The 119,980-nt window shown below is 47.5% G+C and overlaps 6 protein-coding genes across 8 annotated transcripts in view; 5 read left to right on the forward strand and 1 right to left on the reverse strand.

The window, feature by feature from the left end:
- Positions 1-1,295: 1,295 nt before the first annotated feature.
- On the reverse strand, positions 1,296-4,199 carry ROMO1 (reactive oxygen species modulator 1). 2 transcript variants are annotated; one of them, XM_082491263.1, is made up of 3 exons: positions 4,146-4,199; positions 3,430-3,560; positions 1,296-1,634 (listed from the first exon to the last, which is right to left on the reverse strand). In XM_082491263.1, exons 2-3 carry the CDS (start codon positions 3,558-3,560, stop codon positions 1,526-1,528), a joined length of 240 nt encoding a protein of 79 aa, XP_082347389.1. In that variant the 5' UTR covers positions 4,146-4,199; the 3' UTR covers positions 1,296-1,525. The 2 variants fall into 2 exon arrangements, with proteins under 2 accessions (XP_082347389.1, XP_082347390.1); XM_082491264.1 differs by lacking the exon at positions 4,146-4,199 and adding an exon at positions 4,029-4,134.
- Positions 4,200-4,262: 63 nt separating this feature from the next.
- On the forward strand, positions 4,263-17,923 carry NFS1 (NFS1 cysteine desulfurase; the record flags this gene model as incomplete). 2 transcript variants are annotated; one of them, XM_082491206.1, is made up of 13 exons in its annotated part: positions 4,263-4,365; positions 4,508-4,575; positions 5,377-5,493; positions 6,113-6,196; positions 6,881-7,033; positions 8,072-8,165; positions 10,148-10,282; positions 11,716-11,873; positions 13,299-13,404; positions 13,590-13,671; positions 15,082-15,165; positions 15,286-15,375; positions 16,015-17,923. In XM_082491206.1, 13 exons carry the CDS (start codon positions 4,263-4,265, stop codon positions 16,076-16,078), a joined length of 1,338 nt encoding a protein of 445 aa, XP_082347332.1. In that variant the 3' UTR covers positions 16,079-17,923. The 2 variants fall into 2 exon arrangements, with proteins under 2 accessions (XP_082347332.1, XP_082347333.1); XM_082491207.1 differs by having other exon boundaries at positions 10,148-10,204.
- A 3,984-nt stretch (positions 17,924-21,907) lies between these two features.
- On the forward strand, positions 21,908-67,591 carry CPNE1 (copine 1). The gene is made up of 16 exons (XM_082491262.1): positions 21,908-22,008; positions 52,075-52,203; positions 52,752-52,931; positions 53,697-53,771; positions 53,998-54,069; positions 54,748-54,831; positions 55,310-55,399; positions 59,126-59,224; positions 60,427-60,513; positions 60,610-60,669; positions 61,099-61,232; positions 61,852-61,906; positions 61,986-62,037; positions 63,400-63,533; positions 65,342-65,578; positions 66,346-67,591. The coding sequence occupies exons 2-16, from the start codon at positions 52,075-52,077 to the stop codon at positions 66,460-66,462; spliced, it is 1,605 nt and encodes a 534-aa protein (XP_082347388.1). The 5' UTR covers positions 21,908-22,008; the 3' UTR covers positions 66,463-67,591.
- On the forward strand, positions 22,328-34,203 carry RBM12 (RNA binding motif protein 12). Its single transcript, XM_082491045.1, has 3 exons — positions 22,328-22,340; positions 24,728-24,810; positions 30,405-34,203. The coding sequence occupies exon 3, from the start codon at positions 30,427-30,429 to the stop codon at positions 33,067-33,069; it is 2,643 nt and encodes an 880-aa protein (XP_082347171.1). The 5' UTR covers positions 22,328-22,340; positions 24,728-24,810; positions 30,405-30,426; the 3' UTR covers positions 33,070-34,203.
- Positions 67,592-70,941: 3,350 nt separating the features above from the next.
- LOC309678079 (fer-1-like protein 4) lies at positions 70,942-111,735 on the forward strand. The gene is made up of 45 exons (XM_082491010.1): positions 70,942-71,090; positions 71,182-71,237; positions 71,884-71,972; positions 74,063-74,162; positions 78,434-78,525; positions 79,132-79,173; positions 79,283-79,453; positions 79,743-79,803; positions 80,804-80,935; positions 81,098-81,160; positions 82,172-82,256; positions 82,519-82,678; positions 82,896-83,079; positions 83,863-84,049; positions 84,258-84,622; positions 85,240-85,348; positions 86,112-86,310; positions 87,075-87,195; positions 87,846-87,946; positions 88,516-88,603; positions 89,494-89,610; positions 90,917-91,069; positions 92,055-92,238; positions 92,790-92,914; positions 93,311-93,445; positions 94,661-94,834; positions 95,078-95,194; positions 95,544-95,705; positions 95,996-96,155; positions 96,550-96,653; positions 97,041-97,172; positions 97,787-97,835; positions 98,967-99,073; positions 99,368-99,499; positions 100,223-100,333; positions 100,788-100,915; positions 101,424-101,594; positions 102,387-102,541; positions 104,302-104,480; positions 105,486-105,571; positions 106,544-106,642; positions 106,941-107,182; positions 109,087-109,367; positions 110,847-110,947; positions 111,474-111,735. The coding sequence occupies exons 1-45, from the start codon at positions 71,012-71,014 to the stop codon at positions 111,652-111,654; spliced, it is 6,069 nt and encodes a 2,022-aa protein (XP_082347136.1). The 5' UTR covers positions 70,942-71,011; the 3' UTR covers positions 111,655-111,735.
- A 3,018-nt stretch (positions 111,736-114,753) lies between these two features.
- Positions 114,754-119,980, forward strand: part of LOC309678350 (arf-GAP with SH3 domain, ANK repeat and PH domain-containing protein 1-like) — a gene marked incomplete at its 5' end in the record, with an annotated part of 25,836 nt that continues 20,609 nt past the window's right edge. Inside the window, one exon of the mRNA XM_082491358.1 lies at positions 114,754-114,879. Coding sequence (XP_082347484.1) covers positions 114,754-114,879 — 126 coding nt within the window. The remainder of the gene's footprint in view (positions 114,880-119,980) is intronic.

Below are 119,980 nucleotides of genomic sequence, written 5' to 3' on the forward strand. Positions count from 1 at the left end.
AGCAACTGAAAGTAGTGCAAAGGTAACATGGGGAGGAGCCAGGAACAGACTACAGGAGGGGGTCTTAGTATATGGCACAGCTGAAGAAAGCCAAGCAAAGCTGCTCTCTAGTTTTGTTTGACCTTATTTTTTTAGTTGCCGTATTAATCCGCTAGTGCCAGCTGGAGGAAAACCTGCATGCTTCCTGAGTAGCCATGTTGCTCGACTTGGGTGTTGTTAGCCATTTCTCTCTCCAAGGTCACTGAGCCATGTGACAGCAGAGAGCAGACTTTTAGTGGCAGATTTGTTTTTCCCTTAAAAACAGGAGAAACAGCACTTGTAGTAAGTAAAGGTTGTACAGGTGCTGGTTCAGGTTCTGCTGCTGCTTACCTGTCCTATCCCTAAGCAGAAATAAAGAAGGAGCAAAGACAAGCCTTGTTCTAAAAGGCAAGTAACAGAAGATTGCAGCACTAAACATTTCCTAGTTTAGCTGCAGGCAGCACTGCAGTGGCTGGTGAAGGGCAGGGAGTAATCCCCTGTTCTCCCAGGGAGGCGTTGAGCACCTTGTAGTCCTGTTAAGGCAGACTGTAAGAAAAGACTCCGTTTCTGGTAGCGCAGCTTCTACAGGTGAAGCCCCGTCCCTTGCTGAGGTAATGAAAAAAGCTATGACAAGTTCCTATGGCTGGAGGCAGCTGCAACTACCACTCTGCCCTGCAACGGCCGTACAGCGGGGTGTAAGACTGCTTCCTTCAGAGCTGGGAAGAGGCAGCGTAGATAACGCAGTAGCTTGCAGCACAGCTTTAGGAAAGGCATTGTGCGAGGCCTGACAGGGAAGTTACATCTCCCCCCTCTGGTGTTGAAGTCATCCTTGTGATTCACCACTAAATACCTTCAGCTGTCATGTGACCAGAGCAGTTTTCCATTTGCCAGCAATTTAATGTTTTCCAGCTCTAGCAGCGTGGCTGTAACTGTTCTGTGCTGTTCCCTGACGGCTTCCTGCACCCATGTGCTGCCAGGCTGGCTGGCAGAAGCTGCCGTAGCTTGCCCTCAGTTGCAGAAGGAGTGCCCCAAGTCTTTCTGCGGTCCTTTGTTCTCTGTGAGGGCACCAAACTACTGGAAACTCAGAAACGGGGCCAGTTTCAACCTGCCTAGTTTTGCAAGAAGAGAGAAATGCGATAGTTTGATAGTTAGATCTGAATTAGCCACAGAGACTCTCCTGGACTCGGGAATACACAAATGCAATGGGGCAGCTCCACATCAATGTGTTGGGAATGTGAGCTGCCCACGTTCCAAAGGGAGAAATGTGTGCACTGTACTTACGTCTGTGAAATAAGAACTTTAATGTAGTACAAAGGATTATTAATTCTTATTGTCATGGGAGGAAAGTAGAAATTTGGTAAAAAGCATGTTTACAATCAGCAGAGCAAGGAGGATGGTACTTCACCATTTCATGAAGAGCTCTCACTTCCAGGTATCTAAAGATTTTATTATGGTACAGAGAGGAAGGGCTGGACGGGGCACACCGGGATAAAGCCCAGGCTCCAGGTTAGCAGCGGATTCCCATGCCAATAGCCATGAACGTCCCAAATGTCCCACCACTTTGCATCATTGTTTTGCCAACTCCACCCATCAGCTCTCGTCCTCTCATGCCAATCCTGAGACAAAGAAAAACAGAGGAATTATATAAAAGCTGAAGCCTGACAGGTGACAGACATGCAGCAGAAAACGTCTGATACAACGAGCTAATGGTTGTCTGAGAACCTAAATCAAACGCCACCTCTTCTGACTTAATTTAAAATGATACCTTCTGCCTCCACAAGGAGACAGACTGCAGTGCCCCATGCCTGAGCTACCGTGAACAAAAATGGAGCTGTTCTCTTTGGGGCACTTGAGGGACCCTCGTCAACGGCCATGTGTATTTTTTCCTGCAGTGGTACGAGCTGATGCTGTACCCTCCTGCCACACCTCTAGCAGGAACAGCTTTACCTGCTCGTGCCCCCAAATAACTTTAATTTAGGGGGAAAAAAAAAACAACTTGTGCTGTCCAAGTATTTGACTTACCAGATAATACAAAGGGTCTGAGCTGTTGCATTACCGTTCTGTCTGGCTGCAGTGGCAGTATTAATGCCACCAACTCAAAACCATGTTGTAAACTAACTTCCTATTTACCACTGACACCATATTTTTAATGAGAGAAACCTGAAAGGCCTGGAAGCATCCAGAGGCATTTCTGTTCTCCAGTTCTCATTTACTTGAGAGGTCAGACCAAAGCAAAAAGAAATGTTCTTTCTCAGGAAGCTCTCATAATATTTGGCTTTTAAGCACTTAAGTGACTGTAGGGTCTAAGGAATTTCAGGCACTTGATTTTTAAAACATGGAGATTTTGGCTCAAAAATGGTACAGCAGAAGTAATGTAGCTGTGTCATTCGAGTATGACCGAACCACTGTCACTGCTGCTTCTAACTACCCTAAATCTGTATTTTCTGCTAGCACTGTACCACTTACACATCCTCTCCAGGATCTGTCCCATCGCTGGAGGTGTTCAAGGCCAGGTTGGACAGGGCTTTGAGCAACCTGGTCTGGTGGGAGGTGTCCCTGCCCAGGGTCTTTAAGGTCCCTTCCAACCTAAACCATTCTGTGATTCCATGATCTGAGAGAGATCAGAAAACTTTAAAAAGTCTATCAGATTAGACTTTGTGCCTTTTTCTCCATTTAGGCTCGCTACCAAATAATTGCCTGTTTAATCACAGATTAAAAACTCAAGCAGGAGGAGTTCTGCAAAATATGGAAGAGCTTATTTCAGTAATTCCTTTCCATGGATGATGTGTGCCAAAACCAGTTGGTGAGCAGCGCAAGAGCTAACCTGGAGCAGCGAGTGTTGTTTGTTTCCATGACAACATGCTTGGGGAAGGTAGAATATTGTCCCTCTCTGATTCACAGTGGGATTGTGCCAGTGCCAGCCACAGCTCTGCCTGCACTCTTGCAGTTAAGACTCGGGGTCATTCGGTAATTGCCTCCGTGCAGGAGGATGGGACACCCAAAGCAACCACAATGTAGATACCCAAGAGCGTGCAGAGTACCTCAGGAAGTTTTAGAGCGAGGAGGGGGCTGAGTGTATCTGCACAGACAATTCATCCAGCTCCTCCTGGAGCTGATCTTCCACAGCCTCAGCTGCCCAACACAACCTCCCTTATGAGTGGCAGGAAAAGGAAAAGGTCTCTGAAGCTGAGACCCAGAGGTGATGCCTGCCATTGCCAGCCTTCCCCATTTCAGGTCGCGGCTGAGCAGGCTCTGGAACTGTGGCTAATTCAGAGGCACTGGCAAAGTTTCACCTATGTGACGACATAGGACCAGACCCACAACTCCCTTCCCAATCCTGGAGCAGGAGCATTTCTCTCTGGCTATTGCTCTGTAATGACCTGTCCCATGGAAGCCATTTCCTAGGCATACCTGAGGCAGGAAAAGGTGCCGAACAGCGCTCCTGCAGCCATGCCCACTGCAAAGCCCATCATGAAACCCATCTTTACTCTGTCAAAGCAGCTGGGCTGTGATTGACCGTACGGGCCCACGGTCACAGGCATCTAGAAAAGAAAAGACAAAACCCCATATGGATTTACTGCTTTGTCTAACATGCTTCTACAACCACACTGGGCTAGAGAGCAGGTCCGCACATTTCAGAGCCTCTCGTAAGTGTCGCACCAGAGGCTTTGCAGGCTTTCAGACTTGTTTCCTCGCTTGCCAAGGAGGAAAAGACCGGGATGGCACGCCAGTGCCCTGGCCCTGCTCAACAAGCCCCTGTAAGCGCCGCTACGTCTCCGAGAGCGGTTTCAGCACCTTACACTGTGCTCTCCAGCTCCCGCCGTCACCTGGCAAAGCCTCCGCCGCCGGGCCCGTCCTCCCGAGCTGCCACCGGCCCCGGAGGCAGAAGAGCGGGGCAGCGAACCCGCCCTCCGTCAGCCCCAGGCCAAGGCGGGGGCTGGCGCCACAGAGCGCCCCAGCGGCTCCCCCGGGACGGGCGACCTCCCGCCCGGCCTCAGCGCCCTCCTCACCTCACGGGTGCTTCGGCCGCGCCCCGCTCCTCGGCGGGCGGACGCGGGCCCCGCCGCGGAGCCCCAAGCCTCCCGGAAGGGCTGAGGCGGCCACCGCCGCACCCCCCCGCCCCGTACCTCGCTCCTCCCGGCCGCGCCGCGTTCTCCGCTGCTGCCCGCTTCGGCCTCCGCTTCCGGCGCGCGCCGTGACGTCGACGGAAGTGGCGTACTGCCGCCACGCCCCGCGTCGTGGCCATGCTGCTGTGGCGGCGCCTGGCGGCCCTGCGGGCGGCTCCCGCCCCCCGGCGGCTCTCGGTGGCCGCGCCGCCACCGCCACCGGCACCGGCACCGGCACCGGGTAAGGCAACAGTGGGGCAGAGCCGCTGCCCGGGCGGGGGGCGGCGGAGCCCGAGGCGCGGGCGGGTCCGGCCGGCGGAGCCCTGTCCCGCCGCTCCCGCGGGCGCCTGACGGCGGCTCGTGTTCCCCCTCCCTCCCCTCAGGGCGAAGCGGCGATGGAGGCGGCGCCCTGCGGCCACTCTACATGGACGTCCAGGCCACCACACCGCTGGTAAGGGCCGTGCCGGGCCGCGCGGAGGCTTGCGGTCTGTCCCCGGCCTCTCCCCGCTTTCTCGGGTCGCGGCGGCGGGGCCGCCCGGCTGCCCCGGCCCCTGCGGCCTTCGCCCCGGGCCCGCGCATCTCCCCCAGAAGAAGAGGGGGAGGAGGGGGAGAAATAAACTTTCTTTCCGTTCGTTTTTTTCTGGAGCGCTCGCGTGTTTCCCGAGTTTCGGGCTCTCCCGGCGCCCCCGGGGGTGGCCCTGGGTGAAGCAGCGTCACTCACTGCGGGCTGAGCGACCGCCGCTCCTCCCCGCGGCGGCCTGGGTCACCCTCCGAAAGGCCTCTTCGCTTCCACAGACTCCGCCGTCGCCGCTCGGTGCCTCCCGTCGTGTTCCGCGGGCGCGCTGCGAGGGGCAGCGGTGGCAGAGCCGCCTGAGAACTTACGTCCGCCTCTGCGGGGATGGGTGTTGCTCGGAGGGGCAGCAAGAAATTAATTTAACCAAAATACTTACCTGTGTAGTTTTCCCTGACTTTTCAAGACTTGTGTTTCTTCTGCTCAGAAAATCCCGTTCTTCTGTGGTCGTCTCGATGCAGATCAAGGTTACGTGTGAGGGCACAGAACCGCTGGATACGTGCGTGTGCCGGAGGCGGTGTTGTATATAACATGCAATAACCTCAAGTTTTTGAGATCTGGCCCGAGCTAAACATAGACACTGCAGCAGAAGTGCTGCTAATCCTGGGGCAGAGGAACAGTGGGGTCAGAGATGCTTTTCCTTCCCCGTTTCTCTAAGGCTGGGTGGTTTGTGTCCCACAGGATCCCAGAGTCCTGGACAGCATGCTCCCATACCTGACGGCCTACTATGGCAACCCCCACTCCAGGACCCATGCCTACGGCTGGGAGAGCGAGGCCGCCATGGAGAAGGCGAGGCGGGTGAGTCCTCGGATTGCTGCAGTCATAGTGATTTTCCTGCTGGTGAGGAAATTCAGTGCCGAAGGAAAATCAAAAGCAATGATAAAACTATTATAGTTAGTTCTCTGTGGGCTGAATTTAGCAGCTTCTTCTTTGCTTAGCTATACTTCAGCAGATTTATTGCAAGAAAAAATAGTGAGATTAGAGCAACCGAAATCGCAGAAACCAATACTTTAGGCAAAGGCGTCTCAGGATTTTTGGTTTCCTGAGGTCACAAGCGTGCTGCTGCAGTAGTTGGGGTAACTTCATATTTTCTCATTCTCCTATTCTTAGGTATGGGTCTGTGTCATTTTTGGTTTGAAGTAACATGTACTGTTTTTTTGTCTACCTAAGTTTTATTTTCTTTTATGACAGGCTAATGCTCAATACCACTACTGTTAATGACTATGGATTCCTTATGTATTTTGCATTAATGCAGATATTTAGACTATTATACCTGTAGCATAACTGTGTTAGATACTGGCTGTAACCCTTTCAAAGCTCCTTTGAGCATTCTTGAAAACATTTTGCACGTGTTTTGCTATGGTGAATTCATTGTATTTTATCTTAACAAATCAAATTTATATGTCTTTTTAAACAGCAAGTTGCGGAATTAATAGGGGCTGATTCAAGAGAAATTATATTTACCAGTGGTGCAACAGAATCAAATAACATGGCGATTAAGGTAAAAGGCTTATACTGATAGTTATTTATTGCAGTAAAATTATGCTCTTAAGAACTGTATGCATCTTTCAACAGTTTTAATGTTAATGTGTTGGCTTAGTTAGCAAATATTTGCATTCCTGGATTTACCCCTTGTGGTGTTCTGCTACATACATGGAGAAAATACTGGAATGTTTTGGTGCCCAGGACATGGTTTTGAGGTCAGAGTATAATACTCAATGTTTACCTTACGTGCACCAAATACAATCCTTCTGCTTGTGTCATTACAATTTTTATCATGAAATATAGTGGAGATGCCCACTTCTAACTTTTTTCTGACTGAGACTAGGCAGTGTTTTAACCTTTAGTATGTGGTTAGTCAGGCTTCTCATTGTATATGACTCCATTGCAAATGTTTTTTAAATTAAAAAAGTATTTCTGTTAATAGTGTGTAGAACTTATATCAGTTAATGTTTTCACAGGCTTTTTGAAAAGTGAGATGCTTTGAAAAATGGGTGCTGATGGAAATATGTAGTGTGAATTACATGTCAGTACCTTTTAGATTCATGACTTTGGGGCAAACAGGGAAGATGCAATTGAGTTATATGTAAATAGTAATTTCTTGTTTCTGATCATTTTGTGTAAAGCTTGCTTTCTTCAGTGGTCTAATGGCAAGTTTTGTTTGTTCATGGATTGTACCTGACAGGGTGTTGCAAGGTTCTATAAATCCAGAAAAAAGCATATCATTACTACACAAACAGAGCACAAGTGCGTGTTGGATTCGTGCCGTTCCTTGGAGACAGAAGGTTTTCGGGTCACGTATCTACCTGTTAAAAAAAATGGGCTCATAGATTTGAAGGTAGGTTGTTTACTGACAGAAAGAAAGTGAAAATAGAAGAGGTTCTTGCTTCAACTTGTTGCTCGAAAGGACCTTACGGGCTCTTGATGATAAAGAGGAAAGGATGATAAATAACACAAGGTAGAATGAGAGTCACAGTCGGATCTCTATCACAGTTGGAGAAGGTTTTTCTGTTCTGTGTGGTGCTCTAGACTTTTTCTCAACCAAAATGTCAGTCTCTTATCCTACCGTTCACCTGCTGTCATTCCTTCCCATGGCGGTGGAGCTCTTACATACCCTATAGAGAGCCCAGTACATGACTAGGGTGGAGCTGGCTTTGATACAGGAGTCAGTGGTGAAATTTCATGACCTGAGCTACTCAAGGCATCAGACACAGCGGTTACAATACTTCCTTCCAATTGCTGTCCATGAACTGACCCTTCTGGGTGTGCTGGCCGCAGTCCTGGGATTTAGAAGTTGTATATGCTTATTTCATCATTTGTGTCCTGTAATACAGGACAGTATCAGTTTTATTTCTAGCCCCATTGTCTGGCTTGGAGAGATGTATGTCTGTGGTGGGGTAGAGGGATTGGGCATGCAGGTGCAGAAGTGTTAGCCATGGTCTCCAAGAACTGTGCTGGCAGACCCCTCCTTTGCTTGATGTTTTCTTATATATAATGCAGTTCCTGATAGCCAACCTCGCTTTGTCTAGATGTGGTTTAAGCCGTTCTGTGGGTGGTGAATTCATTAAAGAAAATAGTTCAGAGGAATGTATGAGACATAACAAAAGCCTGTACTGACTTGATTTAATCAAGTCAGGTGGCAGGGTGCATACCAGGGTTAGGGTATACAGAAATGCAATTGATTATGCTCCTCTTCCTGCAGGAATTTCGTGTTCATATGGATTAGTGCTCTCACCAGGACTGTTTGTCAGCACCCAAGGGGTTTGCTGGTAATGTGTTAGTTAGGGGGCTGCTGGTTAAGGTTTGCTAGCAAATTAAGGTACGCACAGGAATCTGCTGTTAGTCACAACTTCTGTCTGTTTGAATATTTCACTAGGAGTTGGAGGCTGCATTCCAGCCAGATACAAGTTTGGTTTCTGTAATGACTGTGAATAATGAAATAGGAGTAAAGCAGCCAATTCATGACATTGGTAAGTACACCATGGCTTCCAGAGGCAAGCTAATGTCACTTCTGCTTCGTTTTGCTTAATATTTTTATAGCCAAGTGCTACTGATGCAAAAGATCAGGTGTAGTATAGTTAAGGAATAAATAATGCTGTCCGAAATAAAAACTTATTTCAAAAGGGAAATAAGGACAAAAATCAGTACTTTTGCAGTATTTCAGCAATTATAGCCTTATTGTACAGATTAGCTGCTCTAGATTCATTCTGAATTATGCGATGGATGAAAAAATTGCACAGAATAACTGGCCAAATTTAGTTTATATACTATAATGGTTTGTTGAACACTTGTGGTGTTTAAGAGGAGTAATGTGCAGAATTTGGGGTGGGAGGGGAAGGTGAGCACCACACTTAGATACCCCTTACCCCCAGTGTTGCCACATGCAGTCATGAACAATTGGTTTGGGGGCGAGAAGGCCGCTGAAGAGCCAGGTTTCTGTAACAGGAGGCAGGAAGAGCCAGGCTCTGAGCAGGCAGGTGGAGGGACAGGGCCCTCAAAGCAGTCTGAGAAAGCAGGTGTAGGCAGAGCTGGAGAACCAGGGTTGTTGGAGCAGGCAGGGTGAGCGGGTGGCCCACATACGCAGCTCCCTGGATCCCACCCATGGTGGTTCCTTGGTAATGTTTCCCCTGACAGTGACAAAACACTCCCATGTCCCCCTCATATCCAAGATGTCCTTTCATAAGATGTTTGTGGTTTTAGACAGTTTTTAGGCTTTGGCCCCTGCCCTGGTGTTTATACTGCATGGTTCTGGAGGGTATTGTTTTCCCAGGCTGTGGCAGGTGTCTCTTCCTGTTGTGCAGCTGATTTTCCTCTTGTTTAGCTGCTACATTTGTCTTTCTTTATTATGCTTAAAGCAATGTTTCCCCCAAGGCTCTTCAAGGTTATATTTCTTCATTGATGAATAATTGACCATCAGTGAGTTGCTTATAGGCCTGAGTACTCTATTTTCCTCCTGTGCTTATATTGCCAAGGCTGTTACTGTTGTCCCACGCTTAAATGGCAGCGATACCTGGTACCAAGCTCTGGTTCCCCCAGTAAGGTCTCATAACACCTTGGTCTGATAGGTCAGGACTGGGGCCTTGCAGAGTTAATCTAAGGCTGTGTTAGTGTGAGGCTTATGGCCTGATATTAGCAGTAGCAATGCTGTTCTCGCTGGACCACGGGTGGACAGCTTCTCCTGTGAAAGTTAATGCTGACTAGTTGTGCAAAGGAGAGGTCTGGGATGCAACTGTGCTCGGTACAGATTCTGTGGAAGATGAGTAGTGAGTTTTTTGATGACGAAGATAAATAATATTGAAGTTCACTGCCCATGAGCTATACATTATTTTCTTCCGTAGTGTGTTTTAGCTCTGGGTGCAAAAACATTGATTACAGGTTTCAGGTGGGAGTAACCAGCCTGTGTGAGGACTAGTGACAATTCTGAGAACATTTTTGAAGCCGAGTATTGCAAAACTTGGAAAATAGAAGAAATGGCATAAAAATACTTGGCAAGTATAAACTTGAAAGTAAGGCTGGCTTATGCTGGTGTTGAGAAGAAAAAGAATCAATAAAAAAAAATGTAATTTTGTCCAGCTGTGGAGTGATCCCTGTAGGTAAACTTGGATGTCCCGTGCAGCCTTTGTACTTAAACTTGGTAGGTGTGAGACTGGAAACAATCTCACTTGTTAACAGCAAAAGGCTTTTTAACTTCTCAACTGAAAAAATTCACTGTAGTCTTACCTGCTGACCTGCCTAAACCTGCACCCATCTAGGCATTGGCTAGAATAGCTCCTACACAGCTTTAGACACTTTACCATAAAAGAAACATGACAGCACCCATTTCTTCCTTGTTCACTTCAGAACTGGTCCCGGTTATGAACTGATGCTTTAAATTAATTGTTGGAATCATTTAGGAATTGTAACCATTAGATGAGATAATGTGGGGGCTTTTGCTTTTGTGTTTGTATTACAGGTGAGATCTGCCGCGCACGTAAGGTTTTCTTCCACACAGATGCTGCACAAGCAATTGGTAAAATTCCTATGGATGTCAATGACATGAAAATTGATCTAATGAGCATCAGTGGCCATAAAATTTATGGGCCTAAAGGTACTTACTGAAGTGCTTTTCTAGAGAATTGTTATTTCCATGCCTACCTTACTTTAAGACTACAGAAGGTATGAAGTCAAACCTGTCTGTCATAGTGACTTACTTAAACTGTGGGAAACTATTCTAAGATCATTACTGGAATGACTTTGGAGTAGTTCAGGCACTACTGCCAGACCTAGAGCTGCGGTAAGTGGATCTTCAGTGCTGATGGGTTGCGAGGTGGCTTCACTGAAGGAAGAAACAGTGTCTTATGATGGTGGCAGCATTAGGAGGAGTGACTTTTCAGGAGTCATATGCTTGGTGTGAAGCAGCATTGATGCTGAAACAGTTGAAATGAAATCACTGGGTTATAGGGCAAAGTTTAGACCCAACTGTAACTTGCAATAAGGAGATCAAAAAGTAACCGAAATGTTTAAATTCTTAGTGATTTTGGTTGTCTTCTACTTCCAATGGCTTCTTCCCTCCAACCCCATTTGTGCATCATCTTTGCAGAATGGAATTTAAAATCTGGCTATGGATTTTCTAGTTGACTAGTATGCATGCATACTATTTGGGAGTTCAGCTGTTATCACTGTCACGGTCCATTTCGTTTGTAATACTGGGTGTAGAAAGGCAGAAATCAGGTTTGCTGTATTCTACGTGCTATTCAGAAACAAAAGGCAAAATTACTATTTTTTCAATGTGTCCTCTTTTTCTGTATGAGCTCTCCTGAGAGCTGAAGACATATCTCTAGTCGAGGACTAAGTTTTCAACCAAGAAGTTTGGGCAAGTGACAGACATAAATTTTCCTGACTTACTACAACCAGAAGTTGCAACCGTTCTTCCTCTGGTGACTAGTCACTCATTAGGTACGCCAAGCACATGAAAACATGGAAATCAAGTTTCTAGGTGAGGAGAGCAGAGAGTGAAATTGACTGGCTGTCAGAACTGGCTCATCTAATCTGTCTGTTGGAAATTGGTGCCACTGATGAGTCTCCATAATGAGAAGAAAGAGAGAGGACAACTCCTGGGACTGGTGCTGGATTGGTAATCCGGGGAAAGGAGTTCTTCTAGAGGTTTCAGTTGGAAGTCAGTAAGGGAACATCAATGAATAAAAACTTAAATGCAAAGGGATGAACTTCAGCTGTGCACAGGAATCATGAGAAGTAAGGGAAGTGTGGAGTCCTTAGGAAGCTGAAGCACACTGCGCGAAACTGAGCTTCTCCCATGGCTGAAGCTCTGGGAGCCTGAATGAAGAGGAACACGAAGGGTGGGAACAAACACCATTTCCTAGAAAAAACTGTGCATCTGTATGTGTTCGCTACATTTTTCTCCAGTGAGGTGTCCAAATATGTGTTTGCTGTGGCAACAAGGAATGTTTCCAAACCTTGGTGTCCCTTTTCATAGTTTCAGAACTATGAGTGTATACTGACACAGCTTTCCTTGTTTTCAAGGGGTTGGTGCTATCTATGTTCGCCGTCGACCGCGCGTCAGGCTAGAACCCCTGCAAAGTGGGGGAGGCCAGGAGAGAGGACTGCGGTCTGGGACTGTGCCTACTCCTTTAGCGGTGGGCCTGGGGGCAGCGTGTGAAGTGGCACAGCAAGAGATGGAGGTATGTGGGGGAAGATATTTGTCCTGGATTCCAGAAAATAATATAACAGGGCCAATTGGGTCTTAGATTCCTGAAGTCTTATTGTGTCCATGTGCTTGAATTAAATTTGATTCTCCTGTTGTAATATTAAGCAAATGTTTTGCGCTATTCACGGCTGGTTTTGGGTAATTGGAAGCTGATTTTTAGCTTTCTTAAGTTTCCTTTTTCTTGAAGTGGTTTGAATAATGGTTTTCTATGACAGGTTCACAGTTGACAATTTTAGTGAAATACGGCTTTAAGTGCTTGTACTCATCTCTCCATTCTGCACACATGTATTTGCAGCATCTCTGAAATGGAATAAATCATGTTTATGTAATGTATATTGGAAAAAATAAGACTTCCTAGTCCATTATCATACCTATTAAATGTATATAAGTTCAAGTTTACTGCATCTATGCAACTAAGAATTTTTTTTTTTCTTAGCTTGAATGGTAGTTTATTTGCTGTTTCTGGTGTCTGAACCTCTGTGTGCTGCTATATCTGTTTGTGGGCACCAATGCATTCCTTCAAGCTGGAATGTAAAAATCCTTTAATATAGTGCCAGTGGGATGTATGAGCCAGTTGCCTGTATGCATAGGATCAAGCTGCTTCCTGGGAGACAGGGAGAGATGTGCCATCTGAGCTGAGTGGTTATGGAAGCCTTGTTGGAGGCTGGAGAGCCTGCAGAGCCTGAGTTCTGCATTAGCCTCAGATCTGGATTCTCTTCCTTGCCTGGCAGAGTTTTGGCGTTTCTAAACCAAGTAATATTTGAGATAGCCTTTTTTCTCCTAAAGCTTTTTCAAGCATATAAACAAGCATGAATTGCATGTGTGTGTCTGGCTGATTCTGTGCACAGGAGCTGATACCATACCTTACTGCTTTTTGTAGTGTAAGTGACCTCAATTTTAGTCTAGAATGGGCAGTTCTCATCGCGTAGGTTACATGTTGTAAAAGCTGAGTTCACAGTAATTTGTGAGTCTTTGTCTTTATGTAGTACCGTTTGAGAGCTCCTAGGGAAATAAGGGGCACTTAACCATAATAGATGCCCTTTCCTGTATTGCAAAATGTGTCATCTTATGACCTAACTTGTCTTTAAACGCAAAGAACTCAGTGCTTTTTATAAAAAATGATTTAACAGCTTGTATGTATAGATCTTTCTGTATGGTTTGGAATATTTTTGAAGGCTGAGCTAACTAGGACCAAACTGGTAATTCTCTTTTAAAACAGTCTCTAGTGTACGCAAAGTTTGACAGTTTCTTTTCAAGTTTCAGTCTAACCAAAGTCTCTTCCCGAATCTAACCAAACCCAGCTCCGTCAGTCTGCTCATGGCTGGTGACACAGCAGTTTGAGTGAGGTCAAACCATACACTGTTTATTATTTTGGTCTCTTTTCTGGTTTCTTTGCTAGTATGACCATAAGCGAATCTCTCAACTGGCAGAACGACTGGTTACAAAAATAATGAGTGAAGTTCCTGACGTGGTTATGAATGGAGATAGAGAGCATCGCTATCCAGGTAACATTAGCAAAATCCTGAGCCCGTTAGAACCGGCTTGCTCCTCAGGGTTAATGGCCATGACTGAATAATGCACTTTAGCTACACATTGTGCAAGTACTGCCATGTGGGGTAGGATTTGCCCTAGATTTCGGTTGATGGAAGGTTTGGGTTTTTTTTTCCCTGTTTCATTTATTTGTATGTAGGATGCATCAATTTATCTTTTGCGTATGTGGAAGGGGAGAGTCTTCTGATGGCGCTGAAAGATGTGGCTCTGTCTTCAGGCAGGTAGGTGGAATGTGTGGGAAGGATAGCAGTATATTTTGGAGAGAAAATAACATTTGCTAATGGAGGTACAAACCAAGGGGTGGTCTCTGTGCTCTGTATTTGAATAATTGCTTAATGAGTCAGCCTGGCATTGATTGCATTCTAAGATGGTGTTTCTCCAAAGTGGCACATTTCAAATTTATTCATCCTGAAAGCAAAAAAACCCACAACCAAAACAACAAAAAAACAACCCACCCTAAACAAACCCACAAAAACCAACCTAGAAATTCCTACTTCCCAGCCTTGCAGACTGGTTAGCTGCAATCTGAGTAGCCTTGGTTTGTAACTGCTGGTGACACTTTCATTCTAGAGGCTACCGGCATTTGAGCAGCTTCTGTCTTCCTGCAGGATTTCACACAAGTGGCAGATTGTAACTGGAATCTAGCAAGGCTGGACTTCACAGTTTTTTTTTTTCTGAATTAAATTAGCTCATAGTGCCCATGTTTAATGCAAAAGCAGAAAGAAAACTGAATACACCTCTTTGGAGCTCTGCTGACTCTACAGGAGTGACCAGTAACATTTCTATTACTAAGACAAACTTGCTGCTCACGATGAAGTTAATGGAGTGTAAAGACACCCTCCCTTCCTCACCTTTGAGAACAAAGTGGTCAGCATATCTTATTAGAAATATGTTAGCGCTATGAACATGAAGAACAAGTCTCCACATGACTGTCTCTGAAGCTGAACACTTCTGTAATTTGAAAATCTCTTCTGAGGCTCTGTTTTGTGCACCAGAGAGCTGTAAATGGCTGTAAACAGCTCTCTAGTTTGTGCTGCATGTTGCTACCCGTAAAAATTGAGTAACAACATGTAACCAGCTTTGCCTACTGCTTCAAGATGGAAGTTCTCTGTGCTGACGACTATAACTAGATCACCTGGCTCTGAATTCCTCTATGCACTGTTTTTCATTGCTTTGTTCTGCTGTTAAATAGTGTATATTTGTTGTCTTTTTTAATGTTCCTGTTGGTACCTTCTCTGGATAGTTCTGTCTTGGTTTCTTTGTCTTTTTTTCATGGCTTTCGCTTCAACTACCTCTTAGTCTGCATTCCCACTGCTTCTGTTTGGCATTGTGTTTATGCTTGCTGTGTTATCTCTTCTTACCTCATTCTCCTAATTTATTACCTGCAGTCCCCTCTAATGCCTGCCCCTTCCAGCCTTTTTCTTCAGCAGCAGAAATACTACTGCTCTTGCTTGTATCCAGTGGTTTGTAAGAGGCTGGAGAAGCTGATACGGGTTGTTTTAAGGAGTCATAGTAATATAAAATGTCCGTAAGTGACTTGTGCTTTGTTGAAGGAGATTACTGAAGTGTTACTTCAGTGTAGCATCTGCACATGAAAAAATTTGAAATTTGCCTGCCTTCCATTTCCCCAGTGCTTGCACATCAGCTTCTCTGGAGCCTTCCTATGTTTTGCGGGCAATTGGAACAGACGAAGACTTGGCTCACTCATCTATAAGGTGCGTGAAGTGGTCTTCCCTAATGCTTCCAATTTTTATTCTTTTCTGCTGAAAGTAGATGGTGGTGGATTTGTTCCATCCCTCCATATTCTAGTCTTTAATGGTTTTCCTTTGGTCTAGATTTGGCATTGGTCGTTTCACTACAGAAGAAGAAGTGGATTATACAGTGCAGAAGTGCATACAGCATGTTAAGAGGCTGAGGGAAATGAGGTGAGCCATCCTCTTTTTGAACGTAAAGACTTCTTAGGTACGATAATCATTTGAAGAATTGGATTTAGTTGAAAGTAATTGTTTGTTTCAAAAATCTGGTGGTGTCTCTGTATATAAGCAAGCAGTACTGCCAGAGTGGGTAGTGGACCTGACCTTAACAGTAGTGAAAACTTTTAAGGAAATAAACCTGATAACAAACCTTCTCCCAGATCCTGCCTTTGTCAGGGAAAGAATTTGAGCAGAGCAAGTACATAAGTCAGTACCTAGAAGTTTCTAAGCCAGAAATGGTATTACTGTGTTTATGTATCAGTAAGTTGTTTTATTTTGATGAAACTGAAAGACTCCTGACTCCTCTGTCAAACACAAGGGTGCAGTCCCTAAGAGGCATGAGTACTTGATGCCCAAAGTGGGTGCAGTAAGTGAGGTGAGGTGGAGCACCTGCCCTCTCACCTCTTGTATTTTGGGCTGAGGACACAGTTAAAGGAGTGATCGTCTGAAGCTTACTAACCTCCAGAAGGGGAAGATAAGTACATAGGTGTCCCCTAGTTTCTTGTGTAGTTGATGAAATCGTCTGTTTGGTTATTGTTGATGTCATCCTATGCACTTTAGATAGCCCTCATTTGTCTCCTTTCTTTACAGCCCTCTCTGGGAAATGGTGCAGGATGGAATTGACCTCAAAAGCATTAAATGGACTCAGCACTGAGAAAACATTGCTATTCATGGACTAGATGTGGATGTGGATTTAAATGCATTTTCTGTACATTCCTGAACAAATTATACAGCATTTCTGTTTTTGACACTTGCAATTTGACTGGAAAACTACCCTTTCTGATCACAAAGTCTAAGAAGCCAAAAATGAAACTAGTCTTTATCCTGGAGAAAGGCAGGATGATATAACACCCATTGCATTTATATTGACTCACAGAAATTTATGCTAAAACATAATTTATTTGGAAATGTATTTTCTAATAAGGAAATGAAGTCAGTGTGTTACTCCTGGGCCAGTGGAATCCTGGCAAGAGGTTGTTGCCTCTCTGTGTAGAACATCCCGTGTAGCTGTTCTGTTTGCAGCACAGACCTATTCCCAGGGCCCCAGTTCTTTCTGTTTGAGGTGGGTGTCCTGCATCAGCGGCTGGTTTTGTGCTGCTCAAATGCTTTGTATTGTGAGAAATTCTCAGCTAGGAGGAAGCTTGGCATTTCTAGAGGAGAAGGATGCCTCAGTGTTGCTATGTGCCTTCACAGTTAAGTTGTATGTGCAGTTAAAGAACAATTTTTTTTTTTTTTTGAAACTGAGTATTTTTGGCTCTTTTTCCTTGGTTTTATCTTTTTTTGGGGAGGGGGAGGGTGATGCTTGTACAGACTAATGTGCATTAATCCAAAACATCCTTCTGTGTTAGAGTTTATGATGCCATGATGATGCACTTTGCTGTCCCCTCCACTGTGTTTTTTCCATGCAATTTTTTTCTAAGTAAGGAAAGAAAACTTGAATGACTGGGGAAGGGGATAGGCAGAATATGTCAGCTTCAGTTGCAGTACTGGTTTAGTTGGAATGTGGTCGGGGGGAGCAGATCAAGTGCAATGTCTTAATGCAGTCTGGATTTTTTGTTGGTTTTTCTTTTTCTCCCCTTGTGGAGTCCTTTGCTGTTACTCAGAGTTTGCCTATGGGCTGTTGGCTTCTGTCACTTCAGGGAGTCTTGCCCAGTTGAGCCTGTATGTTTTGTCTGGAGATGAGAACATGGGTGTCTGGAGTTTTCTTTGGGTGATAGACTGTTCTTCTGTCTGACTAGAGACTTACATGGGAATCCCTCGTTCCCTGCAGATGCTGGGAGAAAGTGTCTGTTCAAAAGGGTTTGATGAGACTAATTCATATCAGTGTTTCTCCTTCCTTACCTTTGGTGATCTTTCCAGTAGGAAACTTAACCCCTTATTACGAAGTGCCTCTGTATCTGTTGTAAAAGCAGACAGCTCTCAAATTAGTTTGTTGATTGATGGATGCCATATTAGCTGCTGAATTTAATATACCCTATAGACAGTATGTCTTCAGTTCTGGGCGGTGTCTACTTCGAGGATGAACCATGTAAAAGCTGAAACTAAGTCTCACAAGGTGGATTGTGTTACAGAAGCTTGTTTTGTGGTTTTTTTTTTTTGATACCAAGGACAGGTTTGGTTGTTGGTAATGCAAAGCTAATCCTCAATTGTTCTATTTGAAATTATCAGCTTTAGCAGTTTTAATATTGTAGGGCTGGCACCTTATATTTCATCACAATGTTTTTAAAAACTACCATATGCATAAATAGGTTTTAGAGGTGTTCTGTGTACTATGTTTTATCCTTGGGCCATACGTGTTTTCTGGATTAAGCATGTAATAACACTTTCCCAGCATGTTTTAGAACTGTATGTTTATGAAATTGTTCTTTGTGGTTCATGGATGATATAAAAATACAGATAAGACTTAAACTTGGCTACTTTCAGTCTTTTCGGAGCCACCTTCTTGACCGAACTATGCAGCACAATCAGTAAGTTGCTAAATTGCAGCCTTTCACTAGAGAGTAGAGAAGGATAGACTAAGTTTTCTGTGAACGCTGTTAGCAGCTCTTTCTGTCATCAAGTAGGCATTTGACTTTTGGTGAGTCATTATTCTCAGTGCCTGATCTGAGCTACTTTTTTTTAAACTTTAATAGTTTAAATTGTGATGATTTTGAGAAGAAAGTGACTTAAATCTTGAAGATTCTGGGCACCTCTTATCTAGTAAGATTTCAAATATAAATTCTACATGTAAAAACTCATTCACACTGTTAACAAATGTTTGTTTGAAAATGCTTGTGGGACAAGACGAGGAAAAATTTATAGTGGAGATACTTTTCCCTGTGACAGAAAGAAGTAATGCCAAGGATGAATGTCTGGTTGTACGCTACTGAATGCAGTTAATACTTTTTGTATGGGGAAGTAAGTTTCTTTGGGAGAATATTTACAAGTGGAACTGCCTGTAACTCAGAAGTGAGGGGGCTGTGGGGTTTTGTGGGTTATTTTTTTTTTTTGGTGATTAATTGGAGCCATCTGCAGGGCATTAAATTAATAATACAAGGGAAAGATACCGGAAAGGTGAGGATTTAGTGTCACCATTTTGCAAGTGTCATAAAAATTGAACCAGTGCGACAACTAGGAATAAAATAAACTTCCAGTAGTGCAAGATGGTTAGGTAATACATAAGGGGAGCAAAAAATTCTACTTGATGAATTTTAGTGTTTATAAATGCTGATAGAGCATATCACCTAACTAAAAAAAATTATCAAATATTTCTTCAGGAGGCATAATACAGAATTAGACAGTTACCTGTTCTGGACTTGAGGAGACTGAGAGGAGGAGAGTCAGTTAACAGATTTGTTGACAATGTTATACAGCCAGCCATAAACTTACTGACTATTTTTTTTAAATTATAAATTAACATAAACACTATTGCTCCCAACAAAATACCACCTCTTGTCTTTGATCTGCCTGATTGATTGGCTTGCTGTTCTGTCTGGTTTGACTTCAGTCATGGTCCAGCTGTTTTCAGTCAAATTGTTTCTACTAATATGTATGCCCTGTGCTTCGAACCAATACAGTTTGCCAAAGTTGAGTCCCCAAAAGTTCGCCTAGGAGATATATTCTCCAGTAAAGGTGGTTTTCATTAAATTTCAGGGTGGCGAATAAGGTCCTGCACTGGAAGAAAGTGAATGTCAGTTTTTAAAATAGACAAGCTGAGTGCTTGGGAGAACTGAGCACTCTGACAGCTGATGTTCCTCCTATCTATCTGAAACAGAGTAATAAAAAAAGGCTGGTACAAGGTGCTCTTATAAGACGAAAAACTCATACTAATGAGCCATCAAAGTGGTTTTGTGCTGAGTAGGCGTAGTAAAACAAACAAGGTGTTTAATTTAGTTTTAAAAAGTAACTGTGCAGGATCAATAAGGCACATCATAGCTGACTGACACATTTTAAGTATAGACAGGAATGAGGGGAGTATTTCTGCGAGGATTATTTCTGTTGAATATTTTTCTAAATGATCTGGAAACAATTCAGATTTGCAGTTGACACATAGTAATCAGAAAGGAGAATACGAAGTCTGAATCATTTACTAAACTGGGCTCATTCAGCCACACTACATCCTTGTACAGATGAAGGAATAGGATCAGAGGTGGTGTGTACAGAACGGTCTCTCTAGGGTGCTGGAGAAGTAAGGAGCCTGAGATTTGGGGTAATGTTTCCAAATTAATGGTGTAGCAAAAGTCTAATGCAAGGAGGAAGATATTTTTATTTCAGATGTGGAATGCTGGTTCCCTCAAGCTTTACTTTAAAATGTCCTGTGTACATTTTTTCCCCTGGTTGTGTACCTAATACCCTACTTCAGTTTTGGTTTAGTTGGAAGAGACAGATAAATTAGCGCTCTCTCAATAGTTTCCTAGTACCTAATAAAGGCAAATCCCATTCTTTTCTAACACCGTTTTTCTTTTGCCTGCCTTCTGCCGCATGCATGTTATGGGGGAGCATACTGGACGTTGCTGCTGCTGATCCCTGTCTTTTAACCTTCTGCCTACCAGAGACACTTTTCCCCCTGCTGTTGGTACCTAACTGCATCATGCTGCCTACTCCTCTGGTACCCTTGGTCACTTGGCATGCTCCTAATACTAGTCCGGGATTTTGTTCCTTCTCCTCCACTCTATAAACAAATCTGCTTCTGTTAATCTTGAGTGAACTAAATATTCTCTCTCCGTGAAAATTTGAATATGGCTGAGAAGACAGTTGGAGACCTGTGGAGGTAATCTGTGTGACAGGCATCTGTTCCAGACTTTGCTCCAGCTGAGCTGCAGCACAGACCAGAACGCTTGGAGTGCAAGGACACGTGCTGGTCTGCAGCAGCTGTCCAGGGCATCAGGGCTTGCTCTCCAGTGTACCTTCGTGTCAGCACAGGCACAGTATAGACGCCTACTGAGGATTATGTAGTTTGGTCCTGTTTTTTTGCTGGTCCACACAGTAAACATCACAAGTCTCTCCACCAGACATTACTTCAGCAACAAAAGGCAACGTGGTGACTCATCACGTTGCACAAAAGCTGAAAAGTCTCAGTTTTCTTCTGACATGGGATACTCTAGCATTGCCCTTTCGTTATCCCACACCTTCTCCCCGCGGCAGGGTGGCCGGTGCAGCCTGGCTCTGCTGCAGCGCCGCAGAGCGAGGCCCTGAGCTGCAGGGGCTCCTGCTGCCCTGGTGTCCCTTGGGAGAGCAGCTCTCCGGGGGGCTGGCGAGCTGGGCTGTGGACACCTCCGGTGACTCCAAGGACCTGCGTCTCTCAGCTGTGTTGAGGGGCGCATGCTGACAGCTAACCCTGCCTAGTGTCACTAACGCTATAAAAAGACAAATGACTGGATACTACTACCTACAGTAATCAAGGCATGATGTGTAAGCAGATGGAACACCTAGCCAGACAAAAAGGAGGTGTTAGCTTGACGGAACTGATAAATTTTCAGGTCAGCCATTATCATAAATACTAAATAGAGTACAAAACCTGTAAACCCAGAGCTAATAGGGAGAAGATAAACAAGTGCAGGGTGTTTATTGGGAGGGATGAGGGTGGTAAAGGACGAGTACTTGGGAGTAGAAAGAGGGGATAAATAAATCATGGAGTGGGGGTTATTGCAGCGCTGAGCAGCCCCAGGTCTGACCCCATCACCACAGGACAACACACCCATCACACCGTTTGGCCCTGGTTTCTGTTGAGTGGTGAAAAATAACCAGGTTAACTGAATTGTTCAACTCTGCAATTTGCTGGAAAAGTGTTTGCAACGTGAGGGGATGGTTTATTTTCATTTGCATCAGACTGTGCAGGTTTTTTTTTTTTTTTCATTGAAAATGGATGCTGCTGCAGTACCCGTGTTCACTGAAGTGCAGTGACAGTGTCTCTGGAGAGGCCTCCAGCTGTTCCTCAGCTCAGGACACAGTCCCGTTATTTGTACTACACGTGTATTTGGTCAAGCAAAGGACAAATATAGATTAGGGCCGTTACACTCAAAAGGGCATCGGCCCAGGGTGATCTGACTTTCATTTTAATTCTGCAACCTGATCCTAAGCGAAGAAGTCAGAAACAAATGCTCTCTTCAGGGTTCTTTTGCTCGCTGGAAGTTCTATGCCTCCTTTCGAGTCCCCATTCCCTCAGCAACAACCCTCAGCTATACCATCATCAATTTCCTGAAAACGCGTCACACCGTCACCGCACCGCCGTTGTACCAGAAGCAGCCGTGCAAGTCCCGCACTGAGAGCCCGCCCCGCCCCTCCGGCTCCCGCAGCTCCCCCCGGCTCTGCCGTTCCCTCCGCCGCGGCCGACGGACGCCCCTTCCCGCCCCGCCTCCCTCAGGGGAGCACGCGCCCTCTGCCCGGGGCGGGGCGGACGGCAGGAGGCGCTGCGCGCGCCGGTGGACCCCGCCCTCTTCGTCCCGCCTGGCCCGGACCCCGCCCCCTCCCTGGCGGCGCCGCATCGGGGCGGCCATTTTGTGGCGCGGGGCGATCGGTGGCGCTGGGCTCGGCTCGGCGCGGCGCGGAGCGGGGCCTGGGGCGGTTAGGCTCCGGTCTAACCCTTTTTCCCGTACAGATCCCTCGGTAAGAGCGCGGCGGCGCCTGGGCGGGCTGGGCCGCCTGCCCTGCCCCGCGCTGCGGGCCCGCGGTCGGGCGAGGCGAGGCGAGGGGAGGGAGGCCGGGCGCGGCGCGGCTGGCACGCGTCCCCGCGCACAAAGGGCCGGGCCGGGCGGCGCCTCCCGCGCTGCGGGCCCGGGGCGCCGAGCGGGGCCGCTCCCGCCTCGTCGCGGCCTGGTGCGCTGCGGCCGGGGGGCCCGGGCCGCGGGCTGGCCCCCGCCCGCTCCTTCCCTCCCTCCCCCCCTCCCTCCCGCCGCGCCTCCGCCCGCGGCCGGCGGCCCGCGGAGCTGCGCGGGCAGGTGAGTATGTGCGGGCCGAGCGCAGGCGCCGCGGGCCCGGCCGGCGGGGGCGGCCGAGTGACCTTGCGGCGGCGGTGGCGGGGCCGGAGCCCGAGCCGTGGCCGGAGCGCGGGGGCTGCGGCGGCGGCCGGGGCTGGGCGGGCGCGGGCGGCGCCGCGGCGTTGTGGGGGTGGCGCGGGGCCGTGTCGGCGGGCGGACCCTGCGGCGCGGGGCCGGTGTCGGCGGGGCTGGTCCCGGGGGCCCTCGTCGGGGCGCCGGCGGCTGTTCTTCGCCCGGACCCCGGGGACGAAGCGAGGCAAACGCTTTTCACTTTGCGGGGAAGAAGGTCCCTGGTGCCCGCGGCGCTGCCACCCCTTGTCGGGGTTGCCCTGTAAATAGCAGTGAAACTGCTGTGCAGTAACGTAATGCTCTTCTCCAGTAATAAAAATCAGATCTGTAAAAAATTCTAAATCCAACCTACTGCTGAAGTGGGGCCCAGGAGTCTGTGAGCTTTCTTTCGAAAAAAAAAAACCTCTTGGCGGTGGTTGTAGTCACTCTCAAACTTGTCCATTCTTCTTAGTGATTTTCTTACCCATCTCGTTCTGCTCGGGTTAGGCAGAAAAATCAGCAGGTTGTTTCCTTGGTGGACTCCTCTTAAGGTTGTTTCGTCGGCTTTTTTGTATCCAGAGGATGGTGGTTCTTTCTGCAGAGTTGATAGGTGTTGCGGAGTCTCTCCCATGGAGTCCCAGAGCTGTGGTGTCAGTGTTGTGTGGGAGCACCTGTGCCCCAGTCAGTGTTGGCCTAGTTAATACACTCTTAATGCATTGGGTTGATTGGAAAGGATGTCTTTACCGATGCGAGTGATGGAGATGATTTTCTTTTAAGTTGAGAGAATCGAGACTTGCACACTAAAGTAGATGGTGTTTGGTGGAACGGTTGAACATAGTAGAATGGAGTTTGGCACCTTTTCTGAAGAATGCTGCTTGGTTTTGTTTATGTTGTTTCACGTTATAGCATGTTGTCTTGGTCCACTGTAAATCTTCAGGTTGTTTTCAGTGTTGTGAAGAGGAACATACGCAACGCTGTGGTTGCTATACTGGAAATACATCAAATAATTTGGGTTTTTCTTCCAAATGTAAAGTTCTTTGTGAATGAGAGGTTTATCTGCTTCTTAAAGCAGTTGTGTTTTTGCATGAAACTGTTTTTTGAGGTGATTACATTCTTTGCTGCATTGTAAACAACTGTTTTCCACTGCTGGATATGAAAGTACATAGTTGAATTGTTTTAATAGAGGGTTGCCTGCTTCTCTTAAAGGTCTAATGAAAAGAAAAAAGGTCGTTTTTTCCTAAATGTGTTTGCCATTTTAATGTAAGTCTGAAGAGTGTAGTTGTATCTTTCTCACTTGTAAGTCTGCTGTTAACGTCCTGGAAGATCTGTGAATATCTGTGTTTTAAATCCCTCTGTTAGGGAGTTTGTGGATGGTTTGGTAGTGCTTCTTTCTTGAAGCTTGCTTTGGTAATGATGCTTATAACTGAAGGAGGCTTGTTTGGGTTGCCTGAGGAGGAGGCAGTTAGCTGTTCTTGGTGTGGTTTGTTCCTGGATAGTTTTCCAAAGAATCACAATTTTAGTATGAGGTGATCTACTAAGCAATGAAAGGGCAAGGGTTTTCCGTCCCTTCTTTAAATAGAAAATACATGTGTTGCCACTTAAAATGTTTGGCTCTTTTGTTGAGTTGTAATCCTGGGAAGATCATTTTTATACAGGGATGAAAAAAATGGGCATTTGATCAGACTTTGGATAATGAAATGACAGATTGCAACTGAAAATACAGTATCTTGGTGGGGAGTTCTTCCTGTGTGCTCTGGAGAGCTGACTGCCTAGAGGTGGCTGTGAAATCACTTAGTTTCACCAGTTCGTGTGACTCCTGAAGAATTTTTCCATTGCAGCTATAGGGAGGTTTTCTGAGGTGCGGCTTATGTTGCTTTGTTCAAGTAAGAAGATGCACAGTTGATGGAAGGAATGTCATTATTGATGGAGCAAGGGTTTGTTAAAATTCACGGGGTTTAAGTATTTAATTCTTGCTCTTTGCCTTTGAAAGAGTGATTTGTTCACCTTCTGGTGATGGGAAAACTTGAAAGATCCTTTGAATGTTTTGTGGTTCTTTTTATATTCTTTGTGGAAGGCATATTCATTCTTGAAACTGTACAAAAACTGTGCAATGCAATTACCAACAAGTCGTACAGGGATAAGGTATAAGAAAATGCACTCTTACTCTTGTGGCGGTTGTATGTCTTGGTGCCTTGTGGTGGTTGCAGGTTTGAACTTTCTATATATACAGTTCTTTGTGGACTGTTACTGCTGTTGTGTTGCCTGCATTGATTTTTGCCTCCATTTATTCTTTATTGCAGTCTAAAAGTTGGTTTTAATTGGTTGCCCACAGGATTGGCTTGGCTTCTGCTACTTGTTAAGAAAAAAACATCTGTCTTTGCAGGTAAGAGCCTTTGAATTGAAGACTTCTTTATATGCATATTGAGTATATCGTAAGAAATATTTGAAGCTTTTGGAATCTGTGAATTGGTATCAAAATACTTGGGTCAAATAATCTAGAGCTAGTCTCTTTACTTTGACTCTCACCGGTGATGGTGGTTCTTGCAATGTTGTTCATATAAACAGAATTTTCTGCCAAACTAATGTTTTGTTGTTTCATCAGCATGTGGTAGGCTGGAACACTCTCCCAGTTATTTTGCACTGTTGGAAAATGTAGCTACTTTGCTGCAGGCCACAGGTCTGCATGTTTCTAACTATTGGAGGTTAGAAGTGTACAGTAATTGGTTCTAATTAGGTTTTGCAGCATTTAAAGGGATCAGATAGGTTCAAATTAGCTCAGAGATTACTATCTTAATCTAACAGGTTGACTTTAGCCTTTTTAAAAAAAAAGCAAAACTGTGGTCTGCAGTTTTAGCTCTTAGTAGCCTGTCTCAACCTGGATACTTAAAATTCCTCCTACAATACCAATTTTATTCCAGTTCTTAGTTTTTGTCCAAGAACTGCTAAATATTTTGTGTGTGTACTGTGTGGGTATTGTACTACCATACTACTCGGGGACTAGGTTGAATCTTCCAAACTTATCTTAATTTGAAAAACGCACATATCTTAAAAGGCTAGTCTGGTGTTTCTATCAATTTATGCATATGACCCAAATTCTGCTTATTTTACTGACTAGCACATAGCTGGAAGATGGAAGAAGTAATATTGTCATCTTGTACACATTTTTCCAGTGTAACATCGACATTTTCAAAGATGTTACTGTCAAGACACAAACGTTCTCTTAAGGCTCATCAAATGAGTTGAATCTGGTTGTCAGCAGCCCTTTACTCCATTGTTTATCTCTGCTTGCTAATGGAGGTGGCTTGTCCGTAGTACAAATCTAGGATTTTGTGCTTCTGGTCTCTAGAAAAATGTACCAAACACACAAAATGACGACAAAAACAACTTTTGCCTTAAAGTACCTCTTTGTACAGGGGGAAAAGCAGGCAGCCTGAGAACATCTCTAACAGCCCGACAAAAAGCCTTCAATGCAAAATTAACTGGCATGTAGCCTGTTCTAATGTTGCCTCTGCACATATGTTGATCTTTACAAGTGAACAGTGAAATACTTGAGCAGGCTTTGCTTTTTCATTAGTTGGAAAGTTTGAGTGAGTGGGTTATTGTCACCTAAGTGCATTTTGGAAAAAACTGGACTTGTAAGTGCTTTAAAATAAGGTTTGTCCCTTTTGGTCGGTGTGACTTTTCTTTAAATCATAGAATTGAAACTAATACTTCATTAAAGCACTGAAATCCTGAAAAATTTGAAGCAGTTATGTTTTGAGTTGACAAAATATTTTTTTTTTCCAAAAATATTTGATGGGAATAAAGAAGTCCTTAAAGTTCTTTTTATTCATACCATGCTACTGTTAACTCTTGCTTAGTAGCAAGCATTTGCTTAATATCATGCATAGAATTAACTATACTGAAGTCATCACAGCTAGTTTTTCTAGCAGCTGTATGACTAAGCAGCTATTTGGGTTGGTTGTTTGGTTTTTTTTTTTTTGGTCAATACTGATTTAGTGAACCTAAATAGAATACTTAGTAACAAAACTTCAAGATATCTCTTAGCATTTATAATGATTTTTTGCGTTTAGTGCAAGATTGAAACACTTGCTTTATCCCAGAAGTTATGTAAGTGTTCAAATGCTTGAACTCCTAAGAATTCTTTTGTGACCTTATCTGTTAATTTGTCTTCTGGGCTAGATTCATGGAATCATTAGTAAATGCAGTTATCTAGCAGGTGTCGGTTCTGATAAAGAATATATGTTGTTCTAAACCAGCAGATCGGAACAGAAAAATCTTCCTAAGTTGCCTTTGTTTAACTAATGGCTGTATTGGATTGTCATTCCTTTTGTAATAGTAAGGAAATCATAGAATCACGGAATGGTTAGACTTGGAAGGGACCTTGAAGACCAGCTATTTCTAACTCTCCTGCCCTGGGCAGGGACACCTCCCACCAGCCTAGGTTGTTCCAAGTCCCGTCCAACCTGGCCTTGAACACCTCCAGGGATGGGGCAGCCACAGCTTCTCTGGGCAACCTGCGCCAGGGGGTCACCACCCTCACAGTGAAAAATTTCTTCCTAATATCTAATCTATATCTCCCCTCTTTCAGTTTAAAACCATTCCCCCTCGTCCTTTTGCTCCCCTCCCTGATTCAGAGTCCCTCCCCAGCTCTCCTGTAGCCCCTTTAGGCACTGGAAGGGGCTCTGAGGTTTCCCCAGAGCCTTCTCTTCTCCAGGCTGAACACCTGCAACTCTCAGCCTGTCCTCGTAGCAGAGGTGTTCCAGACCTCTGATCATCCTCATGGCCCTCCTCTGGACCCGCATCAGCAGGTCCATGTCCTTCTTATGTTGGGGTCCCCAGAGTTGGATCCAGTTCTCCAGGTGAGAGTGGAGTAGAGGAGTAGGATCCCCTCCCTAGCCCTGCTGGCCACACTTCTGATGCAGCCCAGGATGCAGTTGGCTTTCTGAGCTGCAAGCACACATTGCCAGCTCATGTCGAGCTTCTTGTCAACCAACACCCCCAAGTCCTTCTCAGGGTTGTCCTCAGTCCATTTTCTGCCCAGCCTGTATTTGTGCTTGGGATTGCCCTGACCCACGTGCAGGACCTTGCCTTTGGCATTGTTGAACTTCATGAGGTTTGCATGCGCCCACCTCTCACGCCTGTCCAGGTCCCTTTGGATAGCATCCCCTCAGGCATGTCGACTGCTCCACACAGCTTGGTGTCGTTGGCAAACTTGCTGAGGGTGCACTCCATCCCGCTGTCCACATCTCCAACAAAGATGTTAAATAGCACTGGCCCCAGGACTGACTCCCGAGGAACACCACTTGTCACTGCTTACCACTTGGACATCAAGCCACTGACCACAACTCATTGATAACTGACTATGTCTTGGATAACTAAAAGTAATCTCCCATTTAACACAAGAAACTTCAAATGTCTAACTCCTGATGCATAAAAATTTCTGAAACTCATTTCTTAGTATAATAGGTAATAGAGAAAAGGTAAGCCTCCTAGCAAGAGTTGCTAAGAGTTATTACTTTAGTTTTCAAAGCATAGGTGCAGAACCAAGGATGCTTGTATAGTGCTTGCCTGTCTCAGGATTTTCTAATCTAATTCAAAAGCAATCCTGTAACATAATGTAGTAAACTTCGGTTTTACAATCCCCTTTAGTATGACTTCCTTAAAGTAGGCAGAATTTTTGTTTTAACTTTAGTCTCAGGGATTGCTACCAATGTTAGGCAAATTCAAAATAAAACTACAGAATCATTGAAAAATGCTGCGGTTTGAAAACAGTGCAGGAAGTCTTACATGCTTTCATAGTTGTGTACATAGCATAGATATTTCTTACTTGGACCTGCTTTTTGTCCACATGGGCCAGTTATTTTGCTGTTGGAAACTGACTGGGTGATGAACTTTATTCTTGAGTTAAATGTGTTACTGTAAGAGAAAAATGCAAGATGTTGCTTTTGTTACCTTGCCATGGAGATGTGGTAGTTGTTTAAAAAAAAAAAATCCCTGAGCCTTAGTATATATTCCCCTTTCTGTTGCTGCCATCCCTTGGTGGAGTAGGGGTATTCTTAGCGGTATGTACAGCTAGGTGTGTTTTGGTTGGTTTTTTTTTGTTTGTTTGTTTGTTTGTTTTTCCTTCTCATGTTCATCTTGCAAGTTCCAGTCTCTCTTTCAAGATGGCGTAGTAAGGAATCAGGCGTTTATTCATGGTGGCTAGAGCAGTAGAGCTGACTTTGTGCCAGTGCGCTTGCCTGCCATTTTCTTGAGGAAGGAAGGTCTTTCGCACTTTTCTGGTGTTAAATGGATGTTGGCCAATGCCCTGTAATAGCCCAGTATGTTGCTTGAGTTCATTAGTGTATGGAAGGGGTTAGTTCTGGTTTGTTGGGCGAGAAAACACTTTGAGTACCCGTTTTGAGTAATCTGAAGTTCCACCATGCAAGCAAAAAATTGCTGCCTTTTTTTTTTTTCTTCCCGCTGTAGAAGAACTGTTACTCTTGTTTTCATTAAGTACTGAATTCAGCCTTGCTTGACATGGTTAAATTGTTGGATAGGAGCTTTACTTAGTAGTTAAGGATGTATTCAAGGCGTGTCTACTCTAAAGCGATTGGAAGACCTGGACAGGCAAATGCAGCTGAATTACAGATTTGACTGTATGCTGGGTATACAACATTTAGCTGACTGTGCAATGTTGGGAGATAGTAACTGATTGTAGTTGATCGTGTCTTCAGTATAGAGCCAAAAGTTGGTGGTAGTGCACTACCTCATGGTGTTGCATTGTATCGTCTGCATCCTTGATTTCAAATGCTAAGACCAGTTGTATGCAACTAACGGGAGTCCTGAAGGTCTTCCATACAGATGCGGAACTGGCTTGTACTTAGGAAGTTAAGAAGTTTGAGATGAAATGGCTCAGGTGAAACAAGGTGCTACTGCTGGTGATTTGGGATGAGAAGCTAGCTTCTGAACTGATGAATTATGCTAGTATTAATACGATGCTTTCAGCCTTTACTGAAGGTTTGTGAACAGTAAATGAGAATTACCTAGTTTCTGCTTATCTTGAACTTCTGATACAACCTCAGGCTCTTCTGTAGAATGCGTACAAGGTCTACCTGTCAAAATTGATCTTAAGCTTCCACTAACCTCGGCTGTCATATACTTGTGCCTGAGACAGAAGGCATAATATTAGACATTATCTGCAACTATTGAAAAATTATACCTTGTTTTTGAAAGTTGTAAAGGCCAAATATCTAGCTAGGATATGCACAGATGTTAATCTAGTTTAGGTGAGGTCTGTAGGGTCACAAAACGTCTGGGGCTAGTTTATAACAGTTAGCTAGCTTCACGGTCACCTAGACCTCTTGCCTTTCCTAGGAGGAAAATACAAGATCAGTATAATGTAGATGGTCCCTATCAGGATGTCATCTGAGTCTCACTCTTGCTAGTTGCCCGTAATGGGTTTTGTTTGTAAGCAATCTGCTGTTACATTCCTAGTCATCATTCTCCTGTCAGGAGATAAACAGTTCTCTTTCATTTGGGGGCAAATTTTATTTCTCATAGGTGTGGAGACTTTTTCACAGTCGCTTTGCCAGGTACAGTGGATACCATATCAGTGTATGGTAAATTAATTTTGCTTGGCTAAAATACTCATTTTTCTCACATTAAATATTCAACTACTGATAAAATAGCTCTGATTTTTGCTGTTCCTTACATTCTTTTTTTTTTTTTTTCCTGACACTTGTGGTTCTTAGTTTAACAGTTATTTTGGAATTTCCAGTGCAAAATGTATACTAATTTTGTTGGGAAATGTTTAATACTTCAATCTGTATGAAGTAAACAGACATGAATAAGGAACTTGGAATATAAACATGCTTAATCTTTGCAAGATGATGTTAGGTGTATGTAAACAAATATAGTAGATGGTGTCTATAGGTAATTGCATGGTGTCATAAACAGTAGTCTGACATAGCCGTTGCCTTTTCTCATCTGCAGGTGTGTGTTGTTTCAGCGCAGCATGGCTGTGGTCATCCGCTTGCAAGGTCTCCCGATTGTGGCGGGGACCATGGACATTCGCCACTTCTTCTCTGGATTGACCATTCCTGATGGGGGCGTGCATATTGTAGGGGGTGAACTGGGTGAGGCTTTCATCGTTTTTGCCACTGATGAAGATGCAAGGCTTGGTATGATGCGCACAGGTGGTACCATTAAAGGGTCAAAAGTAACACTACTGCTGAGCAGTAAAACTGAAATGCAGAACATGATAGAACTCAGTCGTAGGCGTTTTGAAACTGCCAATCTAGATATGCCTCCAGCAAATGCTAGCAGGTCGGGACCACCACCTAGTTCTGGAATGAGTGGAAGGGTTAACTTGCCTACTACTGTACCTAACTTTAATAATCCTTCTCCTAGTGTAGTAACTGCTTCTACTACTGTGCATGAAAGCAATAAAAACATATCCACATTTTCTACTGCCAGTATGGGGACTGCACCTCCAAATCTTGGGAGTACCTTTGGTAGTCCAACATTTAGTTCAACTATACCTAGCACAGCATCCCCAATGAACACAGTACCTCCTCCACCAATCCCTCCTATCCCAGCTATGCCATCTTTGCCGCCAATGCCTTCTATTCCCCCAATACCTGTTCCACCTCCTGTACCCACACTGCCTCCTGTTCCTCCGGTTCCTCCGATACCCCCTGTGCCTCCCGTACCCCCAATGACACCTATGCCTCCCATATCAGGAATGCCTCCTATGAATCCTCCACCCGTAGCACCTTTACCCACTGGAATGAATGGGTCTGGAGCAGCAGTGAATATGAACAGCGGCTTGAATCCATTGTTTATTGGTCCCATGAATCCTGTAAATCCTATCCAGATGAATTCTCAAAGTAGTGTCAAGCCAATTCCAATCAATCCAGACGATTTGTATGTCAGCGTTCATGGAATGCCCTTTTCTGCAACAGAATCTGATGTGAAAGATTTTTTCCTTGGGCTCCGTGTGGATGCAGTGCATATGCTGAAGGATCATGTAGGTCGCAATAATGGAAATGGACTAGTTAAGTTTTTTTCTCCTCAAGATACATTTGAAGCACTGAAGCGAAACAGAATGCTGATGATTCAGCGTTATGTTGAAGTTAGTCCTGCAACAGAGAGACAGTGGGTGGCTGCTGGAGGCCACATAACTTTCAAGCAAACCATGGGTCCCTCTGGGCAGTCACACCCTCCTCCTCCCCAGGCTCATCCTAGGTCCAAATCTCCTAGTGGACAGAAAAGGTCACGGTCGAGATCTCCCCATGAGCAGGGTTTCTGTGTTTATTTGAAAGGTCTTCCCTTTGAATCGGAGAACAAACACGTGATAGATTTTTTTAAAAAGCTGGATATAGTTGAAGACAGCATTTATATAGCTTATGGACCTAATGGGAAGGCAATCGGAGAGGGTTTTGTCGAGTTCAGGAATGAAGCTGATTACAAAGCAGCTTTGTGTCATCATAAGCAGTACATAGGGAATCGCTTTATTCAAGTTCATCCAATTACTAAAAAGGCAATGTTAGAAAAGATAGATATGATTCGTAAAAGATTGCAGAACTTCAACTATGACCAGAGAGAAATCCTCATGAATGCTGAGGGAGAGCCAGGCTTGCCAAAATTGTGTGCGCATATATCTAATATTCCATACAATATAACAAAAATGGAAATCCTTCAGTTTCTGGAGGGACTGGCAGTAGAAGAAAACTCTGTACAAATACTTGTTGATAATAACGGGCAAGGTTTAGGACAAGCACTGGTTCAGTTTAAAGCTGAAGATGATGCTCGTAAGGCAGAGCGTTTGCACCGTAAAAAACTCAATGGAAGAGATGTTGTTTTGCGTTTGATAACTGCAGAAGAAATGAGAGATATTGAAAGAAACCCACCATCTCAAGGAAAAAAGATACTAAAAATACCGATACAAGGAAATGCGACTGTGCCGGGAGCACAAGGCGCTGGTGGGGATGAGCATGCCTTCTTGGGGGGAAATTCTAAAGATGCAAACAACGGTCCTCCATTTAATTTCCCTGGTAATTTCAGCGGGTCTGGCACATTTGGTCCTCCTCTACCACCACCTGGAATAGGTGGCTTTCCTGATTCTAGACCAGGAATACCTACTGTTGCAACTAGCGGTTTGCCTGGTGCAGGTATTGAGGTCCCAGGTTTTGCGGGTGGTCCTGGTAATTTGAGTGGACCGGCAGCTTTTGCAGGGGGTCCTCAGACTTTTGGTAATGGTCCTGGCAATTTAAGTGGACCCCCTGCCTTTGGTGCTGGTCCTCCAGGAATTGCTAGTGGTCTTGGACATTTAAGTGGACCTCCAGGGTTTGGACCTGGACCAGGAAATATACATATTAGTGGACCCCCAGGTTTTGGAACAGGGTCTGGGAAGCCAGGACCAACTGTCATTAAAGTGCAAAATATGCCCTTCACTGTTTCGGTGGATGAAATTTTGGATTTCTTTTATGGTTACCAAGTGATCCCTGGTTCAGTGTGCTTAAAATACAATGAAAAAGGCATGCCCACTGGAGAAGCAATGGTTGCATTCGAGTCTCGTGATGAAGCTATGGCAGCTGTTGTTGACTTAAATGACAGGCCTATAGGCTCCAGAAAAGTAAAACTTGTTTTAGGGTAGCTGTTAATATGAAGTAGTTGTAGAATAGATATTCATAGTGCTGTGATAAATGCATCCGGATTGGTTTTTATAGTATTTCCAGGATAGAACCTGTGGATTGTTTAAATTGTAAAACAGGTTGGTTTTGATAAGACAGAGCACTGGGTTAGCCGTTACATGGGAAACACTGCGAGGATAGATGCGCAGTGGATTTTCCCGTACAAATATGTGGAGAAGCTAGACAGATTCTTATTCGTTGTAGAAGTTTGGTAAACTATACTGGACACAGTGCTTATCAAGGAATCTAGATTGGTTTTACGTAGTTTCGGATAAGGGGAATAGATAAAGTCAGTGAAGCTCTTTGGTGGGTGCTCTTGCAAGCCATTGTAAAATAGATAGCTATTTCTAGATTTGGTTAAAAGCTGGCTGAATTTGCTTTGTTTACAGGTCAAAGCTTTGTTTAAAGTCCTGATTTTACTCTGCAACTGAACGAATTCTCAGTGTACACAGATTAATTGTTTTGTGTATGTATCTTTATTTTTTCCAAGATTCTCACTGTATGAACAGTTGAATTATGCCCATTGCTGATGTGTCTACCAAACTAATTCCTATAAGTATGAGCAGAATCGTTCTGTAAAATTCAAGCTGTTCTTTGTGGAATAACCTTTAGTTATTTATATATTGCAATTATAACTGTGCAGAATAAGACTTTTGCCACAAGTATAGCTAACCTCAAACATTATCATATGAGTTTTATAGTACACTTATAAAACATTTGCAGTAGAAGTAACAACTTGAAAATGCTCATTATTGTTTAAGTAGCTTGATTTGTTAGGATTACATGAATCAGTTGGGATAGGATCTTTCATACTAGTTGGATATTGATGTTGTATTTCTCATGTGTCTCTTGAACTCCTTACGTAGAGTCTCTCCTAAGAGAACCAAAGTGGTGATTATTAGTAGAAGATTGGAGTCCAGCTAAAGTCTTAAATTAGTTTATATATGAAAGAAACTTTTATCTTCAGCAACTCTGTTGTGAATTACTGCTATGGGTGAATTCAGAGATAAAATTTATTTTTCTCCAAAACTTGAAAATACTGAGTTTACTATATATTTTTGCAATAAAGTTGTGCTGTTGTATTCAAAGTCTGTAAAGAGTTGCCATTTTCTTTGCTGTGCAGTAAAACCTTCCATGGAAAAACAATTGGAAAGGAAGTAATTACACAAGCGAAAAGTAGTTTTTTTTGGTTTTGTTTTTTTTTTTTTTCGGTTCTTCCTTGTTGGCTTATGATAAATTTTAAGACTTGGGCATTGACTGAAAACTCCTGCTATTCCCTGCAAATCATTGTACTTAAACATAGTAAACTTTAAACCGTTTTGTTTTTTGGACAAAGAATAACAGTGCCTTTTGGTGTTGCATATCATGGAACACTGAAGTGTATGGTCAGGCAAAATTGAGAGGTGCAAGTGGCAACAGTTTTATTCATGTGGTGTGTAGGAGAGATTTGAAACCCTGTGCAGCGCTGCATCCTGAGAGGATTTCACAGTACAGGAATATATGGAAGGATTGTATAAAGGTGTACTTCAATAAAGAGGCGGTCGCATTACACAGATGCTTCTGTAATTCATTAGCATAATTTTGTTTTGACAGATTACTAGGTGGTCCCAACTTTGGAAAAGTCATGTGATTTGTATATACTGTTTAAAATTAAGCCTCCTGTTAATAAAACTGTCTGTCTCTGAAGCTTCATGTTATGCGTTTCAACAGTCTTTGGGAGTAATGTTTCAACAGCAGATCTTTGTTTCTTTTTTTTTTTCTTTGAAAGTCTGAAAGTACTCTTGCTGATGTCAGAAAGATGTGTGATTAGGAGTCAAGCCTTTCAGTTTATTTTTAAAATTTTGCTCTTTGTTTTTTAAACAACTTTTATTAAAGTTTCATACTATATTGGAGTTATTTGGGTGCTTGTTTCTTCATGTTTCACGTTAGAATAAAATTACTGAAAAGGAAAACTTGGCTTCATTGTTCACAGAATTGATTTAAGATATTAGTGTGTGTTGACTTGCAGAAACTGGTGATAACTGTTTTTCTCAAGTTCAAATGAATCACAACAATGCTTGCTTTGTTGTGAAATGTAATTAAACTACAGGTGTCTGGAATTAGATACACAGTTCTGTGTTACTGTCTTTTGATTTCATGTCTCGATCCTCTTGGTAATAGATACAGGGTTATTGGTGTTTGTGTTAGACACAGCATATGCTGCGAAACATGCTTGTGTGCCTGTTCCTTTGGACTTTCTAAAAGTGCAGGTTTGTTTTGGAAATCTTTCATTTTCTGATTCTTGATTTTTTTTTTTTCTGTATGGTCTAAAGATGTTTAAATGCTTACCTAAAAAAAGTGCAAACCAATACAAAAAGCCATTGGTCTTGGGAACACTGACACGGATGGAATGCTTAAGTGGAGGATTTGGGGTGGGGAAGGGGTCCTTCATCTTGCCAAGCAGTTGATGCTCCATATCTTTTAGCATAAACAAGTAGTAAATTAGTTAGTAAATATCCCCCCTTCCTCGAGAGTAGGCCCTTGGAAAAAATAGGAAGTTGTAGCATATTTAGAATTTCTGTACGTACGTAAACAATATGGCTGCCATCCCAAATAGTTACGGTTGATCCTTTAGAGCATATATAGAGAAAAGTTCATAATCGTGTCACTTGCAAATATAAGAGGTTTTCTGTAACGACTTGCTTTCATGTTAGAAGCAGCCTTAAACTGTATGTCGTGCTAAATGATGAGGGATACCCTTACATTAAGAGTCTACGTGGCTAGATTTGATAAAATTGCTTCCTTTGCACACATTTATATTCGTGAACAGCCTTAAAAATAAGGGGAGGACCTCTGAGGTCCTGTCTCCCATGTGGAAGGTATGTAACTGCCCTTGCACATACACTTCAAGTCTGGCTGCTAACGAGAGGTAGCAACAGAAAGAATCAGCTGATGGACACTGCTCAAATTTGCAGTTGTTTTGGCCTTGGTGCTTTGAGTGTCGGGAACTGCGGTCCTGCTTAGCCTCACTGGAACAACACAGTCGGTGACACTGATGTCCCTATTTCTTCAAGTTATGGAAAGAAGGTACTTGTTACATAACTGGCTAAGTTGGTGTTTTTAGCAGTTCCTGAAGTGTTAGTGTCTAAGTACTACTTGTACAAAAAAAAATATATATATATAAAAAATTGTTGTGTTCATGAGGTGATTTCTATTAAACATACATATTTTTATCATCCTGTTGACAAGAGAAAGTATGAATATAATAAATTACTCAATGACAAACTTGTAACTGACATGGAAGAACTGCAATGGTTAGATGAAAGTGTGACTTTAAAGTTACCAAGTTTTCAAGCAGTTACATGTAAATGTCTCAGTTTTTGTTTTTAAAGTTGTGGATTTTTTTTAACAAAAGTCAATTCTGTAATGTCACAGACAACATTAAAACCGGTTCTTTATTGATGACTTGTTGCCACTTTCTAAATGTAGATATATGAGAGGTTTGAGGCTTTGTAGGTTTAAAGAAAACTGAAGGATACTTTTCTTATTCTAAGTAGTGTTCCTTTCATAGCATTTAATGTTTTCCTTGAATGTCTGTGCTCTGAATTTGTTGTGAGTGGAAGATCAATGCACAAATGAAGACTATAGTCGTGTGCCAGTTGACATCGAAGGTCTGTACATGCTGGTCAGTTCTGCTAAACTGCCCAGGCTTAAGTCCTTAAAGAAGTTGTTGTCTGTGCTATGTGAAATTAGCAGCTTCTTTCACTGAGACTATTTTGTGCACTAAAGACTGCGGACTCTAGGAAAAAAACCCAATCCAGTAACGCAGGCACACCAGTGGTGTGTTAACTGTAAATAATGATTTCAGTTTCTGTATTTTGTTCCTCCTAGTCCTCTGCTGTGGTGGTTCCAAAGCTGCCGCTTCCTGCAGCACACGCTGTCGGTCCTCAGCGTGTTGTTCAGCAGCGTGCGCCTCTGAACAGCGTTGGCCTTCTGATCTGCAAAATTGAAACAACTACATGTTATAGACCACTTACAACCTTTGGTCGGACAACGGACCACTCTGAGAGCAGTTGTTTTAGGATGATTATCCAGGTATATGGATTAGACCCTGAATGAAAGGATTGCAGTTCCTGTTTAATACAGACTCTAGGGCAAGCAAAAGACTACTTTCTGTCTTTGACAAGATAATTGAATTGTTTGGAAGGAAGCTGTTTTGAATCTGGGCTGGTATATTAGGAAATGTTAGTTTGAGTCTAGAGACATACACAAATTAGTCTTCTGTCAGCTTGCTTCTTTAGATATTGTGCAGGTCTTTAAAAAGGAGGTGGGGGGGGGAAGACATGCTGAATTCTGTTGCTGTAAGAGGTTTTCAGAAACGGTGCCTTGGGCCTGGAAGCAGCATTGCCAAATACATTTGCTCATTTGCCGGTCTTTGCCCTTTAGCAGATTTGCTGATGCTCCCTTCTGTGTCTGTATGTTCTGTCATGGTTTTGGGAAAACTGCTAGAGCCAATGACTCTTCCTCCTGGTGCGAGGGGAAGTGAAACTCTATTAAGTACTTCTGCAGGAAGAGTAACCTCAAGGGGTTCTCTTCCTATCTGTCTTTGGCAGTTGAGAATGTGATTGTAGTTGAAAGATTTGGCTTTCCCATGGAATGAAAATCTATTGGTTGGTAGTATGCATTCGACTTGAGGTTTGTGGCTGCGTACTGAACTCCACTACTTTTTCCCTGTCACGGGAGCAGGTAGGTGTGTTCTGCAGTTTATTTTCTGTACAGATGACTTTGTCAGTAATTTTCTCGAAGCTTTGTTACTATGTGGAATATTTTGGGTGGTGTTTGTGCAGGGAGTGCTTCCCACCATCCTGACTTGGATGCTTTTCACTTATGGGTATAAAGAACATATGTAAGAAAAGCAGCCCTGAAAGCGTTCCTTTTCCGTAGCTCCAGCTGAACACGGCGTGGGGTGATTTAGCTTGTGACTCTTTTCACTCACTGGCACTCACTTCTGTGCGGCTTCCTTTGTTGTCATTCTTCTGGTTTTATATATGTATTCACAGCATGGCAGTTTAGAAGGGAAGCATCCAGATTAAGTCTGACCCGAGTTCCTTTACTGCTTCTGCAGAGTTAAAGCTTATTCTTTTGTGGCTGTTTTTCTCTTGTGTGCTCTCATGTCTACAGCCTTAAATTCAAATGGTCTTACCAGTTGCTTCCCAAATACGTTAAAGTAAGCTTTCAGAAACAGTGAATGTATTTCCTTTTAAAATGAGACTGATTTCCACAAAATCAATTTTGTAACTCTGTATTTACTACTCTCACACCAGCTTAGCTGTTTTTCCCTAACTTTTGGGAGATCTTTTGTTAGGAGTTACCAGTGAACTAGACCATAGTTCCTCAGACAGTTGATAATAGTTTGCAGTCAGGATAACTTCAGGGGGCAGAGTGGGGATTGCCTTTACATACATGGTTGAGGGAGTACAATTTCCCTATAAAGTTTAAAACTGAAAATTTAGGACTTGGAAGGCTTGCACAGGGAAAACTGGAATTGATCCTGCCTAAAACTCTTGGTTGACATAGTCTGGATTTTTGGACCGGTCACTGCTCCTGGAAGGCTGGTGATTCTTTGAGATCTTCATATTGTAGTTACAGTGTTGTTAGCCAGAGAATTGGTAGGATGGTATTGCTCCGATTTCTGACCATCTGAAGGTAGGTGGAACATCCAGCTAGCTATTTCAAAGTTTCAAGCAAATCGTTTCATTCTAACCAGTTCCCATTAAATGTGACTGGATGTAGCGTTGCTCTGTGTGACAGTAGGAAGCTTAGAAATGCTTTCTAGTCACTTAAGCAGATTTGGGGAGGAAAATAGCCATATAGTCAGAACGTAAACTACTTCAAGAATTCCTTTTAGGTAATTTTGATTAAGTAATTTTTATGATGAAATTCACAGGACTGCTGTCACTAAGATCTCAAGTGTCTGCGTAGCACCAGTTTGCTTGGTGACCTTCTTGCTGTGGTGGCATGTGCCAGAATGTGCTCCATAATGGGAGTTTTGTAAAAAACTTTTGTTTTCAGCAGTATAACCAAAGCATTGCTACTTGTTTTGACAGGAGGATGGATATGGAATGGGAAAAGTGGTTGATTGTTTGAACAGGAAGCGCAACTCAGAAATGAAAATGATGGTTGCTGATACTGTTTCATTATTGGCCAAATGTTTCTAGTAAAAGGGCAGTATCTTTAAGTCAGGCGTTACTGAGGAACACTAAAGCAACCAGGTACAAGAGCAAAGAGACTAATTAAAGCACTGGCAGTTCATTGACTGAATGTAGGGGAAAACCCTTCTTTATGAAGGTCAGGCGAAGTGGTTAAATATTACTAATTCACTTGCCTAGGATTCCCCCACTACATCACAGCATTGCTGCAGAGTCAGTCTTCTGTGTTATAGGTCCAGTCTCAAAGGAATAAATGGAGTGGTTTTTGTAACACTTAGAGCTCTTTTCATCTATGGACTTGAATGCTTTTAGGAGGTAAGTGTGTATGCAGGGTGGTGGTGTATAGCTCGTTTGTCTCTGAGTAACCAGTAAGTCAGTGGCAGAACGTTTGCACCCTCACCTTAAAGGCACATCAGCGTTAACATCAGTGAAACAGTGTTAGGGTTGAAGTTGAAAGGTTGAGGTCAAACTTTCACTCTGCAGCTTTAGTAAAAACAACCAAGTGATGCCCTTATCTAAAGAAGGATGTTTGTGGTTCAGAACTTCAGCGCTGAGCTTGTGTGAAAAAGAGCAGAATAAAACAGTGAGTAGATCCTTAAACTGAACTGAAGTTTAAATTCAGTTGTTAATGATATGTATATTGTCCAGCTCTGGAGACCCCAACATATGGAGGACATGGAGCTGTTGGAGTGGGTCCAGAGGTGGCCACGAAGATGCTGCAAGGGCTGGAGACCCTCTCCTATGAGGACAGGCTGAGAGAGTTGGGGGTGTTCAGCCTGGAGAAGAGAAGGCTCTGGGGAGACCTTAGAGCCCCTTCCAGTCCCTAAAGGGGCTACAGGAGAGCTGGGGAGGGACTTTTTACAAGGCCGTGTAGTGATAGGACAAGGGGCAATGGCTTCAAACTGGAAGAGGGGAGATTTAGATGAAATATTAGGAAGAAATTTTTCACTGTGAGGGTGGTGACCCCCTGGCGCAGGTTGCCCAGAGAAGCTGTGGCTGCCCCATCCCTGGAGGTGTTCAAGGCCAGGTTGGACAGGGCTTGGAGCAGCCTGGTCTGGTGGGAGGTGTCCCTGCCCAGGGCACGGGGGTGGGAACTGGATGATCTTCAAGGTCCCTTCCAACCAAAACTGTTCTATGTTTCTATATGATACGTAATTGACGTAAATGGTTTTGCTGTTAAACCTGAGCTCTGCACAATCTTACATATTCTTAAATTGTAAATCCGAATTGTTTTTGATGGTCAAGTCTGTTTTAAGGTTTTTAAAGACTCCTGTAGTTGTCACTTAAGTCAGTGATAACCCCTGTGTGTGTATAAAAGCATTTTAAGTAAACTGGATGCATCTCTTAAAGGCAAAAAGCCTTTCAAGTATATCTGAAAAAATTACATACACAATGCCATGACGTACGGCACAAATGTCCCGGATTTTTTGAAGGCCTTTTTTGTTACCTGAACACTCATCCTTCCCTTTGGGTAATTGACACAGTATTTTTAAGACAATAATCCAAATGGCATTTCTTCCTTGCATTGCAAGCAATGTGTCACGCTGTTTCTTTGAATGAGCAGGTAGTGTTTGGCTGCTCTAATTACTCCAGGAGCAGAAAGGAGAGTGTGCAAGCAGTGCTTTCCTTCTGCTGGGTGGCTCGTGCTACTTTATGTGTTAAAATTTGTAAGTTTTCTGAAACGAAAAATTATTTGGTTTAAACAAAACCACTAATAAATCAATGTAATATAAATCCTAATATGAGTCTGCAGATAACGTTACATCTCTATGAAATACCAGGAGTTTTCAGTGCAGTGACTTGACCAAATAGGGCCGTAGTATCATCATTTAGTTCTGTTATTGTGAGAGGAATCCCTGTAATTGAGTTCAGCTCCAGCCATGGTGTGGTGGTATGGTACGTAACCTTCCTCTCTGTCGTGTTTAGTCTTGAAAAGGTAGTAAGAACCTGTTGGTTTGAGTGTTTCTGAGCAGCCCACGCTCCAAGGTGGCTTACATGTATATCATGAAAACGGATACCATTTTAACCTTTTTGTGGTCTTCAAATCCCTCTGCTGCTGCATTAGGTACACAGAAAAGCCCTGTTGGTGAAGAATCTGCGATGAATGAGATTCCGTCTGATGTTTTGTCCTGGCTGCTGCCTGCTGCAGTTATTCAGCCGTTCTCTTACTATGCAGATAGTGCTGTGCTGCTCAGAGAATGCATAATTTGTAACCTGAATTTCCAGGTTCCACCTAATGGTGATAACTCCAAGTCTCTCTACTTAAAGTAAATGTAATTCAGTCCATTCTTTCACAGCTGTTAAATTGACTCTAGGTTTTTATCAGAGTTTTTTGCTCACAGAACTTCTCTCTGCGTTACTTTGGTCATATTTGTTAAAAATTTGTTGGAACTGCTCATTTGATCTTGAGAAAATAAAGATGCTCACCTGTGGGACAATCTGAGGCTTACCAGTATTGGGTTGTAGGGGTTTTCATGTTCTTAAATTGCAGAAGCGTGTTTTCTAAGGGGTGTGGAACACCTTTGTAGCGAGTTCAAACTTAATGACGACAGACATTTTTAGGGTATAGGTTGAAAAGTATTGCAGTACATGTACTATGGGTAGCAGACAGGTAAGAAGCACTCGAGGAAACATCTGTCTGTTTGCACTTGTGGAATCTCTTCTCCCTTAATGCAGGGAGATTGTATGGTTGTTTTGGCCCACTTGGTGCCCAGACAAGTGGAATAGCTTGAATCTGTTGTCGTAATGGGTTTGTGCTTTTGGGAAGGTACACCGGCAGGGGAAGTTGGATCTGGAGGAGAACAGAAAAGGGGCACAAGGTCAGTGTGGTGTTTTGTGGCCTTTAAATACTTCTGTTGTTAGTTAGAGAGAAAAAACAACTTCTAAAATCCCTTGCTATATCCTTTCTTTTGTACTTCCTTGATGTCAGGTTTTTGTGGTGGTGGCTCTTTTGTAGGTTTTTCTGTTTTGAAGCATCGCTATTCTGCAACAGGTTAGAATGGAGAAGTGAAGATACTCATACTACAGATGGTAATAATTAAGTGGCAGAAAAGTATTATGGGGGTGTGAGTCTTTCTTAAAATGAAGCATATACTCAAAAGGAGAAAGGAGAACTGAAAGACAATGTTGGCATAAGAAAGGTTGAACTTGCAATGAATAAATTGGAGAAATCAATTTCTTACAAGTACTGCAGAAGCAATATTGCGGGTTTTTTTCCCAGATCGTATTTCATGAGGAGCTAGAGTCCAGATTAAAGTTCATAAAGAAGAAAGCCTGTGTTGTGTAGTATAAGAGAGAGTGTGGTTCTGTCGTGTGAGAACTTGAAAAGTCGCTTCTGCTTTATTTCCTTACTCTTTTTTTTTTTTTTTTAGGCAAAAGCTGTCACTGCGCAGTAATAACTCCAGGGCAACTGAGAACAGTCTAAAGAATTCATCTGGGATATCTCAACCTTTTTTTACTTGGTGGTCATTCAGCAGTGCAGTGCAAACAAGAAATACCAAAAACTTTTCATTAACGAAGTGGCTATTGGTACTATGTTGTCACCAACATTTTTCAGTAATATGAATTTGGTAAATTTGTTTGGGGTGGACCTGCTGGGAAGTAGTTCTGAGGAGAAGGATCTGGGGGTCCTAGTAGACATTAGATTATCCATGAGCAAGCAATGTGCCCTTGTTGCCGAAAAGGCCAATGGAATCCTGGGCTGCATAGGGAAGAGTATGGCCAGTAGGTCGAGGGAGGTCATTCTCCCCCTCTATTCCACACTGGTGAGGCCACAACTGGAATACTGTGTCTAGTTTTGGGCTCCCCAGTTCAAGAGGGACAGGGAACTGCTGGAGCGAGTCCAGCGAAGGGCAACTAAGATGATTAAGGGATTGGAGCATCTCCCTTATGAGGAAAGGCTGAGAGAGCTGGGACTCTTTAGCCTGGAGAAGAGAAGGCTGAGGGGAGACCTTATTAATGCTTACAAGTATCTAAAGGGTGGGTTGAAGGAGGATGGAGCCAGGCTCTTGTCCTGTCACTGGGATCCATTGAAGAGGGGCAATGGGCACAAGTTAGAACATAGGAAGTTCCGTTCAAATACACGGAAATACTTCTTTACGGTGAGGGTGACAGAGCACTGGCCCAGGCTGCCCAGGGAGGTTGTGGAGTCCCCTTCTCTGGAGATTTTCAAGACTCGCCTGGATGCAGTCCTGAGTAATGTGCTCTGGGCAATGCTGCTTTGGCAGGGGAGTTGGGCTGGATGATCTCTAGAGGTCCCTTCCAACTCTGAAACTCCGTGATTCTGTGAAAATGTGTTGTTGGCATGTTTCTTTTTAAAGTCTTATTTTGAACTCCTGCTCTTCACACAGTACGTACTCGTCTAGACAGATGGACTTTAATGAGTGTCTGCCTTGAAGTCACCTGCATGGCATCATGGCTACATTTGGGGGAACGGGTAAAATTGTGTGGCCTCTAGAGTAAGTACAGCATGGTTTAGATTTCCAGCCTCTGGGAAGGGTAGAGGTTGTTAAAGGGATCGGTAGAATGAATGCCAAGACGTCGCCTCCAAAATCGTGGCGGTGTGTAAGAAAGAAGTGGTATGTTGAGGTACTTGCAGGCAAAGCGGCGGTGTAGTTGAAGAAGTAGAGGAGAGGAATATGGTGTAGTCTTCAGTCTCAGCTTGAGGAGTTCGGACTGCAAAGTGGAGGATTGAGCCATAACTGGCTTGATTTATCTGGGGGGTGGGACAGAATGTTTAGCTATTTGTGCCTGAAATAGGAATAGATGGAGTTTTAAGGGAAAGAATGAGGCCTTACCTAAGAAAGGCAAAAGTGATTTCCAATGTAAAATGGTGTGTTTGGGGTTGTTACCAAGGTCAGTGTGGCTGAGCTTTTAAGTCTCTTTTTCAATTAAGTTGTTCTTTACATTTCAGTAATAAATACTTGAGAATCGGGGGGGGGGGAGCAACTGAATAAAAGAATATGAAAGGAATGAAAAAAATCTTACGTGGTGGGAGAAGTCAGCGAGGACTTCTAGGATTGCAGTTACTGTTCCAGTTTAAGCCAAATGAATGATTGACTCCAAAGCCCCAACCTGCTTTAAGTTAGTTTTTCAAGGATATGTTTTTTGATATTCTGCTACTAAATGCGATGAAAAACTTTAAAATGCATTTTCTGTTGCATGAAGAGCTTGGAAAAGTAACTTAGGTTTTGCTTAAGTTCAGGTGTTAATTTGAACCCCGTTGTAATTTAACATATTACAAACTAATATTTGAAATAGGATGAATGTTGACTTATCAGGTTGTCCACTTGTTTCTCAGAAAAGTGGAGAATATGTAAAGTAAAGGCACGCGCAGGCCTTTCTTTGAGCTTGTTGATTGTGATTAAGGGGGATACCGGTGGGGTGTAAGTTTAAAGGTGAACATTGAACAGGTTAAAGGTGAACTTGTAGAAGAAGGTGGTGTTTCCCTGGAATTGGGACTTGGCTCTTGTTCGTTGCAGGGGGAGAGCTGCAGTAAAGAAGGTGAAATGACTAAAGTTCTTTGCGTTTTCTGCTGGAAATTACAATCCCATTTGTGATTTTGTTTGGGCTCTATATCAGCTTTTTTTAAAAAACTGTCCAATTTTTTTTTGTTGTTGTAATTATCTTAAATGGGAGCTTTGCAGTCTCAGTTTGTGTGAATGTTTGGAGGTCGGGTTGCCACAGCGCACGCTCAGCACTTGTACCCGTGGGCTGCCTTCAGATACGAAACACCCAAATTCTCGTGGTGATACTGGAGCTTCGGAGTTCTTGTGGAGACAACCCAGTGAGTAGAACCAGGTCATAACTTCCAGGTGTATTCGGTTGCCTTAGGTGCCCAATGGTCAGTAACCTCTTTGCATGAGGCTTGTAGTCAAACGCAGAGCTGGGAGAGGCTTGTCTGGGCTGGCGGCAGTGCTTGTCTCTGGTGGTGGTTTGGAGTGGTTGGGTGTCAGCACAGCCTCACCGCTGCACCCTGTAGAAACACTTGTCAGCTCTCTGCTGTGCGGCTGTCCTCCCTGGGAGCTCTCATCCCTGAAATTAGGGCTGTCTGATGGACCGTGGACATTCCTTACCAGGACTGAATCAAGCTGCCAGAGCAGTTGCGTTAAAAAGGTATTCTTAATATTCAATATTCTGTTTCTTTTTTTAAAAGTTAGGAGATCCCTTTTGTTTCAAGTTTTATGTCACATTTGCAATAATAGTTAATTAAGCCCCTTCCCATAAAGTTTTGATTGATCAGTCAAAATGTATAACAACTTGGAACACAGTATATAGAATACTGATTTATTATCTGCCTGTAGTAATGCTGGTCTTAACCGTCCCCGCTCCAAACCCCCAGAAATAATGAAATGGTAGAAAAAATTGTAGCCATTTATATTCTCTGCAGAGCTGCTGGGCTGTGGAATGAGGCTCTACAGTGAGCTGGTGTGCTGGAAAGAGGCTGTATTTACTAACAATTGTTGTGGACTGTGGTCTTTCTCATGAGACTGTCTTAATCTCAGTTTAAAATACAGATGCTTTTTAGTGCACCTAGTGCTACAAACCTAACTTTATGATTTCTTTTAGAGCCTCATGGGGTTCAGGAAAGTAGAATCACACTAGAATTTTTATTTTGATAATGCATTTAGAAAGTGATGCTGGCACTACCTTGGCATCAGCATCAACTTTGTAATATCAAAATCCAAAACATAACAGGCTGCCCCTGAAAATGGAACTAGTAATCTGAGAAAGCGTTGCTTCTGATGGGATCACAGCAGGAGAAGAGAGAAGCTGTTTTGAAGAAAGTAGGGTGATAAATACAAGATGCAGGACTAAACTAATTAATGGACAAGGAGAGGATTACATTAGGTTGCTGGGAAGTGCAAGATTTATTAACTGGGATGGTCTGTTACATGTGTTGGGATGTATTGGGATTGTTGCATGAGGCCAAGATGGTGAAAATTTTAGTTGGTACGTACTGCTGGCAGGATTGCCAGCATTTGTGTTGTGTTTGAAAGCAGAATGTAAGGCAGAAGCTACGTTCAGTTTGGTACAAATAAGCTCATCGGAAATCAGGTGTCCTTAAGCACATGTATTAAAGCCTCAAGCTTGAGTTAACCAAGTTCTTAAATGAATGTGTAATTGGTGTACACTGAAATAGAGTATGTTGGGTATCCTGTACAGAGTGGTGCAGTTGATGAGAATTTATTACAGTGGTTAACTAGGAACAAGCTGCAGGTTTTCTTGTGCTGAATGTTTGCTTGGATTCCATCTTAGGTGGAGCAGTGACACCAGGCTGACCCACAAGACTGGATTCTGCCATAACGCTAACGTTCTCTCTCCAGAAGACGTCACTCCTGGCACTACTGAAAATACTGCTAGTGGTGTTTGATGCCCTGAAATTATTAGATTTTTCTTGTCCTCTGGGTGACTCTGTGGGTTCTGTGAGCTGCCGTACTGGGGTGATCTGAGTCACAACCATCCTTCTTCACCCGGTCGTCCCCAGCCTAAAGGGAAAGGGGAGCCTCTGGCTTTTCAGGCTTCTAGTGCAGTATGGAAGCGTACGAAACCAAATGTTGTAATTCAATAATTCTCACCTTATGCGTCCACTAAATGGTGGCACTCCTACTGCAGAGGAATAAGTACATAGGAGTTTGTTTATGCTTCAAACACCCATATGTGGCATTTTGGGGAAATGTGAGACCCTCCAAAGTTCTGAATTGGGACAGTTAAAATCTCTCAGAACTCTTCTTCTGGAGCTTGCTTCAAGCATAGGTGGACAGTGCTTTCTTCTCTTCTATTTGCTTTGTTTTTAAACTTTGGTTAGGCAGAATCACTGGAAGAATAATTATAAATTAATATTAGACTTTTCTGTGGAGTTGGTGGTGTTTACATTGGAGAACAATATTTTCTGTGTGAAAGGAAGTTGATTTTTCTGTACAAACATGTGAAAAGGGTTGGAAGTTCTGAAATGCTTATATAAAACTTCAGAAAGTAGCAGGTAATTCTTTATTCTTCTGAATGTGTAATGTGGATCTCCTGTGTGATTTTCCTAGAATGTAGCTTTTTTTTGGTCTTGGCTTGATTATTTAGGACCAACTTCTTCACTGGTTTGCTTCAACTCAACATAGAACAGCTTTGTTGGAAATACGGGGTTTACCTTTCCATGTATTTTATTCAACTATTGGAGTTCATGGTCGTCTTTACAGGGAAGAGGTGGTATGCATAGTAAAAATAATTTTGACTTTTTAAATGGGACCTCAGTTTGGTTGTCTGAGCACTCCTTAAAGTGTAGTCTGGAGCCATTCTGTGTTATACTTGAATAACTGGGAATGACATCTGGTTGAGCAGTGAAAGACCTCTGAAGTACGCGCTCAGGATCTGTTTTGCTCTAGAGTTTGTAGGAATAACATGGGTGATGTATTACTTTTCCTCAAAATGTGGTGTTATATCATGTGCAATTCTAACTAAAGGCAAAAAATATAGGTGATGGATCTGAAGCTGAGTGTTGGAAACTCCTCCCTTGAGAAGGGAACGTGCAGAATTCGGCTCAAGATGAAACTTCACAGATGATGCCTCTCAACAGTGAGATCCCTGACTTGTGAGAGCATCGGATCAGATGTGTGTGGCTCTTGTCAACATAAATCGTTGATGGTGGCAGTATAACATAACATCAGTTGTGATTTTACAGGCTGTTTCTAACAACAGCGCTTACCCAGTGGCTTGCTTATGTTGCCTTTTCTGAACCTGCTATGCCGGGATGCACCCAGTAGTTATGTTTTCTGTATTTTAAGTAGAGTTTGAATTTATTATCGCGTTTGGAGTTAATTTTTACTTGGCAAACTGAATTTCTGTTGCTAGAATAGTTTTGTGACTTCCAGACCGTGATGTACCTTAATCTGCCAGTGAGTAAGTTGAAGAGATTGTTTGTTAAATTGGCATCGTTGCAAGCTGTTAAGGATCAATCCGTAATAAATCCTTTATAAATTGAATGGTTTTAATACCTTTGTGGAAATCAGTTTGCTTTAGCTGTTGGTTTTGTCTTCTGTAAACCAGAAGTTTCAAATAATAGACATCAATATTCGTTATCAAGGATGGTTGTAAGGGTGGGAAACTAAGAAATCAACGAATCTTAGAATTTCTGTAACTCTTGGAAAATAGAAAAATATGAGTGTTGCAACAAATGTAAATAATATTATGTCATAGTGAAGATTATTGTTGCAAGTCTCAAAGCTAAATTTATTTTGTATGTATGGTGGAGTATAAGTATGCTCTATGAAACTCAGTGAAACAACATCAAATTTGTTTTTTGAAATGTTGACTCAAATCTGCAAGCTGAATGACGTTGATGTTCTTTGAGTGCACACCGAGGAGAAAAGGAAGGCTATTAATAAAAAGAATAAAACCCCAAGTTCCATCAGTTTACTTACATCAGACTGTATACTTAGCGTGGGATCAGAGCCTCGCTGCCCTGTCTGAGCATAGTAACCTCTAGAATGTTTTTCTCTCGGTGTGTGTCTGTTCCACAGCGCTGGTAAGTGATGAAGCATTACTGCTCGGTCTGTGCCGTTCAAAACCGTACTGATGGTGCAAGGCTTGCTCCTTGGGAGTAAAGCTGGCACGTGCCAGCTGGGCGGCTTTCGAAGGGATGAAATATCAAGATGTTGCAGGGTTATGTGGAAGTTCAGAACACAGAAGCTTAAGAGAAAAGAAAAAAACATTGCGGGCTTCTGCTTGAAGAGAAACAGGATGGGAGGCTGTATTAGGCATGGGGTCGTTTGAAGCACAAGTGCCGACCGCTGGGATTTTCAAAGCTTTCAGGATGGTCTCTCGGAGGAAGTGAACAGAGCCTTTGTGGAGAGAGGTGGAGATGGAAGGCAACTGATACATTTCACATAAACAATTCAGTTTTTTGTAGGAAGAGAGATGCAGTTACTATAGTAAACTGCATTTTACTATGAAGAATGAAAGTAAATTCCAGAATTCTTGCTTTAGGGAGGAAAAGAGACTATTTGAGTGAATGCTTAACATCATTAAATCCTGTTTAAAAATAGTCAACAACTGAAGTTAAGGCTAATTGCTGATGAATTTGGTTCTCCCCCATCCCCCTTTGAGTATTGTATGTGTGTGTTTGGAAATGAAAATATATTAAGCTTCTGACCTTTTTTAAGCTTTTTAGATGCAGGCAGGTCTCAAGATGTTTGCACTTCTCCACTAACTGCGTGAGCAGGGTAACCGGGTGAAGGTGCTTACCTAGAGGCTGAGCAGATCTTCAGGCTTGATTGAAGCGGATGTTGTGTCTTGACAGACCACCTACTCCTTGCTCTTGCTGCTGAGATACCCAGACTAGTCTATGATCAGGATTTTCAGCTGCTATAATTCAAGGAATGGATTGAAACTGGAGAACACCACACAGTGTATTTGGAAAGCTGTGAAGTGGAAAAAAAAAAAAACCACTTTGCGTGGGCTCTTCAAGGATGTCCGTAGGCAGGAATATATAAACAATTTCTGGCTGAGGTTCAAACTGATGTGTATCAGATTAAACGTGCATTTTTTTTTTTTTTTAATCTGAATCTGTTAAGGAGCTATCTCTCTTCTTTCCATAAGGGTTCTGTCTATAGTTGTTAAACCCACTTTCGTGTTAGTCCCCCAGTTGGTGAGGAGGGAGCACAGCCTGTTGGAAGAACAGCTCCAAACAACTGGCCTGGCTGTACTCTCTTGCATCCTGGGTGTCGCATGCATCAGCTGGTGCCCTGCTGTCTCCCAGTGGAGCAGGAGGATGCAGCGGGAAAGGATGGATCCCTTGTGCTTTGTAACTTCCCAGGGGCTCAGCAGAACATCTGGGCTGTGTTTCAAGGGAAAGCCTATGCCGTTACTAAATCTAAAACAGTAGGATGAGACAGCTTTCTGGGTATTAGTGTATTATGTCCTTGAAAAAGTGGAGTATTTTCATCATTTTATTGCTTCTGATCTGTAGAAGAGATTCAGATAGCAGATGGAAGGTGGTGGGGTTTGAGGACTTGTGTCACTTCACCTCCTGGCTTCATTGTCTGGTTCAACAGTTCCCACCTCTAACTTTTAACTTTTCTTTATTGGTGTCTTTGTAACATGGAATAAATATGTACGGACTTGTTCCGCGTGCAACTTAAGACCTATAGTAGTGGTGTCCTCCCAGAAAGGAGCAGCTGCTGCTTGGGGATGCTAAAGCTTACAGAGAGCTGTTTCTTTGAGGTTAACTTCACTTCTGATCTTCTGTGCTGTGGTGGGGAGGAAAGGTGGCTCCTGATTCTGTCTCCTGTTGGTACAGAAATCTGTGGCGGTAGAGGAAAACAGAGGAGAAATGTTGGCACCGGAGCTGGATGTCCTGACCTTCCTGTTGTCAAACAGCTGGTGCCATCCAAAGGTGCACGGTTGTCTGTAGAACTGCAGAGTGCACAGACATCAGACTGCTTGAGGTGTAAGCTGGTCTGGAGGAATGGTACGTGTAGGTAAAGAAAAAACCTGGTACCTGTGATTTGTGATTTTAGGAGAAATGCATTTATTAAAGGCAGCGGTTTCTTTTGTGAGTCTTAATTAATGGTGTTGAGGGCAACTGAAGTGGAAGGTGGATGGCTCTAACTAGTAGTTTGAACAGTTGACCAGACTACTTCAAACTAGCCTCTTTGAAAATGCTGGCGTTAAAGCAGATGATGTTGATGACCTCAGTAGAAAGCTGAACTATGATCCTCTTTGCCTAAAGCTTTGCTAATTCTTACTGAGCGCCGGTTCTTTCCTGCCGCCATCACTGGAGCATCCGGGTGCCATGCGATAGCATATTAAGTGACGTCGTTAACATCTGTCCGGGGTAGACTGCAGACTGAGAGGTCTAAGGCATTAAATGTTGGCTAATAAAAGCTCGCCTCTTCGTTGAGATAAATATTTTCACCCTGCAAGTGTGAGAAAGCCATGTGGATACTCAGATACCAGAAAGACCAAACAATTATTTCCTTGTTTTCTGAACTCTCAAGGAGCTTCTCTATGAAATAATCACATTTAAAGCACTTGCTAGAGCTCTCAAGCTGTCCAGTCTCTCAAATGGTTTGATGCTTGGAGGCTTATCTTCTAAACTCAGTTTTGAGAATTAGAGCTGTTCCCGGAACACAAGTGTCTGCGGTTTGATATGTAATAAAATTGAGTTATCACCCTGTTACGAGATTATGTTAGTTTTGTTCCGGAGGCGGAGCGGTGGGGCTCCGCAGCCCCCGCGCCCCCGGCCAGGCTGGAGGGGGGGGGGCCGGGGGGTCCCTGCCCGCTCCCGCCCCGCTCCGCCGCCGGCCCGGCGCCCTTCCCCGGGGAGTGCGGGGCTGCGAGAGCGTCTGCCCGGGCAGACCGCGGCCTCCAGGGCCCGCGCGGCCGACGCCTGTCCCCATTCCGTGACAACAGGCCAGGCGGTGTCTAACACCGCCGTCACCTCCCCCCCCCCCATCCCGGGGAGCGCGGGGCGGGGGGGATCGGGCCCTTCGGGCGGCTCCTCCCCGCAGCCGGGCCGTAGCGACCCGCCGCCGGCAGCGTGGAACACCCCACCAGCCGAGGCGGCGGTGGGGGTGGGGGCGAGCCGGGCGGCGGCCGGGGCCCGGCGCGGCTTGGGCGGAGGGGGGGGGGGGGGCCGGGGCCGGGGCTTCCCGCCGCCCGCCTGTGTGGCGGCGCTGCCCGCGCGCTCCGAGGAGCCCGGCCCCGCCCCCGCGTGCCGCCGCGGCGCGGGGGTAGCGGCGTCCGGTGGGTCGGTCGGTCGGTGGGTCTGACCCTCTGCTCTGCCCGCAGATGGCCGGGTGCGTGTCCAGGGTGGAGCTGTCGGTGACCTGCCGGAGCCTCCTCGACAGGGATCTGGGCTCCAGGTCGGACCCCCTCTGCGTGGTGCTGCAGGACGCGGGCGGCGGCCGCTGGGCTGAGGTAAGGGCGGGGGCGGCCCCGCTTCGCCCTGGGGCGCTGCCGTCCCCCCCCCCGGCTCCGGGCAGGGACAGGGTGCGGGCAGCCCAGAGTTGCATTCCACGAGCAGGCCACGGGGCCCGCGCTCAGACTCCGTAGCTCTGCCTTCGGTGGTCTCGTTAATTGCTCGTGCGTCGTCTTAGGGCTGCGTCGGGGTGTTCCTTTGCCCGTTAGCACGCGGCCTGGCCTCTTTCCTTTACCCCAGAGTAGTGTTTCACCAGCCTTTCCCCCCCCCTAATTTTCAGAGTTCCCCCCACCCCCCCAAATTTTCAGAGTTTTCCCATGCTTTAACGTTTATTATCCAATGCGGTTTCCCTTCTGGGCAAGCCGTCGGTCAGGCCGGTGGCAGTGGCCTGGTTCGTCACCGAGCAGGAGGCGCAGTCCAGGGCGCGCGGCCCGGCCGGTGCCTGTGTTGGCCAAGCGCAGGGGCCCGGGGCTGCAGAGGAGAAGCTGTGTGGGAGAAAGCGTGCGTCTTGCTCGTCGTCAACGGCTTTGCTTCCATGTTTGTGCAGCTGGATCGCACAGAGAGGATCAAGAACTGCCAAAACCCCGAATTCTGCAAGAAACTGGTTGTGGACTACTATTTTGAGAAAGTACAGAAGCTGAAATTCGGCGTGTATGATATTGATAACAAGTCCTTTGATTTAAATGACGATGACTACCTTGGAGGGATCGAGTGCACACTGGGACAGGTATGCATAGAGGTGTGTTAAGGGATCTACAAAGCAGCACCAAGCGTTGGGTTTATTATGAAAAATAGGGTGAAAGACTGCTTTATCAAAGGCTTTGACACATTCAAATTTGAAAACATCTTGTTGAACGGGTTAGTTTGCGTTGCCGTTGAACGTAGTTAGAAAAATCATTGTGTCAATCACAAAGTGAAGGTTAGAAATATACATGGTTTGCAATTAATTGCTTAACTTAGGAGGCGCTTGTGGCACTAAAGGCAGTCTGGGAGTAAGGAAGGAATGGTGCTTGGAGAGCTCTAATGGAGTTTCCTTTGCACAAAGTGATCATCAGGCAGTAAATTTGGGGAAATAAGACTATTTGAGATTCAGTATTCATTTCCTGAGGAGGGGTTTGTATAGCTAGGTAGGAGAGAAAAAATGGTGTTCGTGGTACTATAGAAAGACTTGATAAATGAAGTAGCCTTTTCTGATTTTTAATAGCTTTTTGGCTATTTGTGATAAAAATGCCTCTTGTGTCTCGGGGGTAGCAAAAACAGGAGGCTAAAGTTAAGATGGGAGACATATTAGTGGGTACTTTTTTGTGGATAGTGAGAAGATAATTTTCAGACTGCTCAGGAGCACAAACTCTGATGGTTGTCCCTGTTGGAAATGCATTTAAATCCTTTTAGATCTTTTAGGAGAGTTTGAAAATTTTGCTCCTGAAGAGTAATTCCTTGCTTTTTGTCTAACTCTAACTCGGTATTTATATCATCTGTCTTTTAACCTTAGGTTGTGTCCAGCTCGGTGTTCACCCGACCACTGGAATTGAAGCAGGGAAAGCCGGCAGGAAAGGGCACCATTACGGTAAATAAGTTTTTTGTGTGGAAAATATGGTTTCTTGTTCACTCATATGTTGTCTGGGACAAAGTAACACTTCTGGTTTTCTGTCGGTGTATCTTCAAATGCTACACCTGTAGCACATGTACATGGAAGGATATATATTTGTAACCACAGTTTCTTTTATGGACAAAGTACAAGCAAAACTGAGGGGTTTCTTGTTTTGTTTTGTTTCTTAATTTCTGTGGCACAGATTTCAGCAGAGGAGATTAAAGATACCAGGGTTGTGTACTTGGAAATTGAAGCCCGAAATTTGGACAAAAAGGTACTGATTTTTTCTAAATGATATTGCATGCTTCTGCGATATTTGCGGTTAGTGCCTTTTGGCCAGGAATCTCTCTGAATTTGCAGACATTCAAGTAAGCTAGGTAATCTGTGTATGAAAAAAGGCTCACTGTGTTTCATTGCTTATGATAAAGTAAAATGGAGACATAATTTCATGTTGAAAACCACAGTGTCAAACCAGAAACTCAACCACCAGGTTTAGGTTTTGGGGGATTATTTTGGCTTTGGAATATTCTGTATATTAATACAGTTCAGTTGCGTAGTTGTCTCAGATGAATATTGTAGCTATGGACTGAGCTTTCTGTAATGTTATTAGGGAAGACAAGGTGGAAATTTAGGTATGCTGCCTCGATGTTATTTTAAACCAAAGACCAGTCCAAGGATTTAGTGACCTTACTGCTCAGTCAGCAAAATTACATGATTTATAGTGACAAGAATGGTTTGAGGAGGTGGTCTTGGAATCAGGGCTGATAAATTCTGATGACTTAGAAAGTGCAGTAGTTTAAAAGAGAAAAGTAAAATACAAGAGAGGAAAACAAATGTATAGTTTGTTTGACTTTGTGCTTTTTTTGAAGTATCCTGTACTGATTAGCCTGCCCTTCTCTTATCTGAATAAAATATAGGAGGCTGATTACTTCTGTTGGGGTTTTGTTTGCAGGATTTATTAGGTAAATCGGATCCATATTTGGAGTTTTACAAGCAGAGTGATGCTGGAACATGGCAGCTGGTGTACAGATCAGAGGTAGTGTTTCTACGCTGACGTTTTTCTTGAGCTGATCAGACAGCTTGCCCCTTCCAAAAGTGGGAGTCCCACTCCTGGTCATGCTTTGCACTGGTTCTGCAATGAAAGTTGTCTTGTATCCTGAAAAAGGGATTCTGCTCACTGACTGGGCAGCAGATGATTTATCTGCTGCCTGGTGACTGGATTAAGCTGGCTCAGTGAAGAGTCCAACCATGCACCAATCGAGAAGAGTGGCAGGACTCTCCTCCCTTTCAGTGGTGATGAGCTGTTAGGTTGGCGTGGCTTTAAAATTCAACTTTACCCTGAACCTCAAGCTTTTATTTCTTCCAGAGCTTTTGCTTGGCTGTCCATGCATGTCAGGGTTGAACTGACCGAGGCTGTCCTTAGACAGCCATGCAGAACACTCATGTTATGTTCCTTAGTGACTTACTCGCACACCGCATCCCTTACATGACGTTATGTTGTATTTTTTTTTAAGGTGATTAAGAACAACTTAAATCCATGCTGGAGGAAGTTCAGTGTTCCCTTGCAAACATTCTGTGGTGGAGATTTTAATAAGCCTATCAAGGTACAGCCTTCAGAAATTCTCTTTTTTTGTTGTTATAAGTAATCCAGTCTAGGTTGATGTTAACTATGAGTTTCTCAGATTGTCTAGTCATTTAAATTTTTAGATTGCCTTTCTAGAATAGCAGCGTGGCAGATAAATGATAATATGTCTTTTAAGTACGAAGCCTGTGTTAAAACTTTGAGTTGTCAAATTAAGAAGTTGGGAAATACACAAGTGACACACTTTCTAATGATTAGTTGTAAGAAGAATTATAACTGATTTTTTTCGCTATTCTGGCCAGGGTTTGGGGTTGGGATTTGCTGGGTTTTGTGTTGGTTTTTTTTGTTTGTTTGTTTTTAATTGTGGGTTTCTAGCACTGTTTCTAAGTTAACTGAGAAGCTCATATATGTTGGACAAGCTTGAGGGCCTTAGGATACTGACATAGAGAGGACCTTAATGCATATGTCAGATTCATCCATTCATGAGACTGGCAGGCTCATCCCAACTCTTTTCCAATATGTTTCAACTAGAATTGAGTCAGAACTGTGATTCCTGGTGGTCTTGTATTATGATTACCGATTCTCTCTGATCCTGGCTTATGAAGGTGGTGGCAGAACAATTACATCTTTTAATAAGTTTCTGCAAAAGAAAATCTGATAGCAAATTAATTTGTTAATTTCTGTTCTAAGCAATGCATTGATAATGTAAAGGCATTTAAATCCATAGATAGTTCTATGAGTATAGTCTCTCTCTGCTTATGCAACTCCTAAATGCTTTCCGTTTGCAGAATTTTCCTGCCTCATCCTGTCTGTGAAGAAATCTCATGCTGAAAGTTTGATCTGAAAGGTTTAGCAAAAAGTACGCATGCTAGTGTTTTTATTTGGGCAGCATGGCAGGTCCAAAGAATTACTGACATTATTAACGTGGAACAGATGTTCAGCTGTGCTGGGTTTGTTGATATGTGGTGATGTTCTAAGTGGTGTTTGTGAGCTTTTATTGTTGGGGAATCAGCAGTCTCAGGTCAAAAAGAAGTCCTCTTTGTCCAAAAGTGAGCAGCAAATGTGGAAAGGAGATGGCAAAGAGATGCATATTATCATTTGTCAAAACTGACACGAGATGGCATGGTTTACACATTCTATTACATGAGGCTTATTTGCTATAGTCCAAAAAGATTTGTTTGGGGTTTTTTTTTTGTATTTTTTTTTAAATTTGTTTTTCTTTTGTTTTATTTGTTTGGTTTGTTTGGGGTTTTTGATTGTTTGTTTTCCAGAAGCTTTCTGTGCTTTGGAATTCACTTTGGAATGACCTGCTTTGTAAGATAGATCTTTGCTGTTAGTTTGTTCCAAAATTCTGGGTGCATGCGCATCTATTAATTTTCACAACACAGCTGTGAAAGAGGATTATATTGTTCTTGTACTTACAGGTTAGGGAAGTCAGTCAGAAAGGGGAATCCAGGCTGACAGGCAGGAGTTTCACTAGCAATAAAGAATATAATACAGCACTGGCGTTTCATTTTTCATCTGATATTTGCTGCTCTGAACCTCTTGTTTGAGGCTTCCAAAAATTTACATAGGAACAATTATGTGTGAAATAACAGTAGTTAGTGAAGGTAGAACTCCTTGTACTTCAGCGCAGTGGAAACATTTTGATGCGTCCCATAAACATCAGCTCGGACAGCTATACATGAGGATTATGTACTGAATATGTGTGTGAACATAAATCTTTTCATCAAATTAACGATGCTACCTTGTATTTCGGTAATTCTTTCTTCATTGTGATGCAGAGTGATGTTCTCCTTGGTCTGTGTTAAGAACATCTCAGGCTTGTGACACAGCCTAATCTTCTTGACAGTTTTGTTAAAAATTAGGGGCAAATGAAAGTAGTGTTATTTAAATGGAAGTAGCAAACGTGAAATTTGTGGGTGTTGGTATTGGGACTAAAGCTGCCAGTCCACATGTTTGATGGCATATACATAAAGGCAAATGCATTTTCTGTGAATTTTGAAAGTTTCTCCTGTAGATGAAAGGGGCCTTTTACCTGCTGACTATATTCCAAGCCTTGTCATGAATGTTGGATAGTTAATTTGCAAAGAAACAATTAATCAGTAAATAACTATATACAGTGTCCTGCAGTGTTGCTACCAGGATTTTGTTTGCAGCAGCACCATTCTTTGGGCTGCTTACAGTGAATGTCGGCCAGTTTTAGAAAACCCTTGCAGAAAGAGGTTTGTTTTAAGCTGCATCATGCTGTGAACTAATAATGAAACTGGTCCTAAATACAGCTTTATTGGCGTGGCTGAGAGGGGAGAGGAGGTGCGTGGAGGTGGCAGCTGCTGGATGCTCTGCAGCTCTCTAGGGAAGGAGACGCTGCACCGGAAGCCTGCACCCTGGCTTCTGCACAAGATCCTCCTTCATTGGCCTCCCTGGTATAATGCAGTTGCTTTTGGGTGATGTTTAAACATCTGAATTGTTGAGAGAAGTGGAGCGGCGTTCAGGCAGGAGGGCAGGAGTTGCTTCGTGGTGGAATGTGCAGAAGAGAGGAGTGGAAAGGTGGTGGGTTGGGAAGGATAAAGGGGGAGAAGGGGGGCACAGTCTCTAAGGCGATTGTGTTTTCCCATTAAGAGACTGGAGGATGACACAGTGCTTCCCATTTAGGTGGCTAGATTAGGCCATAATTCACCCGGCTTTTTGTACATGTTTCCCACTGGTTCCAGTGGAAGATCCCTAGCAGATCATCATCCTAAAAGAACCCTGTCTCAAATTCAGGTAACTTAGCCATCAAAATTGACATCCTTATCAAGGTGTTACCCATGGGTTCACATTGTCCATTCATCCTGAGGAGAAAGCTGTCACTGTGGTTTATACTGGAGTAACATCCATTTCTTGATTACTAAAGGCAGGCCTCAGAAAGAGCTTTTGAATCTGTGTCACATGTGACCTTCAGTGAGGGAGGAAGCAGCTGTTCACAACTGTTTCTTGATTGACTGCTGCTGGGATTACTTGTGTTCTGCAGTCGTGTGTGTTGTGCATGTTGTAAATGCTCCTCATAGCTGATTTTGTTGGGGAAACATTGACAATATCTGTCTTCCTGTGTTTGCTCTAAGCCATAGTTATTAGCCTGTTTCTATTTGTAAATGCATTACTCTTTTGCATTATCTAGTTCTGAAGCTTTAATGCTGATTTAAACATGACTGGTTATTAATTAATTATTTATAATTTGAGTGGTATAAGATGCAGAAAAAGGCAGACTCAGTGCTCTGTGGAAGTTGCAATTTCTTTGTAAATTGATGCTATTTCTGGGCAGAAGAAAAGAGTATATTCAGAAAGTGCCTAGATAAACTTTTAATTGCTTCTTCCCATTACCCCAGTTGCATATCTTGTCCTGAATGATCTCACACTTATACATCTGGGCTGTGAAATGTTGGGGATTTTTGTGATTTTTTTTTTTTTTAATTTTTTTTTTAAATCTCTTGTGTAGCTGGGGAGAGCTTTTAATTTAAACTTTCACTGTGTGTACTTAAATGGGTGAGCAATTGAACATCTTCCTTTTTCTGAGATGCACTCTGCGTGTCTCTCTTACTATCAGGTTTCAGTTAGTGATAGGGATGGCCGCACCAGGTCAGATGTGATAGGGGAGTTCACTAGTGTGGCTGCAGAGCTGTTGGAAGCAGGAGGTCACACAGCGAGCAACTGCAGTTGTCCCTAATGCCGTACACTTGCCCATTGCTTGCGCTCTCTTCCCTTTCAGGTACAGTGTGCAGATTACGACAGCGACGGGTCGCATGACTTGATAGGCACTTTTGAAACTAACCTGACTCAGCTGCAGAAAGCAGGTGACGGCTCTGCGGTGAGCTTCCTCAATCCCCGCTAATTTAGTCTATAATTCAGTCTTTCACAAACCCTTTTTAATACTGACCTACAGTAGTATATTTTCAGTTGTTGCTTCCAAAAGTGAATTTTTCTGTCTGTATCTTTGTATTACTAAGCAAGCATCTGGGAAGAATAAAACCTGGTGTGGGGATTATATTGCTCTGTTTTCCTTGGATACTGTTACTGTTCCTATTCCTAAAGACATCCTTAAGCCCATTGTCTACTGGCTGCCAGCCACTTTTTCCTAGCAGTTCAGCTTGCTTTTGCCACTGCTGAGTCGAGTGGAAATAAAAAGGCTTGTTCATGCTTTAACAGATGAGTCTGAAGGTAGGGCTTCTCTCAGATAACATTTGTGCTTGAGCTGGCCACCCTCATGAGCACTCTGGTTACCTTTCTAGCTAATGGAGAGAAACAGTGACTATAAGGGGCACTGTTCTTACTTAGTCTTGAGCATCCAGTTCAGAATAAGTTGAATAATTTGCTGCTGGTGCTGGTTTCTCTGTCTGCAGTGAAAACCTGAACTCTCATACTCATGGAGGTGTCTCGTCTGAATTCAGACAGATGAATCCACACACAGGACATAGCCTAGGACTGCTTCCACTTGCCCGCCAGCTTGATTTCTGTGGTTGTAATCCTAAAGCCAGTGGAAGATTCTTGCCTTTTTCCCTAGCCCATGTGAAATCAGAACTAATGCGAGTGAAACAAAACAGTGAAACACTGCCATTGGGAACCTGCAATCTGGGCCAAAAAATGGCCTCCCCACCCTGACATTTTGCCTCCTTGTTTTCTGTTTGACTGCATTCCCTTCCCTTAATCAAAATAGAACCTGATTATGTTAAGAGAAATGGTTGTATCTGCAATTGACTTTTTTTCCCCCTCTGATTCAAGGATACTGTTCCATGTTTGCATACAAAATAACAGTTACGTTGCTGAGGAGAGAGGCTTTTCTGAAGTCTTGCCTTGTGTTTTGCCCAATGCTGGTAGTAAAAACATCCCATTTAACTTGTCAGGTAGCAGCCAAAGTAGTTGCAAACCTTTTTTAAAATTAAGCTTCAGAATTCTGCCAGGTATTTGTGTAAGTGAAATTGTGTGATGTCTGACACCATTCTGTTTCAATAATTTGCCCTGCTGGAAATGCAGATTTTTGGAACTTGCTTCTTGCATGCTTGCTTTCTGTAGGTGGAATTTGAATGCATTCATCCTGAGAAAAAACAAAAGAAAAAGAGCTACAAAAACTCTGGCATTATTAGGATAAAATCCTGCAAGGTGGGAAGATTGTTTTTTGGCTTTTCTTATTTTCTGATCATAATGAAATCTGTTATTGCGTGGAGGAAGCATAACACTGTCTGTCTCTTTCTCTAGATTGAGACAGAATATTCGTTTCTGGACTACGTCATGGGAGGCTGCCAGATTAATTTTACAGTGAGTTGTTGCCCCACTTCACATCTTGGTAGATAAGAGCAATGAAGTTGTGATTAATACTTTTATTTGCAGCGTGAATGACTGCAAATGCAGTGTGAATGACGACTGCAAAAAAACAAATAATAAATATTTTTCTACTTTTTGTGATCAAGTGGCAACTTTAATGGAACTAGAGTTTCTTAAACTTCTTTTGCAAAATCAGTTCAGTCTATCAGTGGAAAGGATTACTCTTTCTTAAATGTGTGTGTACCCCAGTGGGAGAAGGTACGCAGGCTTGTTTGCCTGTCCCTGTATCGGGCTGCCTGTGTGCCTGGGAGGAAGGGAGCTATGTGGGCCTGGTGTAACCACCTGTTTCTGAGTATCGTTAATTTTTCTCATTTGCTTATGATGATGCATCAGTGACTTGCTGTCATCATCTTAACTGATCAGGTGGGCGTAGACTTCACTGGCTCCAACGGAGATCCCAGGTCACCAGATTCTCTTCACTACATCAGCCCAGACGGGATAAATGAGTACCTGATTGCCATCTGGAGTGTGGGAAGTGTAGTCCAGGATTATGACACGTATGTAACGATCTTAACCGATCTAGCCACCGCATCAAAATGTGTCACAGCGGGTGTCAGTGATCAAGGCTGATAGCTTGTTCCAGAGCTGTAGCGCTTGAATGACCGAGGTGCTGCCTTTCCTTGGGAGATCCCTTCTCCTGCTTCCGTCACTGCCAGCGAGGGTCGTGGCAGCCCTTCGTAATTTGGCATATTTGCTTGGTTTGTCCCTCCAGGTCTGCCCTTTTATGGCACTGGGCTGCTCTGTAATGCCGCTGTGGCTGGTCTCTAATCCCTTGTTGCTGACAGTGCATTTCAGACATGAATGCCCTGTTTGGTGCAATGGGAATATGTTTGTCTGCTCTGTCCTTCAGCCAGCCTGTGGTTGGGTTGACTTTTCTCTTGCTACTTTGAAATCTCCTGAGAGTCCTGTGGGGTGCTGCACTGAAAGAAACTCTGAAACTGTCAAGCCCAGGCCTGAAATCCTTGGGTGCCTGGCCACGGGGAATTAGATGATGTACCCGTTCCTTATGGCAGGAGTTGAACCTTGGTCTCCAGCTGCTTTCTGGGAATAAAACAGAATAGTGAGTTATTAAAGAACTGCTCTTTCTCATTTCTTATTGTTGCCCTTTCTCTCCAGGGACAAGCTGTTTCCTGCGTTTGGGTTTGGAGCTCAGATTCCTCCTAGCTGGCAGGTAGGGCCTTCACAACGCTGGGCGGTTGCTCTGTCCCTGTCTGCGTTCCCTAACTGTTCGTAATGTCTCCCTTTCCTAGGTGTCTCATGAGTTTCCTTTGAACTTCAACCCCAGCAACCCTTATTGTCAAGGTGAGGACACCTCTTTATTAATATTTCACTGAGAGGGACAGATGTTTGAAGTGTTGCATTTCTTTCATAACTGGTGAAAAACAGATGTAGCACCAAGACACGCAGCAAACTAGATTTACTCTCACTGGGATGCTGACAAGAGTGGATGTGTGTTGATGCGGACTTCTGTGTGGTCTACATAAGCTCCAGTGAAGGGGTCTAGATTTAACTTGATTGGTAGTTTGTGCTGAAATTTTTGTTGCTGCAACTTGGGTACTTCTGGTATGTCATAGGTAGCAGTGGTTTCAGATCAGCAATGTGCCTGTGCTAGTCATGCTTCCAGACCATCTGCTAAGGCTGTTTTAGAGACCATCGTTGCTTCATCAGCAACACGTTTGTGTTTGAATGTTATCTTTTAAAGGGTTGTCTTAAAAGCTTATTTTCTTTATAGCTATCTTCTTTAGTGGAGGTGGTTTCAGCTGTTTTTAGTGGCTGCTCTCTAAGATGGACTAAGAACCGTTTCAGCATGCAGTGACACAGAATTGTTCTTGAACAAGCATTTTTAACTCAGTTCGGTTTTTCTCTCTGGTCTCAGGCCAACAAAAAATGGAATCTGAGTTTCAGTGTTAAAATCCAAGCATTTCCTTGGTTAGTTCGGCATTGTCTGCCTCATTGGGATCTGTGTCTTTGCTCTTTAAGGGTCCCTGTGCAGTAGTTTTGAGAGGTACTGCACTAAAACCTGCATGGTGGACAATGCAAGCAGCAGTGGCAAGTGAAGCTACATTGATACAAGCCCGGAATAGGCCAATTTAGATGGATCCACAGAAGAACATGCGCCATTTAAAATCAGACTTTAAAAACTTTTGTTTAGTTAACCTGAGAAAAGCTTCTTGCATAGGAAAAGCCTTAGGGATTGCTGTTTCTGTTACAGAAATGTTTGAATCCTGAATCAGGGATTGTGGTCGATGTGTCACACAAGGAAAATGAAAAGTCACTGTTCCAGAGAGCTTCTGACCTTGTTGTCTAATCAGACTATAAGCAATGAAACAAAACAAATTGGATAACAAGGTAGTCATCAGCGTGCCTTCACTGGATTATTTTTCCCACAACTTCCATGAGCTTTGTGATGTTATGGGCACAAAAGAGTGATGTGAAGAATGCAGAATGGGGGAGAAATCTGCAAATCCTCTCTCTGCAGATGTCCACTGGTTTCAGCCCTGTGCTTTGTATATTTGCTGTTATCCTGCTGCTTACTGGCCCTTTAGGAGTTCACAGCTGTGTAAGAGTTGTTATCCTTTTGCCTTACCATTTAGTAATGCTTCCAAAACAATTACTGGAGAAGTTGTGAGGCTCTTCTGGCAGCTTGCCTTCCTTGTGTTACAGGGATCCAAGGAATAGTGGATGCCTACCGCCAGATCCTGCCTCAGATCCGACTCTACGGGCCAACCAATTTCTCTCCTATTATAAACCACGTGGCAAGATTTGCAGCGCACTCGGCACAACAAGGAACTGCTTCAGTGAGTGCATGTCCTTTTCTGCAAATCTGCACTGGGTTGGTGTTTCTGTTTCCTGTGTTCATGATGGGATAGAATGGAATGGTAAAGTGCTGTTCTCTTCCTTCCTCAAGATACCAAGTTTGGTCCTCTCCTACCAGCCTACAGAGAGGCTGTTGGTACTCTCTTGGTACACATTGATATGAACCTCTACTTGGCAGACATTGACACTAGTTTCCATTGTTCAAGCGATATTTATTTATCTTTTTCACACTTTGCTGGCATTGTACTTACTATTGAAGTATACAGGGGTGCTGTGTTGGCTTTTAGACCAGTTGGACTCTGTCAGCAGTTGCCTCACGCTCTTGCCAAGCTCCATCACCTGTAGGGAATGCATACAGTATAGAGGGGCCCCTAAGTATTTTATTCCAAACAATTTTGCTCCCAAGAACCTACAAAAAAAACACCTCCAAGAAAAATATCGGAGGGCTTGACTACCCATCCCACCATGGTGATGTGCAGAATCAGGATATCTAGAGGGCCAGGTTAACAAAGGAGTCTGAGAACTGTTAAATCAGTACGCTAATTGCATTGCAGAGTATCCGTGCCACCCTAGAGTTGTGTTGCATGTCTCGTTTGTGTGCTTGTTTGGCCATGGCTGCTGTTAAAATTCAACTCAATTTCCTTAAGTTTCATTCCTTTTGCTTAAGGATGAAGGACTCATGTTTCCTGATAGATTTAACTAATTCCATTCTGACAGACCAGTCAGAATGAATTTTGATGTACACTCTGATACTTGCTTTATGGTCTAGCTCTGTCAGTATTTTTGGTTCTGCTTATGTTTGTGTGTATGTCGAATACGTTTCCCACACTGTGAGGTGCTTGGTCTAGGGACATCCGTTCCTTACATTTCTGAGGGTATTTTTTAGCCTTCCCAATATTTGGGGGAATCTTCGTATTTCTCTTTATATGTTAAATATATCTACTTTTTCTTATAGATGAAAAACTAAACTATTTAAATAAAGAATCTTTCAGTAATGGGGTACAACTGTAGTAACACTTGTGTTAACTGGGATTTGGAATTGGAAGTTCAGTTTTATTTTCATTGTGTGTGTCACTTTTTGTTTTCGTTTTAATTCTGTAGATAGCTGCTATAAAAAAAACAGTTGCTCATTTCAGAACCAGGTACTAAAACTTAGCCTCTGGAAAAGGAAGGAAATTTTAAGCTCTTTACCATGCTAATGTGTTGGTTTGAGGTATTTTTCTTCTTTCTAGAAAAGCTCCTGTATTCTTCCCCTCTTGTTATCTCTAGAGTGTCTTTGTATCATGACATTTGACGTATTGTCAAAACACTGCTGTGCTTTGAGATTTCTAATACTTAAGACTTAAATTATTGGTAACTGAAAAGAAGACTTGTCGAGTTACACTCCAGGGATATTAAATTTAAAACTTAAAAAATTAAATTTAAATTAAACTTCGGCCTTTTTGAGATGTCAATGAGTAAAGCAGCATTCATCAGTGAAGTCTGTATGCAGCTTTGTTGATTTAGTAACACTTTGCCCATCTCTAGTACTTTCTGTCGATTAATGTACTTGTTCTTTATAAATTGAATTACTAATTTTCTAGTACAGAGGGAATCTGAAGTGCACAATGAGTGGTGTTACGCATATGAAAAAATGGAACTAAACATAAGTTTCTTTAATGTTCTGGTTTTGTCTTATCCACAGCACCACCTGATTTCTTTCTTAGAATAAGAAATTGCTCCATTTGCTTTCAGTGATGTGAGCTTTAGTGTTGAACTCCCTAACTGGGTGCTTTCTAATGTTTTTCAGCAATACTTTATCTTGCTGATCATCACAGATGGTGAGATCACTGACCTGGACCAAACTAGGCAAGCGATAGTTAATGCCTCAAAGCTACCGATGTCCATCATTATTGTTGGAGTTGGTGAAGCTGATTTCAAAGCAATGGAGTTCCTTGACGGAGACAACGGTGTCCTGAAGTCCCCGACAGGAGAGCCAGCTGCACGAGACATTGTCCAGTTTGTGCCTTTCCGACAGTTCAAAAACGTAAGTTGTCTTTAACTTTAGAAGAGTCCTGGTTCCAGTATATATGCAGATATTACATCTTAAAGATGAGCATGGGTCCAGAGAAGGCAGCAAGCTGCATGCTCAAAGTGCTGTCCAAGCCACTTGTTCCCAGTGAGAGCTGAGATGTTTGCCTGTGTGTTCGAAACTGTGTGCCTTGTCACAGCTCTTTTGTAGCTTTCCTTAGAGATTTAGTATATGATCTCTTGGCTATTACAGCATTAAAGGAGTAAAGGAGATGTTTTCTCTCCTGGGATGCCAACATTCAGGCAAGGAAATGAGATCATATTATCAGTCTGGGATGTTGAGTCCCATGAGTGATTTAAGATAAGTCTTCCCCTCTGTTGAATGCAGCGTTGAATGCTGTCGTTCCCCAGCTCCTGCCTACTTCCACGATTGGCACTAGCATTCATGCCTGTTGCACAGTGAATTGGGATGAAGAGTGGAGTCAAATGAAAACTCAGAATAAGAGAAATTGCTAGTGGCTGGGGCAGCTTCACACGCAGATTAGGGCCATACAAAGGCTGTGTGAGCCTGGCCTTGAGGTGATGGCAGTGCAGGGGTGGGAACAAATGATTTCCATCAGCAGTACTCACTGAGACTGACTGGAAGTGCTCCTGAAACTGCAGCAAGGAACTCTTGAAATAGAGAGTGAGATGTGGCAGGTGGGGGGCTGTGCTCTGAATCCCTCACTGGGCTGAAAGTCCTTTCTCTGCAGTATTTCTGATTTATTCTCCCTGTTCTTGCAGGCTCCCCGGGAAGCGCTTTCCCAGATGGTTCTGGCTGAAGTGCCTAAGCAGCTGGTGTCATACTATAAATGGCAGGGATGGCCACCTGTGAAACTGCCGGAAATAAAGAAGATGTAGATTGCAGCCTGACCCTGGCCACCTGTGTCAGGGGGGTGAAGAGAGCTGTCTGCAACCACACTCTCCCTTGTCCACTGTGGGTGCGCAGTGTCTCAAGTTCGTACCATTCACACTCTTACCTGCTTGTGCTCTGTGTCTTTGATCTTTCCTGTTCCTAATCGGAAGGAATGCAAGTATGGAAAAATCACAACTACTGGCAGGTTTTGTCACAGAAAAACAGACCTTGTTGGTTTTCCACCTTGCAACAGTGACATGTCGTACCACGCATCATTGCTTAACATGGCCCATCCGCTGCTTGGTGTCAGCATGGGCATGTGCACTGAGCTGCTCATGCAGCACTGCTTCAGTGCTGAGTTTGGTAGGAGGATTATTGCAATTGTGCTTGCTGTAATGATACTTACCGTGTCTTCCTTGGTAGGGGATTTTTCCTTCTATCAAGCTGCCTTGGGAATGGGGACCCTTCTGTCCTCGTTGGTACCAAGGTCTGTTGGTTGGATGCCTGAGGTAGTTTCTGTTGTGCCTTCATAAAGTGCCAGTATATTTTTATATGTAGAAGTTTATTTTTAAGTTTCAGTGACCATGCTTTGCAGTCGTCTTTTTAATCACATTTTTCTATTAGCAAAATTTGCTTCTGTGATGGCCTCTTGCTTGGAGCCATTGTTGCAATTTAAGAACACTGCACTTTGCTTATGGGGGGGGGGTAAAGGGGAGGATTAATGAGGATTAATCATTAAGTAATCATGGGTGGGGTGGGATTAATGAGTCACATTAATGTGACTTTCAAAATCCAGCAACTGGAAACATTGAAATAAAGATGCTTTGAGTGATTCCTTTGTGTCACAGAAGTTAGGAAACAAAGAACTATCTGTGGAACGAAGAGGTGCTTGCTTGTCCTCAGAGGTGTGAAGTGTCTGGGGACAATGTGGTCTGGGGACAAGAACAGGCACATGAGAGCAAAGCACAATTGTTTGGAGAGACTGGAGTTGATAGTTCATTTCAAAATAGAGATAAAGAAACTTGGGCTTGTCATTGCACTACAAGCGGTCATCGCTTTCAGTTCCATAAATAAATAAACTGCTTTGACATACATAACATGTCTGGACTCTCCTTTCTGAGCTTTTCCTTTTGATCTCCAGCAATGTGGATGGTTTGGTTTATGGAAGGTCTTTGCTATAGCGCTAGTCTGGTGGTGATTCAGCATCTGAGCTAGTCTAGGTTGAGTGTGATCAGCTGCAAAAGCAGAGCAAGTTGTCCATCATCATTAGTTTTGTTACCTGATAATCACTAAGACTGCTGAATGTGTATCCTGCAGCCCTGTCCTGCAGTAGGATGAGCTGTTTCTTTACTGTGAAATTATGAAAGAACTTGTGTGTTCTACCAGGTAAACCAGGAAATGGTGAGAATATGTTGGAAGACTGCCCTGGTGATTCAGGCTATGAAACTGGTAGGTTACAAGCCTGTGTGAAAGCAGAACCTGGGTGTGAATCCATGTTCTCAACTAGACTAGTTGTAGTAGATAGTATCTGCCACCAAACTAGTACAGAGCTTGTGCTTGAAGGGTTGTGGGTCTAGGACCCATCTTTGCTACTGAGCAAAGATGAATTTGTGCTAGTTTTTAATTCAAACCTAGTTTTGACCACGATGTGTTCTCCCAGGTTCCACAGGCAGCAGGGCTGTCTCTCCTGAAATACTCCGTCATCTAGCCTGTGGCAGCAAATTTTCTTGCACTTAGATTCTTGAAGGAAACCAGGCAACCTCTCTTCTTGAGTGGCTGCCTTAACCAAAGTGTGTTATAAGTGTGGAAGAGAGGGAGGAAAACTTCCAAGTCTTCTCTGAGAAACTGCACTGTGGTTGAGAGCATCCTTTACTCGTGTTTTCAGTTGCTTACAACCTGTAGGCAGAGTTCTCCTTCCCTGTATTACGCATACAGGAAACCTAAGGCTGGTTTTTGTGTGTGTGTATCCTTTTTTTTCTTTTTAATAAAGTGTTCTTTAAAGAATATTTACAGCAGTAGTTCTGAAGGCTCACCAGTCCCTTGTTTGGACCAAGAAATACCGGTGGCAGTGTGTGGTGCTTGGCTTCAGTGAATGTTTTTTTTGGCAAGATGTCAGAAGCACGTTGGGACTTTCCTTTGCTCCGGTAGAAGATGGGCTCTGAGGCAGTAGAATGCGTAGTGGGAAATCCATTTCACCTCTCCTCTTCAAACCTCTGCCAGTTCCCACTCAAAAGGAAGAGAGTGAATCCTCCGCCTCTCTGCGCTGGCTGTGAGGAGTGGAGTCACTGTGTTCTGCAGCTAGCTGAGGTGTCTCCAGGTGCTAGACTCGACGGTAGGAGAGACCTTCCCTGTTTTGGGTAGGAAGAGGCTAAGATGTGCAATAGGCAGGTCTGAGGAAGTTCTTCTCCCTGCAGGAGCAGAGGAGAATTTGGAGGAGACGCTGTTTACTTGTAGGTAAGTGGCTGAAACTTGAACAAGCAAAGGGACAGAAGTCCTGTGGTTGTCACTTGAGAACAAGAGCTTCATGGGCGTGGGCCCAGGTAAAAAGTCATGGGAGGGTCAAGCTTGGAAGCTGCTGAACCAGGATGGCATGACTTTGCCCGTTTTCTCTCATTCTTGGCTCTCCCTAGGGCTCCTGGTTTTAGAGGCAGTGAAGACGGCTGCTGGGTGCTTTGGTGAGAGGCTGGGAGCTGTCTCCTGCCTTGTGCTGCCCTGGGTGTAGCTGGAATGCAGATCTACGGCATGGTTGTCGCCTGAGGTAAATGAGAGCTCGGGTTTGAGCTCAGGTTTTCTTCCTCAGGAGGACGTGCTTTTCTTGCCCAGTGCTGGTGCACACTCTGTTGTCCCGGATCACGCTCTCGCTTTATCTACAGTAAACATGGGGAACACCCCAGAAGTCTTTATTCTGGCCTTGGCAGAGATCAAGCACAGCACCCTTGTACTTGCGGTCCCCAAAGGTATTTCAGCCTCAGTCAGGGCTTTGTGTAAGTCAAGAGCTATTGCATGTGGGAGATCATCGGGAAGGGTTCCTCTTGCTCATAGGACACCTGGCAATAACTACTGGTGACATTTCATGCCAGGCTATGCCATCCCCCTTCTTTGCCCAGACAGATGATTGGGCTAAGGGCCCTACCTGGGGTCTAAAATGTTTGTTTCCCCCAGGGCCTGTTTCACCAAAACTGAGGCACTGTCTTCAGGTGAATGCAAGCGATATGACCGCTCCAGGTGTTTAAGGAAGCCACATGAACTCCACTGGGAGATGATGGCTTTTGATCAGCTTTAAGCAGATACTGGATCCACCCATCAGTGGTCTGAATGTTTCACTGAATAGTCGAAATTGATCCCTTACCCCCCTCCAGCCATGACTGGGTGTGGGGTCAGTGCACTGAGCTTTCTGTGCTGCCCTAAATTGATGGGCTCCTCATTTGGCTTCACAAAAGTGGTGCCAAATGCTGCTGGCCTGCTCTCTTCTGTTGCTGCACCATGAAGTGGCGTCCTCCCCATCGGGGCTGGTCTCCCCTGCCACTGGTGCCGCTTTCCTGGCGCTCCAGGAAGCTCTTGTGTTAACAGGGAAACGAAGGGAATAGCCGCAGGGCTTGCTTGGAAGCAGCCTGGCATCGCACGGGCACGATTCATTCCTCGGTGTTTGCAGAGCTGGATTAGCCACCCTGCGTGGGTGCAGGCGCTGAGTGCTGAGCGGGAGAGCCAGACCCCCAGGAGAAGAAATGCTCTCCAAATCCTGCTGAGCTCACGATTGTATGATTGCTTTAATCTGGCTTGAATCTGCGGGCCAGAAGGGCTCCAGCATCCCTCGTTTACCAGTTCTGGTGCAGGTACAGCTGGCTCCCGGCACGATGTGCCCCAGCTCTCCCTGCGGCGCTGCTCCCCCGCTCTCCCCGCCTCTCGGTGCTCGTCTCTGTCCCGCAGAGAGCTGGCAGCCGGGCTGCAGCCTGTCCCTCTGCACCCTCCTCCTCCTCCTCCGAGGGCTGCGAGCGGCCCGGCTGCCCCCCGCTCCCCTCCCTGTTCGCTTTTGGAGGGCTTTAACCACAGCAGCTGTGACTTCGTGCTGGAGGCGCCGCAGCGCTGCGGTGGCCGAGGGCAGAGCCTGGCTCCCGCCCTCGCCTCAGGGATCAGCCCGGCGGCCCCCAGTCCCGCCTTTGGAAGCCCTCGACCCCCTCCAGGCTATCGGGGCTGCCCTGGAGCGTGGCCGTGTGGCGGCCTCCGCGGGGGCGGGGATTTTCCCTTCTCCCCCCGTTCCCAGCCCTGGAATGGCATCCCCCTCCCCCCGGGGCCTGTGCTCCCCGCCTCAGGGCTGCCGCACGCTGCCGTCGGGGTCTGCCCGCCGCGGTCGCCCGAGCGGGGCCGCTGGCAGCCCCTGCCGGACCCAGCCCGCCGCGCCTGGGCTGAGGGAGGCGGCGCAGCCGGCCCCCCCCCGCTCCCCCGTGCGTGCTTCGGCGGGGCCGGTGGGGCGGGGACCGGGCGGCCGAACCGGCCGGGCCGGTCGCGGCTAAGTCACATCGGGCCGAGCGGGGCCGCGCTGTCCGCACCGGCTCCATGGCGCTCAGCGTCGGCGTCCGGCGGCTCTCCGGGCTACCGGGCCGCGGCGAGCGGCAGGTGCAGCTCGGCTTCCGAGGTGGGCCCCGGCGGGGACGGGGTCTGCCTTCCCCCCGGCGGGCGGCCCGTGCTGCCCCGCCGGCGCCTCACGCCTGCACTCTCCTTCCCAGGCTTCACCCAGAAGACGAGGAAGATCCGCTGCGGCCCGGAGGCCGCCTTCGGGGAGGTGAGGGCAAACCGGCGGGGCGGGCGGAGCAGCGGGGCTCCCCGCGGGTGTCGTCGGGGGGACGGGGACGGGACACGGCAGCGTCGCGGCCGGTACCCCGCGGGGCGGGCCCGGGCCCGGGGCCCCTCCGTCCTGGCGCCCGCCTTCCCCCCTCCGCTCCCCGCGGCGGTCCGCACGTCGCTCGTCTCCGGCCCGTCCGGCCGCCGCTGCCGCCTGGGGCGGGGGGGAGGCGCCTCTTCCTCTGGCAGTTTGCTGTCAGGTGAACCGCAGCCTCCGGCACAGCTTCGCCACGACCTCCCTGCCCCGGGTGAGCTCTTCTCCCCGAGCACCTCTGCTCCTCCCCGCACCCCATCTCACCCCCCGGCCCGCCAGCAGGCACGAGCATCCTCCTCCTTCCAGAGCGACGACGACACTCCGGCTTCTTTACTCTGTGCTGCTGGAGGGGCCCTGGCTCCCCTCCCCATCCTTCCTCCATTCCCAGCTCCAGGGTCTGCCCTGGCCAGCAGGAACGTGACTTCCCACTGCAGCAGCTTTTTATCACGCTCGTTGGTTCCGTCGCCTCGCAGAGGAGATCAAGCAGCCACCAAACATGGGAAAGCGTGGCTGGGAATGAATTGTCATCTCTTCCTGCTCCGTTTGTTCGTAGCTCTTTCGCTGGCCTCACTACGGGAAGCTCGTCATGGGGGAAATGCTGTCCGTTAAGGTTTACAACTGCAGCAAGGTTTTCAGTAACAGGTAGGTCCTCTGGTTGTTGGGGTGACTGGCAGAGGTGGGACAGACATACTGGGCTTTAAAGTTTCTACTGGGAGAAGAACTTTTTTGTTGGAAATTTGATGGAAGGGAGATGAGCAGGGTGCGAGTTATAGAAGAGAGACGGAGCTGTTTGTTCTGGTGGGGCAGCAGTGCTGTATATGTTAAGTTAAATAAGGCTTAGTTAGATTTAATTGTGCCAGGAATAACAGAGACTACCTAAGGATCCAGGATCAGACCCCCAGGTGCGACAAAGGTAAAATAGGCCCCTAAAAAATAGAGCTGCAAAGGCAGGACTTGCAGCAGAATGGGGCCCGGCTCTCACCCTGTAGATCCACCGGGTGACCGTGACCATGCTGCACCCAAATTCAACATGCCTATCAGTGAGGAAAAGCCTGGAGCCCGTGGTAGTATGGTTTAGCCTTTAAAAAAGACAGTAATTTATATTTAAAGGATCAGCCAGAATTTAAAATGCTTCTAGGTGAGCAGTTATTCCAGCAGTTATAAAGTGCTTCGGGGAGACCTGAGAGTAGAGGTGACAGTGGTGGTGGAGGAAGCAAGGGAGCAGAGGCATGTCTTTCCAGGACCCATGAGACATGAGGATGCAGGGAAAGGTGCCAGCTCTGACAAGCAAAATGTAAGAACTGAAGGAAAATCAACAGGAACAACTTTCTAGAGGCAGTTAAGAATATAAACCTTTTCAAAGCCATCATAAGCCTGCTAGGGAGGGTGTGGAGGAAACAGTGCGATACACTTGAAAGATAAAGCCAGAGCAGAAAATGTGGCTGAACTTTGTGTCCAGTAAACTTGTGTTTACTGGGTGCTTTCCTTACGGGAGCTGAATCAGAGGAATTGACTCTGAGTGAGATGACAATAGGAACTGCTGTAGTACAAATAGATATAACAAACAGTAGCAAATCACCAGGACCTGATGGTGCTGAGCAAGGAAGTAAATGGGAAATGACTGGACTGGCACTGACAGCATCTGTCCACACACCTCCACTGCTGGGGAGTAGAGGAGTGGCAGGTGACAGGCATTACAGTTTAAAAGCCACTGGTCAGTGCACTGGGATGATCAAAAATAAATAGTGTGAAAGGACAAAAGGGAAAAAAATATTACACCACTGTATCGATCTGTGGCCTCCGAACTTCTGCGTGAGCAGCCTTTCTGTGCCAGCAGCACTGAGCTGGAAAAGCTGGAGAGGAGGGGGATGAGCGGAGAGACTCCTTCCTTGGGGGTAGGAGACCAGACAGGCTTCTGCGTCTCAGAGGAGAGGAAGGTGAGAGGGAGTGTGAGACATCAGCAGCTTGCAGCTGAAATGGAGGTGACTGGGGAATGATTTCTCCTGTCTTGGTCGCGGGCAGGCAGTGAAACGCTCCGATGGTTTCCAGCACGCAGTAGGAAGCTCTGCTTCACAGGGGGTTAGCCCGGCTGCTGGCAGAGCTGCCACGGGGAGACAGAGCCCAATGTACAAAGGGGCTCCAGACAGCAGTACCACGAGGTGGGATTAGGAGCGGCTGAATGGCATCCCGCATGCATTACCTCCACTTGCAGGGAGCCAGATGACCCTTCCCCAGGGAGAAGTCCCCTTGGAACAGATACATTTTGGCCCGACTTGCTGCAGACAACCCTGCGGGCATGGCTTTATGTCCTCTCTCTGTATTTCCTTGTGTGGAGCCTCTGCTTCCTGGTTTTGCCTGGGAAGAGTCACCCCAGCTCCGCTGGGCGCACAATCACAGGCTGGCTCCTGTGAAGCCCAGCTCTGCCAAAGGGGAGAGCTCCCTCACACTTGGGGGGAATGGGCCGGCACAAGCCTTTAGCCATCAGTGGCAGCTTGGTTGCCAGCAGCTGCTGAGGCATGACTGGGGTGGAGGCACGACCTGCTGCAGGGTGAGCGGGTCTGGGGTATTTCGGCTGCCAGACTCCCTATGGGAAGCACTGCAGCAGTTCACTGCCTTCACCACAGCTCAGAGGGGCTGTGGGCGGGAGAGCGGAGATCCTGGTACGCTCTTCCCCCAGTAGGTAGGCACTGATGCTCCATACAGTATTGCTGCAGCCTCTGGTTTTGTTCCAGGCTTCTCGGTACCCTTGTCCTCAGCCTTCAGCACCTGATGACATCTGGGAGGCTGATCCTCCGGGAGGCCCTTGTCGACAGGAACCACAGAGTCACCGGTGTAAGTCCTCCGAAGTTGGCCTAGCCATCAGCAATCAGGAAGGCTTTGTGGGAAACCTTGTGTGGCACTTCCCAAGAGGACTGGGGGCTGAGGCGGAGTCCAGGGTGCTGCTCCGAGCCTGGGAGTGCTGTGGCGTTTGTGCCCTCTCTGCACAGGGATGCAGCCACTTTACACCCCTCAAGTGGTTCTAGGAGCATCCAGAAGTGCGTGGGGTGGGCTGGGGGCCCTGGAGACTTGCTGAGGGCCTGAATGAGCAGAGAGAGGCTTAGTGAAACCTCCCTGGGCGATGGATGTAGGAGGTGGTATCTCATCTGCTTCCCACACCATGCAGTGCGTGGGCATGGGCTGCTGCAGCGTGCAAAGCAGAGGGGAGATGATGGGGTGAGGCTGAAGGTGGCAGGTTGCCTTGGGACCCCGGTGAACTTTTGGTTTAAACACCGGTGCTGACCGGAGGCTTAACAATGGTCTGGGGCATCATGAGCAGCTCTGACACCTGCCTGCCCCGCTGCTCTGCACCATGGGTCCCACTCCCTTCCCACCCCGGCACCAGGGCTCGCTGGGCCCTTTGTACTGGTGGAAGATGAACACGACCCAAAAATGAGCCATTTCCTGCCAACTGGGTGTGCAGGCATGGTTCAGTGAGTGCTGGACAACCAGGGCTCGGTGCCAGAGCTGCTGGCAGGGCCAGGAGGAGGAGAGAGGGAAGGCAGAGAGGGCAGAGAGGAACCTAATGAAATTCAACAAGGGCAAGTGTAGGGTACTGCATCTGGGGAGGAATAACCCCCGTGCACCAGTACAGGTTGGGGGCTGACCTCCTGGAGAGGAGTTCTGTGGAAAGGGACCTGTGAGTCCTGGTGGACAACAGGATGACCGTGAGCCAGCAATGTGCCCTGGTGGCCAAGAAGGCCAATGGCATCCTGGGGGGCATCAAGAAGAGTGTGGCCAGCAGGTGAAGAGAGGACATCCTCCCCCTCTGCTCTGCCCTGAGGAGGCCACATCCGTAGTACTGTGTCCAGTTCTGGGCTCCCTCTTTGAAGAAGGACAGGGAACCACTGGAGAGGGTCCAGCAAAGGGCTACTAAGATGATGAGGGGACTGGAGCGTCTTTCTTATGAGGAAAGCCTGAGGGATTTGGCGCTTTTTAGTCTAGAAAAAAAGAACACTGAGGGGGGATCTTATCAATGCTTATAAATACTTAAAGGCAGGGTGCCAGGGGGATGGGAACACTCTTTGCCCAGTGGTGCCCAGTGATAGGACAAGAGGTAATGGGCACACACTTGAGCATAGGAAGTTCCATCTAAACTTAAGGAGGGACTTCTTCCCTTTGAGGGTGGCAGAGCGCTGGCACAAGCTGCCCAGAGAGGTGGGGGAGTCTCCCACTCTGGAGACATTCCAAACCTGCCTGGACGCTGTCCTGTGTGACCTGCTGGAGGTGCCCCTGCTCTGGCAGGGGATTGGACTGGGTGAGCTCCAGAGGTCCCTTCCGACCCTGACTATTCTGTGAGAGGCAGAGGCGGGCAGCCCTGTGATGTGGTGCACCCCGTTTTTCCCTTCCCATAGACAACCTGACTCACCCTCGTGGTGGCACATGGGATGCAGCTCTGTGGCCACCAGACCACAAGTCCGAGTGGTGCAGGCACAGCTTTCCTGTATTGCTGAGCTGGCTGGATCACTGAGAATTTCCAGGGTGATACTTAGCCCAATGCAACTTACTGCATAAACGTTTGTGCCAGCAAAGGGACAGGGACTAGATTGACTTTTTAGCAGCACTCCATGCTGGCAATGGTTTGGGGGACCGAGGTAGGGGCACTTACACCTCTGTAAGGTCAGAGCTGCTCTGCGGCGCAGCCCTTTGCCCCCGGCTGCCTCTCTTCCCTTGTGCTAACAGCAGCACTCGTGCTGATGAGCTGCTCCAACCAAAAACCAACCGCATTCCATTTTGCCAGGTTAGTTTTTGATTGTGCAGCCAGGGCTGCACAAGGGCTGTGGGGGGCTGAAATAGGGCAGGCAAGGCTGGACACCCATCCAAGGGCAGCCTGAGACCCTCTCCCTCAGCTCAGCTGGGAAGAGACACGTCCCCAAGGGAGAGAGGCTGTTTCAACCGCTGCTCCTTTAGCAAAGTAGGGACAAAGCCCTTCCTGCTATTCCAAGTCCTGTTCTTCTCTGGGACTTGAATTATTTGCACCCTTTTTCCTCCTGGTGGTTTGAAGGTGTTTTTTTTCAGTCTCTCAGCTATTCACCTGGCTTTATCTCAGGCTTCTGAGATAAAGAAGATAACCTGAATATTGGACGAGGGAAAGGCTGTTGATATTGTATACCTGGACTTTTGAAAAGCATTGGATACTGTCCCCCATACAATTCTTGTGGAAAAACTGGCTTCGCACGGCCTGGATGAGCATACGATCCTCTGGATCAAGCACTGGCTGACTGGAAGGTCCCAAAGAGTGGTGCTCAATGGATTTAAATCCAGCTGGCAGCCGGTCACAAGTGGTGTGCCTCAGGGCTCAGTGTTGGGACCATTTCTGTTTAACGTCTTTATTGATGATCTCGATAAGGACATAGGGTGTATCATCAGCAAGTTTGCAGATGACACCAAGTTAAGCAGGAGTGTTGATTCCCAGGAGGATAGGGAAGCTCTACAGAGGGACTTGGATAGATTGGATCATTGGGCCAACATCAATGGTACGAGTTTCAACAAGGGCAAGTGCCAGGTCCTGCACTTGGGCCACAATAACCCCATGCAGTGCTACAGGCTTGGGGAGGTGTGGCTGGAAAGCTGCCTGGCAGAAAGAGACCTGGGGGTTCTAGTTGACAAGGGGCTGAATATGAGCCGGCAGTGTGCCCAGGTGGCCAAGAAAGCCAACGGCATCCTGGCTTGTATTAGAAATAGCATGGCTAGCAGAAGTAGGGAGGTGATTGTGCCCCTGTACTCAGCACTGGTGAGGCCACACCTCGAGTATTGTGTCCATTTTTGGGCACCTCAATACAAGAGAGATATCAAGGTGCTAGAGTGAGTGCAGAGGAGGGCAACGAAGCTAGTGAAGGGCCTAGCAAACAAATCCTATGAAGAGCGGTTGAAGGAGCTGGGACTGTTTAGTTTGAGGAGGAGGAGGCTGAGGGGAGACCTCATCACTCTCTACAACTATTTGAAAGGACACTGTAGAGAGGTTGGTGCTGGTCTCACAGGTAATTAATGACAGAACAAGAGGGAATGGATTCAAGCTCCAACAGGGTAGATTCAGACTGAACATTAGGAAAGAATTTTTCACAGAAAGAGTAGTCGGGCATTGGAATAGACTGCCCAGGGAGGTGGTTGAGTCACCATCCCTGGATGTGTTTAAGAGACGTTTAGATGTGGTGTTGGGGGATATGGTGTAGGGGAGAACTTTGTAGAGTAGGGTAGATGATTGGACTCAATGATCCCAAGGGTCTCTTCCAACCTAGACGATTCTATGATTCTGCATCCATCCAGCTTTTGCTGTTGCCTTTCGTGGTACTACTGCCTTCTTGGGATGTATTTCTCCTCCCAGAAACAGGTGTTTTCCAGGGACTGAGCTGTCAACCCAGCTTGTACATCCCCTTCAGCCTACTAAGAAGCGACCTCCTCCATGGCTGCAATTTTGGCCTCTGCTGGGAAATTCTTGTGCATTTGTGTTGGTTTGAGATCGGGCTGGTCACCTGCCAACAAAGTGTTTTCAGACCCGTGCTGGCTGTGCTGATGCTCAACATGCCCTATACTTCTCTGGCTGTCCTTTTTCATTACTAATGCTAAGTTGATGTCTCTTATGATGCAGACTCTGGGTGTGCTTATGGCTCCTGTGGTATTTTAAACCAAGCTGTCATGCCTGGGGATGGTCAGGGAGCTGCCTCGTGCCTCCCACAGAGAGACTGCTCCAAACCCCTGCACGTTCGGTTGCTCTGCTGCCGGGCTCTCCCCACTTTCCTTGTCAAAGGTGCCCCGAGAAGGCTCTTGGGGGCCTCTCCGCGGTATATTTTAGATTTGGAAACTTGAGCCAGGTTTTTTTCGGTGAACCCTGGAGTTTGGGAAGCTGTAGGGGAGGGAGTTTGGTTAACTCTAGCTCACTGATGGAGTCAGACAAGTAGAGTATGGTATAAATAGGCTTCTTATGGGGTTGTGACCCCCTTCCTTCCCCTTCTTTCCACCAGCATCTCACTTTTTTTCTTCCATGCTCCCCTTTCCCTTTTCTGTGATATTTCTGTGGTTGTTTTGTGGCAGCCAAGCTCTCAAGCAATTTCATTTTCTGTTTGTAGATCTACATTGAGTTGGATTTGCGCTACCAGCCTCCAGATGGCTCAGCTGGGACCTGGGTTGAGGAGGACTTTGTCTATCGGATGAAAGACAGGTATCAAAATCCTGGGAGGAGCAAATTTCCAGGCATGTTGTACATCTGCCTTTGCCAGTGGCAGCTTTTGGGATGCAATCCAGCCTCATTTACTCTCCACCTCTGGCCAGGCTGGTGCATCCCTGCTCTACAGTGGCAATAAGTGAGCAGAGTTCTTGGGCAGAAAATACCTTGTCTTCACAGAAGGCCCGTGACTGCAACAACCCACTGCACCCTGGGAGTCCTTTCGGACTCCAGAGCATTTCTGCAGCCTTTCTGGCTGACGGGAGAAAGACTTTGTGCTTGCAAAGGTGCAGAGGACGTGGCTTTGGACTGTAGCAACCCCAAGCACCTTGCACACAGGTGGTGCCCAAGGCCAGGGGAGATGCGGGTGTCTGGGTGGACAGGATAACAGGCAGCAGCAAGGTCTGGGGAGCATCACTTCTGGAGTGCTGGATGTAAAGCACTGGGCACACAGGGTGGACAGTGGAAAAGCATCGCTTAGGAGGATGCTCACGTCCCTGCCAAGAGCCAAGCAGAAGCATGGCTGTGGCCTTATTACTTAAATGCATCAGTGAACAGCCTCAACACGCTTGTTTTTCAGCAAAGCATCTCTTTTTCTTACAGTTCAGAGTTAATCATCCGCAATCCTGGATATGAGGAGCTGGAGTAAGTAGCCCTACTTGAGTGTATCGGCTCACCCTCGTGGGTGGAGGGGAATGCACAACCCGCTTGTCGGGGCTGATGATGCGGCGTGTGGCATGGTGGGGGTTTGCAGGGCAGCCGAGGGGCCGAGAGCAAGAGAACTGGACCGGAGGGCTGCCGCACTGGGCAGGAAGCTGGCAAAAGGCCTGGAGACCGATGAGGAAGAGGAGGAGGAGGAAGAAGAAGATTTCTACGATGTATCTGAGATGGAGGTCTCGGGCATTGTCTTCAGCCCTGTGAAGAGGTATCCATGGTGTGATATTCTCTCTGGCCCCTGCTTGGGCCCTGGGGTGAAAAGTGCCAGCTCATGGGGTGATTTCTGGGGGCATCTTGCTTCTCTTGGCATTCTGCTTCTGCAAAATGTCAGAAACCTTCAATCTCCAATGGCCCCAAACAGGGACTGTTGGGAATTTGCTCATTCCCAGGGCAAGGGGCTATTATTTGCCAGGGTTTCTGTTGCTTCCCTTGGTGGGGGCTTGCTCAGATCCATGTAGATGAAGGCACCTGCTCACTCGGGTTGTTTTTCTGTGCAGCCGCTCCAGACTTTGCTCCATACGGGACCTCTTTGCCACCCCAACCTCACAGAGCTTTCAGGTACTGCAGCGTTGGGTGCGCGTCCCTGCAGCTGCCTCTGGCCCCACAGCCGGTCCCTCGCTGCGCTGCTGCAGGCCTGGGCTTCTCCAGTTGCCACATACTCAGGCGAGGCTTCTAGCATGAAGACACCTTCTTGCTTTGTGTGGCTTCCCTGGGCAGGGTGTGAGATTCCCTGAGCAGACTGCATCCATGAGTGCTGGCTCCAACATCAGCCAGCCCAGAGCACAATTTCTTCTTGGGCCATGTAGTTAGCTATGGATCTATAGGAGAACAGAATCAGCCTGACAGCCGCATGTGCCGCTGCAAAACACTGCCTGAGCAGAGCTTTGGGAGCATCCAGGCAGGACTGGTGTCTTCCAGTTTCCCCAGGGCCTTGCCTGGGCCTCCAGGAACAACTGTGGGACATGGCTGGAGGTGGAGGGCTGCTGCAGGGGCTTTCTTGGAGATGCTGGGAGACTGGTATGAAGCTGTGGCTCTGGCCAATGCTCTGACATCAGGTTTATTTGAAACCACTCTGAAGTTGTGAAATAGAGTTCAGTCCCGTCTTTTGCCCTGCAGATTTCAGGGCAGGTGTCCCAGCCTGGCTATGGATTTAAATCTGGTTCTGTATAAACGTGGACTCACATTTGGGTCTCCTTCTTTTCAGAGCTGGGTCCTATTGACCAAGCAGGAAGCTTTTCTGGGGGTGGAATTTGCATCCCCTTGGGACCAGGAAATGAGTGGGGACAGTACTGCTGGGGAGGCTGCACTTGTCAAAGGTGCTAGGAATTTAACACTTCATTTCCTTGCTTGTCTGAAAGAAACAAATATCTCAAATACCGTTTTAATTTGTCCTGACCATAGCAGATTTCAGCAGCCATGCTCTTGCCTGCCCCGAACATCCACCCCTGTGGCAAGAGGGCCCTGCACATTTGCATACTGGTATTGCTGAAACAAGCTCAAGATAGAGCTGGAAAGAAGGAGAGAGCTGATCTGAAGGTTTTCTCCCACATTTTCTCAGGTTGGGATTAATATCATTGAAGCGCAGAAGCTGGTGGGGGTGAACATTAACCCCTTTGTGGTAGTCAAGGTTGGAGAGGAGAAGAGGCACACAGCGACGCAGAAGTCAACAAACTGCCCCTTCTACAATGAAGTATGTGATACGGACAGAGGCTCTGTCCTTGCCATACCCGTGTCCCAGGTGGCTGGGGCCATCCTTGCAGGGGATGTTCGGGATTCAGCTGTTCTGAAGCAGAGGTGCTTGTGGGGCCATGTTGGGAGCCTGGGGCTCAGCTGTCTTGCTCTTCTCTTTCAGTATTTTTTGTTTGAATTCCATGAGCCAAGGGACATTTTATTCCACAGACTCATAGAGATCTCGGTAAGTATGTCCTCCTCTTTTCCCTTCGTCAGTAACTGGTCCAACCCAATGCTTCTGCATGTAGATGCTGGCAGTGATGGGCAAAATAAGGGTACCAGTACCAGCCAGGTTTTCCAGCCAGAGGCATCTGTCCTGCAGAAAGACCAAAGGGCCTTCCTATGGCCACAGTGGGGCAGAGACCCAGCCCCGCTCTGAGCTGGCACTGGGCCTTTGGGCCTTCTTATCTCCTGCGTGTCCGGTTTTCTCTGCATCCAGTGACTGCGGTGGGGCAGTTTCTTGCCCATTGCCTTGCAGCCCTTCTTTTTCCTGGGAGGGGGGAGAATTCCCTGCTGCCCCTTACCCTGGAGCCTCCTCCTGCAGGTTGTGGAGGAGAATGACAGGTGTGATTTGTACTTGTAAAACAAAAACCAGAGGGGCAGAGAGCAACCTTCAGAAATCCACTAGCCCAAAGTACAGGGGCTTCTCCAAAATGCAGGGGCTTCCCCAAAACATGGGGCTTTTCTGAAGATAGCTAAACCCAGCCAACATCTCCTTTGCTGCATGATCTCCAGCACTTTCCCTGAGAAAGGCTGCGTGTCTCTTCTGCTGGTGTGGGTTCAGCAAGCGCTGAGCAAGGCTTGGGTTTTGGGAGAGACGCTAGCCTGGTGAGGGCATGGCTGTGTCCTGACCCACCAGGATATGGACATAGGACTCCCTGCAGGAAAGCAGCTCTGCCCTTGGTCTGTTGTAGGGGTTTGGCTTATCTGGGGCTGGCAGAAGCAGCTGAGTTGGTTGCACATGAATTTGCCATGGTGCAGGTTTCACTGAGGGCTATAGGCTGGTGAGCTTTGTGGGAATGGTTGGGCAGGAATGGGTCAGATGGGTCAGTGTGCATGAGGAGCTTGCAACTGTGCATGAGCTGTGCATTGGAACGGGCATCTCTTATCAATTCTGTCCTCCTCAGAGGTGTCTGGATGTGTCACCTGGCTGCCCACATCTCTTGGTGCTCAGGGCAATTTGTGCTGTTTGCAGGTTTTTCACTCAAAGAAGATACCGTTCCTGGGAACATGCATAGGAACTTTCAAGATAGATGTTGTGACAGTGTACAGCCAGCCAGGTATGACTGTACTGCTTACCTGCCCCCTGACTCTGGCTTTGTCGAAAACTGATGTTTCCTTCATGCTGTGCTGGGTTTGGTGAGGGCCCTGTCTTTCAAGCGCTTAGTTCACATGAGGACCAGCACTTGCTTCTCCTCCCAGCTGTCTGAGGGCTGGTCTCACCTTCAGAGGCAGGGTCAGGACAATCTTTGTGTAGACGTAGTTGGGATGTGAAATGGTAACCTGGGCTCTCCACAGGGAACGCCATTCCTTCCCTCTCAGATCACAGGTTTTTACAGAAGTGGGCTGTTATCAGTGACCCCACAGACACCCGGGCAGGCGTGAAAGGCTTTGTGAAGTGCAACATCTCCGTCACCGCACGTGGGGATGTTGTGGGCTCCCTTCCCACCTCCTCCAGCAGCCGGGCTGAGGACATTGAAAGGTAGGTGCAGTGTGGTCTTGCATGGCCCTGGGGAAAACTGTCATGTCTCTCTTCACACTACCTTTTTTGCCCCATTTTTCCCTCTTGTGATGGGGAAAGACCCAGGAAAAGAGACCTGTGGTGGGACAGGATCCAAACCTCCTGCTGGTCAGGGCATTTCCCAGCATCATGTTTCCTGGACTCCAGGAAAGAGCCAGAACATGAATTTGTCTTTCAGGAACCTGCTGCTGCCTAAAAGAGTCCCTGCAGAGAGACCTTGGGCCAGAGTCTGCATCAAGCTGTATCGTGCCGAGGGCCTTCCCAGCATGAGTGCAGGCATCATGGGTGGTTTCTCCAAGATCATAGGGGAGAAAAAAGTCTTTGTCGACCCATATGTGCAGGTCTCATTCTGTGGGCAGCAGGTGAGTCTGCCAGAGGATCTGCGTGGGGCCAGGCTGATCCTTCCTTGGCTGTGCAGCAGTATGTGCTGGGCTGATACTGTCAGGAGCCTCTGTGGAACACAGCAATCCCACTGGAGACGGGCTGGGAGAGCCCAAGTCTTGCTGTCTTTGGCAGTGGTCTGAGCCATGTGGCCATGAATGCGCGGTGTCTGGATAAGAAGGCTTTTATGGGGTTTTTGCTTCTGCAGAGAGCTGCATGGGGGACAGCCCCAGCCCTGAGCACAGCCACTGGCTGAGCTACTGGCTGTGCAGAGATTTCATGTCCTTAAACATAGGGAGAGGGTCAAATAAATCCTGGAGTGGAAGTCCTCTGTGGCAAGCTGGACTCAGGCTGACACCCTCTGGAGAGTTTACTGAGCTATTGGCCCTTTTCTTGCACCCAAGGCCAGGTTTTCTGGTCCTGTGACATCCATTAAGATGAGAATCAGTCCCTCGGCAGCCTTGTATGCTTGGGGGTGCTCCCAGGGGACCCTGTGACACCTCTGGGTCTGGTGGTGCTTGCTTCCAGTGTTTCCCTTGGCTGTGTAGGGCACGGCCAGGGCCTTGGCACAGCCCTGCTTGATGAAGCACAGCGAGCAACTGCTGGAACGGGGGCAGGAGCAGGGATACTGCCACCTCCAGAGCTAGCCCAGCACCATCTGCAGGTGGGACAGGAGGACATGCCATTCCCAGAGAGGCTCTGAGGCATCCCTTGCTCTGGCTGCTGACTGGGACTGTGTGGCTTTCACACCTTCTCCTTCCCAGGGGGAAACGTCAGTGGTGACCAACACCACTGAGCCTGAGTGGAATGAGCAGATCAGCTTCATTGAGATGTTCCCACCTCTGGCCAGGAAGATAAAAGTCCAGGTGCTGGATGATGCCAATGTTGGTGACGTGGCCATCGCTACACACTACATTGACCTGCAGCAGATCTCAGACCCTGGCAGGAATGGTGAGGCCTGACACAGCTGCCCCTGCAGCAGGGTGTCCTGGGCAGCCCCTTGCCGTGCACCCTCTGTGCAGCCATGGTGGTCTCCTGGAGGTGGGAAGCAGGAGTGGCCAAAGCATGCTCACATCCCCGTGTCCTGGGCTGTCTTCTTGGGGTACGGTCTCTCTGCATTTCCCTGTGGTGTAATTGGACCCTCTCCCTGTCACTGCAGGTTTTAACCCCACGTTTGGCCCAGCCTGGGTGAACCTGTATGGCTCCCCCCAGAACTCGGCTCTGGGGGACATTCACAAAGACCTCAATGAGGGCATGGGTGAGGGAGTCTTCTACCGCGGGCGCATCCTCATGGCCATCACAGTGGAAATCTTCAGTAGCCCCAGCGTGGCAGAGAGGAAGCTTGGGGACAAGACAAAAGGTGCTCTAAGCAAACTGAAGCTGAAGAAGAAAAGTAAGAAATCCAAGGAGAAAGCCAAAGAACTGAGGCAGCTGCAGGGAGAAGAGGCGGCTGAGGACTCTCAGGAGGCCGAGCAGCCTGGGGAGGTCACTGTGGAGGTGGAGGAGCTTCATCCACTCCCCGAGGTGAGTCCTGATATACTGGCATGGCTGACCCACGCTGGCCTGTGGCATGCACAGGCCTCATGGGGAAGAGGCAGTGGGATCACTTGGTGTAACAGTGCTGGAGCAAACCCGGCCTGCCCATTGCTGGCCCATCCAGAGCTCCCTGAGCCTCTGCAAGGGCTGAGGCCACACTCGCAGCCCCCAAACGCTCCCGTGGTAAGGTTGGAGCATCCCCACATGTGCTGCATTCCTGGCACAGGGAGGACTCTCACATGGTTGTTACTCCCAGGGCATAGCTGCCTTTGAGCATGTACTTTTTCTCCCCTGGAGTTAGGGAGCTGTTAGCTGGCTCTGGGTCTCTGCTTGGCCTGGGAAAGGCAGGCAAGATGCAGCTGTGTTGGTACTGTAGCCATCCCTTAGCCTACAAGCTCAGTGGCTTCACACAAGCGTCAGCCAAAGCTCTGCACCACCCCCCCCGGATTTCCAAGAAAACATGTCCCACATCTGGTGGCCCAGCAGTGGTGACCTCAGCAGCATCCCACTGATGTACGGGCCATGCCCCGGTGTGCTCTGAATTTCTGCTGAGGCAGTGTTTTAGCACACAAGGCTCTCAGGCTGATTACTGTCTCCTTGCTTAGAACGCACTGGGGAGGAAGGAGGAATTCCTCCTCTTCGCTGCCTTCTTTGAAGCCACTATGATGGACTCCTCTCTCAGCTCCAAGTCTGTCAGCTTTGAAGTCTCTATAGGTGGGTATTCCCCAGGGCTCCATGTCCAGAAACTATGGGAAGTGTGAATCTCCCCCTGACAGCCCAAGTCAGCTCTGCGGTCCGAAGGTGCCAGCTGCTGGTGCCTCTGAAACAGGAACTCAGGAAGGATGGGGGATGAGGCCAGGGAGTACGCACAGTGCTTTAGTTACCTTAAAAGTCTGGATGCTTTCCTATGGGATTGGACATTTGTGGTATTTGTATGAACTGCCTGTTTGGGGAGAATGGTTGAAGCTCTCCTAGGAAGTGGTGGTCAGAAGAGGTAGAAGGGTTTGAGAGCAAGAAAGGGAAGCAAAGGAGGGGAAGCTGGGATACTGGAGTTGGCCATGTAGTGCTGAGGGGCTGTGACAGTGGGTCATGGGGAAACAATAGCAGGCGAGCAGGTCCAAGCCCCCACCTGCTAAGCTGAATAGGTGGAGGTGCTTGATGCTGAGAAGTCTTCCTGAGTTACTGCTGCTGACCCCAGTGTAGGGGTGTAGATGACAGTTAGCAGGCACTTGGTGGAACTGGTGGCACTTGAATGTGTACACAAGGACTTCCTTGCAATTGCCTAGCTCCTTCTCAGACCTCCTGGTTGTCCATGTGATACTCTGATGGTTGGATGCTACTGAACCGCTAGTTCCAAAAGCAGTGCGTGCCCATGTGCTTCTCTTGGCAGGATGGTTGCACTCTGATTTTGCAAGGTAGCAAACTCATTTAACAGTGATCCTACTTATCTTTTTACTGTTTAATGCTTAACTTCAAGGAAACTATGGCAAAGCTGAAGAAGTTGTGACCAAAGTATGGAGAAAAGTGGAAAAGGGAGAAGTGAAAGAAGAAAAGCAGCCTCTGCTGGACACTGGTTCAGATGGTGAGTTGGATGTTGAAGTCCTGGCCCCAGCTTCGGCAGCACTGAACAAGTCGGTGACGAAGAGCCAGAGACCAGAGCCCACAGAATATGACCAGTGAGTCGTCTTTGTTCTTCTTTCCCACCTGCCCTGGTCCTGCCTCAGCTTCCTGGGCTGATTATTCCAGATGTTATCAGAGGTCTGCTCAGCAATGTGAGTGCTGTGCAGGTTTTTTTTCTTCTTTGCAAACCTGCAGCTTGCCATGGCCTAGCTGACTGCCATTGCCCATTACCCCTACAGGCCCTACAGTGTCTGCTTGATGTGTGCAGGTGGCCAAGGACAGGGTCCCAGGGAAACTGACCAATCAATAACAGCATAACAGCAGTCCCTTTTCTGGTTAACAAGCAGCATTCTAAGGGCTTGATTCCAGGGAGGAGGAAGGGGAGGAGTATTCTGGCACATGCTGTCCTATATTGGGCAGGCGAGACACATAGACAAGCTCTTCTGATGATGTGTTTGCTCTGGGAACGCTGCCTGGTCTGTCCCACAGGCCTGGCAATGTCTTTGTGTTTGTGTTGTGAGCCCTGTGCCTGCTACTACTCAGTCCTACAGCAGCAAGAAATCTCGGCAGCATCCAACTCATTCATCTGGGCACGTGCCGCTCTCTGTTAGAAACCCTGTGCGCTAGTTTGGGATGGCAGAGGGCAGATCCAGCAGCTTGAATCCGTGTCTGCGGTGTGGGGCCCAAAACAGCTGGTTCTCTGTGAGGTGGACGGGGCCTAGATGCTACTCCCCGTGCTGGGTGTGCAAGCGCTGTGTTGTGACATGGCACATGCTTTCTCCAAACAGCAGCCGTAACCTCCTGTGCCTGCTGCCCTTAGGTCATACAGCTGCCTGCCCATGAAGCATGAGAAACCCTGCGTGTATGTGTGGAGCTACTGTGAGGATCACACCTGGAGACTCTGCATTTCCAACCGGATCGTCAAGCTGGCAGAGCGCCTGGTAGCGTAGCGTGTTCAGGGTGTCTGTCTGCAGCACAGTCCTTCCTGGTGTGCTTTCCTTGTAGCACATGCAGTTGCTCTGTGAGATGTTTGCCTTAAATATCCTCACACCCTATGTGAGTCCATGTCTCTCGCAGGGCTCAGTCCCGCCTGCCCTTTCGACACGGAGGGTAGTGCAGTGAGTGCAGGGCCACTGCCCGTGCTGTGATGCAGCCTGACGGTGTCCCCTGGAGCTGTGAGTGATGCAACGTCTGTGACAAAAACCTCCTCTGCTGCCAGTCCTGAGTTGCATGTGCACTGGGGAGATGCTGCTGCGAGCAGGCTGTCAGCCTCAGGCTGTCATCAGGGGGGTGCAGCTTCTTCCCAGGGCCTCGTCTTTCCCTTTTGGGCTTAGAAATCCAAAAGCAGAGCTTGCCAGTGTGTTTCAGTTGCTGCTCAAGGACTGAGACACAAGGTGTCTTAACAACCAGTGTTAATGTTATCCCCAGGCTCCAGAGAGTCCCTGGCAGCACAGTGCTGACCTGCAGCACTCTCACAATCCCCAGCTCTGCAGAGGGGCACAAATCATTTGTGGCAAATGCATCCTTGCAATGTTTCACTCTGACCCCGCAACCAGGCACAAGCTCCCTGAATGTTATGCTTTCCCCACAGGAGCAGGGGCTGGATGATCTGGAGAAGCTCATGAGAAGACCAAAAGCTAAAGCAGAAGAACGGCTCAGAGAGGTGCTAGAGGAATTTGTAGCTGGATGCAGGTTAGCATGTCCCTGATTTCCCAAGGTTTCTTTTTTTCAAGTTAGGAGGTCGTGTTGTGTTCTGCCTGGGCTGTGCACAGCCTGCTCTCTTGTCCTCTTGAGATGGATGAACGGAAGAAAACTAGGACGACCTGGGGAAAGGACCCTGTAGCTCTTCGAGCTTGGTGAGGAGACCCCAGTCCTGGGAAACACAAGGGTCACAGGCTGCAGCCTCGATGTTACTGGACTCCTGGGTGTTTCATAAATGTTAGGACACTTCCTTCACTCTCTTCAGTTGCAGACAAGAGACTTGTGTTTCAATCACTGTGATGGCCCAGTGGGGTCTGATACACGTTTCAGTCCCCAGCCTTGGGATGGCGACAGTAGAGAGGGATCCTCAGGTGCTGAGCAATCCCCAGTGTACCTTCCGAATCAAAAAGCTTGCAGAAGAGAAGGCATTGCAGAGAGGGGGGTTTCTGATGCATTCAGATTAGTACCAGGGATTTGGAGCTTGTGCCCCTGCTGTGTGAGCTGTGCTCTGCCTGCTGGGTGCAGCGGATGCAAAGCCTGTGCTGCTTTTCTCATTGCAGGCAATATTCACTCAGCGCAGAGAGAAAAACAATGGCACATCCAAACAACCTTGACAGATGTCGGACGAAATACCTGATGCGCAACATCGTAAGATGTGGGACTTGGTGGTGGTGGTAGGAGCCTATGCAATCCCTGCTCTGAAGGATGCTTCTGGAGGACCAGCTAGAATTGATGCTAAGAAGGAAATTTGGGGTTAAGGCTCATAGTATCAGTCATCGGCTTTTACTGCAGCGTCTCCCACCTCTGCTCAGAGCAATACAGCTTCCAGCACAGGGAACAGAGGCAGGGACTGGCCACAGCTGCCTCCAGATTTATGCGGATGTTGTGCCCTGATGCCATCCTTCCTGTCCTGTGTGGCTGAGCGCATGCGTGTTTATGCCCAGTAGGTTGCTGGAGGCCTTTTGGTGCAGGCTATTCCTGCAGGCAGTTGTGGGGGAGCTCACTGAGACCTACTGCTCCTGGAAACTCAGCCCATAGGCTGGCTACCCATCCAGCAGATCTACAACAGCCATAGAGAGGGACAACTAATGGACATGAAAGCCCAGCCCCATCTTCCAGTTTCCTACATCTTTGTATTCCTGTTCTTCTGTGGCCCCAAGTTGCTCCTTGTGCAAAGCCTCCTCCAGGCGCTATCTGGAGCCTTAGACCACCAGCTTCTGAAATGTTTATTCCCTATACATCTTTCTGCCCCAAATGATGCAAAAGCTCATGGACTTCTTTTACCAGCTGGTATTGGCAGAGCTGATGAGTTACTGGAGTCTCCAGTTCTTAGCACACTTCACTAAATAGCTTGTGACGATTTCATGGGGGTTTGCTCTCAGCAGCTGGGGAGCGAGCTGTGGTGGAGGTTGGGGTGCGATGGGGCAGGATGGATGGGATCAGCACATGGGTGCCTCCCTGCAGAGCCCCTGTGAGGGGTGCCAGCCTGGCATGCCTGGGTCACGGCCGGGTGTGTGACAGCCACGCTCTCTGTTCAGATCCTGTATGCAAAGCAGGCACTCCGCGTGAGGCGGCGGCTGACTCGAACCAACGTCAAGGAGAAGGTTAAGGAGACAAGGAGGATCCTGGCAAAGCTACGCTTCATGGCTAAAGAGGTACAGCTGCTCCTGGGGCACCCTGTTGCCGAGCACGGGCAAGGAGAGGGCACTGGACTGGCTGCTGGGGCTCTCATTAGCCTGAGTTGGGGCTTTTCCTCTGCTGTCTTTCCTTGCCCTGTAAAATCCCAAGTTCCAGCTGCTGGAAGTTACCGTCTTTCATGTAATGGCTCTTAGGAGGGATGAGCCTTGGCAGCTTTGCAGGGCTGTTGGTGACAGAGCAGGGGTCCAGGCAGCTCAGTGGTGGGTTGGAGGCCGAGCTGGGCCAGCTCCAGGCTACCTGGGCCTCTCTGCCCGGCCAGCCCGAGGCTGTGCCTGCAGTGGGGTGGCGGGGAGCGTGCCTGGGAAAACAGCCTTGCCTGTGCTGCCCGCACTCCCACCAGGGACTGACCCTGGACACTTTCTGCGAATTCAGCCTTGCATGGAAATAAGATCTCTCATCCATAGCAGAGGCTCTCCATTTGCAGAGTTTCACTGGCTCTATTTTAAGTAACTCTGGAAAATCAGTGTGCTTGTGTAGTGTGAACCAAAATGCAGTGTTTGCAGATATTGATGCAGTTTGGAGAACAAGTGAAGTCAAATCATTTCCACACCTTTAGCTATGTCAGGGTAGACTTTCACATGACTAAGATGTCACCCTTCGCACCACCAAGAAGAGAAGCTGTCCTCAGGATCCAGCTTCTCAAGTTGGCTGCAGCTGATCCCCCAGACAGAGAGGAACCTCCTCGCATTTTGCTGCCTGCTCTTGGATGGGAATGTTGCTGTCAGCCCTGCACATACACTTGCCATTTTTAATGCCTGCTTGGAGGCTGGTGGTCTTGGTTTGGACCAGTAATAAATTGCTTCAGCTACTTGTGTACTGAAAAATGGCAAGTACAAGTATCAAGTACAAGTGCAAACACTAATGGCAGGGAAACAGATGGGGAAGAGAACTTAGGTTAGAGTTTAAAAGAAGTCATTGCTTCCATCTGTGCATTTGCTTCATTGCAAGTCCTGCTCTCAACCTGAACAGCAGCTTTACGCTGGGCACTCGTGTTGCTGGGATGTCCGCTGATGTGGCTCCTTCCCATGGATCAGCACTTGTGCTTCTGTCAAAGGTGTGGGGTAAAATGCCACTTCTCCAGTGTTGTGGGTACGCCCTCTCCCCAACATGGCATGGGGTTGAGTGCATCCTGCTGGTGTTCGCAGTGAAAAACAAGGCAGATAACAGATCCCTCTAAGAAACCTGCTTTCGCTGTGTCAGTGGATGGAAGACAAGATATGTGCTGTTCCTCTGCTGTGACGTTCCTGTCTTTCCTCCCTCCAGCCCCAGGGCACCCTCCCTGATGTACTTGTCTGGATGCTCTGCAACAACAGGCGTGTGGCGTATGCAAGGGTTCCTGCACAGAACATCCTCTACTCGGTAGTCGAAGAGGAGAAAGGCAAGGACTGTGCGAAGATCCAGACAGTCTTTATGAAGGTAGAGTTTATACCAAAATGATGTGCTCTTGCTTGCTTTGCGCTGCTTCTCCCTCCTTGCTTCCAGTCCTCCTTTGTGAAATCCTGGAGTTCATGAGGAAACAAAGCTCTTGCTCCACCGCTGCCTTTTGCCTCTGCCAATGTGGTGCTCTGTCTCCTGTGCTCTTTGGTCGGTCACTGACTGATGGTGGTCATCTGTCGTGGTTTAGGCTGAATCGGCTACTGGGGACGTGGGGCACCCAAAATGGGACCGACAGATGCTCCCCTCTACCCCTCTTCAAGGAGAGAGGCAGAGGAGGGAAAAAGAGTTATGAACTTAGAAGGAACTAAACTACTTTAATGAAATGTTAATAATAAAATAAAAGGAAATAATGAAATATATACAAAATCGCATCAAGCTCCCAAGATGACAATCACGACAGTCCCAGGCAGGACTCAGTGACGGATGGGAACTGGATTCTGGATCTGGATTCAGGATTGGGATCAAAGGCAGACCAAAGGCAGACAGACAGACAGAGTCCTCCTCAGACATCGGCCATTGAAGAAAGAGCCCCGACCCTTTGATCCCTCAGCTTTTGCACTGAGCATGAGGCAGATGGGATGGAATACACTGTTGGTCAGTTTTGGGTCACCTGTCCTGTCCGCTCCTCCCCGCAGGTGGGACCCCTCTACACTTTTCTGCTTCCGACCCTCCAACGGGGCACGTACCAAAGTGAGCTGCCCTGGGGTGTTACAGCAATGAGTATAAGCAGGAGCCTCTCTGCACACCGTGCCTGGGCATCCGCTGTAAACACAGGTCTGATCACTCTGAGAGAGTGAACATTGTCCGCACAATATGCTGTTAATTTCGGTAATTAGAAGAGGCCCAGCTAAGAAGCAAAGTTACTGAATAAAATTGGTCCTGTTTTACCTCAAACCAGAACATCGTTGTGTCTGAAGGGGGAATGGCTGAGATGGGAAACCTGCTAAACCTTCTGTGTTTTCAGGTCCCTGGCTTACACGCTGGTGAGATCTTTGCCAAACTGGAAATCTACATGTGGCTTGGGGTAACCAAATATGTGAAGAACTGTTTGGTAGAGCTGCCTGAGGAGTTCAAGTACCTCTCTGAGAGCGGACAGGAGATAGCCCAACTCTCGGCGTACAGTCCTCCCAGCCGGCTCAGCAGGGATGGTGAGTGTAGATGCCACTTTTCCCTGGCTTAATTGTGAGCAGGGAAGCAGAGAGGTCCTACCCCAGGGTCAGTGTCCAAGGAGTAGGACCTGATCATGTCATCTCCAAGGTATGACTGGGACAGGCAGGTCCAGTTTCCTCTCATGAGGACATGTTTGCACACTCACAGCTGGAGCAGCAGGCAGGAGGGGTGCTTCATAGGCACTGAATGTGCCGCCAAACTGGCAATGGGCATGAGGTCTGCCCCTTTGCTGAGGCCTGGTGGTGCTCCCCCACAACAGATGCTCACAGCAGATCACTGCACATTTCACATGTCATGTCCTTCCCAGAGGTGTCTGGGAAGCCCTCTGAGCTTGTCTTGCTTGGCCAAACCTTTTGAGATGTGCTGGCCTTCTGAGAACCAGAACCATAGTGAGTGCGCCTAGAAGCGGTACCCATTCCTTGCAGGATGTACCTACTCCTACCGGGTTGAACCTTTTCGTCATGCATTTTTTGGCCTCACGCAGGGCTGGACTGGCAAACTGGGACCTCTCTTCTCTTTCTCTTACCAGATTTCAGCTATTTCCAGCTCCGAGCCCATCTGTATCAGGCTCGAGGGATCCTTCCTGCCGATGACAATGGCCTTTCAGATCCATTTGCTAGAGTGGTGTTTTCGACTCATTGCCAAACTACCAGGGTGAGACCACTTAACTCTTGCCTCTGCCATCTTGGGGACTTGGGGAGAGACAAATCATCATGTCCTCACTGATATGTTGAAGGCCAGTGCTGTGGCAGCCCTCCTGGAAATTTTGTAACTCCAGGCATGAGGTATTTGTGCGCTCTGAGCGGTGTGACTGTGTTCAGGGAACATTTGACAAAACATATATATCATTGAGCATGGTCTCAAAGTTTGATTGGCATGTGCAAGTTGGCCCCAAGTGCTGATTTCATGCTTTTGCCATCTCCCCTCCTGCCAGGTACCAGCTGCACGTGGCTGCGTGAGGGAGGGGATCAACCCATGCTTCCTCACTCTCTTTACAAAGTGTATATGATTTGGCTGTGGTACACTCAGGCCTCCTGTCTCTGTCTGCAGATGCTGGAGGAGACACTGAGCCCCATGTGGAATGAGCTACTCCTGTTCGACCAGCTCATTATTGATGGGAAAAAAGAAGAGTTGAAAACAGAGACCCCCATCATTATAATCAACCTTTTCAGCCACAATAAATTTGTAAGTATGTCCATGCTGCCTTCCTGCTGTTGTTTCAAAGACAGGGAATGCAGAGGATCTCTGCCTGGGTGCTGCGAGTGGGCACTTAGGAGCCACATCTCTGTTTGGTTTCCATGACTCAGCTTGATCCTGGTCCAGTGGTGGTGGCGAGTCCTGGGGGCTGTGGCTGAGGCTGAGACTTTCTGCAGACTTCTGCTATAAGCTGGGATGAAGCTTCTGGCTGCAGTGTGCAGATGGCTCAGAGATGCCCTGAGTCATGTCCTGATGAGTGTTTGGTGGATCTGGGATCTCTCCTCTTTGGAGAAGCACTCTGCCTCTCCCAGCTGCCTGCCCCGCTTCCTCAGCAGGCTCACGTAGCAGAAGGCTCGTAGCCGGGGGGAGACGATGTAGGCTGTTCCTTCCCCTTTGTCCCTCAGGTGTCATCTTCCATCCCTCCTCAGTCCTCTCTTTTCTCTCTTTGTTAGTACTTTGAAGTCATACTCCTCTCCTGGGGCCTCTTATTGTAAGGGGAAAGGCGTAACTCACACCGGATTCTCCTGTGTAGCTCAGCAGCTTTCCTGGGTCCTTTTCCTGGGTCCCAGTACGAGACAAGCATTGACATACTGGAATGTGTCCAGAGGAGGCCACCAAGATGGCTGGGGTTGGAGCACAGGACAGAATGAGGAGAGGTGGAGAGCTGGGTGTATTCAGCCTGGAGAAGATGAGGTAAAGGCAGTGTCTTATTGCTGCCTGCAGCTGCCTGATGGGAGAGGGTAAAAAAGGTGGAGTCTTCTCTTGGAGGTACCCAGGGGCAGGATGACAAGCAACGAACACAAACTGGAACAAGAGAAAAATCCAACTTGCTATAAGGAAGCAATTTTCACCCAGAGGGAGTTCAAATTCTGGGCCTGGAGCTCAGAGAGCTTGTGGGATCTCCATCCTTGGAGACATTCAAACCCTGGCTGGAGGAGACTGAGCAACCTGATCTAGCTTTGATGTCCTCTGGTGTGTGGTCCCAAGCTGTCTGCCTAGTTCTGTATGGAGGTAGATGGGGAGTTAAGAGGAACTGCTGCAGGTGTGTCTCATCTGCTCCTAGCTCTGGATGGAGAGGAAATCAAAGGAAAGGATGGCAAGCCGTCTTGTGCTGTCCCAGATTGGCTGGAATTAGTGGTGGTCTTTTTCTGAGGTGGGGAGATAACACAGGGATGCTTTGACCCATTTTCCTCTTTCCTGCAGGGCTCCCCCGAGTTCCTTGGCCAGGCCTTTGCTGTCCCACAGGTGAAGCTGGTTGATGAGCCATACACCAAACCTGCCCTGCAGTTCTTTGATTTCTACAAAGGCGCCAAAGCAGCGGGAGAGCTCATTGCCACTTTTGAGCTGATTGAGCTGGATTACAGTGGCTATTTGGAGGTAATGGGCTTGTAGGAAGCTGCACGTGGTTGCCAGCTCTCTGGGGAGAGCTGTGTGGGGGAGGAGCTGGTTGCATGGGGCCCACCAGAGGATTCCCTGGTGAAGGCCACATCTGGCTTTCAACTGAAGGGTGGCTGCAGGGACAGAGCCTGTGAGCACAGATCAAGAGGGGAGGGAGAGGGGGCATGGCATGGAGTAGAAATGGCTTTCATTGCTTGGTGTGCCCTGGATTCACCTGTTCAGCCGTCGGTGCCCGAGGACGTGGACCCCAAGGAGCCTGACTACCTGGGAGACCGCCGTGCTGGACGGTTCATCATCCCTGAGGGCATCCGCCCGGTGCTGAAGGAGTTTCGCATAGAGGTATGCTGCCTTCTACTGGGCTGGCTCCCCACTTGGCTGCCCCAAGCAGACAGCACAGCTGGTATGTGCAGAGGTCAGGGCTTGGGGAGGGAGTCGGGTTTGGAGCTCAAATGTGCCTTTAAGGACCGAGCAGATGCCAGAAATGGAGGTAGTTGAGGGAGAAACCGACTCAGCAGTTTAACAGCCAGAGTTGTTGGGTGGCTGGGTTGGCAGAGTGGCCTCGTGCCTCTCTTGAGGTCTGTGTCCTGCAGGGTGAGGGGGGCAGCAGCACCAGCAGGGTTGCAGGCTGCATGGCTGTGCCATGCCTGGCATGTCTCAAGCAGCCCAATGGCTTTGTGTTGTGCTTCAGATCCTGTTCTGGGGCCTGCGGGACCTGAAGCGGGTGAACTTGTTCGAGGTGGATCAGCCTCAGGTGATCATTGAATGTGCTGGCAAGAAGGTGGAGTCAGAGGTGATCATGGCCTACAAAGAGAACCCCAACTTCACTGAGCTGGTCAAATACATGGATGTGGTGAGTGGGAAGGAGGGTCCTGCACCCATGCACTGCCTGTCTGCTTGGGGCAAGGTAACAGGAGAGGAGGTGCCCCTGGGGTTTTGCTCTTCTGTAGCCACATGGTTCGGCTGCAGATCAAAAGTTTTGTGAAATTGCCCACCAAGAGCAGTCTCAGCTGTCGCCTGTCACTGCAAGGCTTTGGTTTTTGGACAGAGCTGCAAGGTGCCGTCAGGCCTTCCTGCCGTGTGGTGGGGCTGGCACAGGTATCGCCCTTGCTTCTGCGAACCCCAGGTGCGGTTCTTTTGCAGGAGCTCCCGGAGCAGGTCTACCTTCACCCTCCCCTCAGCATCTTTGTGGTGGAAAAGCGGGCGTTTGGGCGCATGGTGCTGGTGGGTACCCATGTTGTGTCTGATGTGATGAAATTCTCTCCCAGAGAGCTGGAGGAGGAACCAGAAGACATGCACAAAGGTGAGCTGATGGACGAGATTCCTGTGGAGGCAGCAGGCAGGTTCTGCTAGTGGCAGAGATTCCCGGCCCTTCTCCTCCCTCCTAGCCAAGCAGGAAAATCCTATTCTGAGACCTATATGATGTCCAGCAAAAGCACAGTGTGGTGCAGGTTAGGGTTGGAGGCAGGTTGTGATCCTAGTCTGTAGCACTCGGCTCCAGACTGATGCTTGGGAAGCTGCAGCAGCCGAGCGATGGAGTGCTATGTAAGGGCTGGCATCCCTCTTTGGGGATCACAAAGGGCAATTTAAAGGGTAACAGCGAGGGTTTTCCTGTGGAATAACAACTGCCCAAAAAATAGGAAGCAGTAGGCAGAAATAAATGCATAGAAACATGAAGCTCTTTCTCTTCATCTCAGCTCGGAAAGTCTCAACCCAGCGTCTTCCCTCTCAAACTGTGGTAAACACTGGCGTGCCAGCTGGTGACCCAGGTCCCAGCACTCCCCCCCTGAGTCTTGTGAAGGTGAGTGATGTGTAGGGCCCAGGAAATTTTGACGTTTGGAAAGCCAAACTGAAGGTTACAAGTAAAAAAGAAAGTTTAGAAGTTCAGAGTTGGGTTTCAACAATCACTTTTTGCTCTGGACCCAAACACTCCTCTCCCCTGGCTGTTCATCAGCACTGCTGAGTGTCTGGGCTCTGGCACACGGAGGGGAGCTGTGTTGCCTTGTGCCTTGAAAACTGCTGCTTTTGTAGCAAAGCACGAACCTGGGGCTGCCGGTAGCTTTACAACTCCTGTGCTCTGCCTGAAAGCTGAGCCCCTGCCAGAGGCTTCCAGGGCACTTGAGTAGGGTGCATGGGTGTCCTGGGTGGTTGTTTCCTCCCTCTGAACCCTCTTCTCTGTTCTTTTAAGGCTCCTTTGAAGAAAATTCCTATCAATAAGCTTGTGAAGAAGGAGGATGAATATGAAGAGGAAAAACCAGACCTGGAAGAACTGGACTGGTGGTCCAAGTACTACGAGTCCCTGAAGGAGCTGTATAACCAGGTAATCTTTTGTGACAGCTGCCAGCATAGGGGAAAAGCGGCTGCACTGGCTTGAGGAAGATGTTTTCAACAGCACTGAGTGTTGTAGGAGTCCTCCTGGCACGGATCTGCGGGAAGATGTGAGCTTTTGTGTGTCAACAACACTTAAAGTAGCCAGGTATCCACCAGGTGGACTGAGTTCAGCAGGCAATGGATGTTGAAACATCCCTGAGTCTAGATGCCCAAGTGGTTTTGAGAATGTGACTCGTTTTTTGTTGAGGCACTGCTGAAAATGGAACGTTGCTGATTTTAGCTGCAATGCAGGTGCTTTCATGGTGCTGCTCTCTGTCCTGGCGGTATTCCCAGGATGTGCTATGGGAGCAGGTCTGTCCCAGATCTCCTTCCTTGCCCTGTGTTGCTTAAATCCCGGTCAAAAACGCTAGCAGGAAGATCTGTGGAGAAGAAAAAGTCATTAATGTACTCATTGGATACCCTCCTGCAATGATGTTAATGCTAAATGATCTCAGGGTAGGTATTACTGACTCTGCTGTCAGGAAAGCTTTGACAGTGTCCTATGCTTGGATGGAGAAGCCTTTGCTGTCAGGGATGTGGGGTGACTGTTTGTGTGTGTTTCAGACACGCAGCGATGAGGAAGATGCTGAGAATGATGACATGAATGATGCAGGTGAGTCCTCTAGCAATAGCCAACTCTTCTGTGCAGACAGCCAGGACTTACATCATCCCCGAGGGTGCTGGGCTTGTGGGAGCGGGCTCAGAGTAGGCAATGGCTTTGCAACATTCAGCAAAAACAACACAAAAGGGAGCGGAGAGACTGGAAACATTGGCAAGGGCTAGCAAAGGCTATTTCAAGTTGAAAACACCAAACTTGCCTCATAAAAGTTTGGAAAATTGTGTTGAAGCAAGAGCCTTCCTGAGTGAGCAAAAACCTGCAGAAAAATCAGCTGCGAGGATCACGGGATTGTCAGGGTGAGAGGAGGAAGCAAAGGTGGGATGGAGAGAGAGGATGGTGGAGAGGCAAAACTGTCCAGTAGCTGGGTATCGCTGTGTACATGTCGGGGACTCACCTGAGGTACAGGATTCACTACGAGGTAACAGAAAGACAGTAATAATAAACAGATGATCTGAGAACGGTGTTGCAGTTGTAGGCTCAGGTTTGCGGAGGTGTAAGCAGCGACTCACCTAGCAATGACCTGGGGAGGTGAGACAGTAAGTATAGAAATGATATAAATCCTATTTAAGGAGAGAGCTGGAGGGTACCTGCATGCCATTAGTGCTCAAGGGATCTGGGGTCTTTGGGAAATGAGGGAGGGACACACCTTCTCTGTCCTTGGGTTGCTGGTGTTGCAGAGAAAGGTCTAGCTGTGCTCTCTCCGTGCACAGCTGCCTGTGCCCAAAGTGGTAGTTAGACATTCACCCAAACCAGCAGTCCACCGAATAAGCATCCATCCAAAGACGAGGGTTAGCTAACATTTGTGCCTCCCCTGACAGCACCTGTGGGCTGGTCCAGCCACCTTCCTCCATTTGGTCTCTGCCCACTTCCTTCCTAAACAGTGGCCGTGCAGGCAGGCAAATCTGTGCCAATTTTTGTCCCGCTCCACCCGTCCAGCCATGCCTTGTTGGGGAAACCTAAGATGCCATAAGGACACCTGTTACAGACAGCGATAGCTCCAGTTACCCTGATGCAAGTCAAAGCACTGGGTGAAAGTGAAAGCTGTTGCTGAGGTCATTTCATGGACAGAACATGAGATGCTGGGAGAGATCAGAGCATTTTCTAATCTCCTATTGCCATTTCTAGATGGAGGGAATTTAAATGTATCCTCCATTGACATGGAAGCAGAAGATGAGGCAGTAATTGAAGCTGAACCTGATCGACCCAAAAGGAAACTCATCGCCACCCTTCAGGTGATTATTGGGGTAACGGATCTGGCCTTTTCCAACCTGCAGTGTGTGCTGGGCCCCCATTGTTGCTGGGCTTTAAAACAGCTAGTGAGACCTTGGAGCCAAGCTGGGATGTGTGTGCACATCTGAGGATGGACCTGGGGGGATAAGGGAAAACCATAACACCCTGCACTTACTAATACCGGGGTCAGGTAGGACCAGGTGAAATGGTTGAAGCAGGGAAAGGATGGTCTTTCTGACTCTCCTCCCCTTTAAGATGGCAGAAAAAGGCCCAAAATTACTTTCTACTTATTTCAGATCTACAACTCTGAGCTGGAAAATGAGTTTGATAATTTTGAAGACTGGCTGTGTATTTTCCCCCTTCATCGTGGCAAAGCAAACGAGGATGAAGATGGAAACGAGGATGAACATTTTCTGGGGAAGTACAAGGTACTATATCATTTCAATGACATTTTTGCTGCACGTGGTAAAAAATCCTTAGGACAACCTGTATTTCAGAGCGTGCTGACACCAGCAAAGCCTTGGAGAGTGCACGTGTGTGCGAGGTGATGTGAGGCCATGGTGCAGCATGAGCAGGGTACTCTCGGTGCCTGTTGAAGCAATTGTGTTCTGTGGTCTTTTGTTAGTTGATAAATGCACCTGATTTAGATTTTTTTAGCTCTTGCAAGGAGAAAGCATGAAGCATAAAGGACTCTTATTCTGGTTGGGTCCTCTGGGTATGTTCAGCATGCAAAGAATTAGTGAGCTTCACTGGTTTTAAAATTAGTAAAACTTGTTTAAGAGACATCATCCTCCCACCCAGCAGCTCTTGAAGACTCCGAAATATCAACTGCAGAAGTTGATTTAAGAAGGTCCCTAGAAAACCTTTGCTGCCTCCTGCCTTTGGCAGTCCAAAGTGCCTGGAGATGTTCAGATCTTCTGCATTGGCAGTGGTCTGACAGCCTGCAGCCTAACTTGCAAACAGGGACTGCTTGGGCCATCTGGACAGGACAGTGCCTTTGGAAGGGACTGTCCCCATGGGCACAGGGTGTCTGTGGTCTGCATGGAGCAATGACTGATTTTGATGATGGCAGGTGACGCTGGTCTTGGTGGCTCCAATCTGAGATATTCTCTTTTAACATCTAGCTGTTACTTGCAATGTCTTTTCTGCAGGGCTCCTTTTATGTCTACCCCACTGAGGAAGCTGGCATGGAGCCCAAGGTCTCCCAGGGCATTCCAAGGAACAGACCCATCAAGGTTCTTGTAAGAGTTTACATTGTTAAGGTAAGTCTCTGGTGGTGGTGGCAGTAATGCTTGGAGGTCTGTCCGTCCCTATGGACCTCCTGCCATTCTCTGCTTAGTAAATATGAGCAGTGGCACTTGTGAAAAGCTCAATGCTGGCTTGAAGGCTCTGTCAGCCCAGTGGAAGTCAGCTACGTCTTGTCCATGGGGAGCCTTCCATGCTTTGTCACTTCACGAGGTGCTAAAAATCCAGATGGGCATTTCTCGGCTTCTCTCATCTGTCTTGAGACAGTGAGCAAGTAGGTGGGTCCATAGCTGGAGACAATGGTGGCTTGTTGGGTGGGGATTTGTGTGGGAACAAGTGCCTGTTCCACTGCTGGGGCAGCTGCTGGAGGCACCTGACCAGCAGGCTTGGGTGGTCTCGGGCCTGTGCAGCGTTCCTTTTGCAGGTTGCTCTCTGCAACTGATGTATGGCACTACCTCTTGTGTATTCCAGGCTACGAACCTGTCTCCAGCAGACCCCAATGGCAAGGCAGACCCCTATGTGGTGGTGACTGTGGGGCAGGCACAGAAGAACACAAAGGAGCGATACATCCCAAAGCAGCTCAATCCTGTGTTTGGAGAGTATGCAGGAAGTTTTCTTTTAGCAGGTTTAATAGGAATAGTGCAAATCTGGGGCTCAGGCTGTGGCCCAGCATGTGTGGTCTTCTGTTCCTTTCTGCTGGAGAATCTTGTGCTGTAACACAAAGGTCCCAGGCATGTCTCTTGCCTCCGGCTGACACAGGAGCCATAAGTGTTTTGGGTTAGGAGGGAAGCACTCCCAAAGGCTTGATTTGTCAGACAAAGTATCAAGCCAAGCAGCAGCAGAGCATTGGAGAGCTTTTTCCCTAGCTCCAGGACCTCTATCCAAGGGCATGCATTCCTGGAAGAGTAACTCCTTTGTTTGAATCTGCACACCGAAAACTGCGTGCACTGAAAACTGCACACGCTGAATGTGTGGAGAACCAAACTCTTTGAGAGGTCTTTGAGTTGTCAAATACAGTTCTTAAATGTGTAGGATGATCAAAGAAGAGTATGTGTTTCCTTTCCATCCTCTTTGCTAACTGCACTCTCCCTGTCTGCTTCTATCCAGAGTTGTGGAGCTGACAGTCTCTTTTCCTGTGGAATCAGAACTCACGGTAGCAATATTCGACCATGATTTGGTTGGATCTGATGATCTGATTGGGGAGACCAAGATTGACTTGGAGAATCGATTCTACAGCAAGCATAGGGCCAACTGTGGAGTGGCCTCTCAGTACGATGTGTAGGTACTGCTGTGATACATTAGGGCCATGAGATGCATTCTTCTTGCCTACTGTTTGGGTGGGTAACGGAGCACTTTCAGTTCTGCAGGGCGGAGCTGGCATCCACAGTATTCTTTGAGCAGGTGCCCCACAGGTTCACTACAAGTTACATGGGTAACTCCATCTCCTTTAGACTCTTACCGCCTTCCTGTGGTAGCTCTAATTCCTACCATGGACTAATATATTTTGCATATAGTAGCAAAAAATTATTTAATGCTTTCATATTGGTGTTGTGTGAGAAAAGCACTTGCTTGACATTGATGTGATTTTGACCTCTTTCAGAAAGTGGGGAGGTTTCTGTGGCAGTAACTAGTTTTGTGAGCAGCAAGACTCATGACATCTCTTTTCTTTTGGCCTCCTTCAGTATGGATTCTCCGATATCTTTGGCCATTTTTCTCTTAACTTCGCTTCTCCTACTCCGCTATTGGAGAACTAGCTGTGGGCATGGAGTTGAGTCCCCAGCACTGCTGAAACCTCTCTCCCACTTAGGAGTTGCAGCTGGAATTGCTCCTGTTGCTGCTCTGAAGCTAATGGTTCTGTGAGGTGCAAGCCTGGCTTGTTTTGGGGGAGGAGAGCTTCCAAAGCTTTTAACTTAGTAAGCTTTTGTGTGCCTGTGGTGTTCCCAGTGAAAATCTAGCAGGGATCTGGTGGCATAGCCTCTACTGTAGGGAAGGCAGGACGTTTCACAGCCTAGGAAAAAAAACTGTTGTGTCTAAGCTGAAGATGTTCTCAATGTTCTCCCTTCTATGCAGAGACGGCTACAACATGTGGCGAGATGCTTTCAAGCCCACACAGATCTTGGATAGTTTATGCAAGAAAAACTCACTCCCTGCAGCAGAGTACAGACGGGAGGAGGTCAAAGTGGACAATAAAATATTCAAGGTCCCTCCAGAGGCTTTTCCTGAAGGTACAGAGAGCTTGGAGAACAATGACTGCTCCCTTAAACAGCTGCCTGTGCTCAGTAGTGCGTGTGCTGGAGAGGTCTGGGAACCCACCAGCCTCTCTTCCCTGGAGCGTCCAGGCTGGCTGCCCCCACTCTGTGCCCTGCATGGTCTAGCTTTCTGGGTCACCATGGGGAGCATCCTTGGTGCTCAGTGGCCTGGTTTCAGAGGATGGAAGCGTTACACTGGGAGAAGATGTGATCCAGGCCATTAGGTCCCAAAGTGGCTTCCCAGGCAGTGGGTGGAGCAAAGTAAACCCACGTGCACACAGTGATGTGCATGGAAGTTTGATGGCTCGTGCAGCCACAGAAAGGTGTAGCTTATTCTGGTGGCTGACACCGGCACAAAGCTGTACATCCATCTACTTGTGACCACCATCCGCAAGATACTGGTATACTTTTTTTTGGGGGGGTGGGGTGGGTGCTTTTTCAGTCTCCTTTCCTGTTTTTAGATGGCTTTGTCCTTCAGGGATGCTGTCTGCTTCTGGTGGTTTTGGGTGACACCTCACTGCTTCTCACTACTGCTGATTTCCTTCTTGTGGGCAGCTTCTGCTTCCCCTTTGCTGTTTTTCTTTCCCCCTTCACTGGCATTACAAACCCTGTGCCAGGGCCACAAATGTCCAAGAACACAGAAACCTTTTATGCCCTCTGCCAGCAGTGATGGAGAACTTCCATGAGCACAGGCCTGTCCCTGCCGTGCACATTTGGTCCAGTGGCCAACACCTGTGCAATCAAATCCAGCCTGGAGGAAAGGATGGAGCAGATGAGGCCCACTTGTGGATGGCTGGGTTCTGCAAGGCAATGCTATGTAGCCTGTAGGAAGGATGATCCCTGTGCCTGACCTGCCCAGAGAGGGGGGACCTCCATGTACGGCCAACTTTACCTTTTGCTCATTTCAGTGCTGCTGTTCCTCAGCTTTCTGCTGGCCTGTATGGCTTATGTCACGAAGAGGAAAGAAATCCTGCTCAGAAGAGGGCAAGGAGCCTCCAAAAGCCCCTTTCCCCTTTTCTCAGGTCACTGGGTAGCTGGGAAGGGAGAAGTAAAGTGTTTTCCTAGTGTTCCCCTGAAAGCTGGCTGCAGTTGGTGCCCCGTGAACCTCTGCTGTGCTCAGGGACTGCTGGGGATGGTTTAGGTCTCAGATGGATCTCCAAAGATGCTGCCTATAAACCCAGGGGTGTGTGGGTCATTGTGTCCTCACCTGTTGGTTCCCACTTTTCTCCCCCAATGGCAGGATTTGGTCTTGAATGACCATTTGGCTTCACTGTGCCAAATGAGTCAATTAATGGATTTAATGAGTTAATTAATGGAAACCACAGCTATGTGTCACTGCCAAGTGACAAGTGGTGCTTTCCTGGAGCATTTCTAGGGCAAAACCTCTCATCCATGGGTCTGTTGGCACTACCACAGAGACATGGGGACTTAAACTGCCCCAGAGGGTCACATCCTCCGTGGTGTCCCCTGGATCTTTTGCCCAGGGCCATAGTAAATTCTTTTTTCCCCTTTTCCTTTTATTTCTCTTAGATTGTTTGTCTTCCTGCCTACAGTTTTCCTCATCATTCATTCCCTTCATCCTCACCCTCCTGCTTCTCCACATTTTGTTTTTCTGGGGAGGTGCTTGTCTGCCCAGGCCATCACCTTTCCTTGCTTGTCCCTGTGACTAACATCCTGATGTGGCTCTTGCTGGCCAGATGCCTTCATCTTCTGTGCCTGGCTGTGTCCTACTGCAGAAGCGTCTGAGAGGAACAAGAAAGGAGTGGCAGATGAGAACTGGTCAGTGGATGATGAACATAAGGCTTTGTACGTCCTGCAGCACTGGGAAGAGATGCCGGGATATGGATACAAGCTGGTACCAGAGCATGTGGAGATCCGGTCCCTGTACAACCCGGAGAACCCTGGGCTTGTGCAGGTGAGATGTATTTCCTTGCCCAGCCTAGACATTGCCCTGGGGAAGGACCTTCAGGACAGCTGGTTCCCAGCCCCGTGGCTGGTCCCCTGTTATCCTTTTGTCTCCTCATCATGGCATGAATTCCATGCATTGCCCCTCCTGGGTGGGCAACTGGAGGTCTGTCTGTGGATGGCTGGCCCTGCTGTGAAGTGAGGACTGTTGGTCTTGGGTGGCCTTTGCTCAGGTACACCCTCTGACCTCTCACAGTGCTTCTGAACACCCTTTCCTCAAGGGACCTCTGTCCATTGATGTGGTCACAACGCTGGTGGCCCAGAATCCTTCTTGTGTCCTCAAGCCACATGGCACTGTTCTGATGAGGATGCTGTGTGGGTGGCAAGTGACCCACTCTGCCTTCTGAGCCCTGCCACCATGCACCATGTTGGGTAGTAGTGTCCTTGCCTATCCCTGCCTCTTCCTCTTCTTTGTCCTCTAACAGCACTGCTTTCCTCCCCTGCAAGAGCCCCATTCTGCGCCCTTGGCTTCTCCCTGGGGCACGACTTAACTGCTGGATGGAGGAGAAACGTTCCTCCTCAGTTTTACACAGTGCAGTGATCTGAGCTTAACCATTTCAATGTCCTACACTGAACATCTCCTATTTCTTCGGGTACAGGAGGTCTGTAACAAAGCAGAGCTCTGCAGTCACTCTGGCTTTGGTCAGCATTAGAAATGCACGTGGGTCAGACCCATCATTTTTTAGTTTTCTTGGTTATGCTGAAGTGTTACATCATCATATGCTGCTTGTTAAGACAGAGGGACACATTTGTCTGGGAAATAAGCAATTTTTGATAGTTTTATTTTTTTCTGTATCTAAAATCCAGTCACACATCACTATGAAGTGCTGGGGATGGAGAGAGCCAAGCAGTGGCTTTCTGGAGAGAGCTTTCCTTGCAGGACCAAGCCCTTGCTCCTTGAAGAGCTAAAGGGTGGTCTGTCTTTTGAAGTCTCTCTGCTGTTTTCTCTCATCAGGGCTCCTTGCACATGTGGATTGACATGTTTCCAAATGACATTCCTGCACCGCCGCCTGTCAATATCAAGCCACGACTGCCCGTCAGGTAGCACCCGTGGGAGCAGGGCTGGGGCTGGTGAGCCTGCATGGAGGGTTACTGTCCCTTGTCATGCCTGGCGGGATGTGCCGCGGAGTCCTTGCTCAGGCTGACGGTCTGTGCTAGCCTGGCACGCATCCCTCCTCTCTGCTTCAGCTCTGGCCATGGGATGGTCTTTTGGGTGTATCAGCATGGGGCATAAGTGCTTCAGCTGCACAAGTGTTTGTGAAGGGCAGGGTTAATCTCTTTAAGGCTGGATGTGAAGGTGATAGAAACCCAAGTCAGAGCTACTCATTTAGCTCTATTTTGGCTAGTGGACAGATGTCCTCTGGGTCCTTAGAGAAGTGAAGCTGAAGGAGATCATCTGTTTTCAATGAGCTAATGGGGCTATTGAAATGGAGGGTCTGGATTCTTCTCAGAGGCGCACATGAAAGGACAAGAGATAATGGACACAAGTTGCAGCAAAGGAAACTCCAACTGAATATAAGGAAAATATTTTCCCAATTAGTGACCCTCATTGGGTCCTGGGTTAGGGATGGAGTGACCCAGAGAAGTGCTGGGATATCCATCCTTAGAGATGTTAAAAAATCATGCAGACAAGACCCTGAGTGATCTGACCTATGAAGAAGTTAGAGCAAGAGGTTGGAGCAGAGACTGTGAAGGTCCCTTCCTGCCTAAGCCTTTCTGTGCACCTGTGGCTAAGTGGTGCTGGGGGTGTTTCCCATGCACCAGAGATTTTCTCTGCAAAAGCTGCCTGTTTTGACTGTGGGTGTTTTTCTTGTGGGGCTGTAGCCCCCCAGGAAGGGCTTTGTGCCTGGCAGCAAGACTGCTGGGCTGTGCTTGGCCGGAGGAGCCCTGGCAGGAGACCACAATGCTAGGAGGGTTCAAGTCCTGCTGCTCTGCCCATGTGGGCTTGAACCGCCCTCCCAGGCACCAGGGGTGAGAGCATGTGTCTCACTCACCCTTGTGTCCTTCCCACAGCTATGAGCTGCGTGTTATTATCTGGAACACAGATGACGTAATCCTTGATGATGTCAACCCAGTAACGGGAGAGCCTTCCAGTGACATCTACGTGAAAAGGTCTGATGGGAGCCAGAGGGAGGCCAGAGCCTGACTGTCCTGTTCTCTGCCCTGCCCCACACCCTCAGTGCCTCCTCTGAATCTCTGCTACCCCCTGCCTCAGCACGAGGTGCCCCACTCCAGTCCCCTGCGTAGACTTCTGTACCACCAAAGGCGTTGGTCTGGTTTGGATCTTTGACTCTTCCTTTCCTGCTACCTTGTGGGGTTCAGCCGCTCCATCCTTCTGCTCTGCCTTTGGGGTTGGCTGACAGGGGGTAGGAGTTTCTTTTGAAACTGAGTTTCTGAGTTTCTCCTGCAGCTGGATAAAGGGTCTTGACCATGACAAGCAGGAGACGGATGTTCACTTTAACTCCTTGACCGGGGAGGGCAATTTCAACTGGAGGTTCATCTTCCGCTTCAACTATCTTCCGACTGAGAAGGAGATCACCTACAAGAAGAAGGACTCTGTCTTCTCCGTGGAGGAATCAGAGTTTCGGGAACCGGCTGTTCTGGTCCTCCAGGTCTGGGATTACGACAGGATTTCAGCTAATGACTTTCTAGGTATGGTGTGACCTGCTGGAAGTGGGGTGACCTGTCCCTCACCTTGCTGGAGTGTTATGGCGTTTCTCCTGGGGCCCAGCTCTCTGAGAAGGGACACCAGGAGTATCAGATCAAGTTCTTCAGCTCAGCAGTCACCTGGGCTGGTTTTTCACATGTGAGTTATAGGCAGAGCCTGGAGATACACACCTCTCCTACACAGACACATTGAGCTTGCATGCTTGTCCCAGGGCCTTGCTGTCCTTTTTTAGGGACTGTCACACCACAAGACTTCCAAGTTCTGCTTCCTCACAACCTTTCTGATAAACTTGCTCATTTTCCCCTGCTCTCATTTAGATCTGCAGATCCCAAAGACTTGGCCACAGTGCAGTTTTCCCAGGAGCTTATGTTGTAGGCACAGGGATTGGCAACCTTTGTGAGACCATTTGCACTTGAGTTGTAGCATCCCATTGCTGGGGGCTCAGAGCTCCCAGTTACTTCCCAGTAACCAGATGTGGTAAGCTGGGCATGCAGCAGGGCCTGGCGGTGAAGCCGGGCTAGTGGTGATTCAGCCCACGCTATGCTAGCACAAACACTGCTGCTTCTCCCCTGCTTCTGCTGTCATCCTCATGTTTGTAACCCTCTGTTCAGTTGTACCTCCCTTCTTCAAACTTTGGCCTCCCCATTAAAAAGCAGCCCCTGCTGCCTCTTGGGCAAGATAAAGCTGTCTTGGTTCATCAGTCCTCCATGCTGTATTTAAAAGGCTTTGCCTCCGTGAGGCACTTCCAATGGTGATTGGTTCAGCCATGCTACTCAGGCACTGAAGAAAGTGTTAGGCAGCAATCCCAATGATTCCTGGCATGTACAATCTCAGAAACTTCTAGGCAGGAAGGGGCTTCTGCAGTCTTTATTGCAACCTCCTGCTCCAAGCAGGGCTAGATGCAACGTAGATCAGGTTGCTCAGGGCCTTGTCTCAGTGAGTTTTGAGATTCTCCAAGGTTGGAGATCCCAGTACCCTTCTGGACCCCTTTTCCTGACTGTACTATTCTCATAATTCTCATTTTTTTTTTTACTTGTAGCAGCTTGTGTCTATTGCCTTACGTGCTTTCAGCATCCGCTTCTGAGAAGAGTCTAGCTACATCTGCTCTATAGCTTCCTTTAAGCTGTGAGAGATGCAGTAAGATCTCTCCCTTGACCTCTCTTCTCTGGGCTGAACATGCATGGGTCTCTCAACCCATCCTGTCATGGCACATACTCTAGCCTTGACCATCTCAACCACTGGACTCTCTCTAGTTAGTTCACACCTTTTTTTGCGTTGGGGCCCCAAAACTGGGCACTGTATCCAGATGCAGTCTCGCCAGAGCTGAGCAGAGGAGAACATTCACATCCCTTGGTTGCTGGCTATGCTTTTGCCAATACAGACCAGTACATAAGACTGATTTGTTGCAAGGACTCAGTGCCAAAGTGGGACAGGAGCTCCTTCCAAGAACAGGGGCTCAAGGCCAAGCAGGGAAATGAACTGAGGCTGTTTCAGATGTAAGACAGACCTGAAACCTTTAAAGAATTTCTCAGATTTTATAATTTTTTTATTGACATTTGCAGGAATGAGAGGGGAAGAGGAGCTTGGACACGTGAGGAGAGCAGGGTGGGACATGGTAAAGGAGTGAAAATAACCCACTGTACCGCATGCAAACCAAACTGGCCACGCCAGAGGCAAGATCTGTGGCTTCTGCTGCGTAGTCTCTAACTCTCAGGCTAATCCTTTCTTATGCTGACCTTCAGGTTCTCCACCTGTAAATGTGCAGGGCTCTGCAGCAGCTGGGACATACTCGTGGTGGTGGGAGTGTGTCTGAGGCAAAAAGCCAAAATGGTGTGTGGAGATGACCTCAGGATTTCACCATGAGCTCTTCTCTTCACTGTGCCTGCAGGCTCCATCGAGCTGAAGCTGCATGACATGGTGCGGGCGGCCAAGAGCTCAGAGCATTGCACTATCAAGATGGCCAAGGAGAATGCAACACCTCGCTTCTCCATCTTCCGAAACAAGCGCATGAGGGGCTGGTGGCCCTTCATCAAACTCAAAGAACGTGAAGACGAGGAGAGAGAGGAGAGGGAGGACAAGCAGAAGAAGAAGAAAAAGAAGTGGAGCAGCTCAGTCAAACCAGAGGATGCGGAGTTCACAGACCCCAGTGGGAACAAGTACCTCCTGACGGTAAGGCAGGATACTGGCACAGGTGAGCAGAGAGCCAGTGTTTTGCCTCTGCCTTGACATGGCAACCAGGCCTGCATGGACATGAACCTACGGAGGCAGCAATGACACAGCTGCCCAGGACTTTGTCCAAGGTCCTGGAGATGTCCCGTCTGCAAATCCAGCACTTCATCTTCCCAGAAGTGCCAGCTGCGGTGGCATGCAGGGGGTGTCCAACCTCTGAGCTTCCTATAGAGCAGTGCTCAGTGAAGGGACCAAAGCAAGAGACACATGGCTCCCCATCAACGAGACAGGACAGCAGCAAAACTTGTCCTAGGGTCTCTGTCTACCCCAGTCAGGCAGGTGCCGACTCTCCCAGGGCAGACTCGCTGCTGCCGGCCCTGCTAGGGCACCATTGTTTGTCCCCACGGGTGAGTTTTTGTCAGTGCCAGTGTGGGAGGCTGCAGACAAATCCAGATAGCTGGAAAGTACATTACGATACCTTGTCTTGTCTGCAAAACAGTAAGTTTCTGTCCAGGCCACAGTTTCAGCTGGCTGCTGAAGTGAGAGGCTCTGTAGAATCATAGAATCATAGAATCAGTGAGGTTGGAAGGGACCTTTAAGATCATCAAGTCCAACCATTAACCTACCCTGATAAAAACACCACCACTCCTAAACCATGTCCCTAAGCACCTCATCTACCCTTTTCTTAAACACCTCCATGGATCGTGAATCCACCACCTCTCTGGGCAGCTTATTCCAATGTTTAATAACCCTTTCAGTGAAAAAATGCTTCCTAATATCCAATCTAAACCTGCCCTGACATAACTTCAACCCATTTCCTTTAGTCCTATCACTTGTCGCCAGGGAGAAGAGGTCAGCTCCCATCTCTCTAAAACCTCCTTTCAGGTAGTTGTAGAGGGTGATAAGGTCTCCCCTCAGCCTCCTCTTCTCCAGGCTAAACAACCCCAGATCCCTCAGTCGTTCCTCATAAGGTTTGTCCTCCAGACCCTTCACCAGCTTTGTAGCCCTTCTCTGGACACGCTCCAACACCTCAATGTCCTTCTTGTAGTGAGGGGCCCAAAACTGAACACAGTACTCGAGGTGAGGCCTCACCAGTGCCGAGTACAGGGGGATGATTACTTCCCTAGTCCGGCTCACCACACTATTCCTGATGCAGGCCAGGATGGTGTTGGCCTTCTTGGCTGCCTGGGCACACTGCTGGCTCATGCTCAGCCGGCTGTCCACCAACACCCCCAGGTCCTTTTCTGCCAGGCAACTTTCGAGCCACTCCGCCCCCAGTCTGTAGCGCTGCATGGGGTTGTTGTGACCCAAGTGCAGGACCCGACACTGTAGCTCGTGCCTGGAGGGAAAAGTTAACTGCTCTGAGCATCTGTAAGTGGGGCTGGGAGAAAAATACTCAGTCCTGGCAGGGCGTGTGGTCAGCAGGCTGGTCTGCGAAGCAGCATGTGCGGCTGTGGCTCAGATGTGTTCCCCCTCCAGGGTAAGGTGGAAGCGGAGTTCCAGCTGCTGACCGTGGAGGAGGCTGAGAAAAGTCCTGTTGGTTTGGGCCGAAAAGAGCCTGAACCTCTGGAAAAGCCCAAGTGAGTATCTGTACCTTTAACGTGGATGGACAGTGCTGTGTTTTCAGCCACTGTTTGCCTGGGGACAGGGATCATCTGCTTGTCAGGAAGCTGAGAGCAATCAGTGAGGGCCTGCGTGGTGGGGTCTGCAGGACTGGGGCTGCCAGGGCTTCCCAGAGCTCAGGTGGATCCAGCAGGACTTGTGGCTGCAGCATCTGGGCCAGGGCTGTTCTTGGTGAGGTGCTCAAGGCAGCTATGCCGTGATATTTCTTGTACAAAAAGGGCAGCTCTGGTTTAACCATGTGAACGCACCCGTTAGCCGCATGGGTGCAGAACAGCTCTGCAGGGGCTGTCCTGAGGCTCAGATCCTGTTGTCCCCAGGGCTTTCCCAGGCACTGTAGTTGTTGCAGCCCCTAGGGTGATCCTGTGTGGAAGCAGCAGGAAGAACTGGCAACCCACGAGGGTGCCAGGTCATCAAAGCAGAGGGGACAACGTGCTGCTCTGTGGATGGAACCTGTGCTTATCTGTTCTTTCCTTCCTGTTCCAGCCGGCCAAAAACTTCTTTCAACTGGTTTGTGAATCCCGTGAAGACCTTTGTGTTCTTTATCTGGAAGCGGTACAAGAAATACATAATTGTGCTGTTCATTGTCACTGTTCTGGCCATCTTCCTGGTTCTTTTGATCTACACTATGCCTGGATACATCAGCGAGAAGATCATCAATGGATAAATGCTTTCCAGCACAGGACTACTGAAAGACAGGGGTGATTGCAGGAATTCAGGCTGGACCAGAAAGTTTAAGGAAACCCTGCAGGTGCAGAGGCAACCTTCAGAGTCAGAGACTTGCAGAAGTGGCCTCTCTTTGGGGAGTCACATTTCATGCTAAGTACCCATGAGATGCTAAGAAACCAAGTAACCAACCTACTAAATAAGGCAAGCTCCTTGAAGGACAGTTACAGCTTTGGGGGAAAAAAAAAAATATTGGTGTGACTGGGAGGGTGGGAAAACGGGTTCTGCTGGGGCTGTCCCCACAGACATGGCAGCTGGGAACAGCTCTTGCCATTGAGAGTGATTCTGGCAGAGATGGGGACATACGGAGCCATCCATGCCCCAGCTTGACAGCACTTGGCACTTCCCAGGCCTTTGTCTGAAGAGTTCAAAACACGTTGTACAGGGGGAAGGCAGGTCTGGTGTACGGTCCTGGCAGAGGTAGGACCTGGAAGACCTTTGAATGGGGCTCACTAGGGAGAAGGATGACAGAACCATGGAAGCCGTGAGCTTCCTGCCATGGCAAGAGCACAGGAACAGCTCCTGGAGTTGGAGTCGGCTCTGGATGTGGTAGCACTCCCCAGGACACAGACTTTCTGGTTGTCACTCCTTACAAGCTGCTTAACAGCCTCTTCTGCGTCTGCTGGGTTGGATCCGGGCTTGCTTCAAACTTCATTTTGGCTCTTCATTTCCATAGGAATAAAAGCTCCTTGGCTGCTCTCTCTAACGCTGCTTGTGTTTTGTAGCAGCTTTCTGGGGCCAGGGACCAGCCTGCTGCAGGCAGTCCTTGATGGTGCCCCTTTGCCCTTCCTCCCGGATTGCACAGCGCTGGAACATCAGCATAGAGTTGTCAGCATGAATCAGTATTGTGGTGTTGGGCTGACATAAATTAAATGAGACTTGTTCTCAGCACGGTCTGTGGTGCCCCAGGGTTCCTGTCTTCTTCCCAGACAAGCCCTGACATGGTCTGATCTCAAGTGGAGGTGTTTCACCCCGAGTTTTGACAGGACAGATGCCTTCTGAGGGGTCTCATTCTGGTGCAGGAGATGATGCTCAGAGGGACTGTTGCATTTCCAAAGAAATTAACTGACAATGGGTTTTTATAGTCAAGATGACTGCCTGATTGTCCTTTGAATGGGGCAGGAATAAAGTTTTGGGGAGAAGAATAGCTGGGCGGATCCAGGCAGGCAGGTAAGGAGCAGGTCTTGTGTTAAAGGGATAAGTAATTTGGCAGAAAATACCCCCCCCCCCCCTTGCATTCCACTCTGTCCTCAAATATCAGAGGGGCTGGGGGCGGCTGGGCTTAGATTCCGAGTGATGCCTAATTCGCTGTTAGAAGTCCGGTCGCGTTCAATATGTATATTGAACGACCGTGATTACAGATGCACTAGTAACACCATACACAATTCCATCTAGCAGTGTTCCATGAACCAGCACGGCCACACTTGAGGAGTTTGGTCACGTTCACTAAGAACTCGTGGCTACATTAATGAAAATTGTAGTTTATCGAAGCAACAGATGCACAAGTTCTTTTGGGTTGCCGGTGATAAAGTTACTGTCTGCAAAGCACGTGCAAATACGTGCAAAAATGTAGCCTGGCTACAAACGCGTTAAGTTATTAAGCAACCCTATAGAGATTTCTAAGTTTCCTGGGGAAACACTCAATATAACCAAGTATTTGAGTCTTACCCGCAGGTGTCCTTATGGGGGGATAAGAGAGGCTCAGCCCGTTCACTGACCACCCCTGACTGCTGGGATCAGTCATGATGGCATCTTCCCTGACATTCCTCCTCTCTTAAGCTATTTTTATACTATTTTTTACCTTTCAGGTGGAGCTTGAGGGACTCTAGTCATACATACTTTTGTTATGATCGGTGTAAAATTTTCTTGCTTTACTTTTAAAGGTATAGACTACAAAAAATTCAGAGCATAGGCTCCATGAGGAGTGATTGCATCCTGGAGGCGGGTGGCTTTTGGGATGGAGGTGTGTTTTGGTATTATAATGACATTATAATGAGCAAAGTTCACCCAAAGGATAGCATTTTGTCAAAAATGACATATCGTTGGCTCAGGGTAGCAATTAGGCAGCTAATCATTTGCATAAGACCTTCAGGGGTTCCATAAGACCTTCAAGTTCCCATTTTATCACAGAGTTTGGCTGTGGTGTCTCCACTCCATGCCCCGTGCTGTTTCTCTTAGAGTCGGTACACCAGACTCCCCTGATGTCACCAACATCTCAGGTGGCCCAGGGAACCTCTGTGAAATGTATCCCTTACACACCACCTGCACTCTGCCCTGAAAGTTTCTTCGATGCTGTTACCGTTCCTTAAAATACAAATATAAATTTAATTTCTAAGTCACCTCCAGCAATTATTCCACAGCAGGTGAGGACGCTGGCTGGACCTGAAGCCAGGTGCACGTGTGGGGCAGATGTGGTGCTCCCCCAGGGGATGTGGGGTTCAGCTGCTGGGCGGGTGCCTAGAATGGCAAAGGGGGACCCCTCTCCCCCCAGGGGACGCAGGGGCAGTGAAACAGGCTGCAAAGGGCTCAGGTCGTGTCGCAGCTGTGTGGGGCTGGAGCGGGACCTTGGGGTGTGACAGCGCTGCTCCCCGTGCTGCGTCGCCCTCAGCCTTCACAAACAGTGCCCGCTGCGTCCCGGCATACCTGCTGCGCCTCAGCGGCGACCGGTCCACGCCAGCAAGCTCAGCGTGCCCCAGCACACCCAGTACACATCCCCAAGCAGCTCCTTGGCTCTTGCGGCCATGCTCAGCTACGTTTTCCACTGTGCCATCAGGCTGGGGCTCCCTGTGACTGAAAGCCTCAGACTTCTTCAAAATATTTCAGTATATAACTGCAGGATCTGTAGCTGTGCTGCTGTGTGCCTGGGTGTGCTGGTGGGTGTCAGCGCGTGCACGCTGTGGGGTGTCTGTTCGGGGTGTGGGTGTGCAGGGCGAGGAGCTCCCTTCTGCCCTCGCTGCTGGCAGCAGCGTGGCCCCTGCCCCGGCGTGACCACGGCTCCCGCTGGCAGTTCCCCTTCCTGGTGCCACCTCGCCGCAGCACCATGGCGGCTTTCATCTCCGTGTGCGACTTCGTGCGGCAGGCACAGGAAGACCTCAGCTCGCCCACCACCTCTTCCTTTGCCAGCCACATGGGCCGCTGCAAGGCCACTGCCAACAGCCTGGAGGAGGTGAGCAGGGGTGGGGGGCCGTGGGGGTGCATGCCAAGGGGTTGGGGGGGGGGGCTATCCCCACTATGGTACTGCAGGATCTGCACCCCGGTTCAGGCATCACCGTATCATTTGTCACTGTGGGTGGAGAGTGGTGTGAGAGTCTTCGGGTGTCTGCAAAACACTCAAGACAAAGATTTGGCGAAGGCTTGTGACAGGTCATGGTGGCCGGGTGACAGGCATCAGTCGGCGGGGACAAGAGCAAAGGGGGAGAGTTTTGTATGGGAAGGCTGTACCTCATACTGGGCTCACACCGCGTGGTAAAGAAAGGACAGAAGCCTTTGACCAGACAAGCGTCACACTAAAAGCAAAACAAAAAATTAAAGGCAGTTGTTTGGGCAGCAGGATGGTTTCTGCACTTGTCCAAAGTTAAGCTGTGGGATGTTCGGAGGCTAAATGCATGAGTGGTTCCAAAAAGTCATGGAGCCAGGGTGAGAGGGGGCTGCTGAGCGCAGCATCCGATGCAAAACTTACTTGGGCCAAATGCCTTTGTTTTCTGACTGATGGCAAAAGCCAGAAGACCCCGATAGGCACCATCAGTCGCAGTGTGGGAGGGGAAGGGGTTGCTGCATGCTGCTGGCACGTGAGGGAGCGAGCAGCAGAGCTTGATGCCCTGGGAAGACCATGAGAGAGGTCAAGATCGGCTCAGTGGAGGGCCCAGGCTTCCCATTGAGAGCATCCCACCGCCCACCTAGACCTGCTTTGGGACTTAGCTGCTGCCAATATAGTGTAACCATCATGCTGGCCTGTTCCTGGGCAAATCAAGGTCCTGACCCCCTGTGGAAAATATCTGCGATATGTTGCCATTCTTGTGGGGCTCTCTATATGGTGGTCCAGAGGGCTCCAAGCCTCTTGATGCTGCCTCCTGGTAGTGCCAGTAAATGTGCTGAGAGCAACCAAACCGCACTACCACCATCTCACCTCTCTCATTGTGTTGTAGTTTCAACGGACAAGGGGATGGTGCCCAGGACTTTATCAAGGCGTCTCTGTGGGCTGTGACTGCTGCACTGCCCCAGCGCCTGCGAGCTTGGAGCAGATGGGGAGCTGTGCTCCTGTAGATCCTTTTGTCAGTGGTGGTCACTGGGTTTTTTTTCTTCTCGCTCCTCAGGCCTCTGGAGGCCTGGACTTGCTCAGGAGCCTCTGGGGATGGGGCAATTTCCTTGTGTTGCTTAATTTTCAACTGTCACTCTATCACTTGCACCCCAAACAAAGCTAAAACTTCAGTCCTGTAAAACAGAGCTGCTACCTCAGGAAGCTGTGGTTAGAGAGAAACACTGCTGAACTTGGTCATGTCTGCAGAGCTCTTGGCTTGGGACTCACATGTCAGAGTGGGCATAAAACTCAGGACACGCTCCTGCTGCTGCGTGGCAGCAACCCCCAGTGCAGTCTGCAGAGGATTTGCTGCAGTGAAAGCAGGGAGCCGTGGTGTGAGCCCCGCTGGCCGGGCAGCCAGCAGACACGGGGAGATCGCTCCTTCTCTGGGAGCAGATCAAGGCTGGACTGAGCAGATGGCAAGGAGGAATTCCAACATGGTGGGGTATCCCCAGTTGCTCTTGCTTGGGTTGGTGTCGTCAGGAGCTGCATCAGCGCTGGCCTGCTTCCTCCCTGAGCCCGACACGCTCTCGCCATGCAGCCAGGTGAGGCTGACCAGGCTTTTGCCTGGAACTTAATTCCTTCTGACCTGTGCAGTAGCACAGCTGCTATCTCTGTGCACCTTCACTGGGAGGAAGACTCTGGTGCTGGAGAAGGGCAAGCGAGAGCCAGTGACAGGGAGCTGAAATTGAACCTGAAATGAAAAAGTAAATTAGTTGCAATATTTTAGCTGTGACTTAACGAACTACCGGCATGTGTGGCCAAAAGGTGAAGCAAATGCTTGGTCTCCATCCTTTTTATATGCAGCTTGGATGTGTTTCTGGAGACTGTTGAGTCCCACACAGGGTATGGGCTTGTGCAAGGCTGTCTTGTGAATGTTAATGCCGTGTCTATGCAGATGATGAGACAATGTGAACTGGTGGCTGCGCTCGAGCTGAGTGGTTTTGTACTCTTGAAAACTAGTGAGAAGGGAGAAATGTGCAGTGACCCCAACACCATGGAAAACACAGACGGGGATGAAAAACAGAGCTGGAGCCACAGGGTCCTTCTGTTCTTTGGTATCACCTCTGAAAGGCAGAAATACCAGTGCTGGTGACTTCTGCAGTGGGTCAGCCAACAGCTTTTATTGATGGTGTGGGGAACTTTGTACAGCAGAGCCTTAGTGTGTGCGAACAGCCATCAGCAGGTGCATGTTTGTAATGGAGAGCAGCACCAGTGTGGGATAAAGCAGTAAACGCAGCAAGAGCCTCTCCTTGATCGAGGAGAGCGTTGGCACGGTGTGTGCTGAGCCCGGCGAGGCTGTGGGCAGCAGAGGAAAGGAATGCTGAGCTGCAGGCGCAGGACATCAGCCGGTTTTCCGCCGCTGGAGGCAGGTCCCCAAAGGAGAAGTCACACGGCTCGGCTGAGTGCAGAACCGGGTCTGTGCCTGCAAGGTGAACGAACCCAGGTAAAAGTACAGGCAGGGAAGGGAGCCTGGGGTTTCCTGCACCAAGTGCCAGATATGTAATTTCCCGCCTTGTGGCTGGCCACTGTAGTACACATTTCACGATCCGTGGAGGGAGTGCTGCCTCTTGCACTGGGGGGAGCCCGGGGAGGTGGATATGCCTGTTGGTGATGGCCACTGGGACGCCATGGAGCAGTTTCACCCTGGTGCTGCTCCTCTAAAGCAGGGAAGCCTCCTGCCCTGAGAGCATCAGCCCAGCAGGCAGGGAATGGTCCCAAAGGTGAGGATGGGACACTTGTGGACCGACGTTACATCTTCAGGGAGGGATTTGTCAGGAGAAAAGAGGAAAGCCATGGATGTGGGAGGTTTGAGCATCTGGGTGTGTAGAGCTGAATTTCTGGTAAAAGATGAAGTACAAACATGACTGGCATCACAAGGCACCTGGGCATACTCCAAGGGACATTTTGGGAAGGAGGCAGCTGTCCTGGTCAAGTTGGGAATCAGCAGCAGAGGTGATGGAGGGAGAGAGAGGCTCTGGAGGCCAGTAGGAGCTTGGAGATCAGGCTCGCAGTGGCAGGCGAGGAAGAGGTCGAGTCTGTGGCTGAAATCTGCTGTAGGGTTGAGATGAGACACATCTGGAACTGGGAAAGCTGCCCCAGCGGAGACTCAGCCAGGGAAACGAGCTTCACCTAAGCCAAAAGGGCTTCACCTGAAGACAGGTGAAGGGATGTCTAAGGTGAGCGAGATGAATCCCACGTGCAATGGCTCAGACAACTGCAGGGAGCTGTGGCCCAGGAGGGGACTGTGCCTGCCTCATGGTGACACTTACAATAACTATGCAGTTGTGAGGGGAATTTGTCCTGGATTAACCTAAAGTCATTTTCTGAACATGGGGGTGTGAGTGTGTCCAACAGCTTTGCAGAAAGGACAATGGTCAGATGCTTCGGGTGCCCTATTCCACCACTGCTTTCTGACCTTGACTCATGGGGATGTCTTTGAACCGTAATACTGGATTCCCTGGATATGTAATACTTAGAGTAAGCATAGTCCTGCTGGTCCTAGAGGTCTTAGATAATTGTCCCAGGAACCTCTGTTTGAGGGCTTAGCTGGAAAACCTCAGTCCTAAACTGGACAAGAAGGTGCGGGTGCTAAGAGTTGATCTTCCCTGGGGAGGAGAAAGTCTGACAACTCCTATTTTGGGGTATAAGTCCATAATTTAAGTTCTCAACAACCCTACTGCACTGAACTCTGGAAATGTGCAGGTAGATAAGTTTCCAGTACTATTGTTTCTTGGGTGCCTAGATGTTTATGGTGATGTCCCTGCATGTCCTTGACTGTGCTGACTCAGGAAGAGCCTGACTCACATCCTCCTCTACTACATGGGTTCAGCTGCATGTCCTGGCTGATGCGGTGCACAACAGAGGACAAAGACAGTGGTGGTACCACTCCCCTGGGTACCCACCCACCTACTCATCTGTTAAATAGCCTTAGCTGTGGCATGCAAGTCCACCCAGAGCTATTACTTGCATTCTCAAATTGCTGTAAAACTGTTTGCTCTCACAAATCAGTGTTTCTGTATCTTAAAAGCCTGTGCCCTGTCTTTGAGTTCTGGTACTGTCAGGACGACACTCAGAGTGAAGCCCTGTCACTCCTTGCAGGGCCAGCCTGTTGTGGGAGTTGTTGGGGCCACATTAGTCCAGTGAATGACTCACATCTGAAACACTGTCACCAGTCAGGAGCGATGTGTAGAAACCAGGGTCAGTCAGTGGATGGTAGCAGAGAAGCAGAGCTGGGCTGATTTAGCTGGGTGAAGAGGGGGTGTCTGACATCAGCCCATAGCTCCACTAAGGCCAGTTATAGGCGACGGTGTCAAGCTCTTTTGGGCAACATCAGGTGATATGCAGCAATATCCACTTTGTGGCTCAAGAAGTTCAGGTGGGGCGTTATGAAAAGTTTCTTCTGCAGAGTGTGGTGCAGCCCTGCAAGAGGACACTAGCGAGGTGACCTCCATCCTTGGAGGGTTTCAAAGCCCAACTGAGCAAAGCACGGACAACCTGATCTGCTATTGACAATAATCCTGCTCCCAACAAGAGATTGCATGAAAGTTCTTCCAAGCAGTACTTGTATGAAGTAACATCTGTAATCCAGTCTTTCATGGGCAGAGAGTTTAGATGCCTCTGAGAGTTTCCTCTCAGTCACCTAAGCCTCCTCCTCTCAGCCCAGGAATGACACTGACCGTGGTGGAAATATAATTTGTAACTAATTTGTCTCTTGCCACTGAAATCCACATTTTCTGTCAACACTGTATGTTCCTTTTTCTAACATATTTTCCAATTCTCTCTTAATGCTTGACCACTTCTTTCAGAAGAACATAAGGCAGGCTCGCAGATATTTAAGATGTACATGGACTACTACCACTAGATTGTCACTATCTGCTGGCAGGGCAGTCCGTCTTGGGGAGGCTGAGGCCTGTGCTAAGCCCTGTGGGTTATGGAAATGCGTGTATGGCTGTAGTGAGTGACCATC

The sequence above is a fragment of the Vanellus vanellus genome (genome assembly GCF_965231255.1).
Source record: "Vanellus vanellus genome assembly, chromosome: 15".
NCBI classification, from domain to species: Eukaryota; Metazoa; Chordata; class Aves; order Charadriiformes; family Charadriidae; genus Vanellus; species Vanellus vanellus.

Bases quoted from the DNA above. Each gene is read 5' to 3' on its own strand.
- ROMO1 (XM_082491263.1), bottom strand. From the start codon at position 3,560: ATGCCTGTGACCGTGGGCCCGTACGGTCAATCACAGCCCAGCTGCTTT. The intron at 1,635-3,429 runs GTATGCCTAGGA...TCTTTGTCTCAG, and splicing joins GGCACCTTTTCCTGCCTCAG to GATTGGCATGAGAGGACGAG.
- RBM12 (XM_082491045.1), top strand. From the start codon at position 30,427: ATGGCTGTGGTCATCCGCTTGCAAGGTCTCCCGATTGTGGCGGGGACC.
- CPNE1 (XM_082491262.1), top strand. From the start codon at position 52,075: ATGGCCGGGTGCGTGTCCAGGGTGGAGCTGTCGGTGACCTGCCGGAGC. The intron at 60,670-61,098 runs GTGAGTTGTTGC...TTAACTGATCAG, and splicing joins GCTGCCAGATTAATTTTACA to GTGGGCGTAGACTTCACTGG. The intron at 65,579-66,345 runs GTAAGTTGTCTT...CTGTTCTTGCAG, and splicing joins CTTTCCGACAGTTCAAAAAC to GCTCCCCGGGAAGCGCTTTC.
- LOC309678079 (XM_082491010.1), top strand. From the start codon at position 71,012: ATGGCGCTCAGCGTCGGCGTCCGGCGGCTCTCCGGGCTACCGGGCCGC. The intron at 80,936-81,097 runs GTATGTGATACG...CTTCTCTTTCAG, and splicing joins ACTGCCCCTTCTACAATGAA to TATTTTTTGTTTGAATTCCA. The intron at 107,183-109,086 runs GTATGGTGTGAC...CTGTGCCTGCAG, and splicing joins TTCAGCTAATGACTTTCTAG to GCTCCATCGAGCTGAAGCTG.